Raw genomic sequence first — 139,352 nt, 5'->3', positions numbered from 1 at the left:
GCAGACGGGCACCTCGGTTTATTTTCCACTGGTGTGGCTCTGACAGTGAAGCCTCTGTAAAAGTGCAATGCAGAGGAATAAATTAAGCTGACAGAGCTTCCCCTCAAGCAGCAACCCCATCCCTTATCAATAGATGCCTTCAGGTGGCCAAGGAGCATCTGTAGGCTCTGGGCTGCCCGGTGTTGGGGCATGCACAGGAGCAAGGGTCCCAGATGGAGCTGTCACCCATGGGTGGGAGGAGGAATGAGGACCTTCCCTTGCTAAGGATGGGTATGAGCCGATGATGCTGAAGGAGCTGTAGATGAGGAACACCTTCATAGAATCATAGAATGGTTTGGGTTGGAAGGGACCTTTAAAGGTCATCTAGTACAACCCCCCCTCCAATGAGCAGGGACATCTTCAGCTAGACCTTGTCCAAGAGCTGGCAGGTCCATGTTTCACAGAAAGCTCAGCTCTCCAAGCTGCACCCAGCAGCATCAGTGATCCCACAGCTTAAAAAATACAGGAAAAGTGTGGGATTTGGCTTAACAACTGGAAGATGGACACAACCTTTAGAAAGCACTTCTTGGGAAGGGAGGAGGGGAGGGAAGGTTTTCCAAGAAACACCACCCCCGGTGTGGGGAGGACAGTGACAAATGAGGTGAATTTGGAGGCTGCGGAGAAAAATTGGCAGAGTGTTGAAAATTTGCTGCCAGGTTTGGGGGAGCTTTAAATGGCATTTAATTAGCGGCATTCAGGTGGTCACAATACTGTTGAGGCACAGTGGCAGCAACAAGACAGTACTGCAGTTCCTGGCATTTGTTAATTAAAGCCACTCCTGACAGAGACTAATGACTTTTTAATGAATCTGTTGTCTTAATGTCTTATTAAGTTTTGACTTTCCCTTTCTATCCCCCTTGAGATCCTCTGCCCAATCTCCCCCTCCAGCTGCCAGCCGTTTTCCTGGGAGCATCGGCATCCAAACGAAGGGACCGAGGCTTCGCTGGGAGGCATGAGGACGGCTCCTTTCTGCGAAGGGCCAGATCCAGCTGAGAGGAGCAGAGGGATGGCACGGCTCCTGCCTGCAGGTGACAGAGCCCACCCCAGTCTCCTAAAAAAAGGGAACACACGGATTACAGTGGAGAAACGCCGGCTGAGAGGGGATGGAGAGACCGCAGCCCCACATCTTGGTGAGGTGCTGCTGCTGGCAATGCCACGCTTGCTCCTTGTCTCTGCTTTCTTTCCTCAGCCCTGCGGGACTCCTCTGCCTCTTCCTCTCCTGCTTTGCTGGTGGAGATGGCAGGGTGAAGGACAACACTGGAGAAAAGCACCTTTCCCCAACACCTGGGATCGAGAAGGATGCAGAGCAGAGGAACCAAACCCAAGAGAATCCATTAACCTCTATCATAAGAAGCAGAAAATATCCCCCTGGAATGGGTAGCTGCCCTTTGGAGACGGGCTGCGAGAGCACGCGCTGACACAGCCCCTGCTACAGTGGGTGGAATGGCTGCCTTTACTTATGGGGGGGTTGAAACTCATGCACAGCACCGGACGGAGGAGCAGGGAGGACAAACGTGGCCCCAGGGTATCAGAGATTGCTGTTGGAGATCAGCCCCAGCCTCTGCTGCTGAAGCTCAGTCTGAATGTCTGCAGGGGAGTCACATTCAGCCATCTTTCTTCATTATACTGGTCCCGTGGACCAGGAGATAGGTAGGTAATTCAGGCCCTAATTCTCCTTAATTTGGGTCACACACATATACATGAAGACACAGCCCTGCAGGGGGGAACCACACACATATATAACATAACTGTACGCCCCAGAAACACACGCCGAGCAGTCTCCAGCGCTCAGGCGTGCACACACCCACACCAGGAACATGCACCTGACTGCACACGCGTGAACATGTGTGCGCAGACTCGACTGCACGGGCAGCAGGCACGCAGGAGCACACGTGCACACCAGTGCACTCTGCTCAGGGGTGCATACATGCACACGCAGCGTCCCTGCGGTCTCGGCACCGGGACACAGCTAAGCTCAGTGCAGCAGAATTTTTAGCAATGAGACGGTGTACAAGTGTTGCCAGAGAGCAGAAAAGCCACTAAGCCCAGGTATCTGTCAACAGGCCAGCAGATTCAATACATCAGGCATTAGCCCTCGGCAGAGCTCCGCAGAGCACTTGGCATTTAATCCTCCTTTCCCAAGCCTCTGCTCAAGGACATGCGTGCTTGGACATGCTCAGACACCCCCACACAATTGCACACTCATGCTCGTCTAGACACTTTAATTCAGCAGCACGCTTGCACGGGGATGAGGCGCACACATCCCCGGGCTCTGGCTACGCCGCAGTGTGATCGTGGCTTGTGTCACCCGCTGTGACGTGCACACAGTGCCACACGGACATGCATCGGTCACGCGTGTTTTATAACCTGGATAAGCACGTGGATTCCAACACCACCGGGGACAGGTCTGGATGCTCAGGGACTCACACACCCACCCTGGACCCCAAGGACCCCGCAGAGGGTCCCACCCAAGGATGCGCATGTCCCCTTACTCCTGCCCTGTCCCGCTCCCTTACACCGAAACACAGGCAGCACTCGCTCCTCCATCCCAACCCTGTCCCCAAACGTGGCCAAACGCTGGAGCATCCAAGGCTGAGAGCCGAGCAGGACGGCAGGGGAAGGGTAACGCTGCCATCTCTAAGGCGATGAGACGCGGGGAGCCTGGCACCCACCTCCCTGCCAGCCATGGGAAAAAGCATTAACTGGGGTGTTATCTCTCGGAGCCACCGTCCCTGCCGCCGGCGCTGCCAAGGGATTTAGCTCCGGCAGCCTCCGCTAATCTGGGCGGCTGGACGGAGGCATGGGTCTCTGCTCACCCCCGCCTTGCGCCTGGGCTGGAGCAAAAACATCTTGCTCCATCCTCAGCGCTGCTGCAAAGCCCCCTGCAAAGGAGGAGTTAACTGCAAAGCGTTTTTACAAGTGCTGGACTGGAGAAATCTCTAGACAGGTAATTGAGGACAGAGCCACACCACGCGTTTTGAACCCTCTCTGTTCCATGGCCAGCTGCTCTCCATGGGTGCCGCTACCCTAATTGAGAAGGAAATGTTTAGTGGAGTGGATTGCACGGGAGGAAGGAGGGAGGGAGAGAGAAAATGCAGAGAGGACATGGAACAAAGGTACACACAGAAGAAACAAGGGGCTCTGAAAATGGCGAGCGTGCAACGAGGAGAGCAAGGACTTCTGCTAGTCTAAGGCCCAAGAAGTAGATGCAAATGGTTCCATATGTGGAGGAAAACCAACTGCCTCATGGTTAAAGCATTGGGCTGGATTCAGCAGATCTTGACTCAGCTTCTGGCTCTGCCACCGATTTCCTGATGTGACTTTGGACAAGGCACTGTTGGAACCAGGTATTTAACAGGTTTACCCCAAAAGCCTAGCGCAAAATATAGCAGGATCCTAATTGCGCTCATTTGTCAGGCATCAGTCTAGCTAAACAGATTCCCAGATGCTCTGGGTAGGAGCCCACGTCCCACTGACTGAGAGGCTGACGCTCTTCTGACAGTCCCCGGTGTTGACATCCTTAGGAAGAGCAGCAGGCAGAATCCGTTTCAAAGAGAGCACAAAATCACAAAAATAGATCTAATTTCTACATCTATATTTAACACTCTGTGTTCTCCTTGGAATGGACTCAGGCTACGGCAATTAACTAATGATGAGGATGATTAAGGATTGCTCTTGCGCTTTACATTTATAGCATCTCTCCCACTTCTTTTCTGAATAATAATTCCTTTCCTTTGCAATACCAGCAGAGCATTCCCAAGAAACTAAGAGGTAAAAGGCAAGGTAAATTAGAAAGGTGACCCACTAAATGGATCAGGGAAATGAATAAATCTGATGTTTACCTATCCCCAAACCAGGATAAGAAGATCAGTCCCAGCCAGGATTTCCCCACAGCTCTCAGGTGAGAGCAAACGGCTCCAGCACAGGCTGTGCAAGCACAGAAGTGTCTCTAGCTGCTAATGGAGCTTGAATAATAAACAACTGGGAGTGTTCGTGGGGATGCATTCAGGCTCCATCCTCAAGAGTGTGGGGCTTGCTCTGGGCTGTACTGGCTTTACGTGACCTCTTTTCTGGCAGAAAGCAGGGATTTCCCATACAAAGATGCCATTTTATTGCTGTAAGGGTAGCATGGAAGAAAGAAGGAGAAAAATAAAATATCACCAGAATAAAAATAGATGTGAGATAAATAGGGGGAAGGAATCAGGCTAGCTATCGAAGCCACGCTTCTGCTATCCCGTTGGAAGGGCAGGGGAGTGAGCAGCCATTGCTCGTGGGGTGGCTGGAAAGCATGTGAATGACCATCGTTTCTGCGATCTGCTATTCTGCTAGACCCCCGCCCACCTCAGCCTATTCAGCATCACTTCAGCAGTGAGAAATATTGTTCGTCTCCCTGAGAGTGAAAACAAACGGAGCATGAAATAAAAAAAAATCAACTAAAATAATTACAGGTTACAACAAATCAATTGGAACTGTGTAAATAGCCTTCAGGCAGGCGTAAGACACAATGTTTGTTGCTTAACATGCTCAGAGCTCACTCGCTTCCCTGGACGCCTCGGCAGCCGCCACGGCTCAGCGATGGGATGGAGCGGTGGCGAGGGCTCCCTGGGCACCGCAAGCTGTCATCCCCCCCCAGTGCTCTGCCCTCCCGTGCTGGGGTGGTGAGCAGGAGCTGGGACAAAAGGACCCGGCAGATCAACCCTGAGTGGTGCAGGCTGGAGGACATCAGTCCATCACGAGCCCAGGCTGCCTGCGGTGGGGAGCGTTCCTCATGCAGGATCCCAGCTGGGATTGCACCATCCCTGCTAAAGGCCCGATGCAAATTCATCCAGAAAGCAAACGTTGAAGCCTGCCATCGCTAGAAGCCGAGGCTGCGGCTTCAGGTTCCATCATGAAGTAGCTGGGGAAGGTTGGAGGGAAGGGTCTGATGTTTGCTCCTGTATAATCCTGGGAAGCAGATGAGGGGCCCTGGGCACAGACTTCGGGCAGCAGCCTGCGGGAGCCCGGGGCGCTTGAAGGATGCCTTACCGTGCATTCATAAGCCTCTTGTAGCACAGACTGTCTTTAGGTATTCAGGCAGCTAATTCTTATAGACACACTGCTTGAAATGAGAGGGCAAAACCATCGTAGTAGTGAAAATTTTATGGCTTGCAAGCCTCATTACAAAACATTTTGAGGAAACAAGACAGGAACAATTTTCTAGGGTGTTTCTTTCGCAACCAGAAAGCCCGATGAATATCAGTGCTGTGCATTAGCTGCCAGCAGCACCCAGGTGCCCCCCTGCCTTGCTGTGCTGCAGCAGCCACGGAGGTGGATCTGATGGGGTTTCTGGTTGAATGTAGACCCATCCAGGGCAGGTTTCTGGAGCAGGAGCATGGACAAGGGCACAGTCTGGTCTTCCCCGTGCAGTGACCACTGCCTGGACTAGTGTGTTGCTGTGGGTCATCCATGGCTTGGTCCCTGCTAAATATCCTGGCAGGTGACACGTGTAGGGCTTATCAGGACCATCTCAGGTCCATCCCACTCTGCCTTTCGCAGGACTGTCCCACCTCCAGTGGCTCCTGGCTGTCATCACCCTGGGGAGCCACCCCTGCGAGGCGTGGGGTGGCAGCTCCTCCTCGAGCCCGGAGCCTCCAGTGGGACTGAGCTGCTCGATTCCCCTCCACCCTCTGGGAAACTTGGGCACGTGACTGCTGGGTGCCTGTGAGGTCCCACCAGCGTTGGGACCCCCTGCCACGGTCCTGCATGTCCCCTGTGGAGGAGCAGCTGGGCACTGCCCCGCGGATGCCCTCGCCGCAGTGGTGGCACCTCCCTGCTCACCCGGTGTCCCCAACACTCTGCGGCTGATCCACGGCCACCGGAGACTCATTCCCGCTGATCGATCTCCTGCAGCTCCTGTACATGCCTAACCAGATGCTAATTTAATGCTGCGGTCAACTGGCAGTGTATGAGGATTAATGAGAGCTAATTCTGCAGAGCACTGCTTGCGAGGAGACAACCCCGTGCGTGCCGCGCTGCCCTGCCATGTCTGGGAAGCTCAGCACTCGTGGACGAGGCCCGTGAGGCTGCTCACCTTCCGCTCCTCTCCGTGCAGGAGGTTCAGGGACATGCTCCAGTTCAGTCACAAACCATAAGAGTAAGATGCAGGAATTTCATGGCTGGTGATGCTGGAGCACAGGCTGGGGGACTGCAACAGCCTCTTTGGGCTGGAGCTTTGTGGGCACCGTATCGGATTTGTTAGGGCAAGGCTGGAACTGAGTAAATACCTCCCAGAAAATCATTTTCTGGACAAATCTTGGCTTGAAACTTGCTTGTGAGCAGCTTATGAGTTTCCTGGCCAGATCTCCTTTTAAGAATCAACTGTGGAATAACTTCTGCACCAGCTGCTCAAACGGTGGCTAATACACAAGCAGCAGACAGATTCTCAGTACAAACTGCCTCAGTGAGCTCTGGATCGGTTATTCCTCCTGTGACTCTGCTTCCCAGTGGGACAGCTCTTGAATGCTTGTGGTAGTGAGCTCTGAATGCACTTTCTGGAAATATCTCTAAAAGTTGCTTTGAATTTGGCTGTTTGCTCAAACACAGGTGCCAAGAAATTCATTAGTAAACTATTAATGGAAAAGAACACAAAGTCTAAGTGCTCGTCAACGAGCTCACAAAGGAGACACTTGGCAGTTGGCTGCTTTCATCAAGATTGACGTCCAACACCTGAAAAGTGTTGGAAATTCAAGACACTGAGCACCTGTGTGAGAGCTCCTCTGCAAATAAATCTGCTGAACGGGACGGGGGCTGCTTCTTCTGAGTACTGCTGCTGGACCTTCAGTGCCTTGATGCCACCCTGGTGAGGTGTTGGGGGGGGGGGGGGGGGTGTTACTTCTCCTGAGTGTGCCGTAGCTGATGGGAAAGCCTTGGTACCAGCTGAGGTGGCCACGGCTGTTAGGAGATAACGGCTGCAACCAGAAACTTTTGGTGTTATTTGGTCCCAGCTCTTGCAGAAGACCAAAGATGGGAGGTATGGGGGTGATCCTGGGTTGCCCTCTGGGCATGTGTGATACAGTAAGGAAAAAAATGTTTTTGGGTGGGAGGAAGGGGTGCAGTGCTGTTGCCCGTGCACAGGCAGGAGCTTTTGGGGTGGAGCAGCTCCCAAAGGGTTCATCTCACTAGTGACCCGCTTGTGGTGAGTGGCTGGATTCAGGAGGGCACAACAGCCATCAGGTACTGCTGAAATGGTTTAACCTGTTGAACCCTCCACAAAATAGAAGGTGCTGACTGGCAGAGTTTGGCGTCATCAGGTCTGGCTTTGAGAGGCTCCTAGGGAAAGTGAAGCAATGAGCGTATTATCATCGTGGTGGTTAAAAACAGCCCATGTCTCTGTAGTAGGTAGCCCTGGTTTCCTCAGCTGTCTCTGATCACTTGGTTAGAGCTGGTGGCTGACTGCGTGGGATCTCCTCGGTGGAGAAGGAAAGGACTGTACAGTCAGTTCTAGCTGAGAAATGTCACCCTCAGTGCCTGGAGATGTATATTCCTCCTTTCCTGGAAGGAATAATGCAGAGTGGGGAGGGAAGCGCTCAACGGGTGACACACAAGCGTTACTGAAGAAGTTGTAAATAATATTCCACGCTTGAATCCCTTTGCAGTGTGAGGTGTCGGCTCTGTTGTCTGCGTTCATGCTATATAAATATTTATGGCTCCTAATGCAGAGGTTTGTCACATGTAATGATGTGAAGCTAACGTGATGTTGTCTATAGGTGACGTGCTGCACCAAAGGAAAGCAGCTAATGTCCTCCTTGGCTCCTGGGGAGAGTGCATTAGCAATGCTTTACATGTAGCTAGAGGACCAGGGAACTGGGTGTGGAAAGTGATTTCCTCCCCAATGTGACACTTAAAGGTAAGGGAGGGGAAGCTCAGAAAATTAGTTTAGCCTTTTTGATGGCTCTAAGATGGGAGTTGATGTGAAATCCCCACCATGAGCATCCCTCGCTGCAGGACCAGGGCAGCAGCAGCGGTGAGCACGCCTGTCCTGTGAGTGGGAAGGAGAGAGCTCGGGGCACTGCTCGGAGGTTCTCCAGGCTTGTTACCCCACAGCGGCTCTGGGCCACTGCTGGCTTGGTGGGAGCAGAAAGGTCTCCTCTCCAGAGCTGTTACCATCCAAGCCTGTGGAGCTATGGGAGGAGCTGGGGCTGCTGCACCCTGCTCCATGCTGGCATCTCAGAGGCAGGGGGGAAGGCAAGAGGGGCCAAGGTGGCCCCTCATTAGAGCTTGCAAGCCCGACCTGGGGGGGGTTAGGGTGACCTCTGGACAGTGACACCCTCCACAGAAAGCACTGGTGCCCCTCTGCAATGAGGCTGAACCCCCAGACCACACGTGAGCCATCCAGGGTGTTACCGTGCCGTGCAAGGGGCGCAGCCCCTCTCCCACGCAGCCCCCCTCACACATGCCACTTGTAACCTGCTAATAATATCCCTGTGCCTACTCAACCACACGATTTTCTTTTTCTCTTCTATTATTCTGTGTATTTCAACTGCTGGAGGCTTTGAAACAGTCTCCCAGCCTCTCTGATAACATCACCATTGTTCTCCTCACCTACCGCCACTCCTCTGAGTCATTCTGCTATCTCGCAGGGCAAGCACAATGGTCTCCGAGATATCAGATGCAGCTCAGCCAATATCTGGCTGTTTGGTTGGTTTTTTGCATCTGCGATTCATCTTCAGAGAAGTTAAGGGGGTGGGGGAAGGGAGGAAGACTAATAGGATTAATCCTCTGAATTCATTATGCAAAAACTTGGTGCCCCGCCAGTCTTTCTCTTGAACAAATGGTCAATGCTTTTCTTTAATAGCATGAAGCAAAATTACAAATCACAACGTTGGTTAATCAATCTCAATAGGTTTCTCTGTATAAAGTTTTTTTTAACTGTCTCCTGGAAAAGGCTGTAGCAGCTGATGCTTTTCTTCTCCCAGTTTTTGGCATTAGCTGGAATTGCTAGAGAGATCCTGGTTATTTTTGTCTCTTCTGAAGTCCTGGACTGGATGGATAGAGGCCCGCATACAAACCAAAAAGAAATAAATAAAAGGGACTCTGTAATGTGCTCGTCTTAGCACCAAGCCTTGTGCAAGCAGCGAGACCCAGGGCTTGGTTCAGCCCTGCCTCGGAGCCCTGGAGCTGGGAAGGGCTGTGCACCAAACCCAAAGTCCCCCAGGGCCCTTGGGCTGAGCTGGGCAGCACGGCCTTGGTGGGCAACGGGCATTGCAGGGACTGGAGGTTGCAGTGAGCTAGCAGAGCTGCTACCTAAGTAAATATAGAATTTTATAAGTAAATAGACATCTTTAAATGCAGGCAGGCATATTTTTTTTATGCTAAGCAACAGTTTGGAGCCAAAGCAAGGCATGCTTTGGTCTTGTTTTTATTTCGGTATTGTTTTCTTATGTGAGCATATGTATTAATAGTCAGTGATGGTTTGCATACAGTGTATGGATAGATAACAAAAATGCTAACACATATATATGCATGTATAGCTATATACTGCATGCCACTGGGTTGATGCAGACCTGTTTGCCCACCTGTGGATTTGCAGTGTGTCTGCCAGGGGAGTTAACTTGCTCTTTATCAGTAAGCCAGGCTGTGGAGCGGGTGCTGCTGGATGTCCCAGCAGCAGCAAGTGCCCATGTGTATTGGGTGGTGTATGAGTTCGGAGCATGCTGTTGTGCTGGGATTGAATGCAGTCTGGTGCCTGCAGTAGCTGCCCTTCCTTCAGGTTATGTGTAAAAGGTGGTTAAGCTCCAGCTGGGGTAAAATAGCTGAAATGTTGAAAGGAGCAGCCTAAGCTGGCAGGGAAAAGAGATGTGTATGCAACAGGGTCCCAGGGCTGAATGGGTGCTCCTTGGGTGGCACAGTCTGAGCACAGGGAGCCAGAAGCATCACAGGAGCAGGCAGTGAAGGCGGCAGAAAACTCAAAAGAGCAAAGGAAGCCCTGCTAACCCAGCCCCTGAGAATGCTTTCCAGGGTGAGCATTGGCTGGAATAAGAGACTTGGAAAACTGGGCTCTGAAGCTGCCTTGCATTGCTTGCTTCCTGCAGGAAGGACTTGAGTGATAAGCAGGTTTGCTTCAGAGAAATGCCCATTTACCACCTACTTCACATTTTCATGAGAACAGCCAAAATACACCTCTTGGGTCCAAAGTACTAATTATGGTTAAGGTCACTTCTAGCTTATTTATGGTTTTTTCTGGTTAAGGTACGAATATTCACATTAATATATATATATATAGATGAGTGTACTGAGCTGGGACATGACTATCCCCAGGCCTGGGTTTTTAAAGACATTTTTGACACCTTTATAATATACTGAGAGGAAATCATCTCGGTGATATATGCAGTGCTGGAAGGGAGAGGGCAAGCCAGCCCACCTGGGTTAGAGACCTATGATGGGATGTGAGAAACTACACCATCTGCTTTTCTCTACTGACTGTACACAAAGCTGAGCAGAGAAGCTCTGAAGAGGGCTGGCTGCCGGAGAGGGATCCCACCAGCAGAGTCTAAGTGGATGTGCTGGTGGCTTGGAGTCTTATGGGTGACTGATGAACTTGCATGTGGTTGGTCTGGTGCAGGGATGCCTGAAGCCTGGCATGCTCAGTGGGGATGTGCAAGCACTGGGAGCCTGGTGTATGGCTGCGAGGGTACAGCCAACTGCAAAGGACCTGGCAGGCAGAGCTGTTTCCATTAGAGAAGCCGAGAAGAGAAATCTAGCACTGAGCTTCCCTTGGTGCACCAGCTTCCTCCTCACCTAATCTAAAATTAACTTCACTGTTCAGCTGCATTTAAGCAAAACCAGTTGCCATGGCCACGCCAGGGGCTCCTAGATATAGCGAACGAGGTAATCAGTTAAAATGAATAGCCACAGAGCTGATGCTTGCTGTAGGTTACATGTGAAGTTCATTCACTTGTTAAACCTAATGGACTGTATTGCCTATGAATTGGAAATGTAAATTCTCTCTTTCGGTGGCTGGAGTTTGAATCGGGCTGAGAAAGCTGGAGGAAAATGTCAAATTAAAAGAGACTAGTGCTGTGGATAATGTGAGCCCATAACTGATCAGAGGGGATTTCTCTGTAGGTTCAAGCCTTAGGTTTGCTGCAAGGCATATAACTGAAAGCTGAGCCCCGCTTGCTGCTTCTGAGAGGGACACTGATATTTATAGTACCTTATTAATGCTTGCTTTGCTGGTGCTTATTAGCTCTGCTATCCTGTTCTGAATAAAATAAGCTACCCGGTCCTATTGGTGGTTCATGTGGCTTTAGAAGAGGTAGGAAAAGAGCCCTGTTTCTATGGCATAGCCTGCAAACCATCAAGAATCTCAAGACACAATGTGATGTGATATATTAGCCCTAACAGGCACCTGTCTGTTCATCATCTCCATGCTGTCAGACCTGGCGTGAGCACAAGTGCTCCCCTGGGCTCGAGAGGGGCTGGAGAATGATGCTGGGCAGAGCCCGCTGTGGGGATGTCAGCAGTGCCAAGTGTGCGAAAAGGCTGCCAGCAAAGTAGGTGGGCTGTTACTATTTTAATAAGCTCACTCCTGTAGGAAGATCAATCCTCAGGAATGGTCCAGACCTCCATTTTGCATCTCAGATGAAATTTGGCAAGTGTCCTGCTCCAGAAGCTGTGAGCCAGGCCGTGCCTCTGTAAGGATGCAAGGAGCAGAGTCCCTGTCACGGCTTTCTGCAGCCTCGACACAGCCCTCAGGGGCGACAGCCTCTTGCTGAGCCCAGAGCAAGGGGCAGGATGACCTCTGTGGTCCCTCTGCTCTTGCTGCTGCCCAGGGCAGTCACTGACTGGGGAGGGCTGCCTCAGGGGCTGCCTTGTTGGCTAAAGCAAGTAGTCCTTGGGCTTGAGATTAAAATTCCTGCCATACGGATCTGTCAGTGATACAAACCAGTGATGCTCTGCTCCCCTGACGGATGGGTGGGGGATAACCAGGTTTGAGTACCTTGCAAAGCCCTGTGAGCAGCAGGGATGGGCGCGTCACAGCTGACTTCTGGTGGGATCCCCAAGTAGATCAAGCCCAGCCCAGGTCCTTTGCTTGCTAATCTGCACAATACAGACAGAAGTGCCCTGTACCTATCTTGTTCTCTGTGCTTAGAGTTTACGGTAAACCTGTCTTGAACCTACTCCATATAGTCTGAGCCCTGGGATTTCTGGAGGTTCACACTTGAATTGGTGTGTGTGCTCATTCTTAGCATCCTGCGCTCCCCAGGATTCCCTCCGAGGAGGCTGCAAACACACAGGTAGGCACAACATCCTCTGCTTGCTCATGCTGCGTCTCTACTGAAGTATGGAGGAGGCTGAGTCATCTCCTGTCATCCTCCCCCTCGCTCCTATGCCCCCTCCCACCTCCTGGAGGTGAGTGGTTTGCAGCACTGGTGAAAAGCTGGTCCAGGCACTGGAGTGGCTTTTGGGAGGTCTGGATTCAGGTCTTTTGCTTCGCCACGCATTTCCCGTGCAGTAAAGTCACGCTTTGCAATGTCTGTTCTAACCTTAAACTAAGGTATGCACACCCGCTGTCAGTATGTGACATTTCCAGTGTTGGAGTGTTGTATTTATTAAGTTAATCTCTCTCGCTAATTCAGCTTCAACCAACCTACAAAACAAAATGGACATTATTTTGTCTACTTAGGGCCTGTAGCAATTGGAAAATTTTACTCTTCTACTAGCCTGGGACTTTTGATGGGCATATAACACATCATTAGCCTTTTTTATTATCTTGAATCATAACTGTAACAGGCACAGTAGTGGTTTTGTGCAGAATGTCTGTATCTGTGTCCATATGGATAATTATAGACCCATATGGACATTATGGACTAGTTCATCACCTGGCATAAATCAGAGCTGCCCCATTCCCTAATGTAGTTATACTGATTTACATCAAGCCAGAATCCACTTCTAAATAAACTTGTGACATTGAGTAATAAGCCTCATTGCAAATCTAGGAGAAATTAGCTTTGCTGTGACATATGGCACAACCTTCAGGTCCTAATTGTGCTGGCTCATGCATTCATAATATTACCAATTATTTATATGATGAGGCAAGATAGTGTGTTTATCAGTAATTTTCCTTTACCGACAGTTTATGATAGGCCGAGTAGCACCCATTGGAATACTCCAGGCAATTAGCCACTCTGATGTGTGTGGTGTCATCAGATGTGTCGCATAATAAACAAGGAGAAAGATTTTTATGCGTTCAAAGGGGGCCCTGCTAGAGCTGCCAGGTCAAAAATACATCCTACATGTTGTGACCATAATTGCAGGAGGGTGTGTAATTTGTCATTTCTATGCCTTTGTCTGAGCCGTTCTGGCACGCAGATAGGGAAGCACATTAACTACAGCCACAAAACTCTACAGCCTGAGAGTCTCAGATTTGTCTTGTGGTCCGCAGGTTTAGAATTTGCTGTGGCAGCCGAAGCCATGGATCAGTCAAGCTCCGTATCTCCCTGCAGCACAAATAAATTGGCACGTGGCATGCAGGCGTTAAGTCTTTCCCCTTCTGGAGAGGGCTTCATCCAGCACTGGGTGTTTGGTGCTGTATGCACCAGGTCTACTGGGTGCAAATGGAGGTGTCCCCGTGGTCCCTCAGCTTTTGGGGGTGCCAGCAGGTCCACCATGGTCGGCGTGTAAAATCCAGTTGCTCTTCCCTGGTGCAGTAGGTCTGACCAGGGGCCCCTGGGCTCCCTGGGGTGCCTCTGAGATGGGTATGAGCCTCTGATGTAGCTGAGGGTCTCGCCTAGGTGCCTCCTGGGGATTTTAAAGGGGTATTATTTATAGACTTCCTTGTCTCCTGTAATCTGTGGAGAAGAAAGCATTGCTGACTGACATTGCTTCTTCCACTGAATCTTATGTATTCATCTGTCAGGATAAATATGTATCTGCAGGTTCTGGTGAACATGCTGATGTTCCCACGCAGGGGTGTCTGCTCACATCTGTGCTACCTAGACAGGGTGAGTGCAGTGAAACACAGACCTGCATTATCTTGGTGTACCCAGGGTCCTTGCTTATCTCTTGTGTTCCTTGTAATTTCTCTGGTTAGGTGTCAGCTCTCTCCTGTTAGTGCTAATCAGCTGTTTCTGACTGCACTAGCAAACTTATCAGATAACAGGGGCTGATAAGAGAAGGCAAGGTGGGAAATGAGTAAATTTGGGATTTGGGAAGATGTTGTAATCCTGAGGCAAGGAGAGCTCTGGCTGCTGCCACGTGGAGGGACTCGCTGTGCAGCCCGTACTCTGGTCTTCTGGTGAAAAAGGTGCTTTGTATTAAAATGCTGCTGCCTGCCATGGCAAAGCATTGCTGCTGAAGGATGCAAGAGCTCAGCTCTGCCAGGGGCCAGCCATTAGGTGAGTTACTGCTGCTGCCTCTGTCTCAACACTCACCCTCTTAGTCCTTCTCACCTTGAGGGCATGGCTCTGAGATACCCTCTCTGATTCTCCTGCCTCCTACAGCTGCCTTCCCGACCAGGGGACTTGAAGTGTTGCCCATCTCCAAGCCTGGTGAGATAGTGGAGTCTTTAGTAGGGCAAGCAGATAAAAGATCACAGAGGGAAAAGGGAGTCTGTGTAACTATGCTCTGGCTGCTGACAGCAACTGGGTTTAGCCAGAATAATGCAAGACGTGCTGTGTTTTGCCCCATCATCTTAAGCAGCTGGTTGTCCTTATAGTGCAAGAGCAAGGGGAGAGGTACTGGCTGATCTCCTGTCCAGATGGCAGGGCCTGTTTCTTGGCAGCTTGTGCACTTAGAGGGGAGATCAGACCCACCAGGAATACCTCTTCAGCCCCATATTTACTTGGGCAAATTTCCCCTTGGACAGTTGCATGGTTTTCTTCAGTAAGTGGAAGGGAAGGCAGTAAAATGATGGCTGAATGCAACTGTATCACGCGTTGCTGCTTGGACGTCTGCTAGGAGGCATGTACACTCGGTGAACAAAGCTCTCCTTACCGGGGTTTAAACATTATAGTGACACTGTGGATTGTAAACACAAATGCTTTGCACAGAGGAGTTTAATGGTCAGCTTCTGTTCAGTGTAATACTTGGAGGGCAAGACAGGTTCTTCTCTGTACTGGAGAATTGGATGGTTGAATTTTAAGGGAGAAACAGCAAAAATAAACACTTTTGGGTCCCTGCTTTTATGTAAATCATCGGGATCCAGAATTGTTAATACAAGGAAGAAGGAACAGTTTTGTTTCTGACTTTCTGTGGACCTGGGTGAGTCAGTTCACAAGGATTTTTCCACCGAAGCCCCTTGTGGTGCTGGGGCCGTGTCTGGTGTGGGATGGTGCTGAGCATTGGGTTTGGTCCATCCAACCCATCTGCACCTCCCTCCTCCCTCCCACCACTGCTACCCTGAGCTGCAGGGAGCCAGTGCTGCCTTCTGAGGAGTCACAGCTCCTATCCTCTCCCACACAAGATTGAAAATTAATTAATGCCTGTGAGGCACTTTGGAGGCTGGGTAAAGCTTTCAGTATTTGTCTTTATCCTTTTTGAGTAGTACTGGGAGTCCAAATGGAGTTTCCTGTCAATGAACTGGGCTCACTGGTAGGCTCTCCTCTGCAGCAGTCCCCTTCCCAAGAGCTCTGCCTTCCTCAAGCACAGCTCCTGCTTGCAAAGGATGGATCCACTCCCATGCCAACACCTGCTAGTAAAAATTGAGTATGTAATAACCTTGTTCTCCTGAGGAGCTCCTCCACTGGGCCAGGCGGTTCAGCTGGGCAGGACAGGGCATGCCTGCTGAGATGCTCAAAGGCTGACGTGATGGCTCCAGCTGAGCGGTGTTTTCAGCTTTCCAAATGTGCCAGACCAGGGGGAGATTAAACCAGCTACCTGGGTAGCAGCCTGCTTGTGGTAACAGCCATCTTCCTCCACGATCTGTCCTGCCAGCAGCACCTGACACTAGAGCTAATTAGACTTTGTCAGGAGGCTCTGGGTTGAGATGCTAAGCTGGGTCCCCAATTTGAAGTGCTGCTTCCACCCATGCAGGCTCCAAGCAGCACAGGCACCTGTAGCTGTATTTCCAGATGAAAGCCCAGCACAACGATGTACTGAAATATCACACAGGCACTCAGTTAAAACAGCTTGCAGAGCCTCAGCTGGAGTAGTTACACACAGCCACACTGTACCATCCTACAACAGGCAAGAATTTATCCAGCATCTATATATAGTCCCAGCTCTATAGTTTGTTTCCAGGCTGCATTATTAAGGAAGACTTTTAAACGTAATTGTTTCTTCTTTTTGTTTTGTCTCTTTTCTGGCTGTGATACTGAATCTTAACAGATCACTCTGATCAGCTTTGCTTTATCTTGGAGTGACTTTGTGCTCATGTGTTTTGTAACCTAGGGCAGACTGCTCGAGTTCTTTGCAGCTCAGACCCAGTGATCTCTGGGGTTTGTGTGCATCCTTCTGTGGACTGGACCTGTTGGGACTTTGTTTTCAATTTGGTATCATTATTCTGCTCTGTTTTTACAGCTCAATCTGTATATATGTATACTAAATTTTTTTTCTTCCCATGAAAACTCATCGCAAAGTTTGCTGAGCCCTGTGGCTGGACCTGGGAATGCAGGCTGTTGTTCAGAGGGAGGTTAAAGCTATAGCCCAGGTACTCAGCAGCAAGCAATAACAAAAAGCCATCAGATGCAATTCTCTGGGAAGGCAGCACAGCAGGAGTGAGGGCTGACTCTCTCTGGGCTCCTCTGCTTCCATCAGTAGCCCCTCAGCTAATCAATGGGGCTGGGCACCAGAAGGAATTTCAGTTAAAGATTTACTGAAAAGAGGGTCTGGGAGGGATGTGTGGAAGTTGTTATTGTCACACAAGGGGTGTCTTTTCCTGCACAGGATAGATAACATTTAAAACACATCAGCATCAGGTTTAGTGGAGTGGGACTGACAATAGACAGCTTTAAGCCCTAACTGCACATGCCAACGGTGAAATAGTCAGGGGATATCTATCTACAGCTCTGCTTTCCTAAAACCTATGTGTGTCTCTGCAGATACTGCTGCCTGCCAGCGGGCAGGGAGGGCAGAGCTCCCTCCTGGGCAGCCCAAGCCAGGGCTGGCAGGCGTTGTCTCCTCCGGCATCTCTGCGCTGCTGTTGGACCATGGGTTTGCTGCTTGGGAAGGGAGATGGGCATGAGCCCCACTCCCTTTCTGTGTAACCAGCACTGAGAAAAAGAGAGGGGAGTTCAGCTCCAGGCTGCTGGTGTGACTTGGGGTCTGTCCCTTCATCTCTTCCCATACAAATTGGGCTGGATTTAAATGCAAGTCATCACATTAGTTTCAGCTTAGCTTAAAAACTTGAGATACAGGCAGTTGGCTAACTCTGGACTATGCTAAGGGACGACAGCAGGAGCATCCTGACATTGGAACTGCCGGTGCTGTGCGTGGCAGCTCCCTGGCTCCGAGTGCCAGGCTCCTTGTACCCCTGCGGTCTCTTTTTTTTTTTTCTTACCTTGGCTTGTTGAGACATGCAGGGACGAGCTCATTGTTTTAAAATGTCATTCTGCTTCAGGTCGGCGGGGTTACTTGTAATTAAAGGGGTGTCTGCAAGCTGGCTGCCTGAGGGGCACTGAGAGCAGATCTCCTAAATCCAGCCTCAGCTCGCCACTGCCTTTAAATCCCATCAAATGCTGCCTATCAGGGGACATTTAAGGAAACCTTTTAGTCAATATTGCCTTGAGAAATTCTCTAGTTGAGAGCCTTAATGCCTTATCATCCGCAGTGTGTGGTATAGGCCAACACAGACCGGGAGGCAGAGAGAAATCCTCAAACTCTTTCATCTTCTGGATGAGTAGTGGGGAGGATGAAAACCCAAACTGTGCTGCCAGTTGGAAAAGTAAATGACTTCTCCCTGGGGGAGAGAAGTAAGATTTTTTGAGTGCTGCTATTCTCAACGTGCTCTGCTTTCCCAGTGAGAAGTGGATTGGCAGCAAGGAGGAGCAGGGACCCCAAGCGCTTTGTAACTAAACTTTGGATGGTGAGGAGGTGTGCTTGTGAGCGGAGGATGGATGTGCGTGTCAGCACGTTCATACCGTAGGCTTTTGTATGTGAGTCTTAATGCACTTTCAATGTACGTGAGTACATATTCCTGCTACGTGGCCGGGACTCGATGCCTGAAGCATTGCCTAAGAATGGTCTCAAACCCAAGTTGCTGAAAGAGACGATGGTGGGGCCTCTGTGCTGTGTAGCACATCACTCTTCCTTGCGATATTTTTAGCCCCTGTTTGCTTTTCAAATCTCCTTCCACAAGCAGGTCGGTCCTGCAGCTTGCTTTCAGCCAAACTGCTGTTCTGCCAGAAACACGAGGGCTGGGGCGCATGGGCCAAAAGCCCACAGCTGGCAGGAGCAGTGCCCAGAGGGTGGAGAGACGATCCTCGGAACACACTTCTTTTTTGGGGAAGGAGGGAGAGGAAGGATTTGTCTGTCACATCTTCCTGGCAATGGATGTTCCCCTGGGGGGCTGCCTCAGAGCCCTAGGTGGGAATCCTTTCTTTAGCTGTTCATACACAGAGCCATGCTGTGCATAAATAAGAGAGAACAAGTTGGCTTCTATTTTTATACAGACCTTTTATCTATCTGTCTTTCTCAACTGTCTTGGTCTTTTGTATCCCTTTTTCTTCCTTATCCCTCCCCCTCTAGTCTGTCTTTTCTCCTTTCTCTGTCTCCTTCATTTTTCTTCACTTTGCAGCATCACACTAATTAAGTCTGCTAATTAGTTCGTGTTTGTGCATACAGCAAATGAATATGCCGTGCTATACAAGTGCTAAATATTAGACATTATGTTGTCATTTATATCTTGGGCACAAGAAGCTGTCTATATGAATGGGGGGGGGTGTGCAATGTACATAGTGCGTGTTAGTGCTGGGTGTGCAGCATTGCAACTGCGTGTGGGACCTGCAGCGGCCATGCAATCCCTGTCCAGGTTGGCAGCATGTTGTGGGTCCACTCTGGGCAATATACGCGAGTTTACTATGTGTGGAGCCTGTAAACTGCATGTATCTTATTAATACCATTAGGTACAAGCTCAAAGCTCATGTCCGAGTGCTGTCCAGGCATAGGTTTGGATGTATGCATGTAGGTGCCTGCAGACGGGTCCTGAGAGATCTGGGGTGTGTGGGTGGGTTGGTGGTTGCTACCTTAAAACCCAGAAAAGCAGCAAAAGATTCAATGTGGGCATTTCCACAATTTGATCAAAATACTTGGGTCAGATGTATGTGTTTAGAAACAGGTTTCTAACAGGGCTTGCTTCCAGATTCAGTGCAAGAACTTGCTCTTAATCCTCATCCAACAACTGCCTCGGAAATCATTTTGTATATGGGACTGAGTATAGAATAAACTGGGTTATTATAAATAATGAGGCAGTTAGTTATGTATGTATGTTCTGTACAACTTGCTCAGCGTCTTTGCCATTGACGTGGGAATAAAGTATCCTCTCCTACGTGAATAGTAATTACCATTAGCCTGGTCGCTCTTCCTGAGACCCTGCGTGCTCTGCAGCTCCCTGCACCTGGCTGGGAGAGGCATGAATTAATACCCTGCATAGAGCCAGTGGCTGTGACCGCTGGGCAATTTATTAGCAGCAGGAGCTGGGTTAGTCCCTCCCTGGTGTAAATCAGCAGTTCTCCATCAGCTTGGGTAGAGCACAGCCCTCCTCCCTGTCTGAGATGTGCCTGTGGGTGCTGCTGCTTCCCCCCAGCCTTTGAAATGACCCTTGGTGTTTTGTTCTGGGTTAAGCCCCCACCTGATGCTACTGAAGGACTATGAACTCCTTCTAGATTTCCTTCCACCATTTGCTCACCATGCAAGACTTTTTTTTTTTTTTTTTTTTGCTTTTCAGTAAAGAAACCTGTGCAAACAGGCTCCAAGTCCTCTAAGCAAACGGAGAAGCTGCCACTGTGTAAATTGTGTAGCAGTGGTTAAAACAAAGGGCTGATTCCTTTACCTGCTGCCCTAGTGTGAATCCACTTACTGAGGACTGCCACTGAACACAAATACCAGGATGTGAGCATTGCTCTGTACCCAGGGCAAGCTGTCCTCAGTGTCCTGTTTGGTCCTAATCCCAATTATTTCTCTAACTGTGGAAACCCAATTATCTGCCTAGCTGCTGGGGTCAGAAGAAGAGGTAGTTAGGGTGATAAAACTTCCATTACCACATCCCCCAGGCATTGCTGTATTATTTTCTTCCATTATGTCACACTGTCAGAACCTATTGCCTGAGCCTGTGGCCCCATCATCCCAAATGGTCCCTGCAGGATCAGGGCAGATTAACACTCTGAACTGGAGGGCATGTGTAGGGCTTGTTTGGGATGATTGCTTTGGTGGGTCTGTCCATCCAGAAACATCAGCCCCAGCTGGTTCCGCATCTCCTGAGTACTGCAGCTTTCCCTGCTGAGCATCCTAGGATGGTGAGGGCAAGGGCTGAGCTTTTTGGGGGCACCCTGTGCTTCCCCTTCCCCTCTGGACCCGGGGCTCAGAAGCTTTGCTGCCCATGTGGCTCCTGTTGAAGGCAGCCAAAGACATATGGACAACAGGAAGCTGGACACTGAAATTCCTGCTGATCTGCACTTTTAAATGCTGGACAAAAGCCTGGAAGTGTCCTCCTAAATCACCTCCCTGCGCAGACCACCTGGGCAGCCCTGTATCATCACTGGCACTGAGCCTCTTGGGGGTCCTTATTTTTGGCTGGTGCAAATTGGCACTGGTATACTGGAGACAAAGTGGCGTGGTAAGGATCTGGCCCATCAATCCCATGACTGTGCCTCATCCCAGGCTTATGGGCAGAGAGCAAACAGTGAAATTCAGCAAAGTGAGTTAATTTAAAAAACTCGGCTGAAGGAGGTTATTTACATTCCCAACCTGCTGTCTAGCTACGCGGTGTCCTGATCAAAAATAAGCATGGAGCAGCCTCTCTGGGAGCGTGTTCAAGGCAAGATCACATCTGTCCCCTGCATTTCTTCGTCTCTCACCAGGCTTCTCCAGATGGCTTCCCCTGAGGAAGGGGGGGAGCCCAGCTTTCCAATTAAGAATCAGGAGAACAGATGACTTGGCAGCACCACTGGAAATTGTTAGGACTTCCTCGCCTCTAAAAAAGCAAGCCCTGGAGCCGTATTGCACACATGGTGCCTGCCCTGTAGGGCAGGATGCTCTGCAGAGGTCTAATGTGGCCATGCTCATCAATAATGGATGCAAGGAGAAGGGAAAAGCCATGTGCAATGCTTTCAGCAGTGATCTGGAGTGCAGGAGGGAAGGTTGGGGTGAAGGAATACCATTACTGATGCATGGGGCTGCAGGAGAGGATTTCTACATCATTGCATGGAGAGCAGAGCAAAGTAGAGCCCAGAGAAAGACCTGGGCAGGTTGCATGGGCAAGATCCCCAGGGTGACTGCATGGTTTGGAGGCTTGGGTTTTCACTTTTTACGCACTGCTTTCATCAACAGCCTGCAAAAATGAAAAGCCAGAAGCTGATTGACACCTGAAAAATGAAACATTTCATCTGGAAATTCAAACTTTTATTATTTTGTTTGTTGTTCTAATGAAGAACAGGCTTTTTCATTCTCCCAAGGAGGGCGAATTCCCTGAAAATTTTCATTGAGTTGAAAGTAGAGATGGAAAATTTTAGATGAGCCTTATGGGAAAGTCCCCAGTGAGGTTTCAAAGGAAGCAAGGCAATTTAAAATTGAATCCAACCAGAGCCAATGGAGAAAATGGAGTTTTAGTGGATGTGCCCAGATCTTTGTGCCTGCATGGGAAGCGTGTGGAAGGGATGGCTGCAGAAATGGAGATGCCTTCCCAGCTCTCCATCCTTTTGGTGCAGAGCTGAGAGGATCTGTACTGCATCCAACTCTCCCCTCCAGCTCAGGCTGGGAGCTTCCTTCCAGGAGAAACATTTGTGTTGCCAGATGACGTACAAAATGTAAAAGCTGCGGGTGATGTTTGTGAGCACCGAGAGTCACCGAGTGGGGAGGAATATGCCTTGTTGCCGAGATCATCCTTGTGCTGCAGGGAGCTGGACCCCAGGTGGGATAATCTACTGTTTTTCCTTGAAGTCAGTGGGCTGGCAGTGACTTAACACAGCTCAGTCCCAGAGCTGAGAGCCAGGATAAACCTGATCTGATCACCTGCCAGCTTGCGTGGTTGCTGGAAAACAAATGCTGCTGCTAACTGCAGATGCTGCTGCTTGGTGCTCGCACCCATCCCATAGTGGCTGGAGGTGTCTTTGGTCCCCCTGTAGCCGGTGGCTGAACTCCTCCCCGTCTTTGGTGAGGCCAAGATGTATCCAGATTCAACTTTCCTGACCTGGGATCTCTTGTCAAAAGTCATCAAAATAATCAGAAAGCAGGAGAGTAGCACCAAGGGGGAAAAGGAGCATGGCAGTGAGAACATCAGCTGCCAGGGACCGCTCCTGCGGCGGCTGATGTGGGGCTGTCAGGTACTGTCAGTGTAATTATGGAAAATTGCTGCGGGATAAACATCACTGTATTTGGAAGAGTAATTGCGTGGCAGCCTCGGGTTCCTTTCGGCATGTCAGGTAGGCACCAATTTTAGCTCCTCACGCCTTGACAAGCTCAGATGCTCTGAGGGAGCATGCTCTGTCCTCCCCTCTGCCTCCATCTCCAGTGACAGCCAGTGAGTGTATCCCTCCTCTGGCTCGTCCTCTCCTCGGGTGACCATAAAACACCATCCCAGTAAATGTGAGTGACATCCTAACAGGGCCGGAGTTTCCCTTTTCCTCCAGGGAAGGAGCAAATCAGTCTGCATGATACAAGATGACCAAAGTCTGAGCCAAAAGCAACCTTCACTTTGGCAGGAAAATGCAGTCTAGCAATTTTTTCACTTCATAATTTGTTTTTTTTCTGTACATTCTTGGTAGTAATTATGGTAAATAAAAAGCCTCTTTGTATAATTGTAAACAACTTGCTGCTGTTTTGAGGAGGAAGTCTGGCTAAGGCATTGGGCAGGGCTGCTGGAAACCCAGATTCGATGTATTGAGATGTTCCTTCTGCACCTAGCTCTAAAGTCCAATCTTCCCCCTTCTGGCATGTCCATCTGTAAAGAAGAGACAAATAGGAGTGGAGGAAATGCCACATAAAACAAGGATGTGGCGCGAATAAAATCCAACAAGTGTAAATCAAAAGTAATACCATAAATACAGTATCGCTGGCAGGCTACATGCACCACTAGGTAAGGAGCTAGACCAATTTCCAGTGAAGAATGGGTGAAAACCAGTTAGATTTGTCTGTGTGAAGGGCGTGTGTACATACCTGTGTCCTTGCTGGAGCTTGCTCTGCAGCGCAGCCAGGCGTGGGGTAAGGTGGTACTTTTGTTCTTGAACTACTGCAAACGTACTTGGCTCTGGATGCTACGTGCGTTCATAGGGTACCTGGTGTTTGTAATGTCCAGAGCGACTGAGAAATGCTCCCTGCTGCTGGGAGAGACTTGGAGCTGGGTTTAAACTCAAGTTTAGCTCCTGGTCTGCCTGAGACTCAGCGTGTGACCACAGCTGAGTTAAGTGGCCCCTGGGCAAACCAGTACCTCCAGGGAAAGGGGAGGAGGGAAGACTTGAAAGAGCAATTAGACTAAGCAGATGGGTGTTTATGTGGGGAAAGATAAATAGAAATACGGATGGATAGCCAAGCCATAAAATATCATAGGTAGATAATTACATGGTAGATAGATGTGCCACAGAAATATGATTCATAGCTGGATAGAGAGATGAGTAGATGGAGAAATGGGTGTGAAGAGATGGAAGGAGACTCTTCTTTTGAAAGGAGTAATCTCTCATCTTGGGTAACTCATGACAAGAAAAACACTCAAGTCAACACACACCCACTTGTGTATACGGTAGGCAAATTTTGTAAAATCCTGTTAAAACCTCAGAATAACTTTATAAATAAAAACTTTGCTGTCTTGATGTTCAGTACTGAGGAAGAGAACAGGAGTTGTAAAGCCTACCTCCTTACGCAGCAGTTTACGAGGCAACAGGGACCAAGGCTTTTGCTTAAAACAGCGTGGTTTGGGGATTACATCGACATGAGGTTCACCAGGGAAGGAGCCTGTTGCCGTCACCCCCTGTGTGCAACCTCCATTTTTGAGCTTGCGTCCCACTGCCTACAAACTTGTCTTTGCAGTCGAGGGACAGGGATGGTGCCTCAGCTGGAAGGACCCATCGCAGTGTCCACCTCCCTGGCAGGTGGGCGCAGGGCTCCTGGCGTGGACCTGAGTTGGGGGCTTATTGCTGGGCACAGCTAGAGGAATAACAGGTCTAACTTATTCTGGCAAAGTTAAGAGAAAATGGAATGAAGTGAAAACTGAGAGTGCAGTATTTATGGACAAAATGCAATAATACAACAAAAAAAAGCGTGATGCTGAGTGCTGTGCTCAGACCTCAGGAGAGGTCTCTTCCAGCAGCCAAGCTGTGGGCAGTTCCCATTCTCCTGAATCCTCCCCCAAAGACCGACCCCAGGGATCTGTGCAGCAGAAGGATCTGTGCAGCAGAAGGGTGTCCTCCTGGGAGCAGCCCACCAGTCCCTGGTCCCCCCCCGAGGTACCTGGCCGGTCTCTGGAGGGGGACCTGGGACTCTGCTGCTGTCTGGGTGCATGTTGCTGCAAACAGTCCTGTGCTGGAGGGGAACGTGCAGGGAGAAGAAGGACGCTCATCCTGGGAACGTGTCTATCAGGGAAACCCTATTATGTGTGCTATTGACAGAGATTAATTTATTGTTAGAGATCTCTCTGATTCCATTAAGGGAAACGCTAAGGCACCTAACAAATTTGCTGACCCGGTTCAGGCTCTTTGCTTGTCAGTCAAACTAATGCACCCTGGCACTTCCCAAGTTAATTTGCTACCTAGGTTAGCCAGCCTTACAGCTATGACACCTTATAAATCATGTGTCTTAAAAACTAATGTTTGCATACACGTATTAGTAACATCACAAAAAATCTGCACGCTCTCTGCAGTTCAGAGACTACAAGCGTGATGAGAAGCTTTAACAAAAAGCAAGTTTGAGAGAAGTATCAGAGCTGCCCCCCTGTGCTTCAGGGGACTCCAGCACACATCCCAGCAACGAAGTCCAGTTAAATATTTGCACTGCCTGTGCACAGTTGGGGTCATCTCTATAAATTCCTCTAATCTCTTCATCTGTCTCTTTCTTTTATAAGATTGACTAAACATCTAGATCCTGAGCTGTAGCAGAAAGAGAGGAGGTACCCACAGTAAGTCTGTTGGGAGCAATTACTACAGATGAGTTTAGTCTTAATTTGCTGCGGGGGTGGGGGGAAGATCAAAGGGAAATTTTTTGTCCGCTGCAGGAAAAGCAGATATAATGGCTGCAAACTGGGGGGGAAAGAGCTATTTTGGTATTCAGAGAAATCAGCTTTTAAAGAGCAGTAATCGACAGAGCTGCAGATTGATCATTATTGTGATGGCAGGGCAGTGGGTTGGAGCAGCTTTGAGAGAGCAGCGGAGGAGTGAGGATGCCGGCAGCTCGGTGTGTGGTTTTACACATTGCTTGCAGCAGCAGAGTTTTGCAGCCGGTCCTGTGGCTGCATAGCTGGGCAGCATCGCTTCTGCATGGGCTTTGTACCATGGAAAAAAAAAAAAATTCTCCCAAGACCATAAGACAGAACTTCATCAAAACTCTTTGCTCCCCGCCTCACACTGCTTTCACATGTGATCTACATCAAAGCAGCCGAGAACTATTTGGAGCTCCACTAACAGCAGAGCGAGTTGTTTCCACCCAAAGCAGAAATCTAGAGACCTGCTCCTCCTTACTGCCAAGCCCGACACATCAGCCTCTCCTGAGAAGGCAGTGGGTACAACCTGCCTCCGTCGCCTGCCGAGCTGGAGCCCACGCTGCCGTCCCGGGCAGAGACCCCTCTGCAGGGCAGGTCACCCCCGGAGAGCCCACGGTCAGCCCCTGTACATCCTATTTCTAGGAGCAGAGAACTCCTCGCCCTAAGGTTTCCTCTGCTGATCCTGCGTGCAGGAGTTAAAGCAGTCTATTTTCTGACTTTCCAGGAGCCTCGTGAACGCTGCGGTCTGGGTGCTGTTTCCTACCCGTGGGCTGAGCCCTTCCTGCGGCAGCTGCAAGGCTTTTGAGTTGGGGGGTGCCTTGGCAGAAAACTTTGTAGTAAACATCCATGTTTCTGTATATATATAGTGCAATGAAGATTTAAAAGAATAATATCCTAGAAAACATTGACAGTATAAATTAGTCATTATAAAGATATGCTAATAGGATGAGTATACCTAGGTTTTATATGTTGGAAAAGACAAAAAAATGACCATTACCATGTAAAGGACCTTATAACTTCCCTCCCCATGCCCCTTCCTGTGCTCAGCCTGCGCTGCTGGTCCCTGTGAGCTCCGTGAGTGCCGTCCCCGTGAGGGCTGCACGGGCACAGGGATGCATGCCGAAAAGAAAACTGTGGATATTTGTTCCCTGTGGCTCCATCCGAGCCGCAGCACTCCCAGCTCTGGTGGTGGGAAAGCCAGTGCTGCTGGGCAGAGAGCTTGCGCTGGTCTCGGGGATGCACGGGAGCAGGAGCTCTCGCTTCCAGGTGACGAGAGAAGGTGGCATTTAATAACCCTGGTGCCCTACCCCAACTTTTTTCTCCAGTGTCTGAGTTCCCCAGGCTGGCTGAGCTGCCTGCCCTTCCACCCCATCCATTACACCCCACGGCAATGCCATGCAGACACCAGTACCAATTTACTTGATAAATTCTGCTGCTTGTTATTTGAGGGATCGGACAGGCCTTGCGCTTTCGGGAGATTAATTTTTGATTTATTGTCGGCTACAATGATTTATTCTGATCCTTCCCCAGGGAAAAGACAGGGCTGTAAATATTTTAAATGCCGTTGGCTGGTGACAAGAAGCATTGCTGGATGGTAACAGGGTGGATGGGGGATTAAAATCATAGCAGCCTTTCTACTAAATTACTTAGAGGCAACTCCAAATGTCTGCTGGTCTGTTTGAACGGAGGCAGAGGAAGAGGGAAAGAAACCCCGCCACATGTTAAATTGTTATCTTATTAACTAAGACGACGTTCTTGGCTTTCTCCATTTGCCCTCCGTGCTGCTGCTGCTGCTGATTGCAAAGAATTGAATTTCAAAGCATGATACGTCCTCGCTAAGAGCACATTGTGCTCCCTAGTGAGAAATAGAGGCAACTAATAGGAACTGCATTTTAAAACAGGCCAAATAACCAACTGGAAACCCCCAGGCAAGGGGCTGTTGGAGCCCTTCTGCTTCTATCTGAGATCTCAGAGTACTTTATGGCAGGAGGTTGGCATCCCACTGTCCCCATCTCACTGGTGGGGCAACTGCAGGCCAGAAAGGGCAATCTCAAGGTCACTTAATGAACCAGCAGCAGAGCTAGGAGAGGCCCTCAGCTCTCCTGAGCTACTGGCCAGTGTCCTGGCCACTGGGTCCCACCACTTCTCAGGAGAGTGCTCAGGAGTCCCAAAGGGGCTCGGTGTTTTTAACCGCTAGGACAACTCTCCATTGCCAAGGAAATGCCCCAAAACTTCCTTACTTGATCTCTGCCTGAGCTGGACTTTGCTCTGACTCCAGCTGTTGTGGCAGACCCCCCCATGGAGGGGTGCAAGGGATCCCTGGTGGTCTCAAGCAAAGGTAAGAGCCAGTGGTGCTCCCTGCTCCTCCGAACAAGACATCCCTGGGGGGGCTTTCTTGATGCCATGCTTTATCGATGATGTGAGGAATCGGATCAAAGAGAAGCTGGATACAGCTCTTGGGGAGAGCAAAAAACCACAGCATCTCCTGCTAAGTTATGCAAAATATGCAAATAGGTTTCTCTTTTTAAAGATACATTTCATGCCCTTCTCCAAAAGTCTGAGACAAGTGAAAGTATTTAGAACTTGGGTTTTCTTCAGGATCCCTCTTGTTTTCTCCTTACACACAAGGATGATGCTCACGCACATCAGTGCCGATGCTGGTGATGGCAGCTAGTTCCTTGCCGTGCCCCGATGCAGGATGAGGTTTGTGTCACGGCGCTCTCAGTCTCCTGGCATCCCAAACCAAAACCCTCCCATGACCCGCAGAGGTGTATAGCCTGTTGGGGGCAACAGCTGGAAATCCAATAGCATCCCTTTCCTTATTTTGAGAGATTTCCCATGGACTACCCTTTCTTCTCTGCTGAAGCCGCTGTGCTCAGATCCATCAGCCCTGCTTGTTTGCAGAGCACTAATCAACAGCAGTTACTCAGAGCCCAGCTGTGTCTTGTGCTTCCCCATAAACTTAATGGTGTGTGAAGAGGAAACACGCACAGCGCTCGAGCAGGGCTTGGGGGTAACCTTCTGTTTTCATGCCCTCAGTTCACTCCACTGCTAATTCCTTCGCTTGTTTTCCATCGGTGCTTTGAGATCCTTAGCCCTCGAGAAAGGCTGCGCACCTTCTTTTTCCCCAGTGTACCTGTGCTGTGGTGCTGCTGACGGGTGGATACTCAGCACTGGGATTTTCCTTCTCCTAGGAGGCCCTTCCACCTCTCTTCATTCATGAGCAAAGCCACCCCAAATCTCCTCCGGCTGGGTTGTTCCCAAGCTCCCTTTGTCACCTGCTGGCAAGAGGGAGGCTGTCGGCCATCGATGTGCAACACTTGCACACATCAAGGTGACAATCATACTACCAGTGCCACCCACGCAACATTTTACCTGCTCACACATCTCTCTGCAAGCAGCCAACACGATGTCCAGGGTGGGCAGGGACCCCCAGCCCCAGTAGTAGCATGCTTTTGGGGTGAGGAGGACACGGTATCCACCAGCGTACCCTCCCAAAATAACGTTCAAGAGGACGCCGGCCCCAGCCCCTGTTAGCAGAGCTGTCGTCTGAGGGTGCAGCATCACCCCGGCAGCTCCCAGCACATCCAGCTCTGGCACCGAAGTGCAGAGAGGGCTCTGTGCCAGCAGCTGGAGCAGTGGCTCCCTTCCTTCTCTCCTCTTTTTTTTTTTTTTTTTCCTGAACAGCAAATAAAATCCTTTCCTCCTGCTGCTAAATTGGAAAGGAAAAAAACCCAAAACAAAACAACGCTCCCCTCCCCAACCTAACAATAAGTATCTTGGAGGAAAAAAAAAAAAACCTGGAGCATTGAAGATAAAAGAACGGCTGTTAAATGAAAATGTTGAGGCAGAAAGGCATTAGACAGCACTGGTAATTGTTAATTTGTACTCAGATTTAGTACGAAAGGGCTTTTATTACTTCAAATATGCATTTATTCTGGTTTTCCATTTGGAGCAGTAACACGCAGATGAGCTTTCAAACCCCCAAGGTATTGGGTAAAATAAAAAATAAAAAATAAATCCTTTAATGGATTTTCAAGTCTCTAGTCCCAGCAACCATTTTTTATTTTTTTGTTACTGTTTTTTAGCAATATAGTGTGCAATTACAGCAGCACAATGGGCACACCGTTAATTGGCCGAACTCCTTAGGGAAGGGAAGCCATCACTGTCGGGGGCCAGGTCCCCACGGGGGGGTCCTCGGCCGTCACTTGTTGTACGAGGAAAGCAGAGACCGCGCTGAAGAGCTGAGCTCTGCTGTTGCAGGAGCCCGCTTTAGGAGACAGCCCCTGCCCCGGCGATCTTGTGCTATACACACCAAAATTAGAAAAAATCCCAATTATTTCGGCTCTATCGCAGGTGGGGAGCGCGTGAGTGAAAAAAGTAACTTATTTTTGTTGGAGCAACAGGAGCCCCCAGTAACACTGAATCAAACCAGCAACCCCAAATCCCAGCCCACTGTGACTCCAGGGCCCCCATTGCTCCCCATCCACCGGTTTAACTTTGTCTCCGCTGCCCTCCCACTGACCGATGGGTGGAATCCCTGCCTGCACCAGCAAAGGCAAGTGGGAGCTCTGGGTGCTCCCTGCGGCACGGCCGAAGGGGTGCTGGTGGGTGGCTGGCTGTGACCGAGGCATCTCCCAGGGGTGCCGAGGGCTGGAGAGGGCGGCAAGGGGACTTTAGGAGAGTTTTCTGCCATGCATAGATTTTTTTTTTTTTTTCCTGTGAGAAATATTCTGGTTTAAATGGGAATCGATTCAGGGAAGTCTGACAGACGAATGCTATAAACAAGATCAAATGAATTTATGACTGTTGTCCCTTGTAGCTTGATAATCAATGAAGTGTCGGGGGAAAGATGCTGGAATGGCAAAGCGCTGGGTCTATATCAGCAAAAGTAAAAGTCAAATCAGGCACCGTCGGACACTTGCAGTTGCCTTTGAGACATGTGCAGGCTGGAAAATTATTTGATTTACTGACTTCACCCAAAGCTGGTTAAACACTGGCACAACCTGCACACCACCTCCTGTTTGCCATCGGTGAGATTTATGCGTGGGTACAGGAACCCACGAGTAGCTGTTTTCCTGCGATATTTGCTTACGCTTTGCATCTTTTGCCGATTACTCATGTTGCTTTAATACATGTGTTCCCCACCTCCGTGTCTGGGTAGCGTCTCCTCCGGGGACGCTCGTGCTGGGAAGCCCTGACCTGCCTCGGCAGGCACCGCTGCTCCCGCACCGCCGGGGTTTGCTGCCTGTTGTCTGTGTAGGCTCAGCCGTTGCCACCTTGTTAATGATCTGTGTGTGTCCTGCAGCTTTATGATCTGTTATTCTCTCTGAAGAACTCGGTTTTCTTACAACTTTGTGGCAGAGGTTCCCAGTGGGTGGGTTTTACTGCCTGAATTGCAGGGTTGGGACAGCCTCATCTCGGTCTGGTCCATTAACAAGTAATCACTTTGTCTCCAGCCCAGATTCGGTTTGTGTTTGCTTCTCATCTTGTTTTGTTTAGTTCAGAGTGAGCTTTGAACTGTGGTGTGCAGTGTTGGGAATCATGAATAAAAACCAGCCTGCTCCTCTCCAATCCCATTGCCGGTTTGGTTTCTCTGAACCAAAGGGGATTCATCTCGTTCAGGCTCACGCAGCCCCGGGACGGGTGAGTGGGTGAGCAGAGGACTTACTTGGTCTTTGGAGGCTGCAAGCACGGACACCTATTCCAGGGTGGGCAGCTCTTTAGCACTATAAAACCCAAGATGTAATGACTAAGGTGCTGGCACAATGACATGCGTTAACACCCAAATCCTTTTCAGAGGTCCTACAAACTCCTTGATGCAAGAAACCCCCTGTTCCTCAGGATCACCCCAACGCTCCCTCGCTCTCGGTTGGACCCCCCTGCCTTTTAATCACATTCACACCCACGGTGCTCAGTGTCTGCAGACGGGATACCAGAGTTAATACCCGTACAGGCGATCAGACAACAAGAACCGTGCCTTCTGGCCTCGAAAGCCCATCAGTTAATCCCAGCCTTCACGTTTGCTCCACACCGGAGCTCAGGGAGCCCGGGAGCCCCAGGGCTGCACAAGCTGGGCCACCCCTCCCAGCCCCACCGTGAGCATCCTGCCCCGTGCCCGGCCAGCGATAAACATGTCAGATGCACTAAGCTTGCAAGGATCGATTCCCTTCACAGGATCAACAAAGCAATTTGCTGTCTAGGTCTTGTTCTGTTGTGAATAATAAGCAGCCATGGAAGCTTGGCCTGTGTAACACCCTGCGCACTTGAAATTTGGAAACCATCAGGGACTGTAAAGGCAGGGAGGGGAAAAACACAGAAAGGGAAAGGAGGGAGGGGAATTACAGCCACTGATGGTCAGCATCGTTTTCTCAGATACCTAATCCATTAAGGGCTTTTCAGGTTCTGGAGTGCTGCAGGCAAATGGAGGGCAGTAATTCAGTGGGGTGTGAAAGTGCCTCTGCAGAGGTAAGAAGGCAGTGCAGGCAACGCTGGCTCTGCCTGCCCGCTGCCTGCCCCCCGCAACCCGCTCGGAGAGCACAGGTCACCGCCGGGCTGTGGGTAGCTTGGGTTGCTCCAGTGGTTGGTCATCGTCTTATTTTGTGTGGAACCTCTCTCCTTAAAAGCTTCCTTTTTTAATTAGTCCTCCTTTCCTGCCTGAGGGCATGCACAGCTTTGCAGGGCAGGGGATGCTGAGCGGCTGGGCTGCACAGGGCAGGACATCTCTGTCCCTGCATCTCTGTGGAATGAGGATGAACTCCCAAGGACAGATCTCTTGGGCGCCCTCTGCAAAACCATCCTCCTCCATCAGCCCGCCTGTGGCTGGATGGTACTTAGCTCTGGCCATCTCCCCATGCTTTCTCTCCAGGCTCAGTCCAGCCTCTGGTCACTGGGAAGTGTGTTATTCTCCACCAGAGCCACCGTCACCCTGCTAGACTCTCCAGCACTGTCTGTGCCAGCGAGTGATGAAAATGCAAGAGCTGTATCCTCCTTAAGCAAATGCACAAGCTCATCAAATACCTTCAGCAGCAACCCATGCAGAAGGCAGCTTTTGCCTGGTGCACCCAAAACATTGCAGATCTCTCCCTCCCCGGGGAGGGGGGATCCAAAGCCAGATGCCGGTGCTGCACACACAAGGTCCGGGCGTGAAGACACACGGCCCCTGCCTATGGTGTGTGCTCTACCTCAGATCAGATGCAAAACCAGCTGCTGTTTTCACAAGGTCGCATGATTAACCCAAAACTCGGAGGAGGAGTATGAGAAGGGACAAATGCACATATCAAACTATGCACATTCCCAGGGCCAGCCATATGAGCCCTGCCCAAAAGCCACAGGAGACACACTCAGCTCTGACAGCAGTATTTTGTCCCTTTTGCTCCCTGGAGTGTTTTCAGCATACCAACATCAGTCCATTAACATTGAACCCAGCCCTCCTTCCCCTTAGCAACAGCATCAATATTTATGATGTGTAGCTAATGCAGTGTACTTATATGATTTCTAGGATTTCAGGTGGGAATTCTTTGTACAAAAGACCTCTATTACCTTTCAGTATAGGATGCTGCTGTTCACCTGCAAAACAAGCATTATAGATCTGCGACCTTTCTTTTACAAGCTATTTCATGCTGAAGAGAACCAGCCTGCAGCTGCTTCTCAATCACGGATAATTTAAGTGGGAATATAGGTACCAGAAACCCACCTAATACTAATTGCTCTGCTTAGGCAGGTTTCTGTAAGTGTCTGAAAAGGATCAAGCCTATTGATTAATTAACCAATAACCTATACACAGGCTTTGGTGCAAACTCTGCAGCTGTGTGCTTGTGTCACTCTGCTGCCTTCAGTCACACAAAATGGTGAGCAAGTCGAGCACCCTCAGGGTTGGCTTTATTAGCCTCTTGCCTGAAGGAGGCCGCTTGAAAGACTGAAATGTCTGTACCAGGGCATAACGAAGAGCTTGGAGGTAGATCAGTGGTGATGGAGAGAGACTGATGGTGTGGATAAAAATTTGGTCTTTGACTATTGAATAGGGCTAATGTTATGGGGCTGATGAATGGTAGGTGTTAACAAATTCATCAGGGTTTGAAATGTTGTGGTGAGCAGCCCGTGAAGCACCTAGGAGGAGAGTGCTACCTGCGAGACAGCTCTCAAAAGCAGGGTGCAGGGATCCCTGTGTCCCGGACAGACTGCACCAGCTCGTGAGGGTGTAAGTATGTGTAAAGACCTGCTCTGTCTTCTTTGGGTTCTTCTCCCCACCCCACGAGCTGATGCGGGGACATGGCAGCTCTGTGCCGCTGCAGTTTCAGGCGTCCTGCTGTTGTTCAGTGAGGACTTTGGTTTTTAAAGGGGGTGACTCTGAAAGGGCATTCATCCTCCCTGGCAGCAAAGGCTTTCTGCAGGGGGGATCTTTTTCAGCTCGCTGCCTGGCTAAGGAGGGCTGGGGGAAGTTTGTCTGGTTTCTTTTCTTTTTTATATAAATAGGATATTCAGCAAGAGTGGTCATTTCAAGTCAAGCAAAAACATTGCTGAGTGTTGATCAAGTCCCATGTGCTTTCTTTTTGTTTAGACATGGCCATTTAAAGAAGGAAGCCAAATACTTTGTATGACCCAGTGCAATTACCATGCCTCCCTCCCTCCTGCCTTGCTTTTCCTGGAATTAACTGTTTGTGCAACTTTTAACCTGGGCTTTCCCTGTTGTCTCTTGCTTCTGCTGTCTTCTCTGGACCTTTTAGTTCATCTGTGGTTTATACAATCCCAGAGTTTCCCACCGATCCCCAGGAGAGAGATTGCTTTAGGACTGACATGTGCCAGACACGGTGCAACCAGCTGGACATTTCCCTCTTGGCACTAAAGCCCCATGGAAAGCATTAGGAGCAAGGCAGCAGTTATCTGAGTGATGGCCCAAATGCTGAGACATCCTTTACGGCTCCCAGCCCCAGGACTGGATGTTTCTGTCAGGGCACATCCTTCAAACTTGAAACTTCTCGCTGCTCCAGCGAAGCTGCTGCCCTTTTCTGTCTAGGGCATCTAGCAGCCAAAACCCGGAATGCTAGTTGTTAAAAACAGTTGACTGATGATTATGTTCCCTCTCTTTTAATTAAAAGCTTGGCATTTACAAATCAAAAATATCCACACCGGGATTTTTCCTGCCCTGGTATTTTAAATAATAATTGTTAATTATTAATTATTCATGATTAATGAATGCTTTGCACATCTAAATGTCTTCCTTCCAGACAACCCTGTAAAATCATTTGCTGTAATTGTAAGAAATCTGCTAGGCTAGTGATAGCGGTCAAAGTCCTACGTCCTTCTGGGGCTCCCGTGGAAATGCAGCAGATCTCGACTAATATATAGCCAAAGTCATCACCAGGGAGGGTGCCTTTGGTAGCTAATGGGTTTGCTCTTTGGATGTGCTCAGTTACATCTGCCTGCTCTAGCAACTACAGGAAGCCCATTTTGTTCCTGCTTTCTTGTAGGAGGCTGCCTGGATCACCCCCAGTGACAAAATTGCAAACCGAGGGGCTGCAGACATCCCCTCCTGCGCAGAGCACTGGTGCGGGCTGCCAGAGCTGGGGTCAAAAGCACACAGCAACAGAAGGGAGAAAACCTCTGGAGTTTGAGACCAACATATCCAAGTTAAGAGCCTAAAGTTCAGCTCTGAAACATTGATCCCAGCTCAAGGACTCGGTGGGTTGAAGTTCAAGAGTGCTTAGCATGTAACAGTCCTCTTGACTTCACTCTCCAAAGAGAACCACAGAGGAGTGGTTTGGTGACAGCCACCACTGCTTGTCAGTCCCTCCAGCTCTAGGAACACATTTTCTTTGTCAGGTCACTGGTTTCTTCTAGGTCACCTTTTCCTTCTAGGATTCACAGCCAGCTTTCAAGTTTGCCAAATATTTGTGCAAAATCAGTAGAAAACAATGGTCCAGTTTCACTGGGACTGGCTTGTCACCTTTACCTCTGTGGCAATACAAAGCCTCGGGCAAACTGGCACGATGCTGACTGCTGCACCTATGGGATGTAATTTCAGCCCCACCAAGTGGGCAAGATATTCCTGTGGGTTGTGTGCATCCTAAAAGCAGTGGTTTTCTTTGCTGTGGCTCACCTTCTGCAGGATTTCTCGCCCAGATTTTTGCTCGAGTGGTTGCAAGATGTTCCAGTGCTGCACACCGTTCTGTTTGCTCCTTTCTCCTGTTCAGCAAGTGTGCTGGCAGCAGAAATTGGTGTTTTGCTGCAATCTAGTGGTGTAGCACGTGGAACAGATTCATGGTATTTGCTTCAGGCTGAAGAAAGGCTCCCAAGCAGGTTTTCCCAGGCTTTAACAGGTAGAGCCTGACTTCTGCAGGAGCTAAGAGATACTTGTGTATATGGGCTCTGTACTAACAATTCCTTCATCAAATGGGAGAAAACAAAAGCAATTTACATTATTCTTCATATTAAGCAATAGAGAAGATGGATACTGCACAAGATACATGATGCAGAAAGGTGTTTCAGGAAGTACAATCTTTTAAGTTTGCCATCTGGAGAGTGCTGGAAATCTTTAGGTTTTATGATGGGGCAATGTTACTGACTTCATGCATAATGAGCAGCTGACTTGTATTAGAAATCAAGCACAGGCAAGCTGGCCTAGCCTTTTCCAGCTGAGCAAGCTCCTAATCTTCTGGCAGTAAATAAGTAAATGGAGGCACTCAGTGCCCCTCGAATCAGTAGAAAAGCTTGCAGGCTGTGATGAGAAAGAGAGATGGAGATGTGCAGGAAAAAGGTAAAGAACTGGGGTTTTGTTTGGGGTTTTTTCACCCCCCCTCCTTGGGACCTTGACGAGCTATAAGGGAATGACATAATTCAGCTTTCCCTTGAAAACATCATCATTGTTTTCATCTTCTTCCCATCCCCTCATGCAGAACAGGAGGCTTGAGAGGGCAAGGGCTGGTGAGCACAGGGATGCAATGCAAACCTGCCTGGCCCCAAAAGGTAATGTTCCCAGGGAAAAGGGAGGGCAAATGCTGGGCAAAGCTGCCTGGACTCTCATATCTGTGATCGTGAAATCTGTCTGGAAAGAGCAGTATCAGAGCAAAGCTTTGCTCACATTGAGCTGCTTAATATTTAATGGTAAGCTGGTGTTAGACACGGGAATCTCCAGGAATGCCTGGAGCTGTGCAATAGCGAGGTCTCAATGGCCTGGGTGGCTGCTTACCCGCCATCGTCCGCAGCAGGCTTTGCTCTTGGTTGTACCAGTGTTGGGGTGATCCTCTCTGGGCTGACAGCACCCCATGGCCCCCAAAGCAGGCTTCCCACAGCCAGGATCCCCGGATGAGGTCCAGAGCGGCGAGCCTGAGGCTGCAAACTGTGCAGAGGAATTTGACCCGGGTAGAAGGGGTTATTAGGGGCAATTTTTAGGGAAACAACTGCTTTGGGAAGCTGTTTTGCAAAAACTTCTTAGGGCAAGTTCAGCCAGTGTCCCTGCTGGTTTGGGAACAGAAATGTCAGTTTTATCACCTACCTGATGACACATCTCAGGATTTCACCCACCTTTGTTTTGGGGTGGGTGCAGTCTTGATTGTCACAAGCAGGCAAATAAAGATGTTGGTTTTTTTCTGGATCTAAAAGTTGAAGGAAACCTTTTGTAGAGTGAAGGCTGGAGCATGCCTGCCTGACACCAAGTTAATCTTGGGCACAGAGCACTCACCCAGCCAATTACAATTCTTTTCCTTTGCTTCTGTGCCTGCAATACACACACATAGAAAGCTTGCTCTCCCAGTTTGCTGCAGACCACCTGCAGACTTTCCCAGTCCGCTGAGATTTACAGGCGAGCGCTGGACGAGATTCCCAACAGCCGCCTGACGGCGGTAATACGATCTTGTGTTCTGTGGGTTTTATGCACGCTAAAAATAATCGCCCTTGGCAGGAAAACACGGTTGTGCTGTAGCAGCAGATGGCAGCACCGGATAACGAACGGCGGGGCCGGGCTGGTCAGTCCTGGGCATCCACCACCAACCTCAGCCTTTATGGGTGGGTTGGTAGCCATAGGTGGGTTTTTGCATCCTTCTGCAGTTGTAGAGGTCTGGTATTGCTGGCAAGTGGGGTCCGAGGCCTCTGGAGTTGGATGCTCATGAAGCGAAGGGTGCCTTCTCCTTCTAAATTGTTGGCTCCAAAGGAGTAGAAGTCTATACTGCGTTGCGTGCTTGGAGTGGCTTAGCAAATACAGGGTGAGTGTACTTAAATGCCAGTCCAGGTTTTAAATCCTCTGCACCAATACTGAATAAAAATGCAGGTGCATTAATGAGGCAAGACACCTCTGCCAGTGCTCTGGTAGCTACGGATGGGAAGGGCTTCGTGTCCTGTGCTCTCAACTAGAGAAGCACAGGCTGGCTGCAACAGCACAATGATTTATATCCTAGGGGCAAGCGAAGCTGCTGCTCCATTAAAACAAAGTGCCTGGGATGTGCATCCATCACTAGCTTTTCCTGAAAGGCTCGAGTGTCATAGCAGGGTGCCCATGAATCCATCTTTCCAAGTGCAAATGCTTTAAGGCTAATCAATACTTTCTTCAAAGAGATTGGTTGGAGGAGAAGAACTCATCTAATTTCTCCTCATTGCCCATTCCCTGGTTAACCATGTTAATTTGATTGCAGTGGATCTCTAGGGAGAAAGCAAAGGAGGGGACCCTCTATGAGCTCTTGAGTGAAGACAAATATCCAGAGTGGATCTGGCGAGGAATCAGAGCCAAGGAGGGAGCACACCACTGCTGTGTCAGGAGTCGGCCCCTCACCTCCCATGACTGGGCTCTGCCCTGCAGGAAGGTCTGGCTCAATAACCAATGCACATATGTCTCTCTCTGTTGGTATGGGATGTCCTCCTAGTTCAACCGCCTGCTTGCTGGGAAACACCAAGCACCTGGGCCTAGCTTCATGCTAATTTTAATGGTTAACTCACAAATGTATCTTGCAAGTACAGGGTGCAATTTCTATTGCACACACATGCTTCATCTCAAGTTGCCAATGGTTTGCAACAAACTATTTCTCTTGACTGTTCTGATCCTTGCTGCACCAGATTTGGTTATCCCTAGATAGAGATGCAGGATAGGAAGCATGTCTCGGCTTCATTTCCCCCATGTACACATGCTTGAATGGTCTGCAAGCATCAGAGCTCTGCTCGCCATTTCTTCCAGTACATCTCGCAGAGGTAGCTACAAAGAAGAGTAAGCAGATTTTTGTTCATAGCACAAACAGATCAGCACTGTATGTTGCAAATCAGTATTTGTGTGATGCGGGTAGGCAGTGTCCTCCTCCAGATGGGATTCTCTGCAAAGAGATTTCCAAAAGCAAGAAGGGATATTTCAGTTCCTTCCAGCAGGCTGTTTTGCAACCAACACCACTAACAGGAGAGAAGGGATAGATGCTTGCAGGAACAAGGATTAGAAGTGAATTTTGCAAGGTACTGAGCAGCTCATGAAGCACAGTGTGCCCTCAAATCCTTCTGAAGTTAACAGTAATCAGCATCACGGAGGAGCACTCAACACTGTTTAAGAGGGAGCTCTTGAGTGACTTTACATACTCCTGCCCTAAATCTAGCTGTACAAGGGGATCCCTGCAGAAATGGCAAAGCCTGATGAAGTCTAATGTTTCCAAAGGTGTGCTGAGCAGCTCCAGGGGAAGGGAGGAAAGCCTGTGCCTCAGTGACATCAATAGTAAAAGGTCCCCAGCTTTAGGCGCCTGGTTTCTTTGTACTTTGCTGCTGATCCCTCTTTGCTCCTGTGTATGGTTTGACTTTTGCCTCTGCTTTCACCGGCACCCTGGCAGTTGGGGATGGGTGGCTGGAGCTCTGTTCAGCACTGGGTTCTGCACTGTCTCAGCTATTCTTAATTGATTTATCTTCCTTCATTTATAGCAGCTGGGCTGTTGCTGTCCTGCAGCACCTGCTCTCTGAATCTGGTTTTGTGTTACTGCATCTACTACTCAATAGTAAAATTGCAGTCTACAGCTTCTTTTCCAGATCCCCCGAGGAAGGTTCTTTTCTCTGGTGGTCCAGCAGACCCTGCAGGACACACATCTAACTTCTGACACATGAATTCTTCACTGGCTTTCATGGGATGGTGACACGCATAAATGCAAATGTATCTCTTGGGCCAAGCCAGGGACCTTGGTACTTTTTGTGATAACCCTCTAAAGGGCTTGAATATATGATGTGCATCAGCATGTTCAATATACGTTGTCTAGAAGATATGCTAAATCAATAAGGATCAGTGTGTTGCTTCTAGAGGAAGTGTCTATATTAGTTTAAGTTTCACAATCTCAGCAGAATATTTGTAATGTAATAAAATGTACAGCCAGGGAAGTGGCACATCTCACTGCGAGTGTTTCCTAGATGGGGGAGGCTTTAATTAAACTGACATTTCTGATAACCAAGTCACTGAAGAGATGTCTGGGCTGCAATGTTAACAGAAGCCTCTGCTGGGTCACTCGGCGGGGGAGAGAGCCCGATTGCAGATAGCCACCAGCTGACATCTTACCCACAGCCAAGCTGTGATACTTCTGCTCCTCTCCAGCAGCCCCCTGCATGGCAAAGACCCCCCCCCCAAGGGCGATCCCGCTGCTCGGGGTGGGGGGGGCGGGGGTGGTCAGCGAAGTGACTGTAACCCGGGGCTCCTCCGCAGCCCCTCATCTGGGTGACTCCCAGCGCTCCGGAAAGCCTTGTCCTTTCCTGCCCGAAAAATCTGGAGATTGGCTTTAAAGTCTGGGACCCGCGTGGTTTGTAACCCCGGTTTGTGCTTTTAGTGCCTGCGGGAACTTTTGGGGGCCGCTCAGCCGGCGGAGAGGGGGCAGAGCCGGTGCCGGCCGGCAGCGCGCTAAGGGGCTGCAGCTGCTAATTAACGGCACCGCTAATGAATCCCTCCCCCTCCCTTCTACCCCCCCCCCCTTTCCCGCCAGACCCTGCCTTCCTCCCTGCCTCCTCCCGGGGCGCGCTCCCTCCCTCCCTCCCTCCTTCTTTCGCCCGCCCGCCTCGGGAGCGCGCAGTGCGGCGCGGCCGCGCCCGGGAGCGCGCAGTGCGGCGCGGCTGAGCCCCGGCTGCGGTGAGCCCCGGCGCTCCCGGAGCAGGTCAGCGGGGGTGTGGGGGGGGGGTTAAGGGTGGTGTGGGGGGGGTTACTGGGCTGTGGGTGGCCCCCGGGGTGGGGGGATGCTCGGGTCGGTCTGGCCGCGGCAGCCCCGGGGCACGGCTGTGGCTGGGGGGGGGGGGGAATTGGTGCCTGCATCCTTACCGCGGGTTTGGGATCCCACTGCATGCGGGGTTCACCCCCCCACACCCCCTTATTTTTTTCCCCCTCTCCGGGCCGGAGCTGCATGTGGAGAGAGCTTGGGTACCGGGCTCGGGCATGTGACGGGATTTTTGGTCTTACGTCATGACATCGTGTCTATGCGTGTGATAAAATCCTGATGTGTCAGTCTGGGGGGGACAGGGGGCAGGAAGGGAAATGCAGCCCTGGTAGAGACCTTTGTGTGACAGGGCATGTTTCGGTCCCCAAGAGCTCCTGGGGAGGAAGGTTTGCTCTGTGGGGAGGCTGCACCCTCCTTCTTCCCCCTCGTGTTTGGGGGTGGATTCACGTTCCCCCTCTGAAACATCCTGAGCTGGCAAAATACATCCGCTGGCCTCATCGGCGAGGCCTCTTTGAAAACACCTGGGTTGCGATGCTGCGTTCGATGGAGCCAGGCCTCGCCGGAGAGCAGCGGTTAGTGACTGCCGTATTTTTAATCTGCATGCTCTGGCTGTGCCTGCAGAGCAGCTCGCTGCTATCGATCAGGCTTCTGGAGGTGGGGAAAGTGCTGAATCATTTGTACTCCTGGCTGTACCGGCGGTTCAGCTGTTCCCTATCTCCGGCAAATGCTCAGAAATGGGTTGCAGAGACTGAAGGAAACTCTGCTACGTGTGCGTGGCTCTGTCTGAGGTGGGAGTCCTGTGGGCCTGGAAGAGGTACTGTTTGGCTTGAGCACAGAGTGGTATCTTCTTCCGTGGCCTTAGTGGCTCCTTGGAGGACAGGGCACAGGGAAGATGCATGCTTGCATCTTGCTGAGGCCTCTGGGCACGGTACTGTGGGGGGCTATGGGGGGGTCGAGGGAGGTTTTCTCTAGAAAATCCTGTCCCTTCTAGAACTGGGAAAGGCTTGTGGGGCTTGCTGCTTGGATAGGTTTTTCTTTTTCCTTTTGAATACTGTCTTTGAGATTCTTTTTCAAGGTCAGGTCCTTGGAATAGCATGTGGGCTATGGAGCACTTCTGAAAGTCAAAGGGGGATGTTTCTGTCTGCTTTTTGAGAGAGAGGCAATGTAAAGGGGCAGGGGGACGTATATATTGCAGAAAAACTGGAATACCGAAATGCAGACCAGACACCTGACTGTTTTAAGATGGATACTGTGGTGCTGTCAGTGTTTCTGGGGTACTCCTATCAGATGCTGAGGACAAAAGCAAGAATCCGGTGACTTTTACTGAGATGCCGACTGCTTTATTGCTGGCTGTATTTCTGTAAAATGTCTACCCTTTGGCAGACGGCTAAATTGATCGTCAGTGTGACTGCTTTGTTTCCAGAAAACTTCTTTGTATGGCCTACCTTGAAAGATAACTGGTCAAATTCAGCATCACATTCTTTCTATTTAACGGCTTCAAGCAGGGCCCTTGCTGACTTTCCTTTTTTGTGTAGCTGTAATGCAAGTACAACATAAATAATGCATGGAGGTCTTCTCAGCTGACGGAGGATGGGCTCGAGTTGTTAAATTTGAAAATGGACTTTGTTTACAGGGGTTGAGACCTGGGGACTGGCTTTGTCTTGCTTGAGCTAGAGCTGTGTGGTAGTGCTGGCTACCGTAATAGCAAAGCTCCAACATCATCTTCAGTGTCTCGCTGGGGGTTACTGCAGGCCGCAGTGTTTCCTGAGTTGTGTTGCCTTGGCTGTGGCTAGGGATCTGATTTAAACTAAGTCAGTCAATCCAATCATCTCTTCTCCCAGCTAATGATTAAATGGAAAATATCCCAAGCTCTCAAATGGTATTAATTCATAATGAATTATTTGCCTAGCTGTGATCTAATTGTCTTCATCTTCTTGGGTCTGGTATATAAAATCGATGCTGCTGCTGGCAAAGTGCCACTGCAAAGGCTTTCTGCAGTGCACAAGCGTCAAAGACGGTCAAATATCTTTAATAATAACAGCAAGAAATGAGGTCTCCTTCTTCATATCTGTGTCCCTGCCAGCTGTCTGAGACCCTGCGAGGAGGCTACTCCAATGAGATCCCTGTGTGTAGGTCTTAGCATGGTTGTATCTCTCCTGTGAAGGAGGGCACTGAGAGTCTCATGGGTGAGCTGTTGGGTGCAGCCCACGCGTGGTGAGCAGGGAAGGTGTTGAGATCGGATGTGAATGGTAACGTGTCAATATTGTGTGTCAGGGACTGAGTGGGAATAGAAATGAAAAGCTGTAAATGCAGACCAAGGCAGCTGTTGGTGTTGCCTGCGATCATAAGGAAAGGAAGAATGGACGTGGACAGGAGGCAAAGGGACCTTTGTTGGTGCTCGGTTCAGGATGATGGGAAACGGTAAATAGGTGGCTTTTAAAGTAGTTTAACTTTCCACTGAAACGATTTTTACTTCCAATGCTCTGTTTCAGGCCTGGCTGGGTGACCTAGTGTCCTTGGGAGAAGGCTTGCTGGGTGAATTATTCATAGGTACCAAGTACCTTGCCAGGCTTGAATCTTCTACCCGTTCCTGTCATCTGTTTAACCCCATGTAGCAGAAACGTGGTAGTTATGGGGGTCGTCTAACAAAATACTGTCTGGATAAACGTCAGCGTTTTGAGAAATGGAGCCTACCTGGGCAGAGCGATGGCTTGTACAGGTTACTCAGAGCTCCAGAGTGCATTGGCTCCATCTTGTTCTTGGTGTGCTCTGATAAGGAGGAGCCCACAAATAAAAGGTTTGCACTTGAGATTGTTTAAGAAATCTGGGGAAATTAAACAGCCAGATTCCCAGGACACTTCTGTGGTTCTGACATTATCTGTGAGCCTTTGGCAGGAGTTGCTGAATTTCTTCCTTCTCCGTACAGAAGCAGCATGTGTGTGTTGACTTTTATGGGGTTTTAATTTAGTTGTCTGTGCAGCATCAGACTCTAGAATCTCATCAGCACCTAACCTTATAAGTAGCTAAACCTGAATGGTAAGGCAGAGCTCCTTCATTTGTACAGTTACAGGACTTCAGGGAGATGTGAAATCCCCTGGTTTCTGCACAGTTGCAAAGCTCTGCTTGTTTAAGTGAAATAAGAATGCACCTGAATTGTGAGGATTTAAATCCATTACAGTTGTTTACATTGAATGTCTCTGAGTCATGTATAGAAAATCAGTTTTTACCTGAATTTGAATAAAAGCAAAACCTGGGAGGAGACTTTTAAAAATCCAAGAAAGAAACCTAAACTCTGGTACTTCCCCTTTGAATCTTTATTGTTCCTTGGGTTTAGTTTGCCTTTACCAAAATACTCCCTTGTATCTTAAAACTGAGTAGGCAGATGAAACCAAGGCTCGTATTCAGTTACAGTTTTTGAAAGGCTCTAGCAAATCTTGTCAGAGAGGTCTAGCTTGTCTCCCTGCCCTGTGGGTAACTCCTTTCAAAAATCATATTCTTATGTTGTTGGATGACTTCTGCTCTGTCTTTTTTTTTTTTTTTTTTTTTTTTTCCCTTCTGCTGAAGCAGGTCATACCTTCATTCTTTTACCTTTGCTGTCCAGGATAATTGTTGCATAATTTTAGAGATCCAGTTGTTGTTATGCTAAATAATCCCCCTCCCCCCCTTTTTTTTCTTTTTTTTCAATCCAGATCTGAAAGAAACTGTGTTGTGTTTTCATGGATTAAAATAGAGGAGGATTTAGACCTCAGCCCTGCTTATAGGGATCACCATTCCTAGTTAATGAGATAGGAGGAGAAGGATTAACAACTGAACAAATAGAGATGGTTTTTTGTGGCTAAACCAGGTAGAAGTTCCCAAGGATGCTATGCAGGGACAAGTCTTTGCCTTGCCTCTTTAGCTTCTCTCGTTCAGAGTCCTTTGGATCTCATCCCATCCTCTTGCTGCTGGTGATAACCAGGTCCTATTATTCTCTCTGTAGGAATGCAGTTTGGAGAGAACAGCCCAAGGGCACAGGAGAGCAAAGCATCCTGCCCTAGCTGCAGGCAGAGCTGGACAAAAGACAGGGTACAGGTCTTGGGAACAGGGAATGGAGACTCTCCTTCAAAAAGCAACATCTAGAAATCCTTTGCTAGCATCACTCTGCCTCTGCTACTCAAGCCTAAACTGAGGGCTGCTTACTTCTGAGGCTGCCAGAGAAGCATCAGCACTGGAAAGAGGCTGCTTTGTACAGTCAAGGTTCAAACTAGCACGGTACTGAGCAGCTTCCAGTCCCAGTGACTCCAGTGGAATCTGAGAGGGTTTGACAACTTCATATGTGAAGGCCTGTGCAGTCCGGGGTGGACCCATCTCCTGCCAGGCCCTGCTCCAATGGGCGCTGCTGTTCCTTGTCACAGGCAACAAATAATCTCACGTTCAGAGCATGACGTAGGTATAGCTGATAAATACCTAGCATGGGCTGTCCTAGATGCTGCTTTCCCACCTTTGGAAGCAAACATTGATCCTTACAGATGGCTAGTTAAAGGGAGCATAACCCAGAGGGTTGGCGCAAGGTGAACCTGGAGGTTCATCTGAATTCCTGGCAGGTTTTCTACTGCTTTATGCCTCCTTGACAGTAGATTTTGCTATCTTCCAGCATAGGGACTGATGGGTTCCTACGGACTTTCTAAGTCATAGCAAGCATGATACTGTCTCACTGTCAGCCTGCATACTATATGCCTCTTGAAATGCCCTGGCACAGATGGGGAGGGCTGGCAACTGCAGTGTGAGCTGTGAGGTGGATAGGACTCTCCTTGAATCTGCAGAAATTGTAGTGAAATCCCCTTTCTGCTACAAAATGTTTACTTTTCCTAGTTATCCCATTAACCTCAAGAAGCTCCAAGTTAAAAGAAAATGCAGTGCCTCTAAAATTGAGGAGAACATCTAAGGCACTGACCTGTTGCTCATGTTTTTCATTTGTATTAAGTAGTCGCTCCTTGAGGAGGAAAAGTGGCTTCTGTGTTCTAGGGGTTACTCAGAGATCAGTGCTCTTGAACAAGCATTCAGGCTCTCTGTTTAATTTGCTTGGTGTCCTGCATATGTTGGGTGCAAAAGTAGCACGAATGCTTCTGGCTTTTTAAAGATTTTTCATTCCATGTAAGACTCAGGGACATGGTTTAGTGATGGACTTGGCAGTGTTAGGTTTACGGTTGGGCTTGATGGTCTCAAAGGTCTTTTCCAACCTGAATGATTCTACGACTATGTATATTTACACTGAGGATGCAAACAAAACCATAGATAATGGCGTGAGCCTGAGAGAGCATCCCATCCCCAAATTTCAACAAGGGAAGATGCTTAAAGGATGGTTTACCTGGAGTTAGCAAGGAAGAATGAAAATCGCCACGGATCAGGGAATTAGAAGGAAATGAGTGTCCGTGGGTGGGAGAAAGACCCGACCTGAGCCTCCTCCGTCCCGTCCCGTCCCGTCCCGTCCCGTCCCGTCCCGTCCCGTCCCGTCCCGTCCCGTCCGCGGGGCGCCCCGGCCGCTCTCCAGGGTGCTGAACCGCCGCCGCGGCCCCGGACCCCCGCCCCGGGGGAGGGATGGAGGGAGGGGGCTCTGCGGGCCCTCCGCCTTAGTCTCTGCCTTGTCGATCTCCCTGTTGCTCCTTCTGTCCTCGGTAAGGAGAAGGGGTAAGAAGCATAGGTTGAAATAAGAGGATGCAAGGCGGGGGGGGGGGAATCCACACCCCGCCTCCAACATGGCTGTCAAGCAGTAACATAGGTTACCCAGAGAGGCTGGGTGGTCTCCACCCTTGTTGGATGGCTGTTTTAAAGACCCATCTGGATAAAACCCTGAACAACCTGGTCTGACCTCATAGCTGATCCTGCTTTCAGCTGACAGCTGAACTAGCTGACCTGCTGTGGTCCATTCCAAACAGAATTGTTTTGTAATCCCATTACCTTAAGGGTTTTCACAGGCAGGAAGCAAAACTATCTACTTGCTCTCTGCATCACTTTTGAGAACCTTTTCTCATGTACAAAGATTGACTGCCCATCCTCATATCACTGTGAAGCAGCTTTTATTGGATATTCACAGCAGCTTTCATTGGATATTCACACAGCCTGGGGGCTAGGAGGGAGGGAAAGAAATTACAGCACTCCCTTCTCACCCAACAAAGTGAAAAGGTGAAGACCAGCCCTGACTCTTGACTTGTTCCTGGAAGCTTTACACATAGTCTGCTCAGTTAATGAGGAGCTGCCTGTGCTTTGGTGTGTGAGTGGTGGTAAATGTCACTCTTCCTCAAGCAATTTAGATGATTAGTACTTGGAGCCAGCCTGCATCTTGTTCCACAGGCTCTTAACAGGTCCACAGTAGGGTATGGTACCACCAGCCACCTCGTGTTTAATTACACAGCCCTGTTTGTGATAGCTGTGAGAGTTACTAATATGCCTAACAGCACAGCATGGCTCTGCAGTTGATAAAGACACATCTGTATGCTGAGCTGTACCCTTATTGAGTTAAGAGCATAGAAAAAGCTCTCTTTCTTGCTGTCACTTAAATGGTGTCAGGATTCGTGAAATCTTGCTTTCAGATTCCTACCGGACCCAGCAACAAAGCCTGCTTGTTGCAAGCTCATTGGTTTCTGTTCGAATCCCTGTGACGTGTTCACAGATGTGTGCAGACAAGTGGGAGGGAGGGTGGAGTGAGAGAACTGAGGCTTTGTAGCCATGCACATGTGACAGCATGCATGGGACCCCTGAAGCTCCTCTCAGGCCAGCCCTCCTTTCATGATACATCTGGCATGCCCCAGACCATGTTTTGGCACTGTCATTTTGAGCAGTCTGTAGTTGAATTGCAAGTCTTGCAAGCACGTCTGGGGACTTAAATCTTGGCTTATTTTTACTTCTCCCATTGCAAATTCAAAAGAGCATAGCTAGGTAGGATTTGATGCCCTCTGCAGTGAAGCTATGTATATGAGCGTGCCCTGAGAACAACCTCTTGAAAACCATATCAAATCAACTTACTTAATAAATTGATAATCCTATTTCCTTCTTCCACTATATCTAGTAAATATGGATTCTAATGTAAAATATCTTAAGACTGAACTTTCTGTGAAAACTAAGTGCTCCTTCCCTTATGCTCAGAGAAGCTGAAGTTAGGGTTAATTCATACATTCATTAGTTTATACAAAATACATGGGCTGCACTTAGTAGAAGACAAATATGTGTACAATAGAGGTGTCCTTCAAAATATTATGTTGCATATCACAGCCTGACATCTCTTATTGACAGCTCTGGTATCCAGATGCCAAGGCCCACAGGGTTTTATTTTCCAGCAATATCAGCAGCTGAGTCCACGGCTATGTATTTTTGGTTGACCTCGTCTGAATTCTCCTGGCCATGGTGACAGCTGTGAGGCTAATCTGGCTTGAGCCCAGTGTAGCGGGCTTCTCTCTAATGTTATATTTCATGGACTCTGGTTTCCTTCTCTGCCTTGCTACTCTAACCTTCCTCTCCAAATAGACCAACCTTTCTAGAGAGCCTTGGTTTTGGAATGGAGGTGGGACTGATTCCTGTGAGTGCCAGGAGATGAGCTGGGGAGCCTGTGATTTCTAAATGTTCCTGGCTGGCTTTTTACCCGGGAGATCACTGTGTTTGCTCAGCTGTAATGCTCCTTCCTTCCCCCCTAACTTGCCTTGCAAGACAAACAAATGTGAATGATGTTTATGTCCATAAAATGGCCCAGGTTCATGATGCACACTCTGTATGTTTAAAAGACAACTTTATCACAATTAAGAGAGGAGTTAGAGACTTGTATAAGAATAAATACATCTCTGATTGCAGAGCTTGGATCAAGTGCTGCAGAAACAGGTTAGTTAAATTCAGTGGGTTGACTGGAATTGTCACTTCTGGGGAGGGATGGCACCTTCCTGGAACTGCATAAATGGGAAATTAATGCAGTGAGTCTCAGCACTCTCATTGGCATCCAGTTGTTCCCAAGCATCTCTTATCTTGGGAATTCACTTGTTGCTCTAGATGTTTCCTCAAGAGCAGATTTATAATGGCAGTTATATAATACACAATAGCATGGTCCTTTTGTGGAAATCAAACTCACCGTAACTCTGTGAAGTAGGGTTGCGGTGATGGGGAAGGACAGGAATTCTTGGTTGAAGGGACTAGTCAAAGCAGGAGAGCCCGAGAATGAATTTTAAATAAGTGTATTGCCTCTTAGACTGAGCAAACATATAATTAACAATAAGATAACACGGTGGCTCTACAAGGCAGCTAATTGCATTTTCAGATGTCAGCTTGTCAGCTCTTATTTAGTCTTCATTCAATCTGGGCTTTGCTAGAGCAGTGTCTGGTTTTAAATGGCATTTCCCTCTCCTGGCACCATGGAAGGATCATTTCCTTCCTCATCCTCAGAAATCTCTGCTAGCCCAGCTCCTGATTTGCTTCACCTTAGACGTGGTCTCACTTGCTAGAACATGATATTAGTCCATTGGGTTACATTTAAAAAGATTAAATAAAAAAAGTCTTTGCAGGGCTAGAAAAAATAACACCACAAACAATAGGAGGCTGTCCTGCAGCTTGCAAGGGCTTGCAGTACATCAGCTGCCTGAGAAAGTCTTGCAGGCACTTTCTTCTTGCTGCAAGTGATAAGATATTATCACAATGTGTTGTGTCTGTGCAGCTGCCCTGGGCTCCACACCCTAGTTGGCTAGCTGGATCTGGGTGCGATCCATGGAGATGGCTCCATAGAACAGCTGTTATGTGTGCTTTATGAAGTAGGCTTCTGTTTGCTGATGTCAAGGTGGGAGCTGGCAAACATGTGGACAACCAGAGATTCCTTGGATGGGAAGAAAATTGTGTCATATTTGTGACTTGCTGACTCTGCTGCTGGTAGATGGCTGAAAAGTTCTGTGCTCCACTGCTAGTCCTCCGATTAACAGCATGTGCTTTTAAAACTACGTTAATTTAAGGTAAATGATGATGAAGTATTTTGAGCTGCTTTGTCGGAGCACTGTCATGTACCAGGATTGAACCAGCCAGGCAGGAACCCTTTGGAGAAAACCCCCTCCAGCAGAATGAGTGGATAAGAAGGAAAGGAGAAACTCTGAAGTTCCCCATAAGTTTTTGGTCTGTGCGTGCAGGATATCACCCCAGATGTAAGGGTATGTGAGCAGCCAAAACTCAGCTTCTGTGGAGAAGGCTGATGTGTGACTGCAGGCAGGAGTTAGGAAAGGAGCACGAGGACATTGCAGCTCCACAATCCCTCTAGGGAGGGTGAAGAACCACCTTCCCAGCCCTTCCACAGCCTCCCCACGCCAGGGAGCGAGCTTTGCCGTGTTTCTAGTTTCCATCAGTGGAAGCGCTGTAAGAAACCGCGCAGCAGGTTGCTGTCGTGGGAGGATGTTTAACCTGCACTGACCAGCGTGGCTGTATCATGGGCAGAGATTAGCATCACCCTCCCGTTCGAAGCAGACAGCACATACACGGTGTCGGCTCCGGCCACGCGTCAGAGCAGCATATAGTGAGCAGCAGCATGTCACTTCCATTCAGCGTAGCCAGGGACGGTGGCCTCGCAGCTGACCAGAGAGTAACGCCAGCACCGGCCCCCCCTGCGCCTGCCTTAGTCTGTGATAAGTAGGGAAATGGCACTAATGAACTTTTCAGTGTCTAATCCCTGACATGCTTAGGCAGGGGTGGTATGACTTGACTTAAGGATGGCTTTGGGCTGCCTGCGGTGGCAGAGAGCATCCGTGGAGCTAATGCTACCTACTTAAGGCTTGGAGGATGGAAAGTGTTTTGCATTAATGTGTGTAGTCACGCCGGGGGTGGCTTGTCGGGGACGAGGGCTGCCCTCCCTGCCCCGCAGCTGGCTGTGGGCGTACGAGAGCCGGGATCCAGACACAGCCTGGCCGAGGGACGAGGTGGATCAGCCAACAGGCAGGCGAGCAGCGAAACTTTCAGTTCCTCTTAATCCCTCAAAAATCAGACCTCCTCTGTGCACTGCTCCCCACTTTACTGCAGTGACAAACAGCACAGCCGTGGAGCAGCATGACACGGGAGGGAAAGGGGTTGGTTGTAAAGCACAAGTCCCAGCTCCATGCTCAGACCTCCAGGAGAGACTCGAGCTGGCCTCTGGTGTTCTGGAAACCCTCGTAGCTGCTGGGCCTGAGCACGGAGGTCAGGGTCACTGCGTATTTGTGCCCCTTCCCAACCTCCTAGTCATCCCCAGCAGTGATGCCCTGTGAGACCCATCCTCTCCAGCTCGGTGTAGGGGAGGATTTTGCCTCGTGACTCCTGTTGATAGAGCAGTCCTGTGCAGAGTGATGGGGCTGCAGGGTGAGAGTGCTGAGCCAACCGCAGGCGCCTGGTTTAACCTTCTTGTGGTGGCAGTCTTGAAGATAAAAACAACTGAAGAGAGAACTTTTCAAAGTTTTTACTTTGCTTTCTCCGCATTTCAAGGCCCAGTTCCATCCTCTGTTTGTTACTGCAAGATTGTTCCCTAAAATGCAGCTAAAAAGTTATTGAAAATATTCTGTAAGACAAAACCAGAAGTCCTTATTCTAATTCCAGCTCTGCTACCAGGAGGCTGTGACCCTGCCTCAGTTTCCCCATAGGTAGATAAGGAAGACTGTCCATGTTGCGAGGACTGGTATGTGTTTTCTCCTCATGTCAAGAAAACTTGAGGCCCTGGGTGAGCACCAAATATTTATTCTGTGGGCTGTTGAATGCATTAAATCACTGCCTTTGCCTCGTTCAAGGCAACATATGTCAATCAATTTGCAATAAATCCTGATTCTCAATCAGAAGGAGCTCTTGCTAAATAAAATAGTGCAGGCAAACAGCAGGGATGCGGTACGTGCACAGCCATGGAAGTTACATGCCAGAAAGCAAAAAAATGCTTCTCTACAATGGAAATGCAGTCTCTGCCTGACGCTGCCTATTGTCCAGTAAAAAGGGGTTTGTTGAGCTGCGCTGGCGATGCTCCTCGTATTGATTCTGAACAGATGCTGAGATGTGGGAAGGCAGATGGAGCCCCGCAGTGCAATTACCTCCCGCGATGGGGTGGGCAGCGTTGGCCACATGCCACGTGGGCTTGGTGCGAGCGTTCGGGTTCAGCCCGGGCTGCGGCAAGCCTTTCCCCGCACGCCTGCGGTGGGAGAGGCTGCGGAGGGGGACGTGCCTTAGAGAAAACACAGTCCTGGTCTCGGGCAAGTGAATCTGACACCTGACTCAAATCCTAATTGTCCCGGTGCCGAGGGACCCCGTGCCACTCAGAGCGATGTGTGCCACCGACTTTCTATTTCTGAATCGCAATCTGTGACAAATCCATAGCTGCCTTCAGCATTGGGCTCTAGAGGGTAAAAGAAAGGCTTTTGGAGTTGGGTTGCCATCAGCGTGTGCTCGTGGCTAATTATAGCCCCGTGCTGGCAGCTGTGGCTCCCGTGGAGGGAGGGAGGGAACAGCGGGGACCACCGTTGCTGGATGGAGCAGCGTGGACCTGAACTCTCCTGGTATGACAGCGTGGGCTTCGTCCTGCTGCTCTGACCACATCCTTGGCATCTCTGTGCACATCTGGGCTGTGGCCAGTGCTCAAACCCCATTCTCGGGTGCCTTTTGGGTGCAAAGGACCCAGAGGGTCCTGCCCCACAGCCAGGCATCTGGATGGGAGCTGGGGGGTGTGTGGGATATGTGGTCAGAGGTTTTGTGATGAGTTTCTAAGCTAGAGAAGATGGTTGAAATGAGAATACAGCTACAGCTGGGATCCTGGCAGCAGAGTAGCAATGTTTCAAGAGCAAGTTAAAGACGCACTAAACTGTTAATTGGGACTTCTGGAGCATTTTTAGAATACAGCCTCAAGTGTTAATCAGGCAGATAAAAGGCATCTTTCCTCCTGAGGAGGAGCTGAGGCAGGAGAGGTGATTTGCCTTTAGACATGGATGCGAATTCCTGTTCGCACTATATTCCTACCCCTTCCTCCTACTTTGTTCTCACTCTGAGTTATGGCAGTCTGTAAGCTTGCAAGAGGAAGAGAAGCAATCCTGCATGACAGCAAAACATCCTGCTATCTGTATGGGCAACAGCTTGTCTGAAGTCCTGCCTCCCCTCTTAAACAGGGGCAGCAAACAGGACAGCAATACTCAGGAATCGCTCTAAGTACAAATACTAGAAGAAACCAACTGCTTTTCCTTTACAGTTTCCTTTGGGACAAAGGCAGAAGAGAAATATGGTTAGTTTATTTTGGCCAGAAACTTTGCAGAATTGTCATACTCATTCTGTGTGAGTGTGCAGGAGCTTTGCAGGGCTAATCAAGCAGAAGGCAGTGCTATGTTCGCTCTTGCATGCTGCCATTTCAAGGAACAAGAAGTGCATCTTCTTTAATAAACAGCTTTATGCTAACTTAGAGTTGTTTCCTAGCTGTTGCCCTGGGCGTGTTTAGTCCCTGATAAAGCACCAAGCCTGAGCTGGAAGAGGAGCTCAGGATTTTCCCTGCCATCACTGCTGACTTGTGGGCCTCCACCCCATGAAAAAACTCATCCCCTCCCCAACAGCTAATTATCCCTGAAACATGACCAGTTCTAAAAGCCTCTTCAGGCTTCTCTGGGGGGAAAGAAGAACTAGTGGACTTTTCTTGCTCAGTGTAAGCCTGTAAGCAATCAATGGGATTTCAAGGGTCCTGAAAAGAGAACATGGCTCATCTTCCCTGGGGAGCCTTTATTCATTCTCATTATTCCCTATCTCCCAGGCCTGCAGCTTGTGCTGTCCCCAACTTAAAGCAATAGAGATATTGGACTGAGTTAATCCCCAGTGACTTCATTCATCTTCAAGCAGGGATGAATTTTTGCTGGCAACCAGCCCTGCTCCTGACCACCTGCCACTGCTTTCTGTGGCATAACTGAGGCCATCACCTCCTGCCAGGCTTTGCTTCTCTTCCTCCGCACCTCTGTAGTGCACTGTCTGGGCTGTCCATCACTAAGCAGACAGCATCCACTATGATGGGAAATTTTTCAGACTGCAGTGCTGGCAGTGTCCTGCTGCTGTCTGGAGTCGTGCGGAGAGCAGATCTCTCAGGCTGCTTTTGTACTGCGAGGATGATGGTGCTAATGCGTGCTATGCATCAGTTTGTCTCATGGGAGTACGCTGTGTTGTAAAGGTCAGGATCAAGGGTTATCAGCAAAGGTTTGGTAGGGCTCACTCTCTGGGGTCCTGGGGGCATCACTAGGAGATGCCACAGAGATACTGCAGCCCCATAGAGAGGTGCAGATAGAGCCAAACCCGCTCTGCTCCTGCGCTGGGAAATGAAGAATCTGTGGCCTCACGAGGCTGGGCACAACGGCAAGACCAGACCTAGCAATTCAGGGCACCTGGCAAGATTTCGTGGCTCTGGGCGCTGTTAAGTCTGACGTCCTTGCAGGAGGACCAGTTCTGCAATGGAAAGCCCTTAAGGCAGTGTGAAACGCGGAGGGTCTGGGGCGAGCGGCACGGCTGGCAGTGGGAACGTGCCGCTGTAGCCAGCCTTTTGCAGCAACTGCTGTTGCCTCCCCTCCAGATGTGGCCGATCTGCCCCATCCTCTACCTCTGCAGTGACAGAGTGGGCCGAGCCACCCGGGCGGCTGCTCGGCGCGGTGGGAGCGATGCTGGTTTCCACAGCCGTCTGCTCTGGTCACTGGTTTTCAAGCGTAGCCCTGCATCACATTTAGTCTCTTTGGTATCGTGACAGTTCAGCTGAGGATCTTCATTAGGCAATCTTTGCGGATTAAAAGTAATTCAGTTTTTAAACTCGGATCTTACTTATTTCTCTTTAACGTTTATTCTTCAAGAGGCTGAATCATGTTTTAATTTCACCAGATAGCGGGAAGGCATTGCCCGAATGCAAGGAAAAACAGAGAGAAGTAACTAATCAATTGGTAGGAATGTGGCTTACGGTTTCAAATCCCAGGGCTTGGTCCTGCTCTCTTTGTCCCATTGCATTGGACCCCTTATCCCTCTCCCTTCCAGCCCCACTCTAATTTTCTAGTGGTTTGAAATCTGTTTGTGCTTGCTGGCTTGCCTGTTGGGCATTGCCCAATCTCAATAATCCGGATCAGCAAGCCTGACTCCGTAATTATCTCAGCAGCTACTCTGGGTTAATGAGAAATACAGACAGCAGAGTCGAGCTGAAATCAGTTTGTGGTGGTGATGATGCCCTTTCATGGGGGAGAAAGGATTTGGAGGGGTTATGGAGATTGAGGTGCATTGCACTTGTGATTAAATTAGCTGTCACAAATAACCTTCTGATCAGTTATGTGAGGCTTAAAGTTGTTAGAACAGTAATTGCTACTAAAGGGTAAGTTTTGCAGCACTATGGGGGGAGAACTGTGTGCTCTTGTTGGTGGAGATAAGAACATACCCCTTGGCATACAACATCCAGTGAGCATTAATACCAAATGCTTGGGAGACAGGAGCCGGAAAACAAGGGAGATGTTGCTGTGTTAGCTCCAAAATATCAGGTCCTGGGTACATCCGAGCTGGGAGGAAGGTGTGTCCTTGGAGGGCACCTTGGGAAGAAAGAGAATTGAAGTACTTGCTCAAAAAGGTGTTATCTGAACTGGCTCTGGGGCTTAGACCTCTCGGCACCAAAGTACCTCCTCTGCTGGAGGACAGCCAAGATCACAGAGACTTCTCTACTCACACCCGTTTAATCAGGAAAATGGAAATAGCGTTTTAATAAGATGGTAATGAAGTTGTGGATCAGATTGGTCGATTCCTCATTTGAAGCTACAAAGGGGAGCTTTGTTTTTTCCTTGGGTTTATCACTTCTGTTCTTGCCTGATTAGTCATAATCTTCTGCTGCCCTTCACTGGGAAACTCCCTATTTTATTCTCTGCAAAAGTCTATCCTTAAGTTTGTGTACAATCCTCCAGGGAAATCAGGACACCTATATTTCATTTAGTGACTTCAAACAATTAACCTAACAAAGATTCCTGTCTCTCTCCCCTCCTTCCCCCATCTGTTTCCTAATTACCAGAGGAACTGGGATACATATGCGGACTGTACCCATTTTTTAATTAAATCACCTCTCTCCAATGTTTTGTGGTTGGCTCTTTAAAAGCTGTGTCTCACCACTAGGAAAATACTAAAACACAGGATGTACCACGAGGGCGAATGAGCCTGAAAAGGGTCTGAGATTCAGATTTGGGGGATTTTTTCACATCAGAGCTGGAATGCAGAATCACTTCAGTCCTTCTCATGGATCAGAAAGTGTCGAGTCATCTGGAGGGGAAGGCTGAGTGACCCAGGACCCCGGCGGAGGTCTCACCCCGCTGCTCAGCCCGGAGCAGCTCTGGGATAAGCTGCCTTTGGCCCAGGAAAGCATTTTTGGGAGGGGAGCAATCTCCTGTTTCTCTGTTCAGGACGGAAAAATCCCTGTGTCCCTCCGTCCTTGTACAGGCTGGCCTGCCTGCCCCATCCTGCTTCCTTCGGCAGGTGCCGTGGCCCGTGCCGTGCCAGCGAGCTCCCCGATCCTGCAAGCGCAGTGCTGTTAAAGGCCCCGTGTGATAATGGGGGGGGGGGCAATGCATCCGTACTGGTGTTACTGGGAGAAGTGGCCTGCAATGAGGATCTGTATGGGAGCTAATGCCTGCTTGGTGCAGGGTTTGCTGCAGCCTTTGGCTCTCCTTACAAAGCTGCAAACGAGCGTGCACTCTCCGGCTCCAGGACCCCGCTGGCATCTTCGCTCCCTTCTCCCCCCCCGCTCTCTGCCCTCCTCCTGCCCACCCTCTGCACTTTTCCTCACCCTCTATTTTACCCTGCCTTGCCCCCCGTCCCGTGCTCTGAGTCATCTTGTCTGCACCATGGGGGACACGATGAGGAAAACCTGTTCACGTCTGACTGCTCAGCCCACGCCGCTGCCGGCGTGTGGGAACGAGCTGAGACGCGTCTGCCTGGGAGTCACCCCGCTTCTCAGCTGTGCCCGGGTACCTCTGCACCCCAGCAGCCATCCTCGTGGGGAGAGCGTTTCTTTCCTGGTAGCTACAGCCTGGTTGGCAGAAAGGCATTTAACTTAGAGCTGCAGTTAATTATATGCAGGGTAGGACAGTTCAGACTTTGCTGAAACCTGCTGGGAGGTAATTATCCTCTCCTTGGCTCTGATGCCTTTGGTGTGCCGCGATGCTCCAGGAGTTAAACCCGCAGCTGATGCTGCTGGGCGCTGCATCTCGGGCGTGAGCCTCGCAAGGCTCGGGGAAGGTCCCGCCAGCGGTGCCGGCAATGCAGTAAGTGATTCAGCAGAACGGTTGGAGCGAAGCGGGTTTGGGAGGAGGCAGCTGCTTTGCTCTGTTCGCTTGCGCTTCGTTGCGTTTGAGCCCTGCTCGTGTGTTGGTTAGACCGTTGTGGTGGTAGAGGACGGATGCGTCGCAGTCCGGTGGGTGTTTGGGGGGTGGGGGGAAGGCCACGCACCTCTCAGCGCACAGCAGCTCGAGGCAGGACACCTTGCACTGGGCACAGAGTCTCAAGGACGGTTCGTGTTCGGGAGCAGGCAGGGTTTAAGAGACCTTTGGAGCCCGGTTCTGCAGCACACGTCGTGCTTTCTGCACTGCAAGATCAGGACCTGGGAGCTCAAAGGGAATTTTTGTTGTTTTCTACCCCCACCTGGTAGAACAGGAAAGCCCATGCTGTCCGAAGGGTGTCCCCTCAAACCATGGGCCAGCCTCCTCCTCGGCTTCTCTTCCTTGAACTGGAGGGGTTCACGCTTCTCAGGCTTCATCTTGTACCTTGCAATAAGAAATAACATTGTCAGCAGAGGCTCTGAAGTCTGTGTTTGGGGCTCATTAGGACGGTGGCTACAGGGTAAAAAAGCTGGGGGGGGAGGGGGCTTTAATTAATTCACTTTCTTTCACTTCAGTTTGGTACCAGCACAGTTGGTACCTAAGCAATCTGAGAGTTGCTCAAATGAGCGTGGTAGAAGACAAGGCTCCCTGCAATTCCTCACCTTTATTGCCTCAGTTTCCATAGCTGTAAAATGGACACGCTGCTGCCGGAGAGGGGGAAAACTGTGCTGAAATACTTAGAAATCCTTGGCTTTAGAACTTTCGATCCACGGGCTGGCTCCGGTGTCGGTGAGATCTCCGCCCTGCCTCCTCAGCAGCTTTGCTGCATGATGTGCGGGTCTGTCTCACCGCCGCGGACGCCGCTGCCAGCGGAGCTGGAACAAAAGGAAGCTGCATCTGGGAACAAAACCCTGTCGTGCCGGTGGCACTGGTGCCCAGGACACGGGGACAGGCCCTGGCTGGCACTCGAACTCGCTCCCTGCTGGCTCGGGGACCGGAGGGGGACAGAGTGGGTAGTGTCCTGCACCACAGCTCCTGCATTATTCATGAAGGAAAATCCAGCAAGAGCAGGGAGGGAAGGGAGAAGAAAGTCGAAGTTATTAATAACAGCTATTGTGCCTTCTCCCCTTCACCGGCCCGCAGGGATGGGTGGGCTGGAGAAAACGCAGCCCTGTGTCAGTGGGACGGGGGAGGATGGGGAAAGGGTCTTGCAGCAGCCCAGTGATTTTTTGGCTCGTCCCCGGGCAGGTCGGCTCTGTGCCGGGGCTGGGGGATGCCAGCAGAGCCGCAGGGTTCACAGTTCTGCGAGCGGCTTAATGCATCCTCCCTGGGACATGGAGACACTTTGTGTTGGGGATAGAGGACATGGAGAACCTTAACCTGAGCTCCGGAGGGGAAAAACTGTGTCTTAAATGGGAAAGGCAAAATTAGGCGGCTCTCTGCCTTTGGAAAGTAACTTGTGAGGAGGTGGTGGTGATTTTCTGTAAAAGCCTTGGGTGTTGGGACATGTGCAGTAGTATAGGCAGGAAAGTCTGCTACTGTGTCCTGCTCGAGGGCTGACCGGCGTGTCCCAAGGGCCTCCCAAGGGCACGGTGTGAGTCACCTTGGGGGTGAGACCTGCCAGTGGCTCCATCCGCGTGCGTCTGTCCTACTGAGAACGGCCGTCTGCACCCGAACCCCCCTTTGCTCTTCAATTGCCTCATTTTGCCATGGCTGGGTGCTGCCCGGGGCAAGTTAATTGGGTTTTGATCTCTATTATCGCAGTGTGTCTTTTGACTTTCTTGCTTTCCGTTCTTTTCCAAGGCGGGCAGGGACGATGTGTGCATCTAACCCCTTGATTCCTGTTCTCGGGGCTGCTTGTCACCGAGACGGAGCTGAATAACGCTGCTGCTGTGCCTGGATGGAAACAGCCCGTTCCTCTGCGGGGGGGTGGTGGTGGTGTAAATACCAGCATTCATCAGAAACATATGTACCTTTTGGTTTAATTAGGATGCTTCTCTTTTAATCCAGAGAGCTTTAGGGCAAGATGTAGAAGTGCTATCCTGACTTCTTGGGTTACTAATAAGCTTTTTCTTGCAAAAGGAGTTGGTGGCTCTGCAGTAATCTGGGTGTAAGCTGATTGTAGCCTCCTGCTCCCTTGCACTGTGCTGTGGGTTGGTTTGGATCCAAGCCGGTGTGGGAAGGAGGTTATTCCAGAACACCTCTAGATGCCCCCCCAGGGCAGATATCAAGCAGTGGGAGCAGACCAGGTACCACGCGGGGGGGTCTGCCTGCCCAGCCCTGCATTGCAGGCAGCCCCAAGGCAGTGGCAGGAGGGATTAGAGCACCCTGCAGCCTCTGGGCATGAGGAGATGAAGATGATGAAGGTGAACTCCTTGGGGAGGTGATTAGTGTCGTCTTCCTCCCATAAACTGTGCTGGGCATTTTCATTACTATTTAATGGCAGGCTTTGTTCTGCTTTGCCCAAACCCTCCTTGCACTGAGATGCTTTGGCTCTTGAGGCCCTAGAAAGCTCTGTGCATGAAGGAGAGTGCAGCCTGCTGGGTTGGCTTCGTGCTTTGGAGGAATGCAAAAGGCATGTACGAGCTGGTGACCCAGAAATCTGTCTCCCTGCTCTCCTCCATCTGTCCAGGGGGACTCGTGAGCTGTGTGGTGCAAGGAGGATATTGCATCTCCATTGCCCCCAACAACAGCCGGCACATCCCTGCACACAAATTCAGCCTTTACCCCCAGCCCTGCCCGTGCTGCGGGGAGGAAAGCTGCTCTCTGAGCTGCTCCAGGTTTTGACACAGGCTGCATGGTCAGATGGTTTGAGTGTAATTGCAGCCGCGTTGCTCTGGAGATGCTGTGTTGAGTTGTATACATCAGTCGTACCTGTCTGTTGCTGTAATTTGATCTGATTAAAATGAAAACCTCTTGAAAGGTTGACTGGGAAACCAATCCTAAAAGCTCTGATAGCACCAACTGCGTTTCAGTGTTGCTGGTTTGTTTTCAGCATATGCTCCGTCAGACATCTGTTAGGGGGGGACTCACTTTCATGGACCCCCAGTTCCCTGCAGGTCAGTCTCCCCTGTATGTAGCTCAAGTGTTGGCTCCTCTCCTGCCCGTGAAGCATCTGAATTTGGGAAAGCAGAAACCAGAGTCTCTGGATAAGCTCAGTTTTGCTGCCTTTTGTGTTCCTCCTCCTGTTGCCCTGGCATCTCTCCTTCCATACCCATAATTATGCGGTACAGTCCCAGCGTTGAAAGGCAGGTCAAAATTATACCCCGCCGGGCTCCATGCTGGGCTGCAGTGGTGGAGATGCAACAAGAGCCGTTAGTCACCATGTCATATCTAGCAGCCAGTTTGCTGGGAACTGGTGAAGAGGGCGTAACGTGGGGCAAGCTCGCCTGCATCCCAGCAATGACCTGGCAGGATGGTATTAGCATCCCCAAACGGAGCGGGACCAGGCGTGTCTAGAGGCTGATGTGATGAGCTGATCGCACTGCCGGCACTCGGAGTATGGCAAATACATTTCCATGCATCTCTCTCTGTAGGAAGAATTTGCATAAAACTGTACAGAAAATAATTAGCATAAAATGGCTGAAATGAGGCTGTTGGATGGCTAATAGACTCCCGGGGGCTGCAGCGGGGACCCTGGGCAGTGCTGGCCCCTCTACATGCATGCTCCTCCTGCCGCGGCTTGAGCAAACCCTCTGCCCACTCCGGAGGGAAGGGGAGAAGCGGTCCCTGAGCCGCAGGGACAACCAGCTGTGATTCCCAGTGGGAAACGCTTACTGAGCTCTGGTGGGGTGGGAATGGTAAGGAGGTTTCTGGTTTCTCAACCATCATGTAATTGTGGCAGAACATGGTCCTTTAATTGAATCAGCTTCTTATATATCCTGACTGGGTATTTTCTTTTCCATGTCAGTTTATTTACTGCAGTAAGTAATGGGATTTCTCTGCCCCTCATTGGTTAGACTGCACGTGAGTGCAGGAAAGGGCTAAGATGAAAATAAGCAAGCAAAAGGCTGTGGGTGTCTGGGGGCAGAGGGATGGGGAAAGGGGTGGCTCAGGGCTGCCCCTCTCCCCATAGCATTGCTGGATCCCTGCGAGTCTCCGTCTGCAGGCTGAAGTTGCCTTTCGGTGCAAGATCAGGTTTGGCATTTGGAATTAAAAAAAAAAAAAACCAAACCAAAACAACAAAAAAACCCCCATCCAAATGAAATCTCTGATGTGAGCAACTCATGCTGGCTTAGGCTGCAATGGGAGCTGAACTAGAGGAATAGGAGAGGGGGTCTGAAAACAGTGATGGGGTGACCGGCCTGTCTGCCAACTGCTCAGAGACTCCCTTCAAGAAGGTTTTTCTTCTAATTAAAGAACAACAACAACAAAAAAAGGCACTCAAACTGGTGCTTCAGAACTGACATCGCAAGAAAGGGCTCTTTTCCTTTTTTAATATTAAATTAACAGCCTTTTGCCAAGGGGAACGGAGAGGAAGATCCTCTGCCTGCCCACGCCCAGGCAGGGCTGGGGGGGAGCACGCATCAGAGGGCTTGTTGTAGCTCTCGCTAATTTCTCATGAATAATTTTTGAGCTGGGGAGTGAATTCCCCCCTTTTTCACTCAGGCAGGCGTTTCTGCGCATGAACGCGGGTTGCTATGGCCACGCGCGAGTGCTGCGCTCCCGGGGGATGCGAGCGAGCGGCTGGGGAGAGCTCTGGGGGCTCGTGACCCCCAAAAAGGGGTCTGACATCCCATGAGGGTGTCTGCGCCTCCAAACCATCCTGCTCTGATCTTGATGTGCGAGTCAGTGACGCTCTCAAGCCTAAATGGCTTTTGCGCCTGCCTGTGGGCTCTCCAGCAGGGTTCGATGCTGCCAGGCTTCGTTCCTCCTTCATGGAAATCCTCATTTTTCCAAAACTCAAAGCTCGCCTCTCTTGTGTTCCTCCAGATTTTGAGGGTGGAAACCTGTTTGTTAGCTGGGGTGGATGAGGGACTGATTTGATTTAATGCCACTGTAATTTAATCCTCTTACAGCTGTAGAAAACACTGCAGGCAGGAAAGGTGAGAGCCCCGATTCCTGCCTCTGCCCTGCCTGCGCCGGGCAGGGAGGACCCGGCTGCACCTCGCATGGGGGCTTGGCATTGGGTTTGCTCGTGTTTCCTGAAATTCCACAGCTTTCTCAAACGATGCAAAGCATACAAAGGGTTACAGATGCCTGCAGGTTTTGACCAGCTTTCTGAGCTATGAGCAAGGCTGGGAGGCAGATATTATGGGAATTGTATGCATGCCTGAGCGGGAGGGAGGCTCGGCTGCTTGGCATCCGCTTGTCACATGGTGCCTGTTTGGATGCCAGAGGAAGGATCCTGAGGTTGCCACCCAGAATAGATGCTTGTTCTTAAGCTAATTGCACCCTTTCAGTGATTCTCAAATAATAGAGTGCCAAACTTTTTCTGCTCCGAAAATTCCTGGAAAATGCCTGACACTTCATTATACATTGGAAAGAACGTTTTAAAAGAGCTAACTAGCAAAATAAACAGCTGTTTGTAATTGTAAGATCATAAAAAGGAGTGTGTTATGAGCAGTGAAAAAATTTCTAGCTGCTTCAATGAGCTCGGTTCTGACAGGCTTGTGATTTCCCCAGTTACTTTGGGAAGCGCTTGCCAAGTGAGAGCGGGCTGAGGTCCTCAGGGGAATAGGGCTTGGGCATCTTCCCATGTCTGGAATGGTACAGACCCAATTCCTCTGCCCACGTTTGTAAAAGGAATGTTTCGACCAAGTTTTTACAAATGCATTTCCTTCTCAGATGGTGATAAACCCTCAGGAGCTGCCTTCCCAGCCCTGCCTGCTGCCCAGGTAGCGGTTGCCTTTGCAGCCACCCACCTCCTCCTGCAGCCAGGCAGCAACACTCTTCTTCTGACAAGAGCACCTGGAAAATGCTGTTGCTGCCTTTATATATATATATTCAGGCAAGAAAAACAAAGTGGTCCTGCTTGGGACCAAGCCAAAGCTCATTAACAGAAGCCCCTTGGTACCTTCTGATGGGGATGGTGTTGCTTTACCATTTTGTAGTACTGAGTGTGGGCTTGTCTGCGAACGAGCATGAAAATCCCATCCTTAAATTAGAGCGTAACTCTTGAGCCAGCAGCCTGGTTGACTTGGGTATAAAGATGCAGCTGGGGGGATACAGGATCAGCCCAGAAGTGATCAGGCTTGTGGCTAGCTCTCCCTTTGTTCACACTGGGTTTGAAATAAAGCTGGTTGTGTGGCAAGTGCATTGCCTTGAAGTGCAGCTTGTTAGAAGTGAAACTAGCAGCAAGGCTGGAAGGCAAAACTGAACCTCTCTCATTGCTTGTTATAGCTTAAAAACAATTGAAGCTGGCTCTTCCCCTCTGTTCTTTGAAGGGGTTTAATAAATGAGCTGTGAAAATATCTCTGGGGAGTGATGATTTTTTAACGTAGCTATCTTTTAAGAGTATGCTTGCCTTATCAACATTTCTAACAAAGTCTTAAAGTGGAGAAATGTCTAAATGGGTTAGGCTTTTCTGTGCCATTAGCTCTCAATGGGATTTGAGTTTATAGCTCTATGGTAGCATGGAAGAAACCAGGCTTAACCTTCAAGTCCGGCAGCCACAAGAGGTGGTACTGGTGCATACATTATGGTACCGGCTCTTGAGGGCAAGCAAGACCTGCAGGCTGGGGACGTTGCAGTCAGCACTACACTGAATATTGGAAAATTTTGAATTGGTGTATTGCTTTTTTTTATTATTTTTTTTTCCTTTTACAGTCATCTAGTTCCACATGGTTCTCTGTGTGCATTTTGGTTAAGAAACTCAAATTTACTCTATTTTTTAAATCAAAGTCAGTGTGTAGCTTTCCTTGGGATTCTGTTCTACTCTTAAAGCTACTACACAAAACCTAAGCTCGCATCGTTCCTTCAGTGTAAGAATAATGTTGCTTGGAAAGCATCAGCAGTTTGTGCTAGAAAAAAAGGGAAAGAAACACTTTCAAAAACCACGTGAAAAACATTTACTATTTTCCATATCGCTTTAGCCAACGTGGAACATGTTCTGCATTTCTATATTATCTTCTGTCCTGGGGAAAGTCAAGGGAAGGAGCTTGGGAACAGTTGTTTTGTTTTTGGGGGTTTTTTGGGGGTTTTTTTGTTTTTGTTTGTTTTGTTTTTTTTTAAAAGCCCTGGGACCGGTCGTGCCTTGAGCCCGGTTGGTGCCTGGCTGAGCGCTGGTCCTTCCCAAGCCCTATTCAGGCAGCAGTGCAGGCAGGGCAGGCAGCCTGCCCAGCTGGAGCGTGGCCAGGGTGCCGGGGCCGGCAGCGCGGTTCGGGGACGGGAAGCGTTGGGATGCTTTGGCTGAGCGACGCTGAGCACCAGCTGCCCCGACGCTCCCTCCGTGGTTCCTGCCAGAGGTGATCTCGGGTGTTACTCAATAGGATCATTTCTCCTCTCCCTGAGTACTGTCAGGGGGGAAAAGCATTTAAGTATTTTACTGGAAAACCAAAGCCAGATTTCAGCTCAAACTTTGGCATACAGAACTCAAGAAAATTGCCGATTCAGCCCTTAGTTCCCAATCCCTTCTCGTCACCCCTTGTTTCTGTCAGCTACAGTGTTTTAATGGCTTTTACAAAGATATTTTGCATTTAACATTTGCAGCGGTTCAGCACCATGATACAGGGCTCGGCTGGGTGAATTTGAGATGAGGTGGGAGACAGTGGAGTAGTTAAATATTGAAGTTCTCCTTTGCTTTGTTTTCTATTTGTCTTTAAACTCCATTATTTATCTAGTCAAGTTTTCCTCTGCTTCCAGTCCTTGCCAGCGAGAGGAGATTTGTATTTGCAAGGGTTTGTAGGACATGGATTTCATATCTTCCAGCCTGTGGGATGTTGGAAATTATAATGGTCCTTAGCTCATGCGTCCCCTGGCTCAAACTGACCTCCGAACTAAATACTGCTTGGAGTCTCAGGATTGATCTTGCACAGCTGGAGATCACAAAGCAATGGTTAGTGCTGCAGCTGTTTTTTTTTTTTTTCTTCTATTACTTATATATCATTTATTGCTGACACCTACACTGCTCCTGTGCCCATCTGCACCTTTTCAGGGCACAAACTGGTTGCTTTTGCCTTCCCGTTTTCACAGCTAGTGCCAGAAACGCTGCCGGATCGGCGTGGGCGTCACGCCTGGCACCAGTGACAGCAGATTTGCAGGGCAGCTCGGGAGCAGCGGTGCACGGAGCAGCTCCTCTCCAGCAAAGCTTGCGGGAGAAGCTCCACGGGAGGATGCTGTGCCCAGCGCTGGGCGCAGCCTTTGCCTTCAGTTTGACTCTTTTCAAAGAAATACTAAGCACCAGCCTGGTCTTTCAATATGCATACACATCCCTTTTATTTATTTTTTTTTTTTTAAACACAGTGAACAAGTAATCCCTATCCTGCATCCTGTACTCCGTCCTGAAGGTTAAAAGCTGGTTTTGTGCCAACTTCATTATGTAGAAGCCAAATGCTTCTACCAATTAACTTATTACTGTTTTGGAGGGGGCTCAAAAGGCAGATGGAGTGACTGTGCTGGCAATATTAATGACCGTGTTGCAAAGGGTGAGAATTTTATGCAGAGTAATGTGAAAACGTGCTGGCAAACTTGTGAAGGCATTGCTGAGAAATACCGGAGAATGGTGTTTCCCTTCTAGTTCTGAGCTCAGGGTAATAAATAACGTGTGATTTCACAGCATCTCTGCTATACCAGGCTAAAACGCGCTGTCTGTCATCAAAGGCTGTCAATATTTCACATCCGAGGACAGGCAGGGAGAACGGGGCCACCAAAACGTTACAGGCGGGTAGCGGGAGACACGTAGACCATTAACTCTGAGTCACCAACTGCTTCTGTTGGGAAATAAACTACTTTCAAATGTTGTTTGTGGGGTCTGAGGGAGGAAGGGGGAGTGAAGGTGCCCAGCCTGCCCCGGTCGGTGGGTGGGTGCAGGGGGACACAGCCAGAGCTGTGGGGCTGGCTTGATTTTTAACTGCACAACTAATAAAGTCTGCGTATTGAAGTCTCCTAGACGAATGTCTGTCCCGTAAGATGAAAGCTCCCTGTCAAGCCATTTTCATGAAATTTGCAGGAATTGAATGTCTCTAGCAGAGGCAAAGGGTTCCCCAGCTGGATTTGAAATGGGCCAGTGGGTTGAGGAGTTATTGGCAGTGACCAGCTGAAAGCCAAGCAGCGCGGGGAGGCTTTTTCCTTTGGAAAACTGGCTGAAAATGTGGATTTGTGATACTTGCTTTGCCCTTTTTGCAAAATCATTACAAGACACGCTTTACGCCTGCAGAATAGTCCAGTTAAAGGTAATTTTTTTGTGAAGATTTGTGAAGCTATGGCAGGTGGGCAGTCACTGAAAATCAGATTTCCCAGCCATAAGCTCCATTATACTGTAGTAATGTCACTTAAGGGAGTGTAGATGAGAGGTAATGATCTCCTTCCTGTGATTCCCCACATGTAATTAGGGTCTAAGTGTGCACAAGGCAAGGAAAACGTGTTACGCAGCATTTTTGGAAAAGCAAATCCAGTGCTACTGAGAGAGGCAGACTTCCAGACAGCCTTGTTTGCATTTTTATATGAGGTTTTCAAGAATTGTCCTATCTTTCTTGATCCCTTCCCATTTCTCCAAACTGTTCTGTGCTGTAGTCTCGTCTAAAGGTTGTACGTCAGATGGCTCAGGGATGAAATGTCAGATTTGCTGCTGCTTTGCTCTGTCACTGCTGTCGAAGCGCCTAGGGTTTGAAATTAAATGTCAAAGGCATTTTGCAGAACATGGGAATCAGATGTGCTCCAAGACTCTGTCTGGGAAGAGTAGAGCAGCTTAATTACCTCCATTGACTCTTCTTGGGAGATTTATCTCCAGATTTGGGCTGGTACCCAGCGTAAGGATGTGGTCCCGGAGAGCCGTGCTCCATGCAGCGGGGGCTGCTGGTCTAAGGGTGGTGGACGGAGGACACGGTGTCTGGCAGCTGCCTGCACGTCATGACTAGCTGTAAGGTGATACAAGAGCTTGAGGGACCTCGGCCAGGCTCTGGGGAAGAGCCGGTGTCTGTAAATACAGCTCATTTACGGGATTAATCATCAGCAGGCGTGTTCCTGCCTTGTTGGTGACACCTGTGTGTTTGATCCAGTTACAGACTGGGGGGGAGATGGTGTCTGGGGACCTACGCTGGAGGTGGGGGTGGCTGGGTGGGTGGTGGTTGAAGGGGACAGGTCAGGAGCATTACGAAAAGCAGCCAAAAGGATGGGGGAGACTGTAAAGGAGGAGCAGAGCCTGCGTACCTGAGGAAACACCCGTGTGGCTGTGGCAAGTGGGTCCCCACGAACCTCAGCATCTCTGCCAGGTCTGGCCAGCCCGTGACACGTTGTGTTCCCACTGGGAACGTGGCATTTCCAGCTTCTCGGAAGGTGCATTCCTGCGCGGGCGGGCGGCTGCACAGTCCCGCTTTGTTCCCCGAGCCCTCTGAGGAGGCGCAGAAGGACTCGGCCGTGACGCTGCCCATCGGCTCCTCAGAGCTGGTCGCAGCCCTCGGTGCCGTTTCTGCCTCCTGCTCTCAGGGGCAAAACCCTCCTTGCTCCTCCTGGTAGCTCTTGTCCCAGCTCTTCTTCTGGTCTTACACCACCCCATGAAAATTAAAGCTTTTGTGCTCAAGTCCTTCACCTTTGAATACTATAATTTCCAGTGGGGAACGTTCAGCACTTGAGTAATTGCACCCATTCAGTGCATCCTGAAGGGCACCCACAACTGCGAGCAGGTCTGAAAGAGCTTCAGAGTGGCTGCTCTAGAGCGGCTACTTCTACTTTTCAACCCTAAAACCCAGAAGTATTCACCTTCCTTCTGGTTGTGCTATATTGAAATAGCTGCATTTCCCTGACGGAGGGAGTGTTCGGCTTAATAAAATCAAGGGTAGTCTGTACTACTGCAATTGTTTTCTCTTCCGTCTGCTAAACAGAAAATCTTGGTGACTTGTTTTGAAAGGAAACCCCATGGAATAAGCAGTCTCTGTTCGCAGAGGTGCAGGCAGGACCTCTCTCCCAGAGGAGGACCAGGGCTCTCCCAGGTCCCTCTGCCGCTGCGTTTGCCCAGGGATGCTCCTGTGCTGCTCCCCTGGCTGACCCTTGTCCCTGGGTTCACTTGTGGCAGCGCTGCCCCTGCCCGGCCACCGAAACTGGGACGTTAGGGACATTGGGGACATTGGCTCTGGGTAGGGGCACAGCAGCTCTCATTGATGCTGGGGACCGCTCTGGGCTGCGGTGTGGACCCTGCTGAGGCTGAAAGCAAGCTTTCCTCCAAGTCAAAGGACTCATCAGGGCACTGGGGATCCCTGGGAGGGAGTTAGAGGGTAATGGAAGGGTTAATGGATTTTTTCCAGGCTCTTTAGTGATCACAAGTGACCAGGACCTAAGTAATGTGAGACAGAAACACAAATACTCCAATTCATTTAGTTACCAAAGTGGCTTCCTGGAGCAGCCAAGGGCCTTTTAACCCCTGGGCACCTGCACGCTGCGGGTCAGGCCCTTTTGCTTCATTAACCTGTTCCCTCTGCGCAAAGGGAAAACCCTTCTTGTGGTGTCAGGGCGTGCGCATCTGTGACAACGTGCATCACGTCCCTGGATGCAGCTGAACAGGGCGGCTTGCCCTGCCTGGCACGGCGTACGGGAGAACGTAGGCAGCTCGTGTGGCACGTACCAAAGAGGGGCTTTGGTGGCACAGTTGAATAAGTCACCATTTAGTTATGACTTGAGGGTTTGAGAGATGCTGGGGGCTCTGGGAAAACCCTTGGCATGGGAAGGGGAGAGGCTGGGCAGGGGCAGGGCAGCTCTCTGAGCTCGTGGGACCCTGCGGGACCCATCTCCTCCTGGGACCTCCATGTGACCAAATGCAGATTCAGTGTCTTGCTGACTTTTTGAGCTTTTTAACTGAATGAATGCACAGAGGGAGGGGACCTTGCCTGGGCAGCATGTCCCCTGCCACATCTTGCAGTCTCCTCCGGCCACGGGGATCGACTGCGGCCAGCAGCGTGCGTCTGGGAGGCTCGGCCAGTTCACAGTTATCGAACCCTCGCTGCAGTCTTGTCCAGAGCGCTGCCGAGACGCGAGCTGAGACGCAGCTTCTGCCTGGGTCACCGTTATTTGCTGTCATGAACGAGAAGCAGCCGCAGGAGGAAATTGCTGCTGGGATAAGTCGCGCTTGATGCTCTGGGCAGGGTCGAGAGCTGCAGGCTGCCGGGTCTGCGGTGCAAGGCACGGGGATCAGCGTCGGCTCGCTCCCGCATCCGATGGCTCCTCGGGCGGTGGGAGGTCAGCGCTGGGGTGCTCTGCCCGAAGTATCTTTGCCCATCGCCACAACCACCCCCCTGAGCATCTCAAGGCGCATCACCGGCGTGGACGAGGTGCAGGTTATGACCAATGTACAAGGAGGGAAGGAAGGGTTGGTGCCCTTAATGAATTCAAGCCAGATCATCTCCTGGCCCTGTGCAATTAGAGAAATACATATTCTTGCCTCTCTCTGGGTCTTGCATCCATCATCTTTATTAGAGAGGCTCAGCCTGCTGCAAACCCCCAGGTCTGCATGCTCCTCCACGGGGTCGTGCCCCGCAGAGGGAAGGGGAGCAGACTCGCGTGGGAGCCAGAAGGGGAAAGGCAGCTTTTCCACAGCAATTGCTGTACGAACTGTCCTACAGTTGCTGTTTATAGCTATCGCTCTGCGTGATTAGCAGTTGGCTAATCACCAGGGGCCAGATGCTGCCGTCCCTGGGAGGGGTGGCCAAGGGACACAGCGGGGGCAACCATTAACCGCTCGCAGGCTGAGCATCCCCCCTTGCTGTTAGCTCTGTCACGCTTCCCCCCGAGCAGCAGCGTGGGATGGATGGCCTTGGAAAGGAGCTTTGCTGTGAGGGTGGGGGACTGGTACCCTGTTGCCTCCACCTCTTCTGAGACTGCTCGGGGGGGAGCAGGATTGGCAGTGCTGCTGTTGGGGTTGGGTTTGAGTGTGGGTGCTGCTCCATCAGGAACTGGACAAGATGCCCAGAGTGTTCCTCACAGGCACGACCCGACAGCCACTTTGGGGTTTGGCTCTTGGGGCTCCTGCTTTGGTGTAGAAATGGGGATTGAGAAGCTCCTGGACCAGCCTCAGCATCACCCGCTTCCAGGTGAAGTCCTGGCAGGCAGGGTCCTGTGCAGCACCAGAACGGGTGTCATCAGTGTGCCCTAAAACTGCCCCTTAAAGCTTCTCATTGAGAAACTTTCCCACCTGTGTTTTTTCCCTTTTAATCCACATTTTTCATGCCAGTTGCCTTCCTTGTCCCTCTTAAACAAAGCAACATCCTAATCAAGTAAATGACCCTGTATTTTTCCAAATAGGCTGCAAGATAAGGAGAGTTGTTAAATATTTTTCCCCCAAAATAACAAGTAAAAATGATTGCTTTTTCATCTTAGCTGTAACCCACCCCGTGTTCCTTAAAAGTCATGCGATGCCCAAGATGCAGCCCCTGCAGAAACGATGCTCTGGAGCTCCTTTGTTTCCTACCAAGGATAACTCCGATGAATTGTTTTTTTTTTCTTACTCGCTTCTCACTCTTGCTGATGAAAGGAAGAGATGCGGAAACAAGCGGCTCCCCAGGAGGGTGGGAAGCTGATTAGCGGGGCCGGTGTGACCCGGTGCCCCGCGGGTCCCCGGAGCGGCCCCAGCAGCCTGCGGATCAGCTGTCGCGGGGCCAATTCCCAGCTGCCGCGGGGGCATGGCACGGGCTCGTGGGTGATGTGCCGGCTGGCGAAGGCCACATCGTCGTCTTCCATGGAAAGTTTCAGGCTTTTCCTTTTTTTCTTTTTTTTTTTTTTTTTTCCTTGACTGTGACCGGTTTGTAAAGGTTAAATGGTATTTTCTGATTAAACCGAGTACTCCAGTGATCTCAGCTCATTTCCCACTCATGCCATATCTTTTGTCTGACCTTGGGGTAACACTTACACAGAGGGACTCTAGTCCGGAGAGGTTAATAGAATGACAGTATTTCCTTACATTACCAGAAGGACAGGATGATAAATTAATTCACATTTATGTAGTGCCGAGATATGACCGTGATAGATTAAGAGTCTGTCCCTGGAGTTACCCGTGCTCTCAGTACTGACACGCAGCTCTACGAGGGAATGAATTACCTCCTGAAAGTGTAACCACTGTCTGCACTCAAACGCTGCAAAATGCAGCCACAGCTCTGAATACCAGCAAGTGCAATTATCCCCTTCCTCCTGCATTTTTTAAATATTTCTGAAATTGGAGCCTGAGTGCAGCTGGTCCCGACTCAAGAGTGCTGCAGGAGGAAGGTCGGGTGAGCTCTGGCTGGCTGATAGCTATGGAGACAAGCTAAAGTATAAATCTCCATACTGCTGGCATCAGCTTTAAAGTTCAGGGGATTGACGGATTCGTTCCCACTTCCCACGTGTTGCCCTATGCGGAGTCGGAGGGATGCTGCCGCGGCTCTTCCTGGCATGTGCTGGTGGGTGACTTTAGGAAGCCATCCTTGTTCCTGGTGATATCACGGCACCTTCTCTCAATGCTTGTTTGTTTGCTCGGTTCTTTTAAAATGCGTACAGCCTGCAGGGTCTGGGATTGAAAACTCACCCACGTGCAAGGCAGGAGAGTTACAAGGAGTGAAAGGAAAATGCAGCATACGGCAAAAATCCTGTGGAGGAGTGAGACAAGAAACCAGGGGCTATGAGAAACGGCCTGTGCGTGTGTTCCTTAAAGATGTGTTTCTTAAAGATGTGCTGAAAACGTAATGGGAGGAGTCTATAGGCGGTTATCCCAAACAGATTGGTCTGCCTGGAGTTTTTATGGAGGGTTTGCAGGGATGGTGTCGAAAGTGCCTGTCTCTGCAAACCTCTGCTGCTGCAGGTTGTGTTTTGAGAAATGTCTTTTTGTTCAGAGGACAGGAGCAAAGATCTGTTTGGGGACTCCTTTGGGTTTACAGCGGGTATAGAAAATGATTGTCGATAGGCACTGGACCATCAATAATCTTAGCTTAGGACCCGTTTCCCATGACAAGCCTGACTTTCCTTCTTGCCTGTGATTAGAAGGTACGTAGGTCTGAAGCGTTAGTTGCTGAAAGGATGGGAATGACTATTTTTTAAGGGGGAGAAGACGAGATGCAAATGAACTTGTTAGTGTTTGCTCTGACAGTTGTTCCGCAGAACAATTGTGAAAGCCGTACCCAACCTCAGGAACAGACACAAAGCGCTTCTCTCTCCTCCAAACAGAAGCAAGCGGGAAGCGCTGCCCTCCCCAGGCGCTGCTGGCTGTCCCCAGGAAAGGGCACGGTCCGTCCCTCGGGATGGCAATGCCAGATGATCATGTCTTGCCTTTGTGATCGTTTCTTTGCTTCTTCACGATCGCTTCTTTCCTTCTTTCCGCTGACTTCTGCGCTGTAATGCAACATTTGCTTTGAATGGCTTCTTATGCCTGTTGTAGGGATGCGGCTGTACGTACATCATTTACTGGTGTGCGTCTGCGTATGACTGGGGAAATGAAAAGGTGCGTGGATGTGTCCGTCCATATTCCACAGGTTTCGTGTTGCAGGGTGGGTCCCAGGTCCCTGTGTAGTTCCCAATGGGGATTCACCCGCGTGGAGCAGTTCCTCTGATGGGGTGTCAGGGTCGGCTGGCACCCGGGTTGTGGCTTTTACCAGGTGTGACAGAAGGTCCCGACACTGCCAAACCGAAGCGGGGGGTAGATTTATGGCCTGGAAGTCAGCAACCTGGAAACCCATCTGATATGGTGTGGGGTGGGGGGGAAGGCTACGGAGAACGTGAATGGGGCAGGAGCAAAATGAAGTCTTTAGTCACTGTTAGGGAATCACATACATATATTCCCTCTAAATCAATGTTTTTCATTATCTGAAACCAAAAGGGTTTTCTCTTGGTGGAAACGTTGTTCTGTGCTATTCAATCAGTATTAATTAAGTGGCTGAAATGCATTAAATGGTGCTGTAGGAATCTTGGGAACACTAGCTGCTCGAGTTTTACTGTTCCTCTTACAAACGTAAATAAAGATAAATGCCTAATTGCTACTGAAAGCATCCTGCTGGACCTAATGAGCTGATTAAAAACAGTCCTTTATTGTGGAATTATTTAATTGTATGTAACTTCAACCAGAGATTCCCCTTGCTAACCATTTCTGTGTCTGCTCTACAGCCCCCAGTCTGCCTTGGAGAGTTCATGACCGCAGCCGTTTTGCAGGAGCGGGGCTACAGGGAAGGGATTTGTTTCCATTGTTATTCTGGAAGGTCTCATTTCGTTAAGCTGTTGAGAAGGTGATGAATTTCAGCCTTTCCCCAGTGTTATTTGTGCACCTGGGGGAAGTCCTCGAGCTCTGCTCAGTGTGCCCAGCTTCCCCGGGGCAGGACGAAGGGCAGCGGGGCTGGGGCAGGACATCCCGCATCTTGCAGTTTGCAGGGATGTGCTTTTGGGAATGATGACAAAGAGCCAAGTTTTGGCCAAATCAGCCTGGGAGGAATTGGGGTCCCGGCTTCTGCTGCCTTGGCCTGGAGCGGGTTCTCGCTGACGGTTGCATCGCTGCAGCAAGAGGAGATATTTTCATATAGCGTTTGTCCTGGAGCGCTGCGAAGCCGTGGAGCTCTGAAGGGGGAGCCCGGAGCCCGGCTGGAGAAGCAGCGAGCGGATTATGTGGCATGTGGTTCACGTTCCGCTAAAGAGCGGAGCATGTCAGCAGCCTCGGCTTGCCAGAGCCTGCCATAGGCAAATTCCCCCCTCCCACTTCTGGCCATGCCAATCGAAGCCAGTGGGAAACTTGTTGGTGCCGAGCAGATGGGAGCTCTGGCTCGCCGGCACAGGGGGAAGCAGGGATGCTCCGGGGCTGGGATGTGAGGATTTGCTAGTGCAGCTTTCTACCATCTGTGGGAAGGAGAGATTTCCTCCATCTCAATGCAGGGAGGAAGCAACGTACATGTTAAATCGACATGTGCGTGGAGAAATAGAGATTCAAAGTTTCTTCTAGATGGCTGTGAAGGTTTGCAGCTCTGCCAGGCTGGTACACAGCCCACTGTGCTGGCTTGGCATCCCCGAGGAGCTGTGAAGAGAGGAGGCAGTGCCTGCAGAGAAACTTTTCTCTAGTGGTACCATCCACAGCACTCCCAATGCTGGAGCAGGGCTCTTGAGAGATGGAGAAGGACCTAAAGGAATTTTAAAAGCTGATTTTTTTCCCTTCCGCTGCAGATTTTGAGTGGCTTACAGGCAAAGTGCTTGGATATGTTTTCTGTTTTAATTATTGTTATGTGAGTGGTGTCTTTACATAAGGAGAAACTTGAGAGTGTGAAACTTGCAGCAGAGCAGGGCACGGAGCCTGTAAGAACATATGGGCCAGGTATAGTTTCAGTGCCATCCCATTCACCACGTGGCTGTTCGGGTAATCAAGGCACGTTCGCCTGGTGGGTGCCGTGACCGTCAGCACCTCTTGGCAGAGGGTGTCGTGGGGGCTGGTCCCTGCTGGCAGGGGGACATGGGGCTCCCTGGGGCCAGGCTGGGCTCTGCCGTGCCACACCAGCATCCGATACCCCTTGACTCTTCGTACCTCCTCTTGACTCCACCAAACATTGGGGCAGTTGCTTACCTGTCGCGCTGTCATTTGAAAATCCAGGTGTATTTGGAAAACATTTGACAATGCCGAAAAAATCACTCTCTGCCTTTAAAATAGAAAAGAAAACCCACACTGCCACGATATGGTCCTCTGCCTGTGTGTTTTGTAATGCAGGATGTCCTATGCACGGCAAGATGTTTCCTTCTGGAAACTTCTTTTTCTTTCAAGCTGATTTGGCCTGACTGCTGCACAAGAATAAAAACTGGGGCTAATTTTTCTGTAGAAAGCATAAATCCTCTCCAAACCCTCCAGTCCCCATCCTGGTTGCCCAGCCCTCAGCTGGGGCAGGTACTGCTGCCATTGAGTCCCAGCATCTGTATTTTCAGCCTTGGGACTAATCGTCCCATCATGGGGTGTCTCCTTCATCCCCAGGTGTCTGTCCCTCTTTTGTCTTTCTTGCATTTAATTTTTTTCCCTCCAGTGCCTGTTCAGAGAGAGGAGGGAGGCTCTGAAAGGAGCAGAGTTAAGGTTGCATGTCCACCTCTTGATTTCAGATACGCCCCATGCTGTGTGGATATTTGGTTGGATTTTGCCAAAAGGAGCAGTCTCTAGTTTTAAAAATCCTGTCCTGGGATTACTCATGCTTTTGTCCAGAGAAAAAGGTATTTACAAAACTATCTGATGCATCTGGAGGGAGATCTGGGACAAGGTCTGGGATGTATTTCTCAACCCAAACTAATAGTTTGTGAGAACTAATGTTGCAATAGGTCACGGGGGGAAATGGAAAGCCCCAACAAGTCTGAAAAACATTTCTCAACTCTGGGTAAGTATTTGGGGAAAAAGGCAACTGAGACTCTCGTTGCTGTCTTGCCTGTAGCTGGGGGAAAGTGGAGCAGGGACGTGGCTTTTGTTGGTGCTTGGGTGCAGGCTCAACGCTGGATGAGAAATGCATTTAAGCAGTTAAATTCCTATTTGATGGCATCATAATCTTGCAACTATTTGTGTGAGATTTTGCTCTGTGTTGTGTTTTTACTGAACTTTAGGGGCCCAGATTTCAGATCAGGTTCGGGTCCAGCCAGCTCAGAGGCTTCCTGAGCATCCCCAGACTGAACGCTCCCACCTCCACGGCTCCGGCCATCCCATCAGGCGGCTGCAGCTACGAAGTTGAAGGGCTTGTTCCGCTCTTTGGGCAGGAGTCAGATCTTTTCTGTGTTGCGCAACGGGGCCAGGAGCAATGATTAAGAAATGCTAAGTCCGGGAAGAAGAGGTCTCGTCTGCCCCTTTGCGTGGGCCGTTTTGGGTTGAGTCGGTCTCAGAAGCGGCTGAAGACGGTCAGACAGCTTCACGACGGTTAGCGTCCCCAGATAAGCACATCCATGTCCCCACCGTGGCTCCAGCCCTCTGTGCTGGGGAGATGTCCCTGTCCCCGGGCGAGGAGCAGCGCTGACAATGTGGGCTGTGTTCTGCGCGGCCGGGGGCTCGCGGCACTGCCTGTCCCCAGGACCCTCCTACACGCGCAGGCACGGCGGCAGATTGTTCCTGATGCACGGCGAGTCGCACCCACATCTGCCCCGAGACAAAGGGGCCCTGGAGGAGCCCGGCGTTCCCTCTTCTAAAGGCGGGGATGCATTTTTGAGCGTGTTCTGTCACGGGTTTTATTATTTGCTCTCGGTCGGTGCCGCTCCGTGTGGACGTGCGGTCGTACGGGCCGTCCTCCCTGGCCGGTTCATCGGCTCTGGAAGCGCCCAGGTCATTCCCGTGCAGCTCTGCCCACGGTTTCAGTTTGGAGCTGCCGTGTCCCTACTGCTCCCTTTTGCAGCTCAAAAGTTATCTGCAAATTTCTCTCTTCCTGATATGCACAGCCCTTACTTTTACAGTCCCAGTGCATGTGATGACGGGTAGGATATACTCTTCTGCATCAATTAGATGCATAGATGCCTCCTGTGTATACTGTATATATCAGTGTTTGGGCTCAGCCCTTTCTGTATTCCCATGTAATGCAAAAAGCACGTATGTACAAATATTTCCCAAGCATCTGTGCCAGGAACCTACTCCTTCGTGTCATGGCTGTTTCTTTCACACCCAGTCCAAAGAAAACAACATATTATTTGCTTTTCAGGCTCCAAGCAGCATGTAGAGATGTGCGCTATTTAAATGCCTGCTGTCTTGCACTTCCCTCCCATACTACATCTGTGAATGAAGAGGGGTTTAAAGCACTTTGTGATAGTGATGTGAAGCATCAGTATGTGAGTAGGGACACTAGAAATCTCGGCCTTCCTAAATCTCTGGTTGCAGTATTGGCTGATTCAGTTCGTAAGTCAGTCTTGTGCTTAGTAACACAAAGGCATAAAACCAGCTGATCCGTTACTCATTTTAAGCTGTAACTGGAGAAATGAACCGCTTTAAAAAATGAAGGCTACAGATCAAAATGATATCTTCCCTTAGACAGAAAGCTAAAGAAGTAATTTGAAAAGCTTCGTTCAGCATGACCTGATCACAGGACTGCGGAAGTCCTGGACATGACTTTAATTACTGGCCCACCCCTGTAATTATTCTGTCCTTCAACTATTTTTATTGCAACAGCTGGATTGGAAAATCCTTAGAATGAGCAAAAAAGATGAAAGCAACGCTCCCCTCCAAGCCCCTTCACAACCTACAATCTGTCATCTGGTGTAACTGGGACACACTGGGACGGCGAGTTCCTTCGGGCTTCAGCCCGAGAGCGAGGACCCGGAGACCCCGATCGCGTCCAGGCAGGGCAGGGAGGAGGGCTGGATGGAGAAACCGTTAAGCACATCTTGTTCCCTCTAAGAGTAATGGGGAAAAGTGTCCTTAAAAGTTGTCTTGCGCTGGGTTTGAGCCTGTCTGGGATTCAGGAGAGCTTCCTGGGCCATGTGTCAGGGCTGTTTATTTTCTGTGACATCTGCTCCTCGCTGGCTCCCAGCAGCGTTCCCTGCGGTACCCGGAGCCCCCCGGCAGCTCCGTCCTCACCGGGTTTTGTCTGTTGTTCTGGGCCCCCCCCTCCCTCCCGCAATTGCTTCATACCGGGCTCAGGAACAGCTGAAGGGGTAGAGCATCCAAAGCTGCAGCCGGTGATTTATATTTTATGAAGACAGGCTCTCCTTGCCTGCCAAATGGCCTCTCTGTGCTGCTCCCCTGCCTGGTGACATCCCACCTTGGCAAAAGCCTGTGCGAGGGCCAGGGAGGAGCAGCATGGAGCAAGGCTGGGGATTTTCCACTGTTTGCTGCCCTGGCGTTATTTTTGTTCTTAGCCGAGAGAGCTGTCTGCACGGCTGATGCCCTTTGTATAACTCTATTACAGAGAGTTGTAACTCAGACGCGATGCAACCTCTGCGCCACAGCAGCCTTTCTCAGGGGGCTTTTATTGTACAGACGGGATAATTTATCCTCTTTTTAAATCTGCATTTAGTCTATGGGTTTATTAACAGCAAAATAAGAGGTATGGAAAATGCAAATGATAACCTGACAGACCCCAGGAGGTTTGGATGAGCGCCTTGGGGAGCCCGGCAGCAGCATCGTGCTGCACATCTGGCACCAGGGACCGGCTGGGGAGGGAAGCAGCTGGAGCCTGGTTGGAAATGGGTTTGTCTTGTCGGGAAAGGTCCCACCGTGCCCCGACTCCTGCTAGAGCTGTGCTGGGTCAGTGACAGGCTCTTGGGACACGAGGCGGTCTCTGGAGCTGGCTCCCAGTATTGCTGGAATTTCCAGAGCCTGGAAGCTCTTTCTGGCACTATTCGCACCCCTGTCCCTCCGCACAAATATTTTTTGATTGGAAACACTCTCTCTCCACAGTTGTCAAAAGGAAGACAACAGAAACGGAGCCGTAAACGGCTCGGTGACCACTGCGTTTGTGTTCGTTTTGCAGCTGAGGATCTGTCTGTGCGTGCTGCTGGTCTGCTCGCCTCGGGGGACACCACTGAGGTCCTAACGCTGCCCAGGCGTCCAAAATGGTCATGCAAAGACACCACCTCACCTGCGCAGGAATAGCATTCGCTCTCTACCTTCATCACCTCGTCAGCACCATCGAAGTCCCTCTGGATTGTAAGTTATGGTTTACTCCTCTAAAAACTCCTGCTGAAAATGCTTGAGGAGGTAGAGTGAAGATGTGCACGGCCCAGGCAGCCTTCCTGGTCCAGCCTAAGCTTTTCTTTACTGTTGTTTGTTTGGGGCTATTTTTCTTTTTAAACCACATGCCCTCCAGAAAGTCACCTAAATCACTCTCTGATTTAGTCATTCTATCTCAAAAGCCGACCAGAGGACTCAAAACCGCATGTCAAAATGGAACAGAGCATCTGAGCCAAGCTGGCAAGTCTTCAGCCTGTTGATTTAAGTGGAGCATCCCAGGACTTCTGGTGTTCCGACAGCACGGGCAGGCTTTGGGATGCTCTTTTGTGGAGGACGTGAGCTCGTTGTCAGTCTTACCTGGCAGATGCTGCCACGAGCTGACACCTAGGTCCTCGAGGGTAGTGGAGATCCAGGCAGGTCCTGCAGAGCAATGTGATTTTTCTCTCTCTCTGTCGGGACTTTTTGGTTAATTTTGAGATGGGAGTTCTGTTTTATTCAAAAGCACAAGAGCTGGGGGATATGAAGCGAGGAGGAAGGGGGACATGGGCTGATGTTTCTGCTGAATGGGCATCTTCAGGCCAGCGCATGGGAAATGCATGACTTGTTTGAATGCACTTGAGACTGGGGTTTGTACTGAGAGCTGCTCAGCCACTGTTCTGGAAACCAGTTTAATAATTTCTTTGTGTCCCAGCTTCCTCCTGTAGAGGCTGTTAATAATAATCAGCCTGTCGCTGCAGGGAATCTCTTCCGACAGTGCAATGTACAGAAATCCTCCAGTGAGCAGTGCATTAGGAGAAAAAGCACGGCTTTTTGCTGGGGTCTAAATTCAGGCTGAAGTGCCAGGGTTGCTCTTGATAGGAGAAATTAGGTCCTGTGGGTTGTTGCTCTGTGGAGTCCTGGGTGTGCTGGCCATAGGTGTGGTACCTCAGCTGATCCCTGACTCTGGGCAGCAAAACGGGGAGGAAAAATCTGAGGCAGTGGCTTTTGGCTGAAATTTGGAAATGACTGAAGAGAATGCGTGGGAAAGCTCTGATCTGTGGAGGGGAATAAATACTTGTGTTACTTGAAAGCACAGGGAGGGGATCCCAGACTCCAGTCCCCGCTCTGCTCCATTCTAGGTGATTGTGGATGAAAATACCTGTTCCCCTGGAGTCAGCACTGTAACACACACAGGGCACTCTTGTCCCCAGCAATGGGAATTTTATGTGATGTACACAGCTCAGTGGTTCCTTCAGGCCTGGCTTTGTTAGCGTCGATAATATTCCAGAAATGCAGGCAGCCAGCGTGGAAATAGGGGCCAGTGCAGTTGGGGAAAACCGAATGGGTCTGCAAACAGCCGCCTTCTGCCATTTCTTGTGCTTTGCATCAGGAAAGGAGTAATTTTGCTACTTAAATATAATGTGACCTTAGAAAAATAAGAGAAACGCTGACAGCTGGTGGAGAAATGCTCAAGGCAGCCTGCAGCAGCTCACCATTTCTCAGCAGCTCACCGTTTCTCTAGCCACCTCCTCCTCCTCCCTGCTGCACAGCACTGAGCCACCGGAGAGCATCGTCCCCTCTGGTGCTGGTGGGAAACTGGGATCATAACTAAGAGCATCCTTTGGTCATCCTTTCCTGAACGGGTCCCTCGCAAGACAGATTATTTGTAACTAATGTGCACGGAGGTGGTTGTGCACAGCTGTGCCAAGAGCAGGCGGGTGAGGAGCACCTCCCAGCCCCGGGCGAGGGTTAGGGATCCTGCTGATGCCTGTCCCCGCCAGCCGACCCTTCCCAACCTCCCTTAGCTCTTTTGGACACATGGAGCATCAGCTTCGTTTTACTTCCATCCCGACCTTCAGAGCCATCAGGGGTTTGTTTTCAGCTCCTGTTTAAGCCACCTGGTGATCAGGGCTCCCTTACACACTGCTTATCTGTGAGACTGAGCTAATGAAAGCATTGCCTGAGCTCAAACAGCTGCAGGTTTGACCAGGTGGTGTGTAAAGAGCCCCAGCTGCTCCAGCTTTGTGCAGGGGCTGATAAAGGTGCAAATCAGAGGCTCTGTGAGCGCCCTCCACATACCACTAGCTATGAAATTCTTCTCTGCTCCACGGAGATCAGCTCCTTTGTCCAGTGCCGGGCTCTGCCTGGTACCCACCAGAGGGGGCTGGGAAACCCCCACCAGCACCAGGGGGTTGAGATGCTGGTGGGCACCCAGCTGTCCTTGCTGACACACCTCGGGAGTCAGAGATGTCCCCAGAGAGGAGTTTTGCTCCCCGGACCTTATGTTTTAAGGGCAGAAGCAGCTTGGGAGAGGGCAAAGCCTCAGGGTCCCCTCATGGCAGAGGGAACAGTCCTCGCTCACCCTGTGTCAGGGGGAGCTGCACTGTTTTTTGCTTTTTCTTTTAAGCTTGCCTAGGTGGTTTTTCCCCTGCCCCAACCCTAACAAGTTTTCTTCTTTGGATAAAATCCTGCCTGCCGCTGTTCTGGGGACAGGATATATATCTCTCTCCCTATGTTACAGGCACCTTCTCTGAGTTTGAGCATCACTTAAAAAGCCAGCTAATGGTTTATCAGGCACACATTAACCTCTGACTCAGGGGGATGTACCTGCGAGGCTCAGGGTAAGCCTGGCCATGGAGAAGGGGGGAGGGAATGTTGCTAACTCCTGCAGGCGACTCGCTGGACCACAGGGCCACCAATGCCCACAGGCGAGTGGTGTGAGTATACCTGTGCCCTCTTTGGGCCCCCAAAACCCCTGCTGCAGAGAGAGCTGACAGCTAACAGGACCATTCAGCAGCAGCTTCTCCCACGTGGACAGTAAGTAGGTAGATTAGAACATGCTTGAATGGTAAAATGGTTTGTGTGTAGTATTTGCAAGCCCTACAATAACTGTACATGTTTATGTTTGTCTACATGATGTATATAGGTTTGTTCTTCAATTAACCCTTTTTCTTTTTTTCATTATGCTTGCACTTGGGGAATAACAGCAAGTATTCAGAGTGAATGTAAGTGTTCCCCTCGCTCCCTGTGTGTATGTGTCCGTCTCCTGCATGGCCGAAACAGGGCACGAGGGGTCCGCGCTGACCAGGGGCCGGTGGTGGCTGTTGCTTGGCACGCGGTGTCCGTGGGTGCGTTGCCTGCCCTGTGGCAGGGCTGGCCACAGTCAGGACAAGCCACTTCTGCACAGCCAGGCATGGCTGGGAGAGACACGGGAGCAGCTTGGGAGGAGTGCTTAGGCTCTGCTGCTTTCCCTGGAGCAGAAACCGGACCGCCTTTGCGATGCAAATATTGTTTCTGTAGGGGTTTGTTATTGCTAACACCACACCTCGGAGCACAGCAGGCTCCTCTGCCTCGCGCGAGCGCATGTGCCAAGCTCAGCTCCACATACTGACGCGTTTGCAGCATCGCTAGCTCTCGGGGGAAGAGCAAACAGCCTCGGACCTGAGCGGCTTCGTTCCGGGTCAGCCGTGGGACTGAGCTCTTCGGTTCAGAGTTCGGGACCGGAGCCAGGTCCTACACTGGCTGCTGGACTCATGTGGCCCTTTTCACAAGCCCTGCCCTTCCAAACACAAGTGCTGTGCTCCTTCAGGGTAAACCTGGAGGTTTTGAGCCTCTTTCTTGCATAGAGAGTACCTGTAAGCGTCTTGCAGCGGCTCGCTGGCTCCCTGTCCCAGCTGCAGCCCCTGTCTTTGAGGTGCACAGCCAGGATGCTTTTCTGTCCGATTCAAACAACCTGCAGTAGCAGGAAGATGTAACTGTGAAATTTCTTAATGAGACTAAGATACTGACTGAGAAACAGGGGCTTCCCGGTACCAAACGGGAGTCTGAACAGTGCTGATGGTCCAAGAGGTGACAAACGGCACACCCTCACAAATGCTTATGGTAGTTTCCTCAGGTGTTGAAGGGCTTTAAACCACAAACTGCACGTCCAGCCTGGGGAAGGAGCTGAAATCCCATCAGGATCTGCTGCAGGATGGCAGAGAGGGGATTCACCCTCTTTGCACAACCCTCCTCACGGCTTTTCATTTGCTTTGCAGTGCCTCAGCCCCCCACAATCACCAAGCAGTCCGTGAAGGACTATATCGTTGACCCAAGGGATAACATCTTCATCGAATGTGAAGCCAAAGGGAACCCCGTTCCCACGTAAGTGCATCTACAGCCCTTGTTACGCTGAAGCTCTGCTGTTCATCAGAGCTGGCTCTGGAGGAGCTCCCCTGGGGTCAAGCTGTGCCGTTTACACCATCAGCTAATCCAGCTGTTGGCTTGCACAGCACAGGTAAGGATCTCACCGGGTAAATGCGGTCCGTGGTTACAAAACCAACCTCTCCGCCACACTTGCAGTTTTTCCTGGACACGGAACGGGAAGTTCTTCAACGTGGCGAAGGACCCCAAGGTGTCCATGCGGTGGCGGTCGGGGACGCTGGTCATCGATTTCCACAGTGGGGGACGGCCGGAGGACTACGAGGGCGAGTACCAGTGCTTCGCCCGGAATGACTATGGCACTGCTCTCTCCAGCAAAATCCACCTTCAGGTTTCCAGTGAGTAACAGCAGTGGTGCAGAGAAAGCAGCCAGCTGCTCCAAGGAGGGCAGGGACTATTTGCATCGTATGAGATTTTGTAGAAGAGGTGTGGAGAATATCCAGTGCTCAAACATCTCAGCCTGCTTCATCTGTTACCTGTGTTGGGATGTATCCAGCCACAGGACCGAGAGGAAGGCATGGGGGTTATGATTGTACCTAACAGGGAAATACTCGGTATAGATTTAAGGGAGTCTTGCACATGTAGAAACGAAGTTTGCATTGAGGCCGCTCCATTGAAACCAGGCCAGGTCCAGCGGGAAGGGATCTGCAAAGTTACTACCCTCCCTTCCTCACACGGTGTCTTTACTTCTTATGGCAGAGTCTCCCCTGTGGCCCAAGGAGAAGGTGGATGTGATAGAGGTGGACGAAGGCGCTCCACTCAGCCTGCAGTGCAACCCGCCGCCTGGCCTGCCCTCTCCCGTCATCTTCTGGATGAGCAGCTGTGAGTTGGGGAAACCCTCTTCCCACCTAGAACCCTGTGGGCAGCCTTTCCATCGCCTGCAGAGGTTATTTAAAATAACTACGTTTATGGTCTTTACTGCTAGTTCAGAGCTTGGAACGTGGCTTGGGTCGGGGGGTTGATTTTCTGCTTTATGCAGCCACCCGCGGGAGGATCTGACTTGCTCTGAATACCTGTTCTCCCCTGCAGCCATGGAGCCCATCCACCAGGACAAGCGCGTCTCCCAGGGCCAGAACGGCGACCTGTACTTCTCCAACGTCATGCTGCAGGATGCCCAGACCGACTACAGCTGCAACGCGCGCTTCCACTTCACCCACACCATTCAGCAGAAAACCCCCTACACCCTCAAGGTGAAAACCAGTAAGTGTCACGGTGATTGCTCGGGATGGGTCTTCCCTGGCCTCTCCTGGACAGGGTTTTCCTTCCAGACACCTTGTTTCTGTCCTTGACGGCACTGAGACCTACCAGGGAGAAGTGTGGCTTCCTTCATTTTGTTTAGGATAGTACAAGAACCAGTTTGGATGAGGAATGATAGTCCTCGGATGGCTAACCTGGCAGGGAGGGGTGGCTGGTTTCCCTCCAGCATCTCAGAGCTTTGCAACTTCATGGGTTGGGGGCCACAGAGGTGGCTTGGTGCAGGTATCGCTAAGTCCATGTGTCTGGGATAAACTGGAAAGCATTTCAACACAGATGAGGCATTCCCCCCATCTTTAGGGGAATGTATAATATCAAGTGAGCTGTCCCTAGTTTGAAAAGCTGAGAATAGTCTTGGTTTGCTCCAGGCTTAGGTTTACGTGCTGGTGCTGCACGGGGGGCTGAGTGTGTGTCAACCTTGCACAGCTCGGGATTTACCTACCGCCCAGGAGCTGCTGTTTAGCTCCTTTGTTCTGGGACATGCTGCTAGGAGGGCTTGAGCCTTTGGGGTCTGAGCGTGTACACGTGGGACGTGTTCAGGGTGGTCAGCGATCTCAGTTTCACCCTGGTGAAGAGCATCATCTTGGAGGACAGGAGGAACACCGGCATGGCGCTCTCCAGGCATGTGAAAAGCTTTTCCATGAGCAGGTCCAGCCACCAGCAGTCTCTTCTCCCGAAATGAGACTGCTCGAAGGAAGGCGAGTTCCCGATGCTAACACGTTTCATGCCAGCTGGCTGGTGGGAATGCTGGCAGAGGGGAACTGAGCAGAGTGCTGCAGGACACGAAGCTCTTGACTTGATGCAGGTCCTGCAGAGCATGGGCTCTCTTTTGGGGAGGGGGTGTGTGTGCAGAGCACTGGTGCAATAAGTGATCAGCACAGAAACAGCATCTATGGGCCCCAGTCATCAAACAGGAGCCATCTCCCATTCCCAGTAAGGTCCGACTGGGAGGAAGGGGTAGCGTGTGCTGGCAGATGCAAGGTCTTGTGTGAAGCAGGCACGAGGCGCTCCTGAATCCCAGTGTTAGGAGCTTAATTTGATCTCGCAGCAGCTTAAATTAGAAGTAACGCTATTAAAGCGACCTGAAAGTGACATGAGAAGCAGACGGGGCCTGGAGTGTTTTGTACTTTCATTGTAACAGCTTCTCCTCTGTGTAAAGCATGAGTGGAGAATCAGCAATATAAATACTATAAACAGGCTCTTTGCTAATGGTGAGGAATGTGTGTAGGTAATTCATTCTGAGTATTATTTGTCTGTTTACAGAGCTGGCCAAACAATGCCAGCGTTTACCTATTAGGGAAGGACTGAGTCCTAAATTAGTGTGAGCTGGAGAAATTCTGGCAAACAGAGATCTGTGGTCATCTGAGCCTCTGAAGGCTCCAGCCTGACATATTTGTCAAACTCTAGAAAAAATGCGGAAGAAATCCTGGAAGATTTCTGTGCAGACAGATACAAGCTCCCCCTCCTGCTGCACTTGGATGCCATCACAGCGTTTTGCTCCCAGGCTATGTAGAATTGGCTTCCAATTGTACTGGACCCTCTCTTTAAGTTTTCCTTTGGAAACGTCTGCTGGATTATCAGATGCAAATGCCACCCCATGAGCTCCCCAGAGGCCCTTATAATTTAAAGAACTGAAGCTCTAATTTCTCATCTGTTATGATACAAAAGATTCTTGATACGTAGAATGTTCAAAGGAGACGAGCTTGTATTTGTCTCAAGCTGTTCAATCATCTCAGCCTTAAGCCATGAGCATAGGCTGTCCTTAAAAAAAAGTTCACCAGCTGCTGAAAAATCATTGCATGGGATTGCCACGTCTTTGGATGCAAGAAGAGAAAAATACAAAGGTTTGGGGGAGCGATACACCCATGCCTTTCCCTGCAGAGAGTTTCTCTGGTGTATCCAGGTTCAAGTAGCTCTTGGGCATCTGCTGGGGCTCTCTTAACCCCCTTGCACAGAGACACGGTGTGTGGCTGATGACTTACGGCTCAGGGCAACAACTATATGGTAGCCAACATAGCCTCGTGCATGTCCTGTTGGGCAGATGATACCATAACACGGCTCTGCCACATGCCGGTGGAAACCAGGGCGTTCTCAGACACCGAAGCAGTATTTCGGGTAGTGGTGTGAGCTGAGGAGGGCAGATCCTCCAGCAGCCGCGGGGCAGGACGGTGCATCCCCCGGCTCCTCGCAGAGCGTGGGTGGCAATTAGCTTTCTTCTTCAAGCATAGGTGATGGCTGGCAGTGGTTGTCAATAACTGAGAGCAGCGTGTTATTGAAGAGGTGGTATTTTGCATGTAACACAATCTACTTTAATTACCTTGTAATTAAAAGGGATTTTACAGCAGGTTATGCTTTTAGAGCCTAATTATTATTATTATTTTTATTTGTTTATCTTCGCCATGCCTTTCTGCATCCTTACACTGCTGCCTAGCTGTGTCCAACCTATGCTTTATGCTGGGAAAAAGCAGCTGGAATATGTTTCCCTCATAGTTAAGAAACTGAGAGAAAAACCATTTTTCTTCTCCAACTGGAACTGAATTTTTTTTTTTCCAAAGATACAACTGTCTTTATAGCAAAAAGAAAAACCATTCAAGGAAATGTTTGTGATACGATTTTCATACATTTATTTGTCCTTCCATCTTGTAGGAGGAAAACAGCCTTCTTTTCCTCTCCTTTATTGCTGTGTTGTGTTGTTTGTCGTGGAAGGCAGCTGTGCTCAGAGTGCTTTTGTGTCCCTGCTGTTGCCTGTCCGCATTGCTCTTGTGTTTCAGGAAGTTATTTTGTTTTCTGTCCCCTGTCCCCCCCGCACCGCCTGTCCCCCCGCCCGCTTTGTGGCACTCGATATGCTCACGGTCTTTTGTTTATTGCAGAGAAACCCCATAACGAAACGTCTTTACGAAATCACACTGACATGTACAGTGGTGAGTCAACGCTGGCTTCTGGAGACCTTCACAATTTAACCCCCCTTCTGCCTAACCTGACTGATCTCCCGCGCTAACCGGGCAGCGAGCCGCCGCGTTCGCAGCATCGTCTGCCCTTCGTCTGTGCCCACGCACCCCTGTGTGTGCCCGCGTCCCCGTTCGTGGGTTACGGCCTCAACTTTGCAAAAATGGGTGGGACGAAACGAGCCAAACGATGACAAAATCCCCTCAAAGTTTTGACACCTTGAAATTATTGAGTTTTAAGCTAATTAACTGGGTATGTGGAGCCCAGCTTGAGAGGCATTTGCATTAATAGGATCTGGCCCACGTGAAAAAGTCTGCTTGGCTGAGCAAGCCCAGCTTGCTTCCTTGCTGAAGAGGTGGCTTGTCCTCAGCAAAGGCTCATGATTTAAAGATAAGACCCGCCATCCCTCTTCTGTCTTCAGAAAGAGCATCTATTGTACTTGCAGCTAAACACAGGCAGTGACTGGGAGAAAAAAAAAGAAAGAAAGAAAGAAAAAAAAAGAGTATTTGGTTTTCTTAAAAGCTGGGTGCTTTGTTTCTTTGTGGTGAGGTTGTACGTGTTGGATGCTTTCACGAGGCTCTTGCCCTTTGTCTGGGCAGGGAGATTACCTCCGGAGCCTGCGTTTGCTGGGAGAAGCGCATCCCAAACTCATAAATTATGCTTCAGACACAAAACCGCGCGGCTCCCCGGGGCACGATCGCTGCCCTGAGAATGGATTGGAAGTGTCACAGACGTGACGGGATAATGCCGGCAGAGTTGGGCAGCAGCAGGGTTTGTAAGGGAGCGGGGAGATGAGGCTGTTTGCGGGTGATGCTGAGAGCGTAGGCACTATCAGGGATGCGAATGCCTCGCCAAAACCCACTATGGAGTCCGATTGCCCCAAGGCCGGGCGCTGTTTTGAGCAGGATTTGCTTTCTGCCCCTCTTGCTGCTTACTGGGACCAGGGTTGTGTGGCAGCGGGATGGGGACAACCCCAGCCATGCCCTGGGCTGGTCCCCAGCTGTGTCCTATGGCAAAATCCTGCTCAGCCATTGTCTCATCCCCTTCCACCCAGAGCCACAGGTTGGTTTGTGCCTTGTGTGATCCAGGGCACTTTTTCTTCTTCCACGGGGACTTTTGGGGCCAAGGAGTGCTTTTGCCAGCTAAGAGCAGAGAGAGTTGGAGTGTGAGAAGAGGAGGATGTGCCAGGCGAGGGCACTGGGTTTGGTGTCCCCGTCGAGAGCCCTCCAGTGCCAGCGGGCAGGCTGGGCATCCCTTCCCGGCCAAGGGAACTGGGGTGTTGGCATCTCACTGGCAGCCAGGAGTGGGAGGTTTCTGAGGATGCTGGAGAGCTGGGGAAGGCTCAGCAGAGGAACCAGTCTTGGAGGAAGTGCTGGTGGCAGCAAATGGGCTGGGCATAGTCTGAAAATATTTGTAGAAATGGCTGTGAAAGGGGATTGCCAGCAAAACTAGTTTCAATGGGAACTGCGTAAACTGCATCATGCCTCAACTAGAGGCAAGCGGGAGGAGATGCCTCTCTCGCAGGCACACAGGGCCAGGGACCAAAGAGAAATCCAGTGGCGAGATCTCCTGTAAATATATCTTACACCTCAGCAGCATAAACGATGTTTGCGTTTCAGAGAGAATGCCTTCACGCTGGCTGGGCACTGCTTCTGTGTTTGCAGCCCTCGCCAGTTCAGGAAGGAAAGTCACTGTGGTGGTCATGGGCTTCTTGATCTCCCGCTGCACATCTTTGTTCTGGGAAAAGGGATGCTTAATAGTCACTTGGTTAGGAAAATGAGATCTTATCTGCACAGCCTCATAGATTTCTCCAGATTTCTATTCAGAGATGCATAGGATAAACTGCCTGCGCTTTGCATTATATGGACTATTTGCACTTAACATCCCCTGGAACACTTTATGGGTCCAGTGGATTCAAATCACCCACTCACACTCCTGTGCAAATCTGAGCTCCAACCCAGCAATTTCTTAATAGTTAACAAACTGGTGAAAAAATTCTTACCCTCAGCCCTTTTTTCTTTTTGCTAACCCCGTGTTTCTCCCTGGAATGACCTGTCTGGCCATACTGGCCACTGGAACCAGCCGCAGCAAAGCAAGGAGTTTTAGGGGTCGGGAGTGGGGAAGAGGGACATCAATCTCCCAAGTATTTTAGGTGTTTGGGAGACTTGGGGCTCTCGGACCCTGTACTTTGGGGTGCTGGTCCCTACGGTACGGGCTCAGCTCCAGAGCCAGCTGGCAAAGGGCTCTGCAGAGCTGGCAGGGAAGCTCGATGGGACGGGACAGGCTGGCGGTGCATGGCAAAGTCCCCTTCCCCGCCGGACTGCGATGGATGTGCTCGAGCTCATCTCGGGGACATGGGACATGCTGGTGTGGACGTGGGGCACGAGCGGTTTGTGGGACGCTCGTCTCAAACTGCACTCAAGGGCCAGGTTAATCGCAGGAAACGCAACCAAGCCCTTCTCCCCACGGCTCATAGCGGGTGCAATGATTTCCTTGCTGCCAACTTAATTCCCTAGGCAAACCGTCTGCAACGATGAAGGAAAAATTCTCTAAAAGGATTAATTGAATATTTTATTAGCAGAAATTTCTCACCTTTTTTTAAAATGGAAACGAAAATCTGTTTTGTTCCTTTTTCTGTTTGGTTTTTTTTTAATTATTTTATTTTATTTTTTCTTTTGGCAAACCTGCAGGATGTTTTAAAGCTGGCTAGCTGTGCAGGAGGTGAACAGATGGGATGTGTCTGGATGTGCATATTCCTATTATCGCCTTTCAGTAGAAATGCGAGTTGATGTACAATTTTTAAATGCCGTCAGGTCAGGACTGTGGGGAGGCGGCAGTTGGCTGCTCCGGGGTCAGAAGTGGCCGTTTCTGGGATGTCCTGTTCACAGCTGAATGGGTCCAATTTCACAGAGGTGGGGACAACAGCAGCAATATATTGGAAGCAGAGCCTATTTTTGAGCAGAAATAAATAGCCATGGGATTTATTTTTCCAGTTCTGTTCCATCCAAACAGACGAGTGAGACATTGCTATTTGTCTGACAGCTTCCAGCTGTAGCTGCTGCAAGTTCAGAGCTGGAGCAGTACCTCTGCCTGAGAGAATTTCTGGCCACTCCCTATTATAAATAGCAAAATATTTATTAGTAGTGCTGTACTAAGGCAAAAAGCTTATCAGCTATGCAGTGTTGTCGTTAGATTTATTAAACAAGTGGATAGGATACTAATTTATCTCCCTTATTTTTAATTTTCATCATTAATATATGGCTCGTAAAATTTGGCTTGCACTGCTGCTCATCTCTTCTCATTATGCTCCCCGGGCTCCTCAGCGAATGGGTTCACTGTGGGAGTGAAGTGTACAGACTGTTCAAACAGGCTGCAGACTGTTGGCTAATAAAAGCCAATATTGACTTATAAAATAATATCCCACTCTCCTAATCACATGAGAAGAGAGAAGATCACGAATGTGGCCGGAGGTATGGGAGTTGTTGATAAGTGCTGACTTTTTAAATCCAGCCGCTGGCTCTGTCATCCCCCCGCAGAGCCCTGGCATGGGCGGCTTGTTTTAACCAAGAAAAAGATCCTCTCCAGAAGCAGGCAAGCAAACAGCGGCGTGTGCCTGCCCAGAGAACTGGCCCTTCAGGATAAGGTCAAGATTTGCCTGCCCTGGTAATCCATTAATCAAATAATTGACTAACCCGCTGACCAGCACATGTGGACCGGTAACCTGTGGGAGCGGTGGGAGCGGTGGGATGCGTGTGTGCGGCCGTGCTCCAGCAGATGTGGAGTCGTTTCAAAGGCACCATTTAACTCCTGGGGTTGGGGGGGTTTTCCCCTTGTGAGCCTGGTCCCAGGCTTTCCCTAAGGCAGGCTGATGGGAATTCCAGGAACAACCCCTGCCCTCTCTCCTTTCCTTCTTCCCAGCCCTTTTCCCCTACCAGAGCTCTGGTGGAGGCTTCCCAAATAGATGTGGGCATCCCCCAAAACCCCACGGTGCTGGGCACGCCTGGCTGCCTCCTGCTCGCTGAGCGAACAAAGCTTTCGGGGCAGTGGGAAAGGGTTTGGTCTGTGCCCCAAGATCCTGCTCCAGCACCGGGGTGGGCTCTCCCCATGGACCGCTTCAATACTTGTAGTGACCCTGTGCCAACCCTGGCCATTCTGTCCCCTTTCCTAATCTCATAACCTCCATCTCTGCTGCTGCTGCTTTCAAGCCCATCTCATCCTTTGTCCTCACTGATCTAGATCTAGTTTAATAATTCCACTTATTAATGGAATTTATTCCATTAATAATTCCCCCCCACACACACAAAGAGACCTTTGCGGTGTGTATCTGTAGAGAGTTGTCTTGTGTCTTCCCCTGGTTTTCTCCTGTTAAACTTTCCTGTCCAGTCCTGAAATTTGTCATTTTAGTCGCCAAGGTGTTCCTTTCCAAAGGGCACTGTCCTTCCAGGCCCCACAGCTCCTAGTAAGGGTGGGAAACCTCCTTGCTGCTGCTAGAGCCCCAGACAGCGCTGGGATCCTCTGTATTTTGGAGAGCTCTGTGGCAAAGCAGCTCAGTTGTCTGATTAAACCCTTCCTGTACCCATTTGTTCCTTTTGTCCTTCATTACATGTTTTGTCCATCAGTATTTCCGAGTCTCACCTGATCTCAGCCCATTTCTTTGCACTAGAGGCAGGGGTGGGCAGGAGAGGCACTGCCCCGGCGGGAGCTGGTGCTGCGGGGACTTTCCTGATGCACCATCCCCGCGGCTCAGCTCCCTCTGCCCATCCTCTGCTGCTCCTTTACCTCCCTGCCTGCCAAGCATCCTCTCTCTACCCCCCTATTTTTTAACTTTAAAAATTACCTTGAGCCTTTCTCTACTTTCCAGGTACGTTTCTGGGTGAGTTCAGTATCCCAGGCTTGGCCAGGAACTTGACAGCTTCCCCCCGAAAACACCGTGTAATTTCTGGCCCTGTATGTGCCCTCCCCGTTGCTGTGGCAAAGGAGAGTTTAAAAACACTTTGTTTGTTTGTTTTTTTTCTCTCCCGCTGATTTCAGCCCGAGGGATTACGGAAACAACTCCCAGCTTCATGTATCCGTACGGGACCTCAAGCAGTCAGATGGTGCTCAGAGGGGTGGACCTCTTGCTGGAGTGCATTGCTTCAGGAGTGTACGTACCGCTTCCCGGCTGGCAGAATTGGGGAGAGGGTGGTCCCCAGCAGTCCCCGGTGGGATGGCCTTGGGACCAAGATGTTGAATCACCAGTGGAAATACCTCTGGCTAGAAAAAGGGGTCATTCCCTTCCTTTTAACTGCTATTAACAATACTCTCATGACCTACTTGAAGCATAAGAGCATGGAGCAAACAGGAGAGCTGAGTTTCGCAGCACTTTTCAGAGAAGCAGGTGGCTTCGGGTACTTGCTGTCCAAGGATAATTCCCCACTGGTTTGTCCTTATAGCTATTTGCAAATCTCCTGGGTGCTCCTCACCATGCTATAGTAACTGCAGAAGCATCCTGGGCTCGGGGTCAGCCTTTGGCAGCACTCCCAGGGTGTGCTGCCTGGTGCTGCCTGCACACCCTGCCAGACCCGTGCTCTGCATCCCCAAGCACGAGGCGTGAGATGGACCCCGCTCCTGATCAGCTGGTGATGCTCAGGGTGCTGGTTTAGGCCCTGTGGTAGGAAGGAGGGTGGCCCAGCAGTTGGATCAGTCCTTCTCCCTGGGTGCGAGTGGTTCCGAGTGTGGGATGATCAACTGTTTTCTTAGGAGTAATTTTCTTGTCTTGCAAAAGCATTTATCTCCTCCCCTCTCCTTAGACCAGCACCAGACATCATGTGGTACAAGAAAGGAGGAGAGCTCCCAGCAGGCAAAACCAAGCTGGAAAACTTTAACAAGGCTCTTCGTATCTCCAACGTCTCCGAGGAAGACTCCGGGGAGTATTTCTGCTTGGCATCGAACAAGATGGGCAGCATCCGCCACACGATCTCGGTGAGAGTGAAGGGTACGTCATCTTTACCTTGCCATCTTTTTTACCTTTGCAACCAGAAGCTGAGGGGTGTGCATGGGAGGGGGTGCTCTGATTTGTTGAAAGGGGCAGCGAGGGCTTTCTGCGGGGGCTGTTTCTCTGCTGTATCTAGCCATACTTGCTTCTTGTCCAAACTGACCTAAAAGCAATGTGAGATGTGCTTTCAGCTGGTGTAACTCAGCAGAGCTTCACCGATATAAATGGCTGTGGTTTTGTGTGGCCAAAGAGGGGGGGAAGAGGACTCGCCACCCTCACTGCACCCAGGGAAGCCCACTCGAGAGGACGGTGTTTTCGTTGTCTTAGTTCAGCAGGGAGCAGTGGAGAGGGGATTTTGGATGAGGCAGTATTGCTGCATTCATAACTGGTGCATTGGTGTATTTTAAAGCTGCTCCATACTGGTTGGATGAACCCCAAAACCTCATTCTGGCCCCTGGCGAGGATGGCCGGCTGGTGTGTCGCGCCAACGGGAACCCCAAGCCTGCGATACAGTGGCTGGTGAATGGCGAACCTATAGAAGGTGAGCAAGGAAGAATCTGTACCTCCTTTACAAAAAACCTAGCCAAGGATGTCGTGACTGACCATGAGAGCCAGAGCTGCTGTCGGGGTGCCAGGCACCTCACTGAGCGGTGTGTGTGGGCTCTGGCATCGCAGCACATAAACCACCTGCTTGTCTGAGATGAGGCCAGTTGAACCGTGTCTTTGTAGGCTGGGAAGGTCACGTACCATCGTCTGGTTTTATCTGGGCTGGGACGGAAAGATGCGTCATGATAGACAGTCTTGTGAATTTTAATTAAAAATTTAATTTGAGTGCTCTCTGTTTTGAAGCTTCTCCCCCCAACCCGAGCCGAGAGGTAGCTGGAGACACCATTGTATTTCGAGATACCCAGATCGGCAGCAGTGCCGTGTATCAATGCAACGCGTCCAATGAGCACGGCTACCTTCTTGCTAATGCCTTTGTCAGTGTCCTGGGTAAGTAATTCTGGAGGATGAACACCCTATACTCAAGTTTTCCCTGCACAAGTTCTCTGTTTGCTTTCCTCTTTGTTGTTAGCTACTCTGAGGCTAATTGCACAAAGGTACATGATCTCTGCAACCAGGCTTTGGAGCAGAAGTCCGTTGCCACGGACCTGCAAAGCCATGCAAGGCTGAGCAAGTCCTGTCGGTGCTAAGATGTAAGCAAGCTGATTTGTGTAGCGAGGCTAGAAAGGGAAGGAGAGATGAGAGGGAATGGAGAAGCTCTACTGAGTCTTGAAAGTGTCAACAAGGAAGAGTGAACAAAAGAGAAGGGAGGGTGGCTGAAAAGACTGGAAAGGGAGCAGCGGTCTGGAAATTGGTTCCTTTTCTTTCTCAACGGCTGTGATTTTTGCTATTTGCAGACGTGCCTCCACGGATACTGGGCCCCCGCAATCAGCTCATCAAGGTGATTCAAAACAACAGGACCCGACTTGACTGCCCCTTCTTTGGCTCGCCAATCCCCACCCTGAGATGGTAAGAGCTGCAGCACGTCCCCTGCCAGTCCGGATGGGTGGGGAGAGGAGGTTTCCTGCTCTTTCTTCCCTTACAATAGCACTTTGTGGTGTTGTGAGGTTTAAGAACGGCCAGGGGAACACACTGGATGGAGGAAACTACAAGGCGCATGAGAATGGGAGCTTGGAGATGAACATGGCTCGGAAGGAGGACCAGGGTATCTACACTTGCGTCGCTACCAACATCCTGGGTAAAGCGGAGGCCCAGGTTCGCCTGGAGGTCAAAGGTAGGGGCACGAAGGGCTCTAGGTCAAAATGGTCTCTTGGATCTTTTGAAACTTGCAGGAGAAATAATAATTTAGGTTAAGGGAGGGTCGGTTGTGCGCTCCAGCAGTCTGTCAGCAGGACAGGCACTACGTAATTTGGAGCTGGAATCCAGAAAACGGTACAGATTCCCTTTTAATGTTGGAAAAAAACAAGGCTGTGGACATACTGAAGCTGTAGAAGGGCCGGCTGTGGATATTGAGCTGTAAGATACCATAAGCAATGTGAAGAGAAATACAAAGTGTTCCTCAGGGTTAACTGATGGCAATAAAACATCTTCTGAATCAAGTTTCCACCAGGGCTCTCCCTGTTCAGCAAAACTGATTGCTGACTCAGAAAACTGGGTATTTTTTAAAGGGTCAGCATGAATTAATGGCTTATTAAATTAATCTATTTGCAAGCATTTGTGTCAGAGAAGTTCACTATAGCAAGCTGGACAAACACTTGACACACATGCTTGTCCTTTCCAAGTAACACTGCTCTTTGAGTTCCTGAGCTAAGACCCAGCAGTTTGGTGCCTAATGCTTTTTTTCTGACTTTGTGCAGACCCAACGAGGATTGTGAGAGGACCAGAAGATCAAGTGGTGAAGAGGGGCTCCACGCCTCGCCTCCACTGCCGTATAAAGCATGACCCTACGCTGAAACTTACAGTCACGTGGCTCAAAGATGACGCACCCCTGTACATTGGAAACAGGTCTGTGTTGAACAGTTTTGTGGGTCTTCTCTCCCAGGGTTGTCAGACTTTTTAAAGAATGTTTCAGGGGTCACCAGGGACAATATGGATAAACATCGAGTTCCCATCTAGGCAACATTTGCTGTTCTTGATACTTCAATGTTACTAGCTCCTTCCAACAGACAGTGCCTAGCAATTAAAATTGACTTATCAGTTAATCCAGACTTTGACTATAGGTTTTATTTACAGATATTTTAGGACATCTTGATAAAATGCGTGAGTTAGTTAGTTAATAACAAGCTACTTCAAAATCAATGTTTATCTGGTGTGAGTGGTACAGTTGTAATTTCCTTTCCATAGCTGACTCCCTTCTCATGAAGTGACATCTGATCACAGGACACGAGCCAGTCAGAGGTCAGACTGTTTTCCTAAAAGCGTGATTATTCCAGATATATACCAGAGCACATTTGCTGATTCCTTTGGAAATGAGGTTTCCAAGAATAACTCAACACATCCTTAGCTGATAAAATCTTCAGACCAGAGACGTACTCCTGTTCTGTTTGGGCTTTTATATGCATTTTATCAGGGAACAGTGAGACCTCAATCCTCCTGCTTAATGTGCTTAGGCACAGTTGTGTGATTATCGTTTTCATCCCTTTAAGGATGAAGAAAGAAGATGATGGTCTGACAATACATGGCGTGGCTGAAAAGGACCAAGGGGATTACACCTGCATAGCTAGCACTGAGCTGGACAAGGACTCAGCTAAAGCGTACCTCACTGTACTAGGTAAAGCTGTCCTCCCAACGTACTCCCGCAGAGCTAAATGCTTTATTTTTAATACAACAGACTGACTTCAAGGTCAGACTGAAAGGGTGATCTGTGATCACAGAATTGTCCTCTGAAGCAGAGATGCTCAGGGAGATGCTGGCAGAGCAATTGTTCCGTTGCTGCAGGACTCGGCAAGGACGTGCTGCCTAATCTCAGACTCAGACAATGGCATTGGATTTGAGTTGAAGAAAACTTGCATCTGAGACAAAAAAAAAAAAAGGGCAGTTATTACATACAGCTAAAAATATCTAAATGTGGACGTTGAAACTCTGTGAGAATGGTCCTAAATTTGCAAGTGAATTTAACTGAATGTCAGGGTGCTGAGCAACACTGGAAACCTGGGGGTGAGAGCAAGCCACTCCCAGCCTTGCAGGTCCCCTTTTCAGTATAGTGAGTGACAAACCTAAGCCCATTCCCCATACCCATTTATGTACACTGCGAGATCTACTTGCAAAACACAGATTTATCAATCCCTGCTCTCGGCCACCTCAGATCTTGCTGATGTGCTGCATTCACAGGAGTGCCCCAACCGGCCAGTGCTGCTGGCATAGACCCACAGTGCCCTACAAAAGTCAGAGTGCAATATGAATCCCATATCCCTAATAATTTGACTGGGCTTGTTTTATTTCCCCTCCTTTTCCCTTAATAGCTAATTAACTCTATAAAAGGCTGATGTTTCCCCTTTGCTGTGTACTAGAAGTATGAATAAATGTGTGCAGAGCATGCCTGGAGGTCTCTGGGGGAAGGACGTACCTACTCTGGTCCCCAGGCAGACTTGGATCCTTCTGAAACCTGTAACTGTGTGTGTAACTTTATATTTGCCAGATGCTCCTTTGGCCACCCAACCTTAATGACTAAACTAACACCGTTAACAACCAATGTCTTACCTTGCAGCCATCCCTGCTAACCGTTTGAGAGAGTTACCGAAAGGTAATCATCACTAATTCATTGCATTTATTTTATTTCGTAAATTGATTTTGTTTTGCCTTGCCAATAATGCCAACAGAAAATCTAGGTGTAGCAGCTGAGAAAGCTGGGAGCTGATGCTTCCAAGTCCTGTCCAAGTTGTCCTTGAAAAACCATCCAGATGGCCGCGGGTAGAAAGGTCCTGTGCCACATCATTTCGTGTCCCACAGTGCCAATTCCTGAGTGCAAGAATCACTTTACCCATACCTGGAAATGGTGAGCCCTGATGGGAGGAAAAAAAAAAAATCACATTGAATCCCTTGACCTTTACCTGGAAAGAAGTTATTACTGTTACTCTTGTTGCATGAAATGGTTCTGTGCGATCATGTGGGTTGTGACCAGCTAAAGAAACCAGAATTGTGCCCAGAGCATTTCTAACAAGTATGTATTTTCATTGAGGCTTTGTGTGCTTTCTATTCTATATGTTTGCAATTATGTTTTGGACAGCTGCGTGTAGTTTGTTGTAAGATCATACATCCCCCTGCTAAGCCACTATATCGTGCTTCCACCACCAGATAACATCAGTTGTACAGGGAGCAGGTAGGGTTTCAAGGCAAGGCACAATTAGTACATGGGCACATTTGTATTTGAAAAATTGCTCTGGTCCACCAAGAGCTGCAGGACGTGAATCGTGCCACAGAGCACGTGTCCTCCCACGGGTCTGGGCTAAGACGGCCAGGGCTTCCCCTCCCGGGAGAAGCAACGGGAACTGGGACTCCCAGCTCCTGGGACAATCCCAGCCTAATTTGTCTCGTTACTCGGCCAACAGAACGACCCGACCGGCCCCGTGACTTGGAGCTGACAGACCTGGCCGAGAGGAGCGTGCGGCTGACGTGGATTCCCGGCGATGACAATAACAGTCCCATCACAGGTCAGCCGCAGGACCCTCTGGCCCATATCCCTCCCTCCCTCTCCCACACAGCGGAGGGAAAACTTTCCTTGTGAGCCGAACCCTTAAACTCACCTCTCCATCCTCTCCCCCAGACTACATCGTCCAGTTTGAGGAGGACCGGTTCCAACCTGGCACGTGGCATAACCACTCCAGATACCCCGGGAGCGTCAACTCGGCCGTGCTGAGCCTCTCTCCTTACGTCAACTACCAGTTTCGGGTGATTGCGGTGAACGACGTGGGCAGCAGCCTGCCCAGCGTGCCCTCCGAACGATACCAGACCAACGGGGCACGTGAGTACCGTCCGCCCGGTCCCTCTTGCCGCGGTGACTTGACATTGCTCTTAGCATCTGGCCACCACTCTCTGTGTAGACTCTCCTCTTGTGGTGTATGATCACAGCTCCTGTAACAGAAACAGATTTACACAGGTGAGGGAATGAACTTGTCCATGCAATCATGTGCTGGGGTGTAATTTTATATATCACCTCCTTATGCCCATGCCCAATATTCTGCAGAGCAGCAAAACTCAAAGGGGAAAGATTTATGCAAAGGTCACTCCAGCAGAATCTATTGAAGGAAAGCCCAGTTTCACCTTACAGAGAAACTTTCTAAACAAAGTCTTTCATCCTTTCTGACAACAGGAAGCTCAGAAGTCTCTTGGAAAATTAGACTCAAGTGTAAACTGGCCACAAGCAAAAGGCATTTTGTTCCAAAATTGCTAATTCATTGTCCACTGCTAGAGCTGGCCAGGAGCCCAGATAGATGCAGGAGTAAAGTGTGCTCCAGCCCACGACCAAGACTCGGGTCTTCAGTTTGTGTGCCCAGCGCTTTGTACGTTGTAGAATACTTAGGAAAATTAATATGAGGCATTCACAAGAAGCTTAGTAGTTTTGCTGCATTTCTGAAATTAACCGTTGCAGAGATACTTCTGCAATATCTACTGGCATCTAGTGTTGGCTTTTGACATTACTCTTCTTGTTTCAGATTTCCAAAGTGTCAGACTCGGTTCCTGGGGTTGCTTCACAATGGCTGTCTTTCAAAGATTTAGGACATTTTGGAAAAAAAAAAAAAAGAGGCTCCTAAATAAATGGCCTGGTTTTCAAGAGTGCTGAGAGTGTCATGTTCCATTAACCTGAATGGGAACTTCTGGAAAAATCAGGCCATTAACTTCTGCCTTGGAAGTACTTTTGACTTGCACAGTAAAGGGTTTTTAACCACTCAAATGGTCATTTTTCAACATTATACCCTGCATTATTTTCTTTTTTCGATGTGAATTTCAGGTCCTGAAATCAACCCAACAGGAGTTCAAGGTGCAGGGACTCAAAAAAACAACATGGAGATAACCTGGACGGTAAGTACTTTGATGCTTGACAGCCACCCACCGTCTTACCATTACGGTCACAGATGTTAAGATACAGAGAACTCAGCATCTCTAGCACGTGTGATGTACCACACAGAATACCATAACATTAACGATTGTAAAGGAAATAAAAAGCAGAAGATGCATCTACAAGAGAGGCTGCTGTTAGTGCCCAGAAGACGGTTTCTGATGAAAACAGTAATTTGCAACTATGTAAGCCAAAGAAGAGATTCTGGATCACAGATACAGGTTAGGGAGGATGCTCAGAGCCTGATTCCTTAAGCAGTATATAGAGCTTACAGACCAGCTCTTGCTTTTCATCGTGGACCAGCAGGTGTCATCCACAAATAAGCCAGCATCTGTAAGGAGGCTAGAAATTGCAGTGGGAGTATGGACCGGAATATAAGGATATGGTTCTTGGTCCTGCCTTGGGTCTGGAGGGCAAGGACTAGGTATGTCTCTCTCTGGGAACAAAAGTATTGATCTCCTTTGAGATTTGCTGATGGAGCATGAAATAAGAACCAGCTGCTGAACAGAACTTTTTGGAGCTCCATGGCAGAGCAATACAGTTGCTCTTTCTCCTTCTCACTTTCTTTTTCTGTTTTGGTCCATTAAGCCTCTGAATGCAACTCAAGCTTATGGGCCCAACCTCAGGTACATCGTGAGATGGAGGCGAAGGGACCCCCGCGGGAGCTGGTACAATGAGACAGTGAAGACACCAAGGCATGTCGTCTGGAACACACCCATCTACGTACCCTACGAGATCAAAGTGCAGGCAGAGAACGACTTTGGCAGAGCACCAGAGCCCGACACTGTCATCGGCTATTCAGGGGAAGATTGTGAGTACTTTCTCAGCCAGAAATCATAAGTGTTTCAGGGCAGGATCCCACCCAAGGTCAGTGGGTTGGCACCTGTGCCCAGGACATGTTCATAGCACTGCTTGATTTGGCACAAAAATCCAGTTCCGGGCATTGGAAGAAAAAGGCTTGGCCATTAGATTCCGTTCTGGGCTCTGCCTGCATGACCCAAGTCACTTAGCCTCTCCCTTGCTCTCTGTAATACCCAGATAACACTTTCAGTGTGGAAGACAGTAAGATTTCACTTAAGATGAGCTCTGGCTGTATTCCAATAAATCGCATTAAATTTTTTGCCCCTGACATCCGAGTCCATCTCAGATGAGAGGTGCTACGAATGGCCAAAAGGGCCTTGGTTCATCCTGGACTGGATTCTTGTGCCTCTCTGATAAGGCCCCAGCTAAGCCCCAGCTTGGGCTCCTGTTTGCAACACACCATTGGCTCAGCTTATCTTTCTTTAAAACTCTCCAGCTGGTCATGCAGAACAGCAGCCAGCTTCTTTAACTCTCTTTTCACCTTCTTTCTGGGCTACTGGTATCACCTTCTGCACCTGTAGCATCCAACACTGAACTATGATTATCCTTATCCTGTTAGGATAATGTGGTTTGCTGCCAACAGCTTTATTTTTAAAGAAATACATATTAGTTCCTTGCATTGCAGCATCAGTGGGGGTCCCTGGCTGTATGACTTTAGGATTACCAAGAAAGAAGTAAGGTAGATAAGCCAGCTAACCATCCATGACTCTAGGCTTGAACTCAAGGGGACACAAACAGGGCACGGCAATTTCAAGCAAATCTGCAATCTTGGTGCTCAGATAGCATGCAGGACACGTCCTCTGACTGGGCATCTCTCCCAGAGGAGACAGGGCAATGGGAAGGAAAATGGGCAGAAACAGTGGGAGTCAGGCTAAGAGCTGAGCTCTGGAAGCAAAGCTGGACCTAGCTGAGAGGCTGTTACTGGAAAAGCTCCACAAGCACCTGACTGCACCAGCATCTGCATTACCTGTCTGTGCACTACTAGGGTGGTTTTTTTCTAGTTTCAGTTGAAAACTTGTGCAATAATTTTGAGTTTTGGGGGTATCTGACTGGGCCTGCACATATGTGCTTTACATGGAGGTAAACCAGGGAGACCAAAGCTGCCGTATCACACCCCAAACAGAAATGTGTTCCTGCCTGTATCCCAAGGGGTGGGCCAAGTTAAAAAAAAAAAAAAAACAAACAAAACCAACGAACCAAACTAGTCCCTGCCCTGTCACGTCTGAATTGCTTCACAAAGAACTTCAGATTTCCACATACAAGCAGGTGACCTGTAAAAAGGAGGTAAAAAACCCCAACTGGGATCAACAGCAGGCTCTGGCCAAATTCAGATTAACGGATGTGGAAATAACAGGTAGTTTTTGTAACTCCTGGGTCTAACAGCAGCCAGCCAGCTGCAGCAGGAGGGGGCTGGATTTGCCAGTGCCCTTCACCGGGAGAGGGCGGTGAGCCAGACCCCTTCCTTGCTAACGTGATCTCTTGCAGCAGTGTGTAGGAAGCCCTGCTATTAACTGGATCGCCAATATTCTCGTGATGGCTGGCTGAGTGAAATATGGGGTTTCCCCCCCCCCCCCCTCCTGTGGAAGCACTGCTGAAAAAACAATAGTCAGCTTTTAAAGCATGCACATGTCAGGGAGAAAGTGAGGGGGACAGAGGTAAGTGATGTTATTCTGTATATTTGCAGGGTGGTAGGGTCTGCTCACCCCAAACAAGGGCAGCCAGGAAGCTGGGAGTTGGCCTGTTGCTGCTGGTTTATTTTATCAAGTTTGGAAATACTCAGAAATTGAATTTAAGGAGGGAGAAAAGGAGCTGATTATCTCCAGGAAATCAGCAGACAGGCTGGCCGGGGTGCCAGCAGATGGCAGAGCCGGCACGGGGCCACTGCTCGCCCGGTTTGCCACAGCCCAGCGACGCTGTGATGGGAAAACCATGGCAAGGGCAAGGGGGACAGAGGGGTGTCCGTCTGTCTGTCCTCCAGGGTACCGCTGGGTACCTAACATCCACTCTGCTTTATCCCTGAACGCTCAGATCCCAAGGCTGCGCCTACAGATGTTAGGATAAGAGTTTTAAACAGCACTGCCGTTGCTCTGACCTGGACCCGAGTGCACCTGGACACCATCCAGGGACAGCTCAAGGAGTACAGAGTGAGCAAAACCAAATCTTTTCAGCACTGACTGTTAATACAGCTAACCTTCTTACAAGCCGAGGTGGCCCCAGCGATGGAGCTGCCTGCGATGGGGATGACAGAAAACTCTCCTCCGGCCATCACGACCCTTTTGCCATGGCTGGGTGCAGACCACCAGAAAAGGGAGCAGAACCAGAAATGAAGGGCCGTGGTTTGCCCTTCGTGGTGCCTGGACGGGGCTGGGGACATCTCCCCTTGGTCCCCCAGGGCTCGGTGCTGGGCTGACCCTTCCCAGAGCCTGCCCACAGGATCCGGGGTGCTCAGAGCAAGCGGGGCTGCCCTTGTGCACCCAGAGAGGGACTCGGGGTGGTCCTACCCATACAGCAAGGTGTCTCCTGGCTCTAGAGCTGCCCAGAACCACGGGCTGGCTGGCTCTGGGGCGAATGACCTCAGATAGGTATAAACAGGCTAGTTTTTGTGTCATCCCCAAAGTACCTACATCGTCTTTTAATGAACACCAACCCCTGCAAAGCCTAAACTCAGCGGTTCGTACTAACTGGCAACTAAAGACAGCATGGATTCTGTTGTGTTTGGGAGTGTTTTTCTTTTAACGTGGAATATTTACTGCTAAGGTAAAATACTAGTGTTTATGTCCAGAGGACAGACCCTGTTCAAAACAAGCAAAACCCTGGACGGAGCCCCTTCTATCACAGTTTAAGACGTTACCAAAAGCATGTGTCCTGCAAACAGTTAGAGCATTTCAAATCCAATAATCTGCTGGGCATAAAGCAAGCTTCCTGGGTACTGCTTGCATTTTTTTCTGCCTCTGCTCTGTCATTCTGGTCTATTTTTTGAATGAATCTTATTTCTGCATGAAATAAGATTTACAGTCAGGGCTTTGAATGGGAGACTTTCCAAGGTCAGACTTTCCTTTGTGCCTGGACATGTACCACCTTTCCTTGTACACCGCTACGGTACTACTCTGGGTAGAAAGGCAGAGTCACTTGATGCCTAGCCCTTAGGAGCCAGAAACAGCTCTTTGTAGTCTGAACTTAGTGGTTTTGCTCTGTGGCCTTTGGTAAGCACTTACTTAACCCCATGCTCAGCCTCTTCCTCGGGTAACACCACTGACCTGCCTCGCTGGGGGGACATGGAGCTTCGTTAATTGCTCTAAAAGGCTTCTGCAGCTGAGAGCTGCCCTTTGGAAAGGCAACCTTTTGCTATGCTTTGTTAATGGAAAAACAACTGCACTTAAATGGGAAAAGCTTCACTTGCCATGCATGTTTCTTGAAGGCCTATTTCTGGAGAGACAGTAGTTTGCTGAAGAACCTGTGGGTCTCCAAAAAACGGCAGTATGTGAGTTTTCCTGGAGACCGAAACCGGGGCATAGTGTCCCGGCTGTTTCCTTACAGCAACTACAAGCTTGAGATGGTTGTAACCAACGGGAGAGGAGATGGGCCACGCAGTGAAGTTAAGGAGTTCCCCACACCAGAAGGAGGTACGTTCCCGGGGGGTTGTGCCGGCACCCGTCCCACGCAGGCGCGTGCTGGGAGAGGTTTGGGTGGTTCAGCTCCGCAGAGCCACGGTGCTGCTGGGGAGATGCGCTAGGGACAATTTTTAGCTGAGCCTGGGCAGCATCGCTGTCCCACGGCACTGCTGTACGCCTTCGTCACAGCGGGGCAGGTGACATCTCTGCAGCTACACCTAGAGCTAACTACTGGCACTATCTCGTCCATCTAAAAATCCCCTTTAGGTACTTCGAACACATCAGCAAGTAGCTCTTAGGCTGAACAAGAGAAATGTTTGCAAAGCCTCTTCAGAGGCACAGCACTGTGCCCTTGATTTGCTGCCTGACCTGCAAATGTCACCGCCACTCCCTGTGCTGCGGGTCGGTGAAATGGCAGTGAATATATTCGTCTTGCTCAGTAAAAGGCAGGAAAATCTCTGTAAGACCTAAGTACTTTTGTTCTGAAAGGACGTCACTGATACCCCTGTTAGGCTTTTAAGGCAAGAGCACCTCATTCTTCTGTTTAAAGAGCTTGTGTCAAGGATGAACTTGAGATTTTAATTTTCTTGCTGTCACAGGAGCTATTTATAGATATGCCAATAACTTTTTGTTGGAGCTGCACTTTCAGTGGCTAGCAATGAATCTTCCTATAGCACAGATGGTTTTGGCACAGTATGTTACAAAAATGCAAGAGGAGAAAACAGTAGAGGCTGGAAGCAAATCCTGTTTCAACTAAGTCAAAATACTATGGGGTCTTCCTCTTTTCATCCTACTCCTGCTGCACAAGAACAGCATCTCTCAGTCCCGTCTCTTTCTTCCTTAACATTTTCTTGGACGCTGTCACCATTTTCTAAGGATTTTCAATTGATCAGCCATAATTAAGCTTGCTTAAAAAGAAGGGACTCTGTTCCAGCAGGGTGGTTCTGCAATCAGGTGCATTTTGATTGAACTGCTTACCTGTGTGCTAGAGGCACAGAGCATTCGGATTAGCTATATGCATTTGGGGTAGCTATATGCATACATGCATGGAATTGATTGAAACAATTATAGTGGATTACACTCTTGTCATAGGGAAACTGTTGATTTTTTTTTCCTATACCACTAAACTATTTTATTGGCTATATATTGATGTTTAGGAGACTGAATGATATTCTGCAAAACTTCTGTTTAAAAAAAACCCAAAAAACTCTGATCTCTCAGATCAGAGAGGCAAGTTCTTTCCCCAGTCAAGACACTGCAATTATAAGTAAACCAGGAGAATAGTTTAATTCAAGAATGTATAATGCTTTCCTTCCTTTACTAGCTTTGAATAAGCAGTCATAAAAGCAGCAATTCCTCAGGGTAAGGACCACTGTATACGTGCACCAGCTCCCTGTTACAGATCTCTAGACATTAATAATACAAGGATGCTTTGCAATCAGAGAAGCTGCTATACTATTTTTCACTGTTCCAGCAGCTGAATAGATGAGATGTAGATGTTGGGCTGGGTGGGGGCTGTAAACAAGACCAGTAAAGTATGCGTACAACATACAGAAGTGAGACTTGAACTGTGTCACAGCTCCGCTTCACGGCTGTAGCATCTTTTGCGGGTGCCTCACCGAGCTATGCGCTGGAGGGCAGTGGTACCCAGCGAGCGCAGCACGGGCACGGTGCTGCTGGGGCTGGGGTGGCATGCAGAGCTGCTCTGCTTTCTGCTCCCTGCACACACGCTGCTGAAAACCCTGGGCTGGCGCATGGTTTCTGGCACAGGTTCTTGTTCAATCGGTTTCTGACCTTTAGTGTGTGTGTGTGTGTGTGTATTTGAGTGTCTTGAGTGTATCAGTCAGCTTGCAATGTATACAGTATTGTAAGGTATGTTATCTCGTATGTTTTTTCTTCTTTTCCTCTCCTTCCTGGTCCCATCCTCCTCCCAAGTGCCCAGCTCCCCCAGGTACTTAAGAATCCGACAGCCAAATCTGGAAAGCATCAATCTGGAATGGGATCACCCAGAGCATCCCAATGGAATCCTCACAGGATACAACCTTAGATATCAAGCCTGTACGTTCCACATCTTCTTAGTGATAATAATTAAGTCATTAAATATTTTCCTTGCTGCTAATTACCTCCTCACCTAGCACAGAAAGGTCTTCATAAGGAACTGGAGGCTTTCATCACAGAATGAGACACACTGGTGTTGGAGAGGAGTCCTGGAGCAGTGCTGGGCAGCTGCAGTTAACCAGGGAGGGTGGCAGCTGCTCAGCAGTTCTCCAGACTCGACCACTGAAGGGAAATAAGTTTGATCTCTGATTTAGAAAGACCTTTAAGCGCAGTCTGAGTAGTTTACATGCCCACTCAAGCACCAGCTCCCAGCTGTATAAGAGATGCTGCCCGGAGCGCAGCACACTCTGCAGAGCCCTGCACGATGCCTGGGGCAGTACAGCCTTCTCCGAGACCCTGGCACTTGGGCTGTGCCTTTCCTCGACCACCTGTACAACCCTGAATGTCCCCACTAGCAGGTCCCCCAGCCGGTAGGTCACCGACTGCCCCACACGAAGTGTATTTAACAGCAGCTATAGCTCTGAGCACATGTGGCCCCATACCGACTGCAGGTCGGTCCTGGGGGCGAGGCGATGAGGTAGCTAGCTCAGGGTATTTCTGAAACAAGGCTGAAGCCACCACGACCTGCCTTTCCTCCCCAGTTAATGGATCCAAAACGGGCCGAACCCTGGTAGAGAACTTCTCTCCCAATCAGACAAGGTTCACCCTGCAGAGGACAGACCCCATCTCGCGCTATCGCTTCTTCCTGCGAGCACGGACCCAGGTGGGAGAAGGAGAAACCATAGTGGAGGAATCGCCTGCCTTGCTGAACGAAGGTATGTGCAGCAGCAACACCTCCTGGCTTTGCTGAGGGGTTAGGGGGGTGATGGTACATGTATGAGCCAAAACCTGCAGGTCAGAGAATCGGGTGATCCACAGAGCAGCCAGTACAAGATAGTAACTGGTGCACAGCTACCTTCTACTGCAGAAATAGCTAGAATACTGGCCAGGACCGACTACTGCAGCAGAAATGCTACAGAGGTGACTGGGGGGACTGTCTTGTGCTCCAGGGAACCATCTTGCTACCCCCCAAGAAATTAAGAGTTCCTCACATGCCCTGGAGCAGGAGAGCATCTTGCTCTCCTCTTGCAAAAGGTGAAGCTCTAATCTGCCCCTCTGCAGCCTCTGTATGAGCTAAATAAGGGGCAGATGTGGGTGATTTTCACGTAGCTCGAAGGGGGTGCAGCAGCTGCATCCTCCAGGCAGTGAACCCCAGCCAGGGGCTACGGTGCCACCTCCCTGTCACCCCATAATCAGCAGCTGATCTGACCCTCCAAAGCAAAGCTCCAACTCCCAGATTCATAATAAGATAAAATACCCATTGTGAGACATTCATCAAACTAAGTGAAAGTTCAGGAGCCCTCAGGGAACTCGGGGAGACAAAAGCTGGCTCCTTCCTTTCTTTAGCATTTGCTAAAACACCCATGATTTGGTTAGTGCTCTGATTTAATGGGGTTTTTGTCTCCTTTCCTCCATCTCCCCCTCCCCAACTAATGGCTCTGAGTAGGAAAAGTAATTCCTACTGATGACCCAGTGGAAATGAAATGCTTCCTGACACCTCTTAGGTGAGCTCCAGCGTCACTAATTGATGCGACAGGATGGGAGATGAGGCTGCATATGCTATGGGAAAAAAAAATCAGCTAAGTTACACCCTGGCAAACACAAGAGGGGGCATGTCATCGCTTTAAAAAGGAGCTTTGCTGAACAAACCGTTAGAGCACAGGGATCGGATTGAAGTTGTTGGTGCTGACAGTCCATAGTTCTAGTTGTTTCATATACATTTGCTTTACTGGGTTTGTTTCTATACGTTGATAAGAACAACTGTTAGCAGAGCGCAGCTAAATAATAGCCATAACCAACCGCTGTTGTATATTGCTTAACTGATTTGTATCGGGAAATAGCAGGTCCAGCGTACGCCAGTGTGACAAGGTAAGGTTCCCTCTCCGCAGGGTCGGGGATGCCGACGGGCGGTGGCACCCAGTGCTCCCCGGCTGCCCCTGCCGAAGGGACAAAGTTTGTCCTTTAGCAAAAGGGCCAAGCATTGGCCATTAAGCAGCAAGAAAAATTGAAGTAGTTTACAGACTGATGTTACAGAAATATGGCAAAGTTTGACCTCAAAACACGAGACCCTGAGGTACAACACGACATAGGCAAGCTCTGTTAATGACAGGCATATCAGTACAATTAGCAGCTCTAAATGCCCACTTTGATACGAAGGTACCGGCTGTAAAGCTACACGAAAGATGAGTTTGGAATTAAAAAAAAAAAAAGCCGATTAAGAAAATTAAACCCATTAATGCATTCAGAGGTTGTTTTCTGCTTGCCAGAGTCATTCACCTGAGAAGTTTAAATAAAATACATCTCTCTGATGTTCTGCGCCAAGGGCTCCAACCCACACAAGACAGGACAAGCACTGATGTTAGAATTACGCTAGAAAAGCGAAGGCAAAATTCAGAGTGTCAAAACCGGTCCTTGCTGGGATTAGCTATAAGCACCTGCTTAAGCACTTTGCTTAATTGACACCACTGGCATCTCTGCTGCGGAGCTGGTGTGTGTTTAACCAGTAACCTCCATCTCCAAGGAGCCGTCCCTGCTCTCTCTGCCCTGTGCAAGTGGCTCTGATGCACAGGAGGGTGACGGGTTGTAGCTAATGCATTTATTTCCTCTCTTTCAAGTCTCTGGTGACTGTGTGCAAGTGGTCCCAAGTCTCGTGTTGGTGTGTTCTGGTTGTTTTATATATTCCTCTGTTTTCTCTTCCTTTCTCTTCTATGCTCTCCTCGTATTCCCCTCTCTATCCTTGGCGCTGCCCTCTGAAGCCACGCCAACCCCAGGTACCGTACCAGCTGGAGGAGGTAACAGGCATGGGGCAAGGCTCACTCCACTCTCGCTTGCGTGTGCTGGCAATTAAGCATGCACTCCATTAACCCTTTCAATGGGAAGGTGAAGTGTCAGAAGTCTAAATTGGGCACATGAAATGACAGCAAGTAAAAACGAAGCCCCACAGGCAGAAGGGACAAGGGCAGGCTCTGCAGGGGGGTCCGCAAAGATCAAAATATCTCTGAGCAGGGCTTAACAGCCTCCCAGATGCCTAATGATAGCTAAATCCACCAAACACTGCAGCTGCCACAGATTGTACAAGCAAAACTGAAAGTCAAGTTGCCCTGTTAAAGAGGTTTTTAATTCTAGGTCTGCACAAGCCCTCTTCCTTTATAAGCCTCAACGTCCCTGCCCTGCAAAATACAGAATATTTACCAGCCAGCCCTGACTCAGTGGTGCCCACCCTGCACCTGCGCTCTGCCCAGCGGTATTTAAGCCGCACTTTTACACCCGAGAGCCTGCACTATTGCTGCTGGAGCAGCTGCCTCCCTTGGCCAGGCAGGTCTGGGTTGCAGAGTATGGGCACCCACCTCCCCGTGGTTCTTTTAGGGCTGCCAGGGCTTTCATACAGGAGAATCCTTTTGTTTCCAGGTGCCCATTGAAAGGGTTAAGGACAATGTTTGTGCCACAGCTGTGCATGTCTGCATGCGAGGCTATTGCTGGCTTTGCCCTCGATCGCAAATTTCTACAGCAGTTGAAGCAGAGAGAAACCTTTTCTTGTAACGGGTCGGGGGCGGCATCTCTACCTGCTTTCAAGGAAACCCAAATCCTCGGTCACCCAGTGTCAACCCTGCAAAGTCCAAAGCATAACTTCTGGTTGCCCAAAGAAGGACGCCCACCTCTTACAAAAGCTGCAGACATGACTTTTTCCCCTCCTGCCCCTCTGAGCCAATATTTCAGCGGCCGGGACAGCCCTGTGACCGAGCTCAGAAGGGGGCTAACGGCAGCGCTAGGGAGTGCAGCCAGCCAAAACGCACCCTGAATGCTGCAGAAAAGCTTTTGGTCTGGAGCAACAGCACTTGTTTGCCCTGCACCAAGGGCTCTGTAAGAGGTCGTGCTTTGCCTTGGCTGGATGTGGCCCCAGGGCTGCTGGGGCTCCCCAAGGAGGAACAGCTTCTTAGGGAAGACTCTTCCCAAGTGATACAAGTGCAGGACCTGCTCTCTGCACCTGTAGGTTTTGCTTTCCTACCTCATAGATGTTTCTCCTCCTTTTATTTTGTTGCAGTGATGTCTCTCTACCCAATATTATTTTGCATTTTTTTTCCTTTGTGAATAGATGCCAATCTTTTTCTTACTCTATTTTTCTCTTCCTAAAAAAAAAAAAAAAAAAAAAGAAAAAAAAAAGAAAAAGGAGGGTAACAGATTGGTCTGCTTTGGGTGGTGGGAAACAGAAAACGGACGTAACCATTTGGCTTCGAGGATCTCTATCCTCTGAGTCCAGGATGGCTGTTCTGCTGTTATAGCTCATACTTCAGCCAGGGTTTAGCTTATCCACAAGAATCCGGATTTTCTTTGTGGATCAGGATCACTTTCTAAAGTACTTTTCTACTTGCAGTGGATATTGCTGAACTCTGAAAACACGTCATCTCTTTATCCTTCCAGCTTCGCATAATTTCGGGCATAATTTCTTACATCACTGGAGGCTAGATGAATTATTTGTCATTTAAAGTATAATTCTACAAGAACAGAGTCCACTGGTCCCCCACCCCTCTATTTTTTGTCTTCTGCTAGGAGAAATAGTAAAGAGAAAAGATATGCCAGAGCTGAAAGAAGTCTAAGAGTCAGTAACTGGAGTCGTAGGTTAAGTGCTAACTCAGCCACATTCACAGCTTCCTCACCATGTTAGGCTTCGGCAAGAGAAAATCAAGGCAGTATAAACCATAGCAAGATCCAGGACACATCTTTGTCTTGCTCTTGAGCTGGATGTCATTTCTTGTTAGGACATGGGGCGAGCGTGGGAGCTGTTACACAAATTTGAGCAGTGTTTGTCCTGAGAGGCTGTTTCTCTTCCTAACAAGTACGGGGTTCGAGTGAAATACTGCTTGACCTTTCTTAGAAGATTCATCTCCGCTCAGTGACCTAGATTTTGTAGATTTTTATGGATTCACAGCGAAAGTTGTCTTAAATTGCAGTAAAATGCTCTTTGCCATGGGCTGCTGGCACTAAAAAAATATAAAAAGGTCTTTTTTTTCCAGGGGTAACCTTACATATACAGGGTCAGAGCTGTTTTGTATGTGTATGAGAAACTGGACCAGCTTGATGAAATCAAAGTGAAGTGCAGGGACTTTCCCTTAGGAAAGGCTTTACCTTTCCTAAGCCAGACCTGAACAAAGGGAGAGGTGAAATGGGAAAAGAGAGGACATCTAAAAAGGGCTCTCATTTATGCTATGAATGAGGGGGAAAAAAAAAAAAAAAAAAAAGAAAACTGGATCCTGTACTACCCATGTGTATGGAAAAACTTCATCAGGGACCATAAAGAGTATTGGTCTTAGACTTTAAGGAAAAAAACATTGACTTTTCTCTGTTCCCTTCTTGTCTCTCCATAATTAGGAATTGGAGGAGAAAGATGCTATTGTTCGTTTTAGAAATGGACAGCAGTAGAAACAGAGAGAACTGCTGACCCCTCTCTTTTAGAGGCTGCTCAATCGCTCCTTTCTATTCTTGAATTTCTTATAGCCATCATCAGATTTGGAACACTTTATGGTAAAGACTTTACAATTTCCTTCTGTTGTTAAAAACTGGGAGAGAGCGAGAAGAAAAAAAAAAAAACCAACTCTGAAAATGTATTTGGCTAATCATCAAAATTCATGAAAAATTAATCAAATTTCTCCAAGCCTAATTATTTTGTAGACACACCCAAGGGAAAGCTTTTACTACAGCCTAACAACACATTAAAAGCACCTTTAAATAATTAAAGAGCAGTATGGATGTGTATTGTTTCCTGTATTTTGCAAAAAACCATGCAACTACTCCCTGAACTGCTAAACTACTCAAAGCAGGACTCAAGCCCTTCTCTTAAGAGATTCCCTCTTTAAATATCCCCCTTTTGCCTTTATGATTCTTCCGCTCAGTTTTTTTCTAATCTGAGCCTCACAGTTTTTGTGTAAGGTTTGGGCTCCTTTGTACTCATCCATTCATGGTCATAGGAGCCAAGCTGCAGCAAAGAGCACAGCCATCCTGCTGCAAGCATCTCTCTCATTACTTAGCCTATTAATTGCTACAGCCAGACCGCTGCATCCCCTGTCCATTATAACAGCGTATCTCCTCCCCACCGTGCCCCTTGGTCTCCATTACCTGAAAGGGTAATGCATCTTGCAGACAGAAAAAGCAATCTTTGTCTTGCAAAGATGGGGCCTATTAACGAGCTGAATGGATGTTTCCAGGAAGATGGGCTAGGCTACGGTGGGAGCAAGAGAATGGGAATTGCTGCTGTTGGCTTTTACTCTGGGTTTCCTGGTTGTATTGGGGCAGTTTCAAGCCTGCTTGAGATGCTGGTTTTCAGGGTGCTGCTCTGCCCTGCAATTGGGAGAGTGGCAGCCCCTTCTCTGTACCACCTCCTGCTTTCAGAGAGGGGGGAAGTTTTTCCCTATCACACAAATGCTACGTGCTCCAACCTGTACCTAAACTTGAGGCAACTGTTGTCAAAGCCCTTGAGTGAACCTCACGTTGGGAATGCAGAAAAATAAATTCAGCCACTCTGCAAAGCTCAGAAACCTTATACCTGATGAAGTATTGCAACCACATTTTTAGAAGGATGTGTGTGATTTCTAGATTTTCAAACTGAGCAGTTCTGGAAATGCCAGCCTGGCCCTCCATCTGCCCGTCCCCCCCTTTTCTTGCCAGGAGCAGTGATCTGTCACTCCTTAATTAGCCCCGACGTGGTGGTGAACGAGCGGGGGACCCCAGGTACCCCGGGGAAGGGCCGCGGCCCCGCGCAGGCTGCTCCCCCATGGCAGGGTGCCCTTTTCTTTGGGGGACGCTGGAGCATTCTGATCTCTGTCAAAGACCCCCTTTATCTCCCCCCAGTCTGAAATCAGCTCTCATTAGGGGATGGATTTCAAAGCCTAGAAAATGCCCCTTATCTTCTCTCCCCCAAATCTCCCACAGCTGAGCTTTTCTTCTGCATACATTTTATATTTAAACACAAATGAGGCTGTAGCTTTGAATCCCGGGCAGCTTAGGGCTAAATCCCCCCAAGGCTGCAGGAGCCCTGGCCAGCCGCAGTGCTGCCTTCCCACCGCCCGGTCCCATCCTGCAGCACGGTGCTGCCCATAGACACTGTCCTCATCCTTCCCTCTCCAAACTATTGCTTTCCAAACTCACCCAATCCCACTTTTTAACTGCTCCTAGTCCTGCCAGGATCATTTTTACCCCCAACGCCAACACGCCCTCCTCGATCTCACGCAGGGACCCGCTCGGGAGCGAGCCCGCGTTATCCCGATGCAGTGCGATAGCCCCGCTCTCAGGGATCGCTTCCACTGGAGCGGCGTGGGTGAATCCTGCCTGGCATCGCTGTTGGCCAGAGCTGAGCACCACAGCTCAGACCGATGCTGAATCGCTTCGGTCAATGCAGCATCCAGGAGGGTCTTGGCACTGCAGATTCACCTGCGTGCGCGTGTATCTGCAAGTAATACATAAAGATGATATCCTACACGAGGGATAGCGAAGCTTTGACTTATCCCAGATAATCTCTTCCCATCTAGAGTCTAGAGGAGCATTAAAGCTGAATCTCTCCTTCTGCTAAAGCCTTTACAGCAGTGCTAGGTGATGCAGACAGTCCTCGAAGGTGCTGTGCGGGAGAGGCATGATGAAGAGACATGTGACAGGCCTGGGAGCTGGGGGGGGTTGTACTAGATTTTCTACCAGGTCCTGCCTTTCAGCAAGTTACTTTGTGCCTTTTGGGGTGCTATTTTCTCAGAGGGGATTCACAGGGGAAATGCTGAGACTGCATTAGCTAATACTAGTGTTTACGGCACTGTTTGGTCACGTACGTTGCAAACCTATTGAGGAGCTGCAGCTTTAATCGGGTTAATGGTGACATTAACCTAGTGACACTAATCTCTTAACCTTCCAAAAAACCGCTATGAATCAGCAAAGATGGATGTTAATACTTCCCAACCCAAGAAAGGCTTTTGTCACTTACAGCCTCAGGACACAGCAAAGCCCTCCTTCAAGTAAACCGGGTGAAAAAAATGCAGAACAGCAAAACCCCCAGAAACCCTATTGCCGTGGCTGGGTCAGGTCGGAGAGAGCTTTGCCACACCACAAACACCCGAGGACAAAGCCGTGCCGTTTCCCACCCAGGCTGGGTCCCCTCCCTGTCACCACCATCTCTCGCCTGCGGCCGGACATCCCCGCTCCCCCCCCAGCCCCTCGCCCACCCGTGGGGCAGCGGGTGCTTTATTTCGGTGGCTGCACTGCTGCATGAGGCTGGCTGCGATGCTGCGTTGGTACCACGGCAGAGAGAGGACGCGCTGCTCTCCGGGCATACGTTGGGGTGGGCTGGTGTTTTCGGGATGTGCTGGTAACTGTGGTTTTATTGCAGCTGCGGTCGGTAGGGACGATGGACTGAGCGACCTACTGCTCTTCTCTGCTTTTGGATCTGTGGGAGGGCTGAGGTTTCAGGGGTTGGCCCTCCTTGGGGGTGGACTTGGTGAAAAAGAAAGCCCTGGCTTGGTTCCGGGACACCTTTTAAAGTACTTTCCTAGAGCTATTCTTGTTTGTGGGTGATATTTAAAATAGTCGGTTTCATTTGCCTAACGGGGATTTGTAATCCCTTGATCTACAGTAAGAGTAAGTAAATATAATTTAACACAAGCATCACAGGGTAAATCTCTGCCCATTTACCTTAGGCAGTTTAAGCAGCATTTCAGCTGCACTTTCTGCTGGCAGGTTTTCAGGCCAAGCCAGCGCACTCCCCTTTGGTGGTGTTCAGGACCCTCTCAACCACGCTGCGGCGTGTGTGCGTAAAGTGCACATTTACCCCTTTGCTCCGGTGTGGACACAAGACAGCACAGGTGAGATGTGGACAGGGGCTATTTAGAAAATAAATTGCTCAGACTTTCCCCCTGGACAGCTTGGGGTGTGCCAACCCCTTTGTCCTAATTTAAATGTAAATTGTGAGGGGCAGTGATGGCAAAGTACCATCCATCACTCACCAACGAGCTAAAATCCACGTTAATGCTAAAGCCACTCCATCTCCAGACTGCAGTATTAGTACAGAGACGAGCCAGGAAGGAAACAGCTGAGAAGCTGCAGGCTGAATTGGCAGCTCAAAAATGCTGGAGGTGTAGTCCAGGGACTGCTGAATTAATGTAATTGTGGCTTGCCTGGCCCACGACAAATGGGATTATTATGTTTTCTTAAGAGATAAATCCTGCTTCTTATTTCAGGGAGCCCTGAGTGCTCTCAGCGTAGTTCTGCACGGGGGGGGACGATGAGGCGAGGACAGCCTGCCCTGTGCAGCCCCCTCGCTTTCCTCCTGCCTCGCCTTCCATCCAAGTTAAGCCCAGGGTGGTGGGAAGCACTGCCGGCAGAGCAAAGGCAAAAGAGAAGCAGGTCGTTCGGCCCCGGGAAAGGGATCAAACCATGGGTGCAGGCGGTGGGTGCGCGGGAGCGGCTTGCTGGGGGCAGCCCCCCGCTTGCTGCCCCTTTTCGCCCCCAGCATCGCTCCTTGCCCCTCGGCCAGGCACGTGGCCGTCCCCGCACGTGGATGGGAAAAGCGGTTCAGCCTCGTGTTTCCCGGTGCTGGTTGCTGCCTCCCTCCCCAGTCCCCCCACCTCTGCGCTGCGCTGCTCTGCTTTCTCTCGTGTGCCTGCACGTCCAGCCATCGGGGATGGCGAGTGCAAGCCCCGAAGAGACATCGCCTCGTCTAAAAAGCCAGTATTTCCCTCTCCCAGCTGCAACCGGGTTGCCTCCAACTACAATCGGTCTAACCAGTACTACAACAACCCCAACTACCACCACCACCGACACAACTACCACAACTACCGACACAACTACTACCACCACCACCACAACTACCACCACTACTACAGCCGCCACCACTCTACCCGCCACCACCGCCGCAACCACTACAACAGCTACAGAGAGGGCTCCGGCAGCCACCACAAAGCAGGAGTTGGGTACTGCGCTTTCCTTTTCCTCTAACCCCTCTAAACCTACCGGGACCTTCCCCACGTCTTGCTCAGAGCAAGGATTGATAACAGGCATAGACAAAGTTTAAGACATCCCATGCTCCGGGGACGGCTTTGCCAGGAGCCGGAGGTGGCACAGGCTCAGGAATCAAGGCGAACAAGTGGCTCCCGGCAATCTGGGGGTCTCTGTGCCACCCTCCTGGTCTCAGTCTCAGGGATAACGCAGCCCTCCCCGGGGTGTCACAATGCTGAATTAGCATCAGTGTTTGGGAAGGAGGCGGAAGACCCTGCAAAAAGCTCTCAAAAGTATTATCTTGTATCTTACTGCCATTAAAAAGGGGTTCTGTTACTATTATAGAAGATGTCACTTCAAATTTAGCACATCAACTGTTAGCTAAGAGACCTGTCATCATTTATATGAGTCTTTTGGTTTGTGCCACTGCTCTTTGCGATGTAACCTAGCCATAGCCCACAGGAGAGCTGGGGAAGTGTTCAAGTTACAACATGCTGGTGCGTGCCAGGTATTTATCAGGTCAAGATGAACTCCTCATGTGATCAGCTAGAATGGGATGATCAAACTCTGTTTCGGTGGAGGCTTATTCTCTACTATACGTGTTTTACTGATAGAGAGATGTATCTTGCTGAGCCTTATTTTTAAAACACTACTATAATGGCATCTACAGTTAATAAGTAATTATGGATAGTTATAGTCAGGTTATTCAAAAATAAATCAAGCTAGTAGCAAAAGGGAATGCAATCAAAAGAATTCAGTTGCATAGCTGGATAGGATACACTCAAAAATGCAAGTGCAAAAGCTGCAGAAACCTTTGTTAGCTCTTCATAAAGAGGGAAAGGAGATAGTACTAATAATTAATATCAAAGTTGACACCCATTTAACTCAAGGAATTTGATTAAAGCAGTTCAGACCCCTCTGTTTATAGTCTTGCATAAGATTAGCTCAGGATGGTTAAAAAAAGCCACCAAAAACATATGCTGGGAGGAGCAGCCTCCACCTCATACTCTGCAGCAAAACAGATTTGTGAATCAGCAGCCCATTTCGTGCTCTGTGCTGATTTGCTTGTTAACGATGCAGACCTGAACTCAGAAATGTGAATTTGTGTTCCAGCTTGTGGCACCACACGCTTCCCCAGCCAGAGAAGCCTTACGCTGTGCAAAGCTGCTAACTGCACGGCAAGGGAAAGCATACAGGGAGCTGCACTGCCAAAACAAAATCATCTTAAAAACTGGTGCAAGAAATACAGATGCAGCTTCGTCACTACATATGAGGTCTTAGCAACGAAGCAAGATTGCTACGACAACACAGTCGTTATTAAGCGACTACGTGAGAAAACGTTGCTAACTGAAAACAGGCAATTAAGTGGCGAGGCATGCACTGCCACAGAGCAGGGAGAGGGGACGGGAGGAAAATAGGAGCTGCAAAAGGAACCGTGCGTGTCCCGAACCACCCCGGGGACAGGAGGGAAGAGGCTGAGCCGTAATGTGGGCAGACAGGGCAACCGTGTGGCAGCACAGGTTGTATTTGTATGAGGGATTCTAGGTCACGTCCCCGACCCCACAGCGTCAGGTCCTTGCAATTTCCTAAAAGTCACATAGCTGGCCTCCTCCCAGGGACTGCAGTTATTAATCTGTATTTTTTCAAACCAAAACCTGAGCTACACCCTGAAGTAAATAATAATAATAAAACCAAGGTGTAACTTAGCCGACATCACTTAAACGCACACTAAACTAATGGATTAGCTCTACTTCACTAGAAATGAAGTTCATCCGCTCTCCAAAGCAACGTCGACAATCCTTAACTTCAAAATCAGAAACGAGTGACTTCATTGCCCCACTGGCTGTCTCTAGACCCAGTAACATGACAATATTCTCTCCCAGTCTTTCCTTCTCAGTTGTGGCGGTGAGTCCGTGTGCACTCATGCACGTCTCCTGTGTCCATTTGGGCACAAGTTTAGTCAGGAGATTTCCCTGCTGACCAAAATCCTCAGGGATGTGCCACAGAAGTCTTCAGACTCCAAAGATAAGCTGAGTGCAGTTGGACTTAAACACCAATACGCAATGAGCTTCTGCTACCAAACTTCCCCCCAAAGTTTAAAGTTAAGGATCTTGAAAGGAACAAATACATCCTTAGGCATGCTTGTAGGTTAAGATCAAAGCATTAACTTCAGGAATGATTTTGTAAGGTTTTACCAACACCAGGTGCTAGATGAGGTCTCATTCGTGTATAATCCAAAATACTAACTCCTGTTCTAACCTGTCCACCAGCCACCAATGGATCGTCCATATGGGACATAAGAGCTATGGCTAATAGTAACTGGGCAAACATCACCTGGAGCCACAATTACTCTGCAGGAACTGACTTTGTGGTTAAGTATATCACCAGTAAGCATCAGATCGCGTGGGGACTCTACAGGGTGGTGATGCCATTAGAGATCCTGCCAGCTCCCATGGTTGCAACCTATTACTCGGTCTTAATTACTGTGCGTGGAATGATGCTCTATGGCCACATGGAGGATGGGAGAGGAAAAGGCAGGTCATGGTCATGGCTGTTTAGAGTGCACCAGAGCTAATCCTGGTGATTCACAAGCAATTCCCCTCCTTGCACCAACTGCCGCAAGACGTTTATGAAACATAAATGAGCAAAGCTGTTTCATTTGTGAACTGTTCGTTGAGCTGGGCTGTATGTGGTCACAACGTAGAGCCTTAAAAAAAAAAAAATATATATCTATATGAAAGGGGACGAAACTTCAAGGGAAAACAACTGAAATCTACATAAATTGGAGAGTAGTTTTAAACGCCCTTGAAGACAGGCTTCTTGAACCTGGAGTTGGCAGAATCATCTATGATCCCAAACCTCCTGTTGTATCGGATATCGTTGTCTCTTAAAATTGTAAGGCTACATACTTAGTCTGGAAACTCAAAGCCAGTATCTCTGGTTTTAGTACTTGTTTAGAAAGATGTTTACATATTGTTGGTTGGTTGTTGGTTTGTTTTTTTTTTTTTTTTTTATAGATAGGCAGTGATGACTACTGCTTATCTCCGACTTTATTTCCCAGCCATTTCAGCCCTCATATCATCTCGTATACTAGTCTTAAATCGGCATTTAAAATAAACCAACTAGGCGTAATCATTGACAGCAAACCACTTTTGGTCATTTACAACACGGCTTAAGAGATGACCTCGATTTCTCCTTGAAACAATTTCTAATGCACAGCCAGTGCCTGGTCTCGCTCCGCAGCCTGCAGGGCTTCGGTAGGCAGCGTGGGCTGGGCTATGCTCAGCCTTCCCCTTTTTAACTGGTTTCTGTAATTCAAGATATGCATCAGCTTTCCAAGCCCTAAATGCCAAGTATCCCAGCTCCCAAACCACCTGCCACTAGCCCGGGATTTTCCCCATCACCGGGAAGCACAAAGCGCAGGCGATGCCCTTCCAGAGCCCACGTGCTGAGTCTATGCTTGGGATGGGCTGCAGCAGCAGCAATGCCTTGGGATACCCTTATCAGGATCTGGCTGAGAGGGAGGAAATCTCAAAGATTTCAGCCCTTCCCAAACAGCCACAGCTCTCCTCCCTTTCTGGTAGCATTGGAAGCAAGCAGCACGCTTTTGGCCTCAAAGCCACATTTCTGCTTTCCCGCAGCACTGCCGAACTGGAATGTGCACACCTCCAGAACCACAAATCAAAGCCCCACTGCAGGCTTTCTTACAATTCAGTGGCTTAATGCTCAGCATTAAGCTCATCAGCAAATGATTCCCAGCACAGTGCAAAGAACAGGTCATCCTTGGATAGAGCTTGGGAGCAACCAGCCCGCGAGCATCCCTCCTTGAGCTGAAGGGCTGAACTCCTCTCGCCCTCCAGCTCATTCAAGGCTCCTTAACCTACCAGCAAAACCGGTGCACAGGTACCACTCCCAAAAGCACAAAAATTGGCTCCTTTACTGAGTCCTGTAGCACCTCCATCCAGCTGAGCGGGACCAGGCAAATTTCAGATCTTTTGCGGTAAATACCCAAATATCCAGACCTGAGGCTGGGCAGATAAAGAACCTGTCAGGTCTTAAAGGTAGGGAGAGATCTGAATAGCTACCAGTATTTTTTCCAGTATGGCAAGCAGGGATGCAGCAAAACCCACACCATATTCCTGCATCACTGATTTTCTTCTATTCTCAGTGAGTAATAATCACGAAGCCGTTAATAGCTCCTTGACCATCAAGCCGTATTATTTCTGCTCAGCGGCTAGGGATAGAATAATGCATTGCCTGCAGTGTCAACATGGTAATCTCTCCGAGCCTCCTGCGGCTGGGTTTGATGTGCGGTTTCTGTTTCTCAGGTAACAAGACAGAGAAATCTATCCCTGTTAAAGCTCAGACCCCTTCCTCTGTGCAGCTGGCGAATCTGACGCCGGGAATGATGTACAAGCTGTGGGTGTTCCCCATATGGTCTAGCCCCAGCGAACACTCGTACATAACCTTTACCACCAGCTCAGGTGAGACGGGCTTCAGCCCCGCCGCGGGGGTGCGTTTCCGAGGCATGTCGCATCCATCACCGCCGACGTCATTCGCGTGGTGGCGGGAGGTGGTTTGACCGTGACTGCATGGAACAACCCTCATCCATCCCCCGGCAGCTCCCCCACCTCTGCCCTTACTAAAGAGCCACCCCCAGCGTCGCCGGGAGGTCGCTCGACATCGCGCAGAGGAGGGGAGCCCCAGGAGGGGATGGGGATCCCTTTGAAGGAAAGGGTCTTTAAGGAGGGTGGAGAACATGCTCATGTTGTCACGCGGCTCCGCTTGAAGCCCCGCCACCGTCTGTTTGCACTTCCACACGCGCGTTGCTACTCTTGGTGATGGTGGTTGCTTTGGCCCCGGAGAACGTGCACGCGTCTGGCCCCAGGCTATGGCAGAGGGGCAGGCGGGGAGATATTGGTGATGGGGTGCAGGCGAGGGGCAGGACCGGGAAGGGGAATGTGGTGTTCGCAGAAGACCTCGGTCAGAGTCACATGTGGCATATGCCTAGGGCTTTCCATCCTCCAGGTATGTTTCCTCTGGCAACTTCACATTTAATTGCACAAGCAATTTTCCAGGCTTAGCACCTGAGTGATTTTTACAGCTTTCTAATTATGGGCTTCCTACGCTGCCCACCAAATGCCAGAGAAATACCCTTACTGACTTCTACAGCCATTGAATCGGGCTTTATGCGTTTATAAAACTTCACTGTTCACACTCGATGAGTTTCAGTAAATCAAAACAGCCGTAACTTCCTTTGTATTCACCTGGGGGTTTTGCCGTAGGAATCTGTGCACAACGCCTGTCAAAGCGTGGGTCTAAACACTTAGCTGAAAAACCAAGGAGCAAGCAACACTGGAGCAGCCCACATTGACAGATGTAGTAGGTAGAGGCTGTGATTTTCAAAGAACTAAAATTATTTTGCTCAGATCCAGCCGTGTAATGGAAAGCTCGAGCACTTACCAGCCTTTTTGCTGACAAGCGCAAAAGGAAAATGTAATTCACAGCAAGGGAGTGCTGCAGGGGGAGGTGGGGAGCTGCAGGTCTCCCCACACCCCCTACACACATCTTATTTGGTGTCCAAAAATTTGGTAAGCCATAACGCCGCCGAGTAATTCTCTGACATACTAAGATGACATGGTGACAGATGGCAACTGCTGGTATTTCTGCATGTCTAATGCTGCCCAGCACTGAGAAATAACCAGCGAGTGCTGACCTTGGCTCTGTCCTACCTCTGCCCTGTGCTGAGGTCTGATGTGCAAGCTGCTCCATCACCCTGTGATGTGGCCGAATCCACAGCACAGCAGCCCCTGGAACATGCTTGGCTTTGCAGAGAGCCGTGTTTTCAAAAAGGATTTATTTTCACCGGGGGTTTTCCCCCATTGCTCTGGTGCTGTACATGTGGCACAGCGCGGCTGCCTTGCCTCGGGAGTTTTCACAGCTTTGCTTTGGGAGGACTCGGCTCGCAGACACGCAAACTGTCTGCAAGTTTCAAGTCCCTGCGCTCCCAGCCTGTTCCTACATTGCAGAGGCTGATTCTGACCCCAGACAATAAAAGAGCTGATTTTTCAACTCGGACTCTCTCCAGAACAGCTCCAGCTGCAATGTTGCATCCCCAGTTTTGCTTCTGCTTCTGGACCCTCCCCAGACTCAAAAATAGCCACCAGCTCCACAGCCCCACCGATACCATGCAACCTGTCTTTCTGGATAACTCTTTCCCAATCCGGACCCGCCTCTTCTTTTCTCACCCGCTTTTCACCCACTTTAGGATCTGGGGGGAGAGGGGCAGCCCCCTGCACAACAGACAGCAAGGGGCAGGGAATCATTAGAAAGAGGGGAAAAAAAACCCAACAATATCCTTGGCTGATTGATGTTGGCAGTCTCGGCATATTCATATTCTGTAATTGAGGGGTTCCTATTGATATTATTGTTGAGACTGAAGGATGGGGCCACCTTTGTCCCTGTGATAGAGGCCAAATGGTGACCTGAGCCCTATCACTGTGGGATGCACAGAGTTATCGCCGTCCCTGCATACATAAATGCTGCAGATCCATTTCTTTGCTGGCTGGATACTGCTGACACAAGTGTTTGGCCCCCACTGACAATCATATGCCATCAGGAATGCTTCTGACAAAAAAAGCACTGTTCAGTTTTTTTTGTCAGTTTTGTTTTTTAATGTTTTCTGAATAGCTATTCTAAAGGTTTCTTCAGTTTGAGGGTAGATAAATAAGTAGTCCACCCACACTGTGGCTGCAGGACGCTGCCCTCCAACTTTGTTTCTGATTAACCGACAGCTCAATAACCCAACAGAGTTCCTTCCAGTAGTAAAGGACACTTCGAAACTACAAATATAGCTTAATACAAAGAGGTCTTCTAAATTAAATAAATAAATAAATTCCCCAGCCTGTACAAACACTGGGAAGAAGATCATGCGAGGCTGGACCTAGTGAGACTTTACATACCCAACAGTCTGCTTTACAGAAAAAGACAAAAATTTTGCTGATCTTCTGTTGGTGGAACACGGTCAGCTTTGCTATTGGCATATAAACTATGACTGTTAGATAACATGTTTTCTGCCACAATAGTATAATTAATTTTTCAAAAAAAAAAAGTCACTGCCGTTGCATTTCAAATCAATACCTCTTCGATTACGCAGCTGCTTTCCACCATTTCCCCTCGACATTGGCCTTACATTAAAGCAAATCAAAACATTCTGACAGCCACGTACTTACTCTTCTCTTTCTCAACGCTGCAATGACAGTCACTCGTTTACTCTAAATACAAGATTGCCGTGACTATAATTTTGTCGTCATGTGTTGCTTTTTTGGGAAGGATGGCAATTATACCTCTACCTCGGCGATAGGCAATGCCACAATCCTACTGCAAGATCCCCTGGTGACTCAGTACTCAAAATCCTCCCTCCCTGTAAAACTCAGCCCGAATCCACATGGTAGCACAAACCCACCTCTCAGGCTGGTCTGGCATTTCATACTTTGAAGACCCCCTGTTCTCCTTTAGTGTTGGTTTCTGTAGAAATCCCATCTCATCAGGACTGCTAATACAATCTTTTTCCATTTCAAAGCTCTCCAGTAAAGCTTTCTTCCCCTTTCCTCCCCAAGCACTCTAATTGAATCCAGTTCTCAGCGCCGCTCTGTTATAATCTCATTCTCTCCATTATAAAAAGTGCATCTTCAAGGACTATGTAGCTCAGGTTGTACTAAAGGTAAATATTAAATGTGGCAGCATTAGAGGGAAAAGTGGCAAAAGGGAGCCAAGGCACCATTAGGCAGCTACTTCCACCCGACTTTCCCAGGAGCTCGGTGCCGCTCACAAACACAGAGCGTTCAGGGTCCAACACAATTTCTTTAGCAAACGGTCCTCTTTCTTGTCGTTCTCCTCTGATCTGAATTTCCTTGTCACAGTTTGGCTGCAATTACCTACTGACAATGTGGCTTAGATTCTATCCTAAGAAAGCACCTCTTCTCTTGGGTTCAATTTTGATGGAATAAGTACAGCTTACAGCCCTGAAATGGTGTGGGTTAGGAAAGTTTACCAATTCAACCCATTTTTAAAGTTGTTGCCTCTCTTACAAGAGCCTTTCATTCAGAATACCTTAACGGAGGGCTATCTTTTATGTTTTCTTTGTAAGCACCACCTTGGGTTTTGTCACATGGGCACCACAAAAGGTTGCTCGCTGCACTGTCCTGCCCATTTCAGGCAAACCCCTGCTAAATCCCAATTTGATCCCATCCAGCTCAGATCTCCCGCGCTCCTGCCAGGAATACCTATCTCTGTTTGCACTGCAGTCTGGTTAAATTTAGCCCCCCTGCTGCGCTGAAGGTTATTTTCTCCTCTGCTCTGTCTTGTTGAATACGAAGTGCATGTCAATGAGAGCCAGAAAATGGCAGCTTGTTGCTATTTATAGGACACAGATTTGTCTGTCTGACCGTGTATGGGAGCTGCAAACAAGAAGTCAGAGTACGTGAGGGAGGACACGGCAGTTAGGAGCCAGAGCGTGGTTTGGGGAACAAGACACCTCCTTGCTTGGTATTAATCACAACAACATTCAATAGCCTTGTGAGGGTGCTGGAAGCAGTGGTATAAAGAGCTTGCCCCAGGAGAAAAGACTTTCCCATGCTGTCAGACCACCTCTCAACTATCTGGGACCCAGCTGTCATTTCTCAAAGAGCTGTTCCCACCTCCGTATCCCCACTCATGCATTGGCCAAGTCTTGGTGGGCTTCCACAAGTCCCCTCTCAGCCCTGGAGACCCCCTGTGACCACCCAAAGGCAGCAGAACCCTGTTGGTGGTGGCAGCGGAGCCAGAGGCGATGGCAGTGCAGCTTGGGCAAGGCTGGCCCGCAGGATTCAGGTTTCTGCCAGCTCAAGGCTGTTAATGAGCCCTTGAGGGGCTCAGGATCCAGTGGTGCTGCTCAGCCTCACTGGACACCAGGGACCAGATCTGCTTTGGCACGTTTCTTTCAGACCTTCTCGCTTCCAGGGCAGTTTTCAGACACAGTAAATTAAAGATCAAATCTGTTACCCAGCTTCTTTTGCCATTATTTGCAATGCACCTTTCTCACTGGTCTGTGCTAGGTTTTACTTTATGTTGTGACCCTCCGCTGTTTGTAGCTCCTGCTAAAATGTTGAGCTGACCTACCACCACAAAAGAAAAAAAAAAAAAAAAAAAAAAGCCACAGATCCCTGTGCTACAGTCACAGATAACCTGGTCAATACACACAAAGACACACAAATGCAGCGCTAAAGATAATTTCTAAAGCAGTGGACTGTGTCTTACTCTTCATCTATTTCCCTCTGTGGTTCTGGTCTGTCCCTTACAGCTTTTTTTTTTCTTTCAATTTTCCTCCCAGCTTATACCAAGAACCACGTGGACATCGCAACGCAGGGCTGGTTCATCGGGCTGATGTGTGCCATAGCTCTCCTGGTCCTTATTCTGTTGATTGTCTGCTTCATTAAGAGGAGCAGAGGTGGGAAATACCCAGGTAAGAGCACTGCATGGCAGTCGTTTGTGCTCATGGTTTAAACATCTCCAGGCTTCTGGGGGCTAATCAAATTGTATTGCTCTCGGATAGATTCTTGTGATTACAAGGGCTTTTCTTTCTCTGTAGTAGGAACACTATTATTAGTGGGAAGCATTTCAGTTAATTAAAGGTCGGGTGAGGGCTCTGTGCTGTGCAGGCTTCAGCCTGTGGAGCTGGACGCTGCTGCTATGCGTGACCCAACCTCTACTCTGCAAATTTGCTTGTCCTCATCTAGAAAAAGATCTTTTCGGGCAAAAATCACATTAATTTTTGCAAAGCAAAGATAAGGCTTAAGAAAATTCCCGAATTAATACATCCTCTCTCGCTATCTGAAGCGCCTGTGCCCTGGTGCCACGACAGCAGCACTCTTTGCAAGCCCTCCCAGATGCAGGTTTTTTAACCGAGTCAATGAAAAGCTGTACTTCACCCCGCAGGGATTTCACAAAGACAGCCTCAACGCCAGCTGCTGTTACTGTCTCGTAAAGCTTTTATCTTCTGTACTGCTTTTTAACGTGAATGTCGGGGATGTGCTTGTTTACAGTACGAGACAATAAAGATGAGCATCTAAATCCCGAAGACAAGAACGTAGAAGACGGGTCGTTCGACTACAGGTATGCTTCCATTGGCATGCATACCCACACGACCACGTCTCCCCATCAGCCCCACTCCTGGCCATCACAGACCTCACCGCGCTACCCCTCCACATAACCGCAGCACCACGGTGCCACACAGCCTCTTAAATTATTTCTCCCACCTTCCTCCTCCTGCCTCCTTCCCTCTGCAAGTCCTCTACCAAAGGAAACATTTCCTGCCTAAATCCCTGGAAGAATAACCAGGCTGCGAGGGTGCTGCTAAGGTCTCCTACTTTCCCTGTCTCAGCCTGGGAGGACCAGTCCAGGCAGAGAGCTGGGACTCTGGCATCAGCTACCCAGGACACGGCTCTCGCCAGGCGCAGATCAACCTTAATGACACTCCTAACACATACAAAAAAAAAAAAAATTAAAAACAACTCTGAAGCAGCCTGAGGATATTTCAGGTATATCATCCTTAGCTCAGCTTCTCTCCTACCCGTAGGAGAGTATCCAGGGGAGAAATGCCCAAAGTTATGTTTGGATCAGCCCTGAAAGCATGCAGGAGTACCGATTTGGGGGTCTGCCTGCATTCCAACTAAGGCTTTTCTGTGAGGTCCCCAGGCAAACCCTTCAGAAACACCCTTTGAGGGCTGCAGCACAGCCTAGCAGCAGTTCTGCTAAAACGGCTCTCATGTCCCCCCACCTCCGCTCAGCTGCTTTGATGCAAAATGGCATCCTTTGAAGAGCAGCAGCGCCCATTTTTACTCCAGGAAAACTCCCAGGATATTTCAGAAAGGGGCAAGCGCTCTCCCAAGCCTGCTCACGCGCAATGCAGCGTTCACAGCTCTGCTGCTGTTAATGGTTGCCCCTAAGGAGCAGAAGCAGGTAACCATGTCAGGTCTCATTGGATTGCCCGCACTTGACAGATGACGGGGATGTATTACAGCACACCCAGCTCGCCCTTTCAGCGCCTACAGTGTGCTTTGCTTTTCTTTAAAGAATTAAAATGCACCTTTCCATCTGAGCTGGATCCAAAGCCCAATTAGGCTAGCAGGAATTTTTCTCCTGACTTCAAAACAGGGGTTAATTAAACCCCATGTCATTACTGATACTTCTAGCATTACAAGTTGAAGTAGCAAAGATAGGAAGAATTTACAATTCAGTAAGGGATGTAACAAGACACACGTGTTCCGCCAAAGACTTTAAAGGAGGCAAAATGAATATATCTGCCTGCACACAATACATAAATGGAAGTAGAACTGCAGCCCTCAATACGAACACATTTATATTGTTAGCAGCATGGTAACTCTCAGTAGCGACTCTTTCTCCAAAGGATGTCATAAGCCCAAAGTTCCCCAGTCTTCTGATAGCGTGACACAGAATACAAATACACCCCAGCAGGAACCAGAATAAGCAGTATGTTGTAGGAAAAGGTCACCATTCTTCGTTGCCCTAAACAACACCCAGGGCGACACCCTCCTCACCTCCCTGCAAGATGTGGTTATCACTTCTAGTGGTGGCAAGCCACACTGGGGCAATTACATTAAGTCCACATACAAATCACAGCCTGGGGACGTTCCCTTCAGATTCCTGGCCAGGACATAAAGAACAGCAGAGAAGAAATTAGCCCAGCCTGGTCCTGTTGCAGGCTTTGCCCCAGATCAAATGCATCTCTTCCCAGGCATGATTTTACAAGTGCAGGCAGTGCTCCTTGTACAGATATGAGCCATAACCATAACTGCATACTACACAGCCAGCGTCCATACTTTGATCAAAACAAGTCCCCTTAATGCTCTGAGTCATGAGAGGGAACTTCTTCCTTCCCAAATTTGTGGGATGGTGTAAATACCACGTAACAAGCCTGAACCACCTTATCACCCAGGAGCTACCCACACACAACCCTACAGGCTCAGCTCCATCACCTGGATCTCAGGCAAGGTCTCCACAGCCGAGCTTCTGGCAGTACGCACCGATTTCAGAGATCTGCTTCTCAAGAGTCCGTTGAGGTGGTTGCAGTCAAGACCTCCTCACCCCCATCGCTCCTAAAGCAACTGCATTGGCAGGGACCACTTGCCTCGCACAGAAGGAAAACCAAGCTCTTGGCATGGCTGGCAGCATTGTGACAGTCAGCAATGCTGCATTTACCGCCCAAGCACCATCCAAGGGGCATTGCCTTCCAGGCAATGGGAAGGAATGGGGTAAATCCTTCATCCTACTACACAGCAGATTCTGCTTAGCTGAAGCTCGAACTTTTATTGACAGCCCCATTCCCAAAAGTTTGCAAGCTAAAGGTAGAGGTCAGTAGAAGGGCAACAACCAAGCTCCAAGATGCTCCTGCATGTTCAATCACACAGTCCCATGGACCAGATGGGGAAAAAACCCCAATCAAACAAGAACAACAACAAAAAAAACCCAACAACCCATAAACTTCGTCCCCTCCTTCTCAGGAACAACAGGTTTCCTGAGAAGTAATAGGAGGCTTCCCTCAAGGAGGCAGAAAGGAAGGTGAACCTGAAGGATTGATATGAAACGCTGTTGGCTGATTAAGATTCAAAATGATTGCGATGTTAGGCTCAAGGAGGGTAGCAATTAGTATTTCAAGCAAGGACAGGAATTGAGCTGACGTGAGTTCTTCATTGGTTTCCCTCCCCACCTCCACATAGCATGTCTGATATGCTCTCATCATATCTCACGTCCTTAATGCCCTGTGCATGCAACTTTCAAATCTCTGCAGCCTATAATTAAGAGATACTGTCACATCTTTCTGTTCCACTAACAGAATAATGGTTTTCCTGAGCAGAGGCTAAGCTGAGAAGCTTATTTTCAAAGCAGGAGACCATTATCCTTGGACAATGTTCTGTGCCAGTGACTGTGCCTCATTATACCAAATGTTTAAGCTGCACATGGGGGAGTCGGCTGGAAACCCCGGCCGCTGGGAAGGGAAAGTTGACTGGTTTTAGCTTCTGGGCTCCGGTTCAGATTCAGGATAGTGTCCTGTGGCACAGGTTACACACCACAGGCAGTGCCAGCTTGCCTCGAATGGACCATCTCAGCAGACGTCAAGACAGGAGGACACAGAGCCATCCTCTGAGCCTAGCGAGGGGAGGAGAGGTCTGGCGAAGCAGCCTGGGGAGGTGTAGGCTTCTCAATAGATAACATGATACTGGTGCATGACTATATCATGGAAACCCAGCAGAAGGCTGGAAGGGAAACCGAGTGACCCGTTCACTTGGCCCTTGTCCTGCTGCATGTCGGTCCCCGGCAGCGACCGCTGTTCCCTACAGCCACTCACTCATGGACTTCAACCACGAGCCCTTTTTGAACAGTCTGATGGCAAACAGGCCACTTCCCACCTGCACCATCCACTGCTGCTCTGTATTAGCTTTCTTGGGGAAGCCAATGAGGCTCATCCAGCTCTGAACAATTACACTGGCTCCATTTGGTATAACGAGGCAATTAGCTCCATGAGGAATGCAGACATTTCTTTTTTGGTTTTTAGCACTGCCCCTGTAAATGCAGACCTCATCATATCTCTCTCTGATCAGGCTCTTTCTGCTTCTCTCTGTTTTATTCCCATTCTTTCTTCTCCTTTTCACCTGGTCTATCCACATGGACCATGAAGGTCTCTTGAAAGGTAGGACCACGTGCTGCCAGAAGTCCGGCACATTTAGCTTTTTTTATTTTCCTTCCTTCTAGCTATTTATTTCCTTATAGCTGAAACTATACCTTCCCCTCCCTATTCCTATGTACCTGCTTCCACCTAACACATTAAACAAGATCCCTCTAACTCCTGCTGGCATCAGGGGTACCTCCACGTCCAGCGAGTTGCATCTTGCTTGGAAACGCTCTGTGGGCTGGGGGCACCCCTGAGCACCAGCCAGGCCCCCCCCAGCCCCATGCTCGAGCAGCTGATCCCTCCTGGTGCAGTGGGACCGGCCAAGGGTTGGACCTGGGGACGATGCCGTCGGTGCATTCAGCACCCTGATGCCGGATACCCAGGGGATGGTGGCAAGGGACACGAGCGAAAAACCGCTAGATCCTAAACAATCTGCCCACTCTTTGTCTCAGTCCTGAAAATCCTCCCTCCGGCTCAAGCCTCCCCCTCATCTCAATGATTTATGCAACTCAGGACAACGTTTCCCAAATGGTTTTCATCTGGGTGCTCTGGTTCTCTAATGTACACATGAGCAAACCCCACAGAAATCCATTTTAACAGGGTTATAGCGCATCAAGATGTTGATGAATATCTGCTTCACCCTCCTAATGCACTAACAGGATAAATAGCACCGGAGAGAGGTAAAACCAGGGGGCAGGTTCGGGAAAAGCATTGCCAGGGTGTTTGGTGCTGCAAACCCCCCATTAGGGAAAAATCTGGCTCTAGATGCAGCTTTAACTGAACCCCAAACCTTGGGAAAGAATATTGCAAATAAAGGGATCTGGGTTTTGCCACTCTCTACTCGGCATTTATTGGGCTTTCTAACTGGCAGTCCTGCTTGCAGACTGAATTCTCTTCCTCCTCCCCCCAGAAAGAAGCTGCTTTCAAAGCTAACAAGGTATTTTTTATTGTGATGCCAAGTTAACACAAGGCCTTAAATATTGGTTTTGTCTTATCACTTAATTCACAAAGTGCTGATATAAGGAAATACGTTAGAAAGCTGCGTGTTGTACTGTGGGATACCAAATTCCTCTCCCACTGTAGAGAGCTGATGCCATTAATTAAATGGCATGAGAGAGATTTAATGCCTTCCCCAGCTGAAGAGCATTTTGCTCCCTGGCCCAAGCAAAGTGTTTCTCATGCCTTTGCAGGAAGCAAACACTTTTGTGTGGACACCGACTATCAAGGGATGCAATCAAAGCCCAGTACTTTTACCGATTTTAAGAAAAATAAAGGAACAGACTAGAGTGCCATGCTGGGGAGTGAGTCTGATGAGTCCCAAGCTAAAACAACAATAAAAAGACAGGAATGGAGGTGGGAGGACAAATGTTTAAGGTACATATGTGATATCTTTAGGAATATTACAGAATTTGCATGCTGGACATAAGATCAAACATGAACTAAGGACTAGTTGATGTGAAAGCTAATTTTTATATATAGCAATCCACTCTCATCCTCCACGCAATGTTATCTGTATTTATGAGATACCAGCCCTTTCCCTCCAGAGAGAAAACAGCTTTTCCCTGTTTTTTTGTTAAAAGGGTTTCTTTAAAGGGTTTGTATTTTTCCCCTGTGGGTCAGACTATTTATTTTTCAGTGACCTGGCTTAATCTTTCTGGTGAAAAAAGAGAAAAGCATAAAGAATTGAGCAAACAAGCTTAGATGATCAGAAATAAGCTTGGAAAGGTAAATTCCCATGAGTTTTGGAAGCTGCACAGAACTTGGCATCCTATACATGCCCCCTCGCAGTGCTTTGAGAGTGCTCCCCATTGCATGTAGCTATCTAAACAGCCAAGTGTGTTTTTTTGCAAGGAAATCTGGAAACAAACCTCACTAAACCAGGTTACACCAAGGCTGGCTAAAATGCTAAGAGAAAGAAAGAATATAAGCAATGACAAGGAAAGGATATTTATAACGTACATCCAGTTGGACTGATCTAAGCATCGTATGTAACATAGGTTAAAAAAAATTGCTTTCTAAAAAGAAAAAGCGTGAAGGCTGGGCTTGCAGAAATACCAACCACAGCACCAATTGCCCAGGCAGCTGTGGGCCTCCGACGCGGAGGCTGTCTCCCCACCTTCACGTCCGTGTCAGACATGCCACGACTTGCTGTCTGCAGTCAGAGCACCCCGCATTTGTGGTCTCTGGTCAGTATATTTGCACACTGGATTTATTTTTGAATATCCAGACCTTGGGTGAAGGTTGTAAGCCCCATTCTCAACCCTTACTGTGTCTGTCTGTCTTCTGCTACCCAGCGATGAAGACAACAAACCCCTGCCAAACAGCCAGACCTCCTTGGACGGCACGATAAAGCAGCAGGAGAGTGACGATAGCTTGGTGGACTATGGAGAGGGGGGCGAAGGGCAGTTTAACGAGGACGGCTCCTTTATCGGCCAGTACACGGTGAAGAAGGACAAAGAAGAGACTGAAGGCAACGAGAGCTCAGAAGCCACCTCCCCAGTCAATGCTATCTACTCATTGGCATAGCGCAATGCACTGAAACCACAAACAGCCCGAGGTGTTTGTAGTGGATGGGGGTTAAACAACAGCCGCCGCCGCCACTACCTCCAACAGAAACGTGTGAATGAAACCAACCAACGATGACAAAAAAAAAAAAAAAAAAAAAAAAGAAAAAGAAAAAAATCCAAGCAAACAGGCAGACCAGGTGGCTGCCGATGCCATCTTATCCTTAGCAAACAAGCAAACGGCAAGGACTCCCGGGGCAGGGTGGGGGGCAGATGGGTTGTAGCTGTAGCTGAAATCTGGGCTGAGCCAGAGGGGCTGGAGGAGGAGCGGGATGCTCGAGCTGCACCCCAGCTTCAGGACTGGCCCCAGCACCCAGAGCCAGCCCGGCAGGGGCTACGCGATGGGCTCGGCCACCCAGGCTCCCCGAGGCCCTTTTTGTTCTTTTGGGAGGGAGTTAAAAATTCTTCTTTTTAATCTTTACAGGAAGGTTCCAGATAAGAGGGGGAGGGGGGGAAAAGAGAAAAAAAAAAAAAGTTTGGGGAGGGAAGAGAGGTGAGCGGGGCCTGGGCAGAGCAGCAAAAGCAGCATAAATGCATGAAAGAAGGAAAGTGATGGGTCTTTGGGTAACGACACCACAGCACTGTATTACTACGATGTCCATCCTCACGGCAGCACCTTGCCCATAGCCTCTCCCAAACTAGTCGGCACCGCAACCTCCTTTCCGAAAGATCAAGCAGCACCTACACAGGGAAGAACAGGTCCCCGCCACTTCCCTTGGCACCGTAACCCGCATCGGTAGCTGAGGCTACATGGTCCGTCCCCCCTGCAACGCCCATGGGGAGGTCACCCGCCACCCCCACGGGACTCCAGAGCATCCTCAGAGGACAAGAGGTTGCAGAAAAGCTTGTGGGATTTGTGGAAGGACAGTCAGGTGCCGCTCACCCGCCGAGCCCAGGATAACAGCATTGCTTGCCTGGGTAATCGCAGGCAAATCATTGTGGTTCAGTCTTTGCTTTGTAAGAATTTGGTGGGAAACTGCCCCCAGACCATGCCTGCTTTCTTTTAAAGGCAACTCCATATATCTTATGTAGCAAAGAGGCAGTGGAAGCAGGACCAGTATTAACATCGGATGAGGGGACCAGAAATCACTTAAAAAAAAAAAAAAAAAAAAAATCAAAGCCACCTGGTCAGGATGAGAAGCACCCACCAGGATGGGGTGGAGGATCCCCTGCTATCGCCCCGCACCACAGCTCCCAATCAGCAGCTTGAACAGTTCAGGGATGTGCATCCCTCGGGAGACAGGGAGGAAGGCACGTGGTGGGAGCGCAGGACCTGAGGTCCACATCTTCCCCAGGCACCAGGGATGAGCCAGATCGACAGTGTTTTCCACTAAACTCCCCTCCTCATTTCTGACAGTGGCCTTTTCCCCCTCCATCAATCAGCCTGAGTGAGACCCTTCCACGAGCAAGCGCCTGCACCGTGGGACTCCCCTCCGCTGTCTTATTTACATATCAAGACAACACGCGATTTAAGTTAACCCGTTAACACACTGTAACAAAGCGTCTTGGATAGGAGTGCTCCTTCACATGCCTTACACAGCTTCAAACTTCCCATGAAGTTTAATAAACTGATACTATTCCCCCACCGCTTACATGCCCCCAACGCGATGGTCTTCGATCCGCCAGAGCAGTAGGAGTAGGATGCCTGGGCAGCTCTCCCAGCTGAGACAGCATGGATCATTGTAGAAGGTAGAGTTTTATAATAGACCGTACTTAGTGGCCAACGCCATGTGTATTCTCCCACTTCCTGCACTTTCGAAACCAAAGGTACCTTCGCTGAGAGAGATCGGATTTCTTCAGACCGTTTCACAGACGGCGAACGACGTTAGGATGGATTTTTCTTTCATTTCTTTTTCTAAGGAGGATGTTTTTGTTCAGCATAATGGATTAAATGCAATAGGATTAATGCAATTATTCTTTTAGCTTTCAAGCTGGTTTGCTATGAAGAGATATTGCTAACAAGAATACTTCTACTAATATGGATTGTCGAGATGGACTTTGCCACATTCTTTAAGCTGCTAATGGCACAACTATCCTGCACCTCGGGGAAGAGCCTGGACCCGGTCAGCACCCGTGCAGCACCTACTGCTGAATCACACAGAGAAAACAGGAGAAAGCTGGATGGAAACCAAACAGCAAAGGAGTTACATGCACCATATAAGCCAAGGAGGGTTTAGGATGGTGTTAACAGGCAGGGCCCCCTCCTAGAGCTGGGGGAGCTCCTGCTACCCCAGGGCAGCGCTGGGATGTCCCCTTTCCACCGCACAGGAACGCATCTGCCAGGGTCCTCCGTCTGTGTCATCTTACAGAGTAGGAGCCATACGTCTTGCTCTGTTACCGTCAGTGTAAATGCATTCATGCAACAAGCCTATTTCTACGGCTGACACTCGCCACTGATCCGGTTTAAGGAGAGCATCTCCCAGCCCCTTCCCGGGACACACATTCCGTTTTTAAGCAAACACACGAAGCCAAGTGTAACGCAGCCCTTGGTCACGGGGATAATCGCTTCCCAAGCCTACGGCTGTCCTTACAACGTTGAGTTTGCATAACTTCTTGCCTAAGCACTGGTGGAAATGAGGAGAGAAAGAAACTACAGCCTCCGCTGCAGAAAAGCCTCTGCCACCAGAGCTGGGCATCTTCATTCACACCCAGCACATCAGATCCTCGCTGCTTTGTGGGCCAACAGCTAACAGGGACCACAAGACCCTTGGCTAACATGCAACACGTCCAAACCACACGAAAGTTGGTCAGGCATTACTGGAAGCAGGGCAGTCTGTGTCATTTATCTGTATTACGTGCCATTTATATTAAAGCCTGCATTTTTGTCCTGTCATTAACCACCATTTTACAGAGCAAACCTCTTGGCATCTATTTGGAAACGAGAAGTGTTTCACCCTGTAGCTTTGCAGCGTGCGCCCTGCGGCATGCCTCGGCAACTGGGGAAGGAAGGAGCTGGACCCAGCCAGTCCTGTTCTTGCCCCAAAAAGTCTTGCAAAAACATTTAGAGTCCTACTACCACATTACTTTAAGTAACCAGAAAAGGAAGGAGATCTCTGCAGAGGACCCCGTGGACAAAGAGCTCCACGTAAGTTACTTGTAGCCTTGTAGTGTAAAAGTTACTCAAAAATTATAAGGTATAGTCAAAATTTCAACATTTCTTTGAAATTTCCCCTAGCATTTTGGAGCCCCAAGAAAATTCTCACTAAGTTCAAAACTCATCCTGAGCTTAACATTTTTTACTCCCTTTATTAAAGATTCAGTAGACGTTTGGACGTGCAGTTACTGCGTCGCAGGGAGCAAAGCCCTCGCTTGCTCCGACCACCAAAAGCACCGCAGCTCTGACAGGGTGACCCCACGCCACCCCAAAACGCATTTGCCCCCCAGAAATAGCCAGAGCCAGGCTGCACCCACACGGGCATTGTGGCCACGCTTCTGCCGAGCGAGAGTCCTCTGAGCCCTAGGAGATGGACGGAGACCCCGCACGAGGACCGGTGGTGCTGAGGGGTCTTGCCTGCCCGTCTCTGCCCGTTTGGCTGTGCGCCGTGCTGGCGGTTGTCTCTGCCTGTCCCCAGCGTCACCCTGCGGGAGCTGCTTTGCTTCTCCATCCCCAGCTGTCCCTCTGCGGAGGGGACAGGCCAGTCACCTCATCTCCCGCTACCTATAGCGTAACCCCCAGGATTAGCAGAGATGCTTGGGAGGGCTCTGTATCAGCCACCCTCTGCTTGAAGGGCAGGACCCCTCCTAAGGGGTCAGTCTCCATCACAGGGGCAACTGTCCCTCACTGGGATCTGCACAGCCTCTCTGGAGCAGGGCACACTTTCACCTTTTCTTTTCCAGAAGATGCATCTTCATAAAGGGTTTAAATTAGGGGCCAACACTTAATAAATAAATAAATTTTTAAAAAAAGAGAAAGAAGAGCCAGACTGAAAATCAAGTGCTCTCAGAAGCTGGGGAAAAAGCAGTTCGGGTCCAACTCCCAAGTTGCAAACTTGAGCCTGTTTCTAAAACTGTCTGAGCCAAAACCTCATCCATGTTCTGGAGACAGATCCAGACTCTGCTGGCTGCATCTGAGCCCACGGACACAGCCTGTCCCTCCCTGACACGCAGCCTTTTGCTATTTGGAGCCCTGCACATGTACAACAGCTGATACGAACCACAGGAGAGCAAGCGTGGGATACGAGAGGACACTTGCTGTGTTTACATGATCTTGAGGCTGCTCCTATTCTCCCTAAAGTGATGTTGCAGTAAGAGACAGAAATGCAGCGGGGAAAAAATGAGTTTTGGTACAAGCCCTGAAATCCTGCTCACAGAAACCCCAACTGTCTGGACACCAGGTCATGACCACAACACACCCCCTGCCAGCATTGCCTTCTCGCAGATGACAGACCCCGAGCCCACGTGTTACGGTCATTTCTAACCCGAGCGATCGACCTGTCGATGACAAGCCGCAGCTCCTGCCGCCGTCACGCCAGGGAAGCAGGATGGGTGCGAGGGCAAAGCCGCACAGCATCGTCCATCACCGGCGCCATGCCCCGTGCCGTGCCTTACCTGGCATGCAGCACTCGCTCCATCCACGCCACCGGCTGTCCTGGCAAGTCCCGACGCCTCTTCTCGGTGTGCAGGTCCCAGCAGAGCTGCGAGTTCAACCTGCAATGTAACGTCCGTCGTACCAGGCTTAATTGTGTACTAGCAGCAAACAATTTCAGTTAAGCAATAAACAAACCTTGTAAAAAAAAAAAAAAAAAAAAAAAGAAGAAGAAAAAAAAAGACCATGTTCTATTTCTTGCACTAAGACCTGTTTTATTAACAAGAATAATGATGCTTTTCTGGTCCTAACAAAATAACCCACCGCATCAGTAGCTTCCCCCTTGCCCAGCAGCGCCTGTCTCTCCACGTCCTTCGCAAGTGGGCATCGGGCTTTGGTTGTCAAATGCAGTCTAAACCCTGTGTCAAACCCACAGAACAGACTCCTTCCTTTGCAGTACAGAGTTTTAAATGTTTGTTCCTCCTGCTCACATCAGAAAGAAAGTATTGGATTGTTTGGTTTTTCTTTAATTTGTAAATATATCGCCATCCATCCATCCTCTCTGTAAAACCTCCTGGTTGTTCTAAAGTATTCTATGTATTTATTTGCCTTTTTTTAAAGCAAAAAACAACACCTTTGTGTTAACCCACTTGTTCCAATGAGAAATGTATAGCTGAAGCTGTAAAATTAACAGTTTACAGCAACAAGATTTATGGACTACAAAAAAAATGTTTAATATGAGGACTTATAAACCGACTGCATGAGAGATGAAAGAAGGCCAAAATATTCAGATATCATTTTTTTGAATCACTGTAAAAAAGAAAAGACTGGATTTTTTTGTATAGAGAACACTAAACATATAATAAAACATTGTTCAAAACTCATGTTAAGCCTGCAATTCATTTCCATCACCTTTCAAAAGGTTAAAGCTGGCGCCGCTGCTGCCGCTCACCCGCAGCCAGCACCGGGTGAGCGCTCACCAAACACACAGCCCTTCACAGCCCGCAAAACCGTGCTGGTCCCCAGTGTCCCCCAGCTTCACCGCCTGCCCCAGCACCACCCTCCCGCGCCAGCCCTTCCCCAGGAAGGGAAGGCTGGCTGCTCAAAAGGGTGTTTCCCTGAAATCATCCGAAGGGGAAGCATTGCCCAGCCTGAACACCGCTGCGGAGATGCAGAGCATCCTTCCAGCACGTCAGTGCTTCTGCTGAAGAAAATCTGACCGAGTGATTTAAAAACCCCAGCACCTCCTTTGCTACCCTGCTAGATCGTTTTCTTAGTCCTTGGTTTATCTAGGCAAAGCAGCACAAGCCCTGGGCCAAGACTGGCAGTGATAACACACCATGGATGCTTTCTTTTCAGAAGCTTCTCCCAAAGCCAGGTTGCAGAGCTCCGCACAGCCCAGGACCATGCTGAGATGTGAAAGCAGAAGCCAGGGTAGCGGGACAGGAGAAGACCCTCCAGCACAGCCCTCTGCCCACCAGCATGTCTCAAAACGGCCGTTCTGTGGGCTCAGGGCAGAGGGGATGGTTCCCAAAGCCCATGCAAGATCAGTGCAGCAGCTCCTGCGTTTCTGCAGCTGCAACACAGCACGGGAGGTTCACAGGAGGTTGCAGAAAGGGTCGGGGGAACAGCAGCTCTTCGCTCCTGTTGCGCCCAAGCAGGCTGCGGGGATGACCCGGCAGAGGCAGGGCAGCTCTCCCCACTAGTATTTTTACAGCCTCCCTGCTCTGGGTGCTCTGACATCTCCCCCCGCCAGCCAGATCTGCTCAGCTGCATTAAACAGCAGGAGATGCTTTGTTCATTAAAACCTGGTAGAGGCTGAAACTTGGGAGCAGCTCAAAGTGCCGGGACAAGTCCATCAGGAGTATCCCGGGTGAATGGGATGAGAGCAGCTGTGCAGGCGGGGAGGTGCAGTGCTGGCACATCTGGCTGCACATCGACCTTCGAGGCGAGGAGCCTGGCCAGCGCAATGCCACTGCCCGACGGGTGGGTGGGCTGGCAGCAAGCTGGCAGCAGCCGGGCCGGGCAGCACCATGCAGGGCACCCAACACAGGGATAGGAGCCTGTCCTCCAAGAGGATGGAGCACACCACGGGGATTTCATCCGATGCCCTGTCTGATGTCCATCTGTCCAGGCAAGTGCTGTGAAAGCCGGAGAGTTTAACTTCTCTCCTAGCTGTCAACAGTGTTTTAAATAATTGCACATGGCTGCCAGCCCATGAGAAGCATTAGGGGAACCACTCAAACAGCCGCAATATCTGCTCCCAGTGACCAGGGCAGGAGCTCCTTGCAAAGCCCTCACTGACCGTCTTGGAGGCCAATGAGGCCTCACTGCAGGCAACAATATCCTTTCCAGGTGGGGAAACTGAGGCACAAAGGAGCAACGGCTGCCCAGTTACCTGGATACACTCGTGATGCTGGCTTGGCACGTTCAAGACACGCTGTGCTGGCAAACAGCAGCTCTGCATCCTTGCCAGTGCCAGCTGCAGCACGAACACCCTTCAGAAGCACACGATATAAGCTGGAGAAA

At 49.6% G+C, this 139,352-nt stretch overlaps 1 protein-coding gene across 33 annotated transcripts; it reads left to right on the top strand.

Annotated features, from left to right (window-relative positions):
* Positions 1-40,350: 40,350 nt before the first annotated feature.
* On the top strand, positions 40,351-137,707 carry NFASC (neurofascin). 33 transcript variants are annotated; one of them, XM_029999698.1, is made up of 33 exons: positions 40,351-40,446; positions 78,299-78,474; positions 81,465-81,482; positions 82,515-82,620; positions 82,819-83,015; positions 83,377-83,499; positions 83,707-83,877; positions 86,802-86,852; positions 91,909-92,020; positions 92,667-92,851; positions 93,261-93,392; positions 93,701-93,844; positions 94,252-94,363; positions 94,462-94,628; positions 95,212-95,359; positions 96,001-96,125; positions 97,062-97,097; positions 97,903-98,004; positions 98,118-98,315; positions 99,303-99,373; positions 99,999-100,221; positions 102,300-102,415; positions 103,690-103,894; positions 105,818-105,940; positions 106,582-106,755; positions 108,796-108,831; positions 115,756-115,980; positions 118,276-118,392; positions 120,334-120,489; positions 125,376-125,507; positions 126,088-126,157; positions 129,741-129,752; positions 132,029-137,707. In XM_029999698.1, exons 2-33 carry the CDS (start codon positions 78,381-78,383, stop codon positions 132,258-132,260), a joined length of 4,113 nt encoding a protein of 1,370 aa, XP_029855558.1. In that variant the 5' UTR covers positions 40,351-40,446; positions 78,299-78,380; the 3' UTR covers positions 132,261-137,707. The 33 variants fall into 33 exon arrangements, 32 of the variants coding, with proteins under 32 accessions (XP_029855558.1, XP_029855590.1, XP_029855559.1 ...); XM_029999699.1 differs by lacking the exon at positions 40,351-40,446 and adding an exon at positions 40,811-41,075; XM_041119790.1 differs by lacking the exon at positions 40,351-40,446 and adding an exon at positions 40,812-41,075 and having other exon boundaries at positions 108,796-108,810.
* The last annotated feature ends 1,645 nt before the right edge of the window (positions 137,708-139,352 follow it).

This window comes from Aquila chrysaetos, chromosome 24, assembly GCF_900496995.4.
Source record: "Aquila chrysaetos chrysaetos chromosome 24, bAquChr1.4, whole genome shotgun sequence".
Taxonomy (NCBI): Eukaryota; Metazoa; Chordata; class Aves; order Accipitriformes; family Accipitridae; genus Aquila; species Aquila chrysaetos.
The sequence above is the reverse complement of the archived record's forward strand: the minus strand, read 5'-3'. Positions and strand labels throughout refer to the sequence as shown.

Coding starts and splice junctions, on each gene's coding strand:
- NFASC (XM_029999698.1), top strand. CDS start 78,381: ATGGTCATGCAAAGACACCACCTCACCTGCGCAGGAATAGCATTCGCT. Junction 93,393..93,700: donor GAATGGCGAACCTATAGAAG/GTGAGCAAGGAA, acceptor TCTGTTTTGAAG/CTTCTCCCCCCAACCCGAGC. Junction 100,222..102,299: donor CGGCTATTCAGGGGAAGATT/GTGAGTACTTTC, acceptor CTGAACGCTCAG/ATCCCAAGGCTGCGCCTACA.